The following is a 132129-nucleotide window of genomic DNA, read 5'->3' as shown; positions in this document are numbered from 1 at the left end:
ATACGGGCACACATGACCATGTGCCCACCCCCCCCCACACACACACACATGCCTTTTCCTTACTGAGTTCCCCTGGGTCATGAATGGATTCTGGGCCCTGTTCCCAGTTGTAGAGGGCAGTCACCCCTCTGTGAACAGTCAAGACATTTCAACATGTTCTCCACAGAGATTGCGCAGCAAGTTCTTCTGTCTTGGTGTTTAAAGCTATCCTCGTGTTATATCGTTAACCTCCAAAGATGGGAGGCTCACAGCATTCCTTTGGCAGACTCTTGTTTTCTTCAGGAAATGCCTTTAGCTATGCACTGTCCACCAGGAGAAGATGTCACTGGCTTCATTCGTTCACCGTGTGCCTGGGTGAGGAGCAGTGTTTGGTGGAGGTGCTCAGGGAACACTTGTGAGTGTATTTGCCTTCCTGCGGAAGTCTTCTGACGTCTGGGCCACTTCTGTGCATCCTGAGGCTACTTCTGCCGCATGTTACGCAATGTGAGAGGCTCACCTTCCCAACCAGACAAGCTGGGTGAGAAGGAACTCAGTCACCCATGTTTCTGCCTCTGAGGTCAAGAGCCAGCACAAAACCAGTGGTTAATGTTTAAGGGAGTGTGTGTGTGTGTGTGTGTGTGTGTGTGTGTGTGTGAATGCTTGCTACTGTTTAATCCAATTACTAGACCATTTGATCTTACATATTTGTATGAATTAGTACGTTTGTTAGCTAGGCACTGGTGGCTCAAATCCTTAATCCTAGCTATTCAGGAAGCTGAGATGTGAGGATAGAGGTTCAAAACCAGCCTAAGCAGAAAAGATGGTGAGCCTTCTCCCATTAACCAGAAAAAAAACAACCACAAAACAGAAAGTAGAGTTGTGACTCAAGTGATAGAATACCAGCCTTGAGGGGAAAAAAAAAGAAAGAAAGAAAAAAGGCATGCAAGAACATGAGACTGGCTGGGAAGGTGGCTCAGTGGTAGAGCACTTGCCTTGCATGCATGAGGCCCTGGGTTCAATTCCTCAGCACCACATAAGCAGAAAAGGCTGGAAGTGGTGCTGTGGCTCAAGTGGTAGAGTGCTAGCCTTGAGCTGAAGAGCTGAGGGACAGTGCCCAGGCCCAGAGTTCAAGCCCCATGACCAACCAAAAAAAAAAAAGGAGGCCAAGCTCAAGTCCCAGTACACACCTCTCTCTCTCTCTCTCTCTCTCTCTCTCTCTCTCTCTCTCTCACACACACACACACACACACACACACACACACACACTATTAGCCCTGTGGCACTGTGTGCAGAAATCAGAATGCAGCAGGAAAGCTTTAGAAATTTTCCATTGCAACTGAAGAACTTGGCTCTTCCCTCTTGGCCCATTCTTTCTATTTATGAATGAATGAATGATTCCCACCCTATTGTCCCAGGCACATACAGACTCCAGGCAAAACCCCAGGTATGAGCAGACTTGCTTGACGTGCGGGCAGGACAATCCACATAAGCCCAGCTGTAAACATTCCATTGTGAGCCCAGTTAAAAAGTTCCCAACTCCCTAGACCTAATGGCTTTTTCATTTACCTCTGCTTCCTTGCGCAGTCCCTATATAAGCCTGATCCCAAATTCACCCCCTCGCATAGTCTCCAAGCCCACAGGAAGGCTGTGTCCCTTGTTTCTCTATCAATTAACAGTCCTCACCTGTGGAAGATTGAGTCCGGCCTGTTTCCTTCCTTTCTCCTCCATTTTCCTAACAGCAATGCTATCTGACTTGTTACGATAATCTGGTCTCTAGGACTTAGTCTAAATTTGGATACTGACATCTTATACTTCTTCAGTTTCATAAGTCTATTAATTGCTTTGTTGGAAGCTACCAGAGAGGGGCTGGGAGTGTGGCTTAGTGGTAGAGTGTTTGCCTAGAACGCATGAAGCCGTGGGTTCGATTCCTCAGTACCACATAAACAGAAAAAGCTAGAAGTGGTGCTCTGGCTCTAGTGGTAGAGTACTAGCCTTGAGCAAAAGAAGCTCAGGGACAGTGCCCAGGACCTGAGTTCAAGCCTCAGGACTGGCAAAAAAAAAAAAAAAAGCTACCAAAGATTCAAAAAGAAGATGTCTATGTTTGGGAGTTTCCACCATGACAACCAGTATAAGAACTTCTTTTAAGCAATCATATTCCCCTTTCCCATTAGACATAGTTTCTAAATGAACTTAACAAATACAGAAACTCATATGATCGGATGTTCTCAGTTTAGCTAACCTCAAATCCTTAGTGACTTCAACAATCCTCCAGAGCGAGGCTGGGGTGTGGCTCAAGTTAGAGCATGTGCTGGAGCAAGCATGAGGCCCTGACTTCAAATGCTAGTAATACCAAAAAGGAAAAAAAAAAAAAGGACATCCTAAGATTCTGTGCTGGGTACCAGTGGCTCATAGAACCAGTCAACACAAAACAATGAGTGAAGTGACGGTCCACACCCAACTGACGGGTGGAGGCCAGCAGACGCGGTCCCGATCCCCGGGGCCACCCAGGGCCAATACCACCCAGCTGCAGTGTCTCGGTGTGTGTTCTATTCCCACAGCCAGCTTTTCACAAGCCTAGGCACTATATTCAGGGTTTTTGTTGTTGTTGTTATTGTTTTTGTCCGTCTTGGGGCTTGTCCTGGGCATTATCCCTAAGCCTCTTTGTACTCATATCACTTGAGCTGGAGTGCTCCTTCTGGTTTTTGAATGGTTAATTGGAGATGAGAGGATCACAGGTCCTGGCTTTGATCTGTGATCCTCAGATCTCAGCCTCGCCAGGTTATTTCTTTCTGTGCCTTTTTTTTTCTAAATATGAGAGAGAAAGGGAGGGAGGGAAGATGGAAAGGATGGAGAGAAGTAGAGAAGACAAGCAACAGGAAGGAAAGAAGAAAGGAAAGAAGGAAGGAAGGAAGGAAGGAAGAAGGAAGGAAGGAAATTTTTTTACAAGTTTCTCTTCCCTAAGTCAGAGAAACCTTTAAGTTTCTAACTTAGAGTTCTTGCCCATTGCAGAAACCTGTAAACAGGAAAGTTCTGTTCAATCCCCTGGGAAGAGGATTCATTCTGGTATTTCTGGCTCAAAAACACATTGTAGCATTGTGCTTGTAATGCAGACAACTCTTTTTCCAGTACACGATTCTAAATAACAACTTGCTCCTGTTGGAAGAAGTAACAGTGCAAGTTCCTGGGATCTCTGTGAGATCAAGGAAGCAGGTTGCGTTCTCTTCTTGTGATCATAGCACATTTGTCAATTCTTGTTTTTAGCAGATCACCCTGGTACTCTGCCTTTCCTTCAGCTATTTCATTACAACAATTTGTCAAAAAATAAAAATTTTGAAACAATTTCTGTTTCTTCTATCATGGCCTCCCTGTTGTTTTTCTATACAGACACTTGTTTTGCCCTCTCTCAAGGCTAGGGTTCTACTTTTTTTTTTCTTTTTTTTTTTTTTTTTTTGCCAGTCATGGGGCTTGAACTTCAGGCCTGGGCACTGTCCCTCAGCTCTTCAGCCCAAGGTTAGTGCACTACCAATTGAGCCACTTCCAGTTTTCTGGTGGTTTATTGGAGATAAGAGTGTCATGGACTTTCCTGCCCAGGCTGGCTTTGAAACTCAATCCTCAGATCTCAGCTTCCTGAGTAGCTAGGATTACAGGCGTGAGCCACCGGCACCTGCCTTAGTGTTCTACTTCTTGAGCCACAACTCCACTTCTGGCCTTTTGATAGTTAATTGGAGATAAGAGTCTCAGGGACTTTCTTGCCTGGGCTGGCTTCAAACTGTGATCTCAGCCTCTTTACTAGATAGGATTACAGGCACCAGGCCATAGAATAACTCTTCTTCCACCTCCTTGACCTCGTCTTTGTCCTCCTTTTCCTTTTCCTCTTCCTCTTCCTCCTCTTCTTTCCTTCCTTCCTCCCTCCCTTCTTCCCTTCCTTCCTTCCTTCCCTCCCTCCCTCTCTCCCTCCTCTTTCTTTCCCTCCCTCCCTTCCTTCCTTCCTTTCTAATTTCTTTTGTTTTGCCAGTCCAGGGGCTTGAACTCAGGGCCTGGGCACTGTCTTTGAGCTTCTTTGCTTATTTTGCTCAAAGCTAGCACTCAACCACTTGAGTCACAGCTCCACTTCCAGCTTTTTCTGTTTATGTGATACTGAGGAATCAAACCCATGCATGTTAGGCAAGCACTCTACCACTAAGACACATTCCCAGGCCCATGAAACTTTTTTTTTTCTTTTTGGTCTGTCTTGGGGCCTGAACCCTGGGCCTGGACACTGTCCCTCAGCTCTTCCGCTCAAGGCAAGTGCATTACCACTTGAGCCATAGCACCACTTCCAGCTTTTTTCTTTTTGCTTATGTGGTACTGAGGAATCGAACCCAGGGCCTCAGGCATGCAAGGCAAGCGCTCTACCACTGAGCCACCTTCCCAGCCCCATGAGTACATTTCTTATCAAGCATTGTTGCTTCCTCCTTTGTTTCTCCTTACTATCCCTTCCCATCTCCCTGCCCTCCCCCCAACCCCCACATGAAACTTCTTAATAGCACCACCAGATGGGGATCAAGCTTTGAACACACGAGCCTTTTTTTTTTTTTTGTCAGTCATGGGGCTTGAACTCTGGGCCTGGGCACTGTCCAGTTTCCTGGTGGTTTATTGGAGGTAAGAGTCTCACAGACTTTCCTGCCCGGGCTGGCTTTGAACCACTATCCTCAGATCTCAGCCACCTGAGTAGTTAGGATTATAGGCCTGAGCCACTAGCACAACAGGAGCCTTTGAGGGGCATTTCATATGCAAACTTTATTAACATTTTAATTGTTTTTGGAGTTTCTTTTTTTTTCCTTTTTTTTTGGGGGGGGGGGGGTCCGGTCATGGGGCCTGAACTCTGGGTCTGGGCGCTGTCCCTCAGCTCTTCAGCTCAAGGCTAGTGCCCTACCACTTGAGCCACAGCGCCACTTCCAGCTTTTTTTTCTTTTTGCTTATGTGGTGCTGAGGAATCGAACCCAGTGCCTCGAGCATACAAGGCAAGCGCTTTACCACTGAGCCACCTTCCCAGCCCCTGTTTTTAGAGTTTCTTTGTGGCAAGTTGACCACAAGACACTTGATAAAAAGTCACCCATCATTTCATGGAATATAGGACTCCATAACAAGAAGAGCATGGTTTGTGCTATAGATTTGTATACTTTTTTTTTTCTGGTCCTGAGGCTTGAACTCAGGGCTGGGCTCTGTCCTAGCACTCTACCACTTGAGCCACAGTGCCACCTCTGGCTTTTCCTTTTTATGTGGTATGGAGGAATCAAACTCAGTGCTTCATACATGCTAGGCAAGCACTGTACCACTAGGCCACATTGCCAGCCCAGATTTGTATACATTTTTTTTTTTTTTTTTTGGTCGGTCATGGGGCTTGAACTCTGGGCCTGGGCGCTGTCCCTCAGCTCTTCAGCTCAAGGCGAGCGCTCTACCACTTGAGCTACAGCGCCACTTCCGGTTTTCTGGTGGTTTATTGGAGATAGGAGTCTCACGGTCTCTCCTGCCCGGGCTGGCTTTGAACCGCGATCCTCAGCTCTCAGCCTCCTGAGTAGCTAAGATTACAGGCGTGAGCCACCAGCGCCCAGCCCAGATTTGTATACATTTTTAAGATACTTCTCAAAAAGAAGAAAAATCAGCCAGGCATCAGTGGCACATACCTTTAATCTTAACTACTTAGGAGGCTGAGATCAGAGGATCATGGTTCAAAACCAGCTTGGGTAAAGAAAGTCTATGAGACTCTTATTGCTACTAAACTACCAAGAAAGCTAAAGTAGAGCTGTGGCACAAGTGGTAGAGCACTAGCCTTGAGCAAAAAGCAGCTCAGGGACAGCGCGGAAGCCCTGAGTTCAAGCCCCTGGACTGGCAAAATAATAAAATAAAATAAATTCATGCTGTCCTTCTCAATTGGGACAAAACTATTTCATTGTTCATCCCGAGGAATGAACACACTGGAATAACTTCAAAAGTGCATTAAGTGAAGAGCAATGAAGAACTAATTTCAATGAATATGCAGCCACAACTATAGTAACCTGCCAGTTACAAAAATTAACAAGAGAACAGAACAGATAACTTGGACACATGTTCCTTGTCTTAGCAGATTTTTGGTATTATATTTAAAATACATTGAGCAGTGCCAGGAATTTGGTAGGCACACAATTAGCTAACAATGTTAGCATTGGTTATAATAGTGACAGTTATGGCTTGTTGTTATTGTTTTCATCATTACTACCATAAGCCCAGGTGTTGGCACCATATGTTAGAAAATAGACTCTGGCACCGTCAGAGAAACCAAGTCATAAAGATATTAGAATGAATAAAGAGCAGGAAACACCCTCAACAGACCCCATCAACTTCAATGGAAAATTGAATGGAAGAGGGACCTCAGGCATGGCATAATGGCCGGAGAGGTAGAGGGAGTTAAGTAGGGTCATGGTTAGGAGGCAAGGTCACAGGAAGCTAGCTGGAGGGTTCAAAGGGGTTCTGGAGCTCATGGTACAAGTCAGGTCCAGGAATCTATTGTTTAAGTCCACTGCCCCATCAGCTCTGAGCAATTCAGACACCTATCACCTGACGGGAGAAGTGGAATTTCACATTTAGATTAAGGTTCTGGGGTGGAGAATTTCAAGAAAGTCTTCTGGGGGAAGGGTAATTAGTGATCCAGGCCATGGAAACAATACTGAGTTATGAGAACAGATTCCCATCATTAGTTCCGTTAGAAGCATGTGGTAGGGGCTGGGAATGTGGCTTAGTGGTAGAGTGCTTGCCTAGCATGCATGAAGCCTTGGGTTCAATTCCTTAGTATCACATAAACAGAAAAAGCCAGAAGTGGCACTGTGACTAGTGACACTGTGTTAGAATGCTAGCCTTGAGCAAAAGAGGCTCATGTACAGTGCCCAGGACCTGAGTTCAAGCCCCAGGATCGGAAGAAGAAGGAGGAGGAGGAGGGGGGGAGGGAGAGAAAGAGGGAGAGGGAGAGGAGGAAGAGGAAGAAGAAGAAGGAGGAGGAGGAGGAGGAAGAGGAGGAGGAGGAGGAGGAAGAGAAGGAGAAGCAGCAGCAGCAGCAGCAGCATGTGGTAAACTGGGTTCTAGTGGCTCATGTCTGTAATCCTAGGTACTTAGGAAGCTGAGATCTGAGGATCACAGTTCAAAATCAGCCTGGGCAGAAGGTCCCTGAGAACTCTTATCTCCAATTAACTACCAAAAACCCAAAAGTTGAGCCATGGATAAAGTGACAGAGCACTAGCCTTGATCAAAGATGATCAAGAGCCAGGTGCTGGTGGCTCATGCCTGTAATCCTGGCTACTCAGGAGGCTGAGATCTGAGGATCGCAGTTTAGAGCCAAGTCTGTGAGACTCTTATCTCCAATTGACCACCAGAAAACTGGATGTGGTGCTGTGGCTCAAGTGGTAGAGTGTGCTCCTTGAGCTGAAGAGCTGAGGGACAGTGCCCAGGCCGAGTTCAAGCCTCATGACTAACCCTCCCCACTCAAAAAAAAGCCCAAGAATAATGCCCAGGCTCTGAATTTAAGATCCAGGACCGGCACACACATACACACACACACACACACCTAAGTGTATGGTGGTACATGCCTATAATCTCAGCACTGTTCAGACACAGCTGGGCTGCATACCTAGGATATTGCATACACTAAAGACCTGGGGTGTTGTTCAGTGGTAGAGCACTTAACCTAACATGCCCAAGGCCCTGAATATGTTCTTACCACACTGTTGTCACTATTGAAGTCTCAGTGCTGTACTTGCTGGTGCGTGCTGGGTCATGTTTTGAAGTCAATCATCATGGATGCTGCCACCTAATGGTGACATGTGTTGATTATGTGTTTTCAATTTTTTGTAATTTGGAAGAGGGATTCAGGCAAGGTTTATGTCCATGTTACCATGACAGAACATTCACTGCTTCTTCTACAAGTGTCTTCTAAGTTCCTAAGCTAATAGAACACTGATAGGCACAATAAGGATTTTGAGACATGTGAAGTCTAGTCCTGGCCCTGAAAATGCTTGTTCTAGTACACATCTACAAATCTGTGTATGTGCATACCTGTCAGCCCTAGAGCTGGAACTCAGAGCACTGTCCCTGAGCATTTATTTTCAGAGCTAACACTCTACCACTTGAGCCACAGGTTCACTTCTGGCTGGCTTTGAACGTTGATCCTTGGATCTTAGCATCCTGAGTAATTTGGGATTAAAATGTGAGCCACAGGCACTAGGCTTGTAACAACTTTTTAAAGTAGATGAAGGATTCATGTACATTTTTCATTAAAGAAGATCCTCATAGTGATTTTTAAAACTAAGCCTCCAGTCATAAAATGCAAATTAAAACCGTATTGAGCCGGGTACTGGTGGCTCATACCTGTAATACTAGCTACTCAGGAGGCTGAGATCTGAAGATCACGGTTCAAAGCCAGTCCAGGCAGGAAAGTCTGTGAGACTCTCATCTCCAGTAAATCATTCAGAAAACCGAAAGTGGCACTGTGGCTCAAGTGGTAGAGCGCTACTCTTGAGCTAAAGAGCTGAAGAGCTCAGAAATAACACCCAGGTCTAGAGTTCAAGCTCCACCAACAGAAAAACAAAACAGAAAAAAAAAAAAAAACATATTGAGGGGCTGGGAATGTGGCTTAGTGGTAGAGTGCTTGCCTAGCATGCATGAAGCCTTGGGTTTGATTCTTCAGTACCACGTACACAGAAAAATCTGAATGTACTCTGAGGCTCAAGTGATAGAGTGCTAGCCTTGAACAAAAGAAGCTCAGGTCCTGAGTTCAAGCCCCAGGACTGGCAAAAAAACCCAAAAAACAAAAAACAACAAAAAACCCATATTGAGTGGCTGAGATATTCACAGTGAAAAAAACCCCACAAATGATAGCGACAGGTGTTGGCAAGGATAAGGAGAACCTGGAACTCTCTCATTCATGAGAGTGTTGGAATGATATGCCCACTTTTTATCATAGTTGTTCATTCTTCTAGTCATTCACTGTGACATTTCCAGTTTAGACAAACTAACTCTGGAATTAACCACTCTAACTATATTAGTTAGATGTTTATTAGCTGGGGTGAAGTCATTCTGTGAGGGCCAACATTCCAGCAACCAAGGTTCTGCCTGGCTGTCTGTGTCTCAAGGTTGCTTTGGCCTGGCCTAGCCAGTAACATTAACCTCACCTCCCATTCATAACACAGTACCCATCTTCTTGCAGCCTCCTTCTCTATAAATATCCCTCCCTTAACTGGGTGCTGGTGGCTCACGCCTGTAATCCTAGCCACTCAGGAGTCTGAGATCTGAGGATCACTGTTCAAAGCCAGCCTGGGCAGGAAAGTCCATGAGACTCTTATCTCCAATGAACCACCAGAAATAGTGCTATGGCTCAAGTGGTAGAGCACTAGCCTTGAGCTGAAGAGCTGAGGGACAGCACCCAGGCCCAGAGTTCAAGCCCCACGACTGACAAAACAAAACAAAACACCTTCCTGGCTTAATGGCGGCCTGCCATTCTTTGCAGCATTAAACTTTTCCTCCCCTCTTGGAGGTGTGTGGAATGCTTTATCCTGTTGAGACATCTGACAACATTCGTGGGGTTTTATACTGTTTTCTTTTTTTTTGTCGGTCGTGGGCCTTGAACTCTGGGCCTGGGCCCTGTCCCTCAGCTCTTCAGCTCAAGGCGAGCGCTCTACCACTTGAGCTACAGCGCCACTTCCGGTTTTCTGGTGGTTTATTGGAGATAGGAGTCTCACGGTCTCTCCTGCCCGGGTTGGCTTTGAACCACGATCCTCAGATCTCAGCCTCCTGAGTAGCTAGGATTACAGGCGTGAGCCACCAGCGCCCAGCTTATACTGTTTTCTTGGGATTGCTGACCGGGATCCATCCTGGGAGGACTGGTGTGGATCTTGAGGAAATATTTTAGAACCTGTTGTCAAATGGAGGGCTTGAGAGAACTTAAACAAGGAAGTTAAATAGAGGCAAAATCATACATTCTCTTACTGTAGTTGGCTCAGTGTAATGACTTACAGGTTAAATCATCTACCTGTTGCTTTAAGCAGAGAGGAAATAGGCTGGTTTACCCATGAACCATTAGGGAGATTTATGAATAAAGGGACTTCTGGTTGAATTGGTAGGATAAGCTCCTAAAACTTCAGGGGACTTAAGCTTCAGATGAAGGAGCTGCATAGTGATCAGCAGCAACCAGGGGTCCTCCTATAGATGCTGCAAAGGCTGTAGAACCAGACATCACTGGCAAACACAGGTGCCCTTCGACCGACCTCTCTCTCCCTCTCTTTCTCTCTCCTTCCCCTTCTCTCCCCCTCCTCCATTCAGTTTACTTCCAGATTCAAATGTGTGAATTTATCTGGCTAGAAATATCCAAATCAAGCTGGTGCTTGAAAGGAGTGGCGTGGGCTCACGAGGAAAAGTATAGACGAATAAAGAGGAGATTTAGGGGAGATGCAGTCAAGAATTCAATGCAAAATTAAGAAGAGTGAGGAGAAGGGTCGGAGGGGAGGGGAGGGTAAGAACGTTGAAAGGGGGGGACATCGATCAAGATGCCTGGTATTCATCAACTGCTTCGTTAAATGGCAACTCCTTTGTACAGCTACGGAAAGATAATGCGCCAAATAAAATTAAATTTTAAAAAGAGAAACATCCAAATCACACCTAGCATCAGGGTTGTGCCTGTAACCTGTTGTTATCTCTCATTTCCCTGAAAATCCGTCTCTAGGTTGGATGGACCCAATTCAAAGCGGGTGGGCTTTGCAGTGAGTGTGGTGTTAAGTATTGCCAGTAGAGGGCGATAAAGGGCTATTGCAGCAGGACCTGTCTTCTCTCCCTCATTTTGTGGTTCTGGCTTTTTCCTCTGTCCTGCTGGGTGGTGAGTTAGAAGCTGAGAATGTGAGCATAGAGAGGTGCTCTGCCTCAGCCTGGCACGCCCAGGGGCACAGCCTTCCGGCGACCTTGCCGCCCTGGTGTGGTGTGCCCACCACCTGCCAGGGATCATGGACAGGACACTGTGTGTGTATCCAGGCTCAACAACCAGGGCAGCGCCCCAGTGCCCACTGTGCACTGCTTCATGCCAGACAATGCTTAGCGGGAAACACGACAGGTTTTTAAAATAAGATTTATATATTTTTTTAATGTGGCCAGGCGTTGGTGGCACAAGCCTGTAATCCTAGCTACTCAAGAGGGTGAGATCCTCATGAGGATCACAGTTCACAGCCAGCCCGGGCAGGAAAGCCCGTGAGACTCTTATCTCCAATTAACCACCAGAAAACTGGAAGTGGCGCTGTGGTGGTAGAACACTTGCCTTGAGCTGAAGAGCTGAGGAACAGGGCCCAAGCCCAGAGTTCAAGCCCATGACCTACAAAACAACAACAACAAATGTGTAAAGCCATGGGTTCAAGTGCTAGCCATGCCCAAAACAAAATGAATGGAAAGGGGGAGGGAGGGGGAGATGAGGAAAGTACATGGTGAAAGTGAATTATATATAATGCACATATACATAATAGTGTGTAATGTCATCATATCAGAATACATTATATGTATATGGCTATATAATGTATATTATATTTTATGTGAAAGCAATTGTGTGTATGTATGCATGCATACTCACACACATCTACCTGCACACACAGAGCTAGACAGTATAATGAGCCCCCCTAAATACTGCTGTAAAAAAGGGGTAGGGAAGCTGGGCATTGGTGGCTCACGCCTGTAATCCTAGCTACTTAGGAGGATGAGATCTGAGGATTGCGGTTCAAAGCCAGCCTGGACAGGAAAGTCTGTGAGACTCTTATCTCCAATAAACCACCAGAAAACCAAAAGTAGTGCTGTGGCTCAAGTGGTAGAATGCTAGCCTTGAGCTGAAGAGTTGAGGGACAGCGCCCAGGCCCAGAGATCAAGCCCTACCACCAACAAAAAAAAAAAAAAAAAAAGGAGGGATGAAAGAGAGAGATAAGCATATAATGGGGTGAATTTGATATAAAAAATATATCACAGCAAAACCCGTTGCATAATTAATTTACACTAATAAAATGTCACATGCCATAAAAAATAAAAACAAAAGCCAACAAAAACTGGGAGAGAAAAAAAACACTTAGCCAAGTCCTATATTTGAGAAACTAGTTCAAGACCAGCAGGACAGGCTAAAAATAAGAGGAGTGGAAATTACAATAATAAAGAAGCAACAAAAATAGAAAACCACAGGATAATAGGATGAGCCAAAAAGGAATCCAGTTCTTTGAAAAGATTGTGTAGGAAAAAAAAAAACCAGAGATGACAGCTGGATGTCTGTGGCTCATCCCTGTAACACTAGTTATTTAGGAGGCTGAAATCTGAGGATCAGGGTTCAAAGCCAGCGTGGACAGGGAAGTCCATGAGCCTCTTATCTCCAATTAACCACCAAAAAGCTGGAGTTGGAGTTGTGGCTCAAGTGATAGAACACTAGCCATGAGCTAAAAGCTCAGGGACAGCACCCAATGCCTGAGGTAAAGCCCCAGAATCAGCACCAACACAACAAAACAACAAAAGTCCAGAAAGGATGCACTGAAGTAATGCTAACATAAAACAAAGGTTAAGTAATACAGATGGTAAATGCTTTTGTTGTTGTGACCATTGTTATTTGTGTGAACTAGGATCTTTGTAGCCCATGTTGTTTTTAAATTTGCTATCCTTCTCCTTCCCATCTCCCGAGTGTTGGGATTACAGGCATGCACCACCACACCTGCTACAACAGACAAAACTTTGCATGAGTACAATTTCCCATACAAAAGTGATGTATCCTTGGGCTGGGAATATGGTTTAGTGGTAGAATGCCTGCCTAGCATGCATGAAGGAAGGTCTCTGTCCGATTCCTCAGTATCACATAAACAGAAAAAGCCAGAAATGGCACTGTGGCTCAAGTGGTAGAATGCTGGCCTTGAGCAAAAAGAAGCTCAGAACAATGCCCTGGAAGTTCAAGCCCTAGGACTTGCAAAAACAAAAACAAAAAGTGATTTATCCCAGCCCAATTTTCCAAGTGAGTACTACCTCAAAACTTAATTTTTTATTCTTCATAACATCTTAGTTTCTCTGAAGAATGTTGCAATTCAATTTATGAAAACCATAAGATTGGGCTGGGAAGGTGGCTCAGTGGTAGAGCGCTTGCCTTGCATGCATGAGGCCCTGGGTTTGATTCCTCAGCACCACATAAGCAGAAAAAATAAAAAAGCTGGAAGTGGCACTGTGGCTCAAGTGGTAGAGCGCTAGCCTTGAGCTGAAGAGCTGAGGGACAGTGCCCAGGCCCAGAGTTCAGGCCCCACGACTGGACCCCCCCCCCCAAAAAAAAAGAAAAAAGAAAACCATAAGATAGGCCAGCCCTATCAATTTCCTTTCCCTTTCTTTTTCTTCCCTTTGGTTGGCCGTGGGGCTTGAACTCTGGGCCTGGGCGCTGAACCCTGAGCTCTTCAGTTCAATGAGAGTGCTTGACCACTTGAGCCACAGCACCACTTCTGGTTTTCTGGTGGTTTATTGGAGATAATAGTCTCACAGACTTTCCTGCCTGGGCTGGCTGCGAACTGTGATCCTCAGATCTCAGCCTCCTGCGTAGCTAGGTGGCATGAGCCACCAGGGTCCAGTCCTATCACTTTTCTTATTAGCTCAAGGTAAGGAAGGCTTCCTGACTTCTGCACACAAAATATGTTCAGGTCAAAGGCAGAAGGTTCCATTTTTAGGGCAGGATTATTTTCTTTGGTTGTTCTCTCTCTGTGTGTGTCTCTGTGTCCTTGTGTCTGTCTCCATACCTGTCTCTCTGTCTCTCTCCGTACTGTTCCTAAAAAAAAAATGTACTCACTGCTTCCTGATTTTTGAGTGAATTGAGAAAGCTGCCACAGGTTGCAGAAAGATGCCAATCAGCTTCATTTCTGGGAACTGGCTCACACCTTTGGATAGGTTGAAAGCCAGTTTTTCATCCCTGAGTCAGACAATTTCTTTCTAGGTGTGCCCATGGGTAGAGACTCTCATGGCTTGGCCAAATGGCTCAGATATCTGCTGCAAATAAAACTACTAAGGCATCCTGTGATTGTGGATTTCAGGTAAATTACAACTACTTTCTTAGCATAAGTGTGTTCCTAATATTGCATGGGAAATACTTATGCTCAAAGTGTACACTATTTTTCTGAAATTCAAATTGAACTGGTTATTCTGACTTTCCTGCCTGGGCTGGCTTCAAATCGTGATCCTCATGTCTCAGCTCCTGAGTAGCTAGAATTCTAGAGCCCCTGGCACTTGGTAATTAGTTAATTTCTCAGTACTCTACACCAAGCACCCTACCAGATACCAGACACTGAGTCAGTCAGACCTTTGGAAAGAAAGGTGGGGTGGGAAGGTGGCTCAGTGGTAGAGCGCTTGCCTTGCATGCATGAGGCCCTGGGTTCGATTCCTCAGCACCACATATGCAAAAAGAGAAAAGCCGGAAGTGGCGCTGTGGCTCAAGTGGTAGAGCGCTAGCCTTGAGCTGAAGAGCTGAGGGACAGCGCCCAGGCCCAGAGTTCAGACCCCACGGCTGGACCCCCCGCCCCCCCAAAAAAAGAAAGAAATGAAGCTTGGTTGTGTCATATGAGGCAAATACGATTGAGAGGGTCTAGGAGAAAGGGAAGTTCTACAGAGCTTAGTGCAAAACACGATTTCTCAGTTAGTGAAAGAAAAAGGGTTGTTTTTTTTTTGTTGTTTGGGTTTTTTTTAACTGTATTTTTTTGTCTTTTCTTTTTTGGTACTGGGGATCGAACCCAGGACGTCGCACTTGCTAGGCAAGCGCTTTGCCACTGAGCTACATCCCAGCCCGTGTGCCATCCTATGCACAGAAATATTGAGGGTATCACAGTGGGACTGCCTAGCTACAGGGGCGGGTCCTCTCTGGGTATTCTGTCCAATCCGGTGCCTGGGTCCTAGCCCGGTCTTTCTACAACTCTTCCCCCCGCCCTCCCCTCCCCGCCAGCCTACTACGCATGCGTATACGCTAAGGTCCGCGCCCGTCCTTGCCCCGCCGCCCTGCAGGTGGCGCTGGCGACCACGCCGCCGCCGCCGCCGCCGCCGCCTCTCCCGGGCCAAGCCAGGCGGTGCCGGCCGCCTTGCGGTCCCAGGTCCGCCTCCGCCGCGCCGAGGGCGTGGGCTGCCGCCGGCTCCCGGAAGCGGCGGCCGCGGCGCGGAGCCGAGCGGGCGGCGGCCCCCCGGGAGCGGCAATGCGCGGCCGCGGGAGGCTGTGAGCGCAGCGCGGCGGGCCGGCCGGGCCCCCCCAGCCGGCGAATGGCGGCTCGTTGAGGCGGCGGCGGCGGGCGCGGCGGGCGCGGCGCGGCGGCTCCGGGGTGATGCTGCTGAAGCTGCTGCAGAGACAGACCTACACCTGCCTGTCCCACAGGTATGGGCTCTACGTCTGCTTCGTGGGCGTCGTGGTCACCATCGTGTCCGCCTTCCAGTTCGGAGAGGTGAGTGGCGGGAGCCCGAGCCCCGCCGGCGACGCCGCGCCCCGGGCCCCGGCCCCCGGCCCGGCCCGCGTCCCCGCCGCGCCCCGGGGCCCCCGCGCCGCGTCCCCGCCGCGCCCCGCCGCGCCCCGGGGGCCCCCGCGCCGCGTCCCCGCCGCGCCCCGGGGGCCCCCGCGCCGCGTCCCCGCCGCGCCCCCCCCCCCGCGTCCACCTCCCCTCCCCCCCGATTCATGGCGGAGGGGTGCTGGCTTGTCATTTCGGGGATCCGATGCCACCCTGGCGCCCCCCATCCCGGCCCTGGATCTAGACTGTGGTTTTCTCCTCTCTCGGCGGCTGCTTGTCCCCCGGCGGCGGCGCGCTCCTGCTGTCTGTCCAGGCGTTTCTCTCCTCCGGGGCCACCCTGCTAATCTCGTCACCACCTTGCAAGCACCTGATCTTAATCTCTTCTCCTAGCTTCAAACTTCTGTGCCGCAGCTATCCGGATGCGTTTCTTTTTGGGGGGGGGTGTCCTGTGAATTTGAATGGGGAAAGTGAGCTGCCCCCCCCCCCCTTCAAAGGATTTAATGTTGAAAGGTTCCTTGCGCAGTTTTGGACTGCCCGGGGTTGGTCGGTTAGCACGTGGAGGCCCTGTGCAGGTGTGCGCACTCCGGCGGGAAAGGTCGCCCCGCCGGCCCCAAGGCGTTTCTTCCTGCCTGGAAATCCAGGAGGGCCCCTGGTCAGGTGACCAGGACTGGGTAAAACTTATCTTGGACTCCAGCCCCAGACCTCCTTGGGTCATGGGATTTGCTAATAATTTAGATCACCCAAGCTAGGCCTTTCTTGATCTGTCTTTTAGTTAATGTGCCCATAATGCAGCTCAGGTAATACGTTTGGGAACAGCCGGGAGAAATGGATTTTGTGCTCCTTGGAATAAACTTCAACACTGATATTATTGGAAGCCTAATACAGTAGTCAATCCCCCCCCTCCCCCATCCTAGAGCTTTAACTCAGGGCCTGGGCACTGTCCTTGAGCCTTTTCACTCAAGGCTGGTGCTTTACCAGTTGAGCCACAGCTTCACTTCTGGCTTCTAGGTGGTTCCCTGGAAAGGACTCTCATGGACTTGGCCTGCGTGAGCTGGCATCGAACTGCCATCCTCAGATCTTGCCCTCTAGAATAGCTAGGATTACAGGTGTGGAAACCACCAAAGCCCTGTTTAGTAATACTCATCTTCAAGGGCACACAGACTTTCAGCAGATGAGAACTGGAAGAGTCTGTGTGTGATTTTAGCCAGAGGGAGAAATGCTGTACTTGCAAGTGATTTGAAATCTGCCTTCTCATTTTTTTTTTTTTTTGTCGGTCATGGGCTGAACTCTGGGCCTGGGCGCTGTCCCTCAGCTCTTCAGCTCAAGGCTAGCGCTCTACCACTTGAGCCACAGCGCCACTTCTGGCTTTTTTCTTTTTGCTTATGTGGTGCTGAGGAATCGAACCCAGGGCCTCATGCATCAGAGGCAAGCGCTCTACCACTGAGCCAACTTCCCAGCCCCTACCTTCTCGTTTTTTATAATTTTCTACCAATACATTGTGCAACGAACAGAATAATTTTTAGAAAGGCTGTACACAGTCCACATGTTTATGAAGTCTCTACCTACTTTGTACTTGTGGATGATAAGCTCAATAGGAGGAGTTAGCTGATAAATCACCCACACCGTGGCCCAAGCACAGTGCCAGGTACTGCCAGAGTGTGCACTCTAGGTGTTGAATGATGGCTGAATCGTCTGGCATGTTCCCAAGGGGGCACTTTTAGTAGTTCTAAGGACTGAAAAAAATAAGTCGCATAGGTCACGGTGAGAAAGATCCAGATTTAGAAGTGTGCAATCTGTGTAAACATCACAACCCCCTGCAACCTGGGACCAGGCAGTAAGGGACATGTATGGTGGAATAGAGGTTTGGGGCACCAGGGCAACCTGTAGCCCTCTCCAGCTTCCACCAGTGCCCAAGGGCCTTTTTACCAGGTATTTATGGAGTAGGGTAGAGTGGCTTAGTGCAGGAAGTCTGGTATCAATATTCTTGAAGTCACCACCACCCATCTTGTGATACAAGCTTATTCAAGAGATAAATGAGTTCCTTATCTTAGGAATTAGAGTTTAGAGGTGGAAGGACTTACTATTTGCATAGGCTTTTATCCATCTCCACTCCTCCCCCCCCCCCAAGCTTCCAGAAAATTTGGAGTGGAATTAGCCTACACCCAGGATAGAAATCTGAAATCCTGTCAAGCCTGGACTGATTGATATTTTTCAGGAAACTCTCTGTGTTCTGAGAGTTCATGTTGAAAGAAGGCCTTCCGGATTTTTTTTTTTTTTTTCTTTTTTGCTTATGTGGTGCTGAGGAATTGAACCCAGGGCCTCAGGCATGCAAGGCAAGCGCTCTACCACTGAGCCAACTTCCCAGCTCTTTTTTTAATTTTTTGGGTCTGGTTGTGGGGCCTGAACTCTGGGCCTGGGCACTGTCCCTCAGCTTTTCAGCTCCAGGCTAGTACTCTACCACTTGAGCCACAGCGCCACTTCCAGCTTTTTTCTTTTTGCTTATGTGGTGCTGAGGAATCGAACCCAGGGCCTCAGGCATGCAAGGCAAGCGCTCTACCACTGAGCCACCCAATCTTCCAATCTCTGCTGGCGATTCAACAGCTAATACTCTACTTATTACTTTACTCTCTGCAGTTCTCTTTTCCCCCCTCCCTCTTGTTACAACTTAATGTATCTATACACAGTTAAGTGCCCAGTTGCTATTGAATTACTTGTTTTTTGTGAGATGGTCATGAGGCAGACAGTCTTGAACCCTACATTCTTCTGTAGTACCCCTCGAAGTGCTGGAACTCACCACACCACCACACCAGGCTGTGTGGTGTCCTGGTGTCTTAATCATCCCAGGCTGCCCTCTGTCTGATCTTAGAAAGGATACTTAATCTCTCTAAGCTTCCTCATCTCTAAAGTAAATGCAGAAATACTTTCCCTGTAGGATTGGTGGGATTAAGATCGGTGAGAAAAGTATCTCTTATCTCCACACAATTTGTGACAATAATGGACTCTCATTAAACAGTAATTGCTGCTGCTGGAATTCATTAGTATCTTACATCCTTAATTTGGGAGGCACGGCTCCCTCACGCCTGTAATCCTAGCTATACTAGAGGCTGACACGTGAGGATCATGGTTCCAGTCAGCCCAGGATATAGAAGAGGTATTGATTCCTATATTCCTTTTGTTTTGTTCTTGAACTTAGATTCTGGGCACTATCCCTGAACTTTTTTTTTTTTTTTTGCCACACTTCTACTTTGTTAGTTATTAGAGATAGGAATCTCACAGACTTTCTTGCTGGGGCTGACTTTGAACTGCGCTTCTCAACGCTCAGCTTCCAGAGTAGCAAGGATTACAGGTGTGAGCCACCACTTCCTGACTGGTTGCTGTTTTAAGAATATACTCATCCAGTGCTGGGAATGTGGCTTAGTGGGTAGAGTGTTTGCCTAGCATGCATGAAGCCCTGCGTTTGATTTCTTAATATTATATAAAGGGAAAAAGCTGGAAGTAGCACTGTGGCTTAAGAGGTAGAGCACTAACCTTGAGCAAAAGAAGCTCAGGGACAGTGCCCAGTCCTGAGTTCAAGCCCCAGGACTGGCAAAAAGAAAAAAACTAAAAAATAGAATGTACTCATTCAGGCTAGCAATATGGCTTAGTGGTAGAGTGCTTGTCTAACTTACATGAAGCCCTGGGTTCGATTCCTCAGTACCACATAAATAGAAAAAGTTGGAAGTGGCACTGTGGCTGAAGTGCTAGAGTGCTAGCCTTGAGCTCAAGGACAGTGCCCAGGCCCTGAGTTCAAGTCCCAAGACTGGCAAAAAGAAAAAGAAAAAATATATATATATCCAAATTTTGGGAAAGTAATTGTAATTGAAGGAAGGAAATACAAAGGCAATGAGTCTCCCCCCTTCAGCTGAATCAGGTACTTTCTAGGAGAGCCTGGGGAGCTCTTATCAGCCAGCTCTAGCGCTGGATGCAGAAGTGACTTTTCTCAGAAAGGGGTGTAATGGTCGGTAGGAGAGGGTGACGGGAGGAGCTTGTGGGTGGTAAGCTAACTGACCTGGGTGAGTCAGAGGGCCCTGAGAGTCTCAGTTTCCTCACATGGAAAGGAAGGTGTCAGATTCGCTATGCCCTTAAGATTATTTTTAGCTTACCCTCTATTTAATTAGTATTGTATGTATCAGGGCTGGCCTAATTCGGTTGAACTATAACTAAAACTATAACTAATAACTGAAACTTCTGGAACTACCACAGTATATACATCAGTATTTTTTTCCCACAGTGAAATACATAAATATTTCCCTGTGAAGGAAATGTAAACTATCTATAACGTTATGCCTGTTGAGGTCAATGAGTTCAAATCAGATCAAGCTTTGCTGCCAAATAAGATACATAACTGTCTTTGATGTTTGGAGCTTCCCCTCCCCCCCCCCAGTATTGTGAATACAGGATTGTAGATGTGTGTGTGAACTCTATAGCCCTGCCTTATGAGACCTAAGCTGTAAACAAATACCTCCAAAATAACTTACATAAGAAGCTGGATAGGAAGGAGTAGATGGGATCTATTCCTAGCAGATGGTAGTTTTTCCCTGGCTTCTCGCCTTGCTTGCCTATTTTCTCTTGCTATATTTAAAATTTTTCATTTTTAAAATATTATTAAAGTGAAATATGCAGAGGATTACAGTTATATAAGCCAGGTGATGAGTGCATTTCTTTTTGGACAGTATTATTCCTTCTCTTGCTTCCTTTCATTTTTCTCCCTCCCATCCCTACCCACAAGTTGTGTAGTTCATTTTCCACATAGTATCTAGTGAGTACCATTGTTACACTTGTCTCTTGCTATTTTACTTTTTTTGTTGTTGTTGTTGTTGGTTGCGGGGCCTGAACTCTGGGCCTGGGCGCTGCCCCTGAACTCTTCAGCTCAAGGCTAGCGCTCTATCACTTGAGCCACAGCGCCACTTCCGGCTTTTTCTCCTTATGTGGTGCTGAGGAATCGAACCAGGGCCTCATGCATGTGAGGCAAGCACTCTACCACTGAGCCACCTTCCCAGCCCGACTTGCTATTTTATATTATGGGATACTAGTCAGTGAAAAAGAGAGCTGAAAACTGTGTCTAGCTCAAGTCACCTTCCATCTTTGTGACTACTTTCTGTTATTGGCTCAAGTGAAGAAGTTTATGTTTGATTACTTTATTCATTAAACAGGCCTATTTTGAGTTTGTTCTTGGTCAGAGGCAATAAATGGGTGAAATAGAGAGACCTGGTGTGAGAGGGCACAGCTTCTGAGCTGAGCCTGGATCCAGCACACCTGTGATTTTCAGTGGATCCCAAATTGAGTTCCTTCCAGCTGCTTTGTGGGTTGAAGGATATTTCTCGTCTGTTTGCTTTTTTTTTTTTCCATTGGTTGTGGGGCTTGAACTCTGGGCGCTGTCCCTCAGCTCTACAGCTCAAGGCAAGCACTCTACCACTTGAGCCACAGCACCACTTCTGGTTTTCTGGTGGTTCATTGGAGATAAGCATCTCACAGACTTTCCTGCCTGGGCTGGCTTTGAACAGTGATCTCAGCCTCTTGAGTAAGTACGATTACAGGTGTAAGCCACTGGCGCCGGGCCAGTGGAAAATTTTTGATAATAATATTTTAGCCTAATATGGTGATTTGCACCTGTAATCCAGCAATTGGGACACCGAGGCAGGAAGATTTAGAATTTGAGGTCAGCCTGAGCTAGTAAGACTCTTTCTCAAAAAAAAAAAAAAATAGGCTAACCAGGCTCCAGTGGCTCATATCTATAATCCTAGCTACTCAGCCAGCCAGGAGACTCTTAGCTCCTTAACTGCAGAAAAGCTTAAAGTGAAGGTGTGGCTCCTGTGGTAGAGCTCCAGCCTTGAATGAAAAGGCTAAGGGAGGGAGGGTGCCCTGATCCTGAATTCAAGCTCTTAGTACCAGCGTGCATGCATGCACACCCACACACTGTGCTACAGGCATGATTGGCTGAAGTGGTTGTTCATACTGTGTTAGCTTTCTCTAACAGCCTAGGCCTGCTCTTACTTAGAATGTACATTGGATGGTGGGAGTTGCTATTAGAGATAACAAAGAATTTTAGCCCAGGTCTTTGGCTATTCTTGTCTTGGTGAGATAAGGCTGCAGCATGCATGAGACTTTGTAATAATACAGGAGAGTAAGTAGTTGAATTCCTGAGCAGGTATATAGTAACTGCTTAGAACATCAGCAGAGGGAAAAATAATTGTGGGTCGGAACATTTCACAGGAGGTTCAGAGACTTTTAGTGGAAGCATGCGGTTTAGGGAAACTTCTTCAAGGAAGAAGAGCAGTCAAAGCAGGAGAGAAAGAATATGTTAAGCAATAAGAATTTATTAGGAATCATTTGCTTCTAAGCTTGGTAATTTCTGAAAAGTTTCAGCCCCTTTTCATTTTCAATCACTGGTTATTTAAAATCTCTGCTGGTACGAATTAACAGCATAAAGTTTTGCCAGAATCTCAGTTCAGACCTAATTTAAGCACAAAGGTAACTTACAGGGTATGTTGGTAGACAGTTGTAATCCCAGCTACTCTGGAAGAGGCCGAGACAGGAGGATCAAGGGTTTGAGGCAGCCTGGGCAAAAGTAGCAAAAAATACTATCTCCAACAATATCCAATTTATCAATAAACTAAAAAAGCTTGCGATCCTCCTGCCTCGGTTTCCCGGGATTACAGATGTGTACTGTCATACCTCACTTAAAAAGTGGCTTGTTTGGCAGCCTTGGAGCAAGGTGCTTGAATGACATTGTCTGGAGACTTTGTTTTGCTTTGTCTTGTTCTCCAGCTCTGCTTTGGTTTACATCTTCAGCAAGTTCTCCCCTTACAGGAGCAAAGCTGGCAGCTTGCGACTCCTGATCCATTCTCCTCTGCTCTATTCTAACTCAGTAACTGCAGCCACAACACAGTTCTCTTCCTCATTCGTGCCAGCTAGACCCAGCGCTGCCTGCCTGGCTTGGAGAGTGAACGCCCTTGTGATGTCCTTGTTTACCCCCTGGATCCTCTCCAGAGCCAGGGCACGGGAGAGGCTGGCAGTCACACCTGGAGCACATGAGCTGGGGCAGTTTCTCCCAAAGGGTGATCAGGAGCCAGAGCAACAGGTGTCTGACACCAGTTTTCTTTCCTTGGCCTTTATGTTAGGTCGTCCACAGCTATTTGCCCTGTGCCTTGTTGTAGAAGATATAATCATGGGTTCTTTCCAACTTTAATGTGTTGTAAATGAATTGATCTGTGAATTTACATTCTTTATGGGCATATTAATGTGGGGTTTTGTTAAACACAGCTCACATGGGCCCTGATAAACCTGACGGTCTGTGGTTATCCTGAGTAGAATTAGGGTACTGCGGAAGGTTAGTTTGTATTGACATCCAGTAGGTGGAGGTTGGCAACACTGCTGAGCTTTCTACAGTGTGTAGGACACCCTGCAATGAAGAACCCCCAGGCCCAGTGCAGAAGTTGGGGGTCTGAATTGAAAGACAGCGAATGTGGTTGTAGAAGTGGCCTGCCAGAGCCCTGAACTAGGGGGAGGGACATAGAAAGAGAAGTAGAGAGGTTCGCGAGGGCTAAGCCCTGTTCCTCTGGTCTTTGTGTTTGCAGAAGCTCCACTGACATTCAGAGGAACAAAAGTTAGCAATATAAGGAAGTTGATTTGCTTTCCCAGACTGTAACTATAGGCGCTCTGTGAAGATTTGCTGAGCAAAGTTTAGGCATAACAATTTATGTGTGTTCAGGGATTATGATTGGAGCTAGTGAGGTTAGGTGGGTTACATGAGACATTGTCCTGGTAGAAGGTATTCGCCTAAAGACTCATTAGGCGCCATGGCCCCTTCTTGGGGCTATTCTTGTTGGCCTTGGTACTTACGAGGATAGAAGCAGGGAAGCCCAGAGATAAAGCAGGAAAACTCACATTTACCACTGCAATGGCTTTGTTATGTTTGGTTTGACAGCAGGGAGAGCAGGGGCTTTATTAATTCAGTGTAGTTTGTAGTTTATAATTACTGTGTGGAACTGGGGGCTGGTGGCTCACCCCTGTAATTCTAGCTACTCAGGAGGCTGAGAAATGAGGATCATGGTTCAGACCAGCCCAGGCAGGAAAGTCTGTGAGACTCATCTCCAGTTAACTACCAGAAAGCCAGAAGTGGAGCTGTGGCTCAAAGTGGTAGAGCACTAGCCTTGAGCAGAACACTCAGGGACAGTGCCCTGAGTTGAAGCCCCATGACCGACCCCCACCCCCCCAAAAAAAATATTAGCCTCCATCTAGAATGCAATAAAATCATTGTAACGAATAGGTTATGTATACATGTTCTGAAATATCTTCAATCTTGAAATAATTTGTTTCCATCTTGTGACCCAGATGCAGTGTCTTTGGCAAATGACTAGTCACGCTGTGGCTGATTCACACACATACTGAATTAAGCAGGAAAAACTGATCTTTCACTGATCCCATTGGTGCAGGGGAAAAGGTGATCAGGCCGAGTCCACAGTGCCTACTGAAAAGTACTTCAGAAAAATGCTTCTTCTAGGATTCGTTTTATCATTTCTTCCCCATGTACTTGTTTTTATTTATTATCTCACTTCCTTAATTTCCTTTTTAATATAATTTTATTATTAAAGTGTTACACAGAGGGGTTACAGAAAGGGGTTGTCATTTTATATTATTATTATTGTCAGCCATGGGGCTTGAACTCTGGGCCTGTCCCTCAGCTCTTCAGCTCAAGGCAAGCCCTCTACCAGTTGAGCCACAGCGCCATTTCTGGTTTTCTGGTGGTTAATTGGAGATAAGAGTCTCAAGGACTTTTCTACCCGGGCTGGCTTTGAACCACAATCCTCAGACCTCAGCCTTCTGAGTAGCTAGGATAACTGGCATGAGCCACCAGTGTCCAGCATGGGGTTATCATTTTGTAAGTCAGGTGATAAGTACATTAGTTTTTGTGGACAAAGTCACACCTTTCCTCACTTTCCCCCCAGCTGCCCCTTCCCATCCCTACCACAGATTACATAGTTCACCTTCCACCTGGGGACACAGCCTTAGTTTCATTTCTGCCTCATGATTTCTGCACTGACAAATCGTCTTCACCAAGTGCCTGGGAGTTTGTTACAGATTTAGGAATGTGTTTTCTCTACCTAGGCCAGGCTCCTGTTTACTAGAGACTCAAGATAATATTAAGTTTTTATTTTTTTCTACTTTTGAACAACTCACAATCTAGACAGAGGCCATAGCCCCTGAAGGGAATTGGAACGTGAAAGGATTTTAAGAAAAGTAGGGATGAAGAATGGAGGTGGAATGAATGTGAACAGCAGCTGTATCATATAACTGCCATGTATTATATGTTTGTGTGTGTGTGTGTGTGTGTGTGTGTGTGTGTGTGTGTGTGTGTGTGTGTGTGCGCCTGTCCTTGGGCTTGTTGAACCACTTGAGCCACAGTTCCACTTCTGGATTTTTTTTTTTGTAGTTAATTGCAGATAAGAGTTGTACAGACTTTCTTGCCTGGGCTGACTTTGAGTCTCATATTTCAGCTTCTTAGATGCTAGGATTCTAGGCATGAACCACCAGCACCTTTAATTTGGTAGCAGATTAAAACTTGCTTGACTTAAAGTGGAAGTGGTAAATTATACATGATTTTGATCAATTTCAATGTAAGAATTGATTCCTAGGAAATTTGCTTATCAGTGTCCATCTACTGAATTTTGCTGGAACACAGCATTTCCATTCATTTATATGTTATCTGTAGCTGCTTTTATGTTTTGCACAGGGGTAGAATTGAAGAATGGGACAGAAACCTTAACAGTGTGTTAAGTCTTAAGATCTTTACTGTTTCAGCCTTTTCTGGGAGATGTTTACCAGTTCCTGGCTTAAAATGGCCAGTACTGGTTTGTTCTTTGGGGTACGGTAAGTCAGGTAGGAGTTGATCCACAGGATTGGACTTGGTTAGCTCTGCTCCACCCCCTCATCATCCGGACCAGTCTAGACCTGTTTTCCTCTCCCAGCAGAGGTAGAAGCTGGAAAGATCAGCAGATACCTACCTGCCAGACCTTCTGTGGTATAGACTGGGGCTGGGATGCAGCCAATATTCTTTACATTAAGTCCATTCTCACCTGGGCAGTTGTTGGCTATGCACTGCCCTGGGCTGTGTTGGGGTGCATTTCCATGCCATGTAGGACTGTGCTAAGTAACACCCTCTTTTTCACCTGTGGCTTTCCCTGTCTGGGAGCAGCCCTTCCCCTAGATCATTCCTCCTTGGGGTTCTCTGATTTTTTTTGTCAGTTGAGTCAGTGTTAAATTGTCATGGATACCTACACATTCTTGTCTTAAGTAAGCTCTGTGGGAGCAGGGCCTTTTCTGGTGTCTTTATTCACACCATTTTCAGCTCCTAGAAGTCTGCCAGTGAAGTAAGTAGAGCACTAAAGGATTGTTTTTCCTGCTATATAAATATGGGGGTTGTTTACCACAGTGAACTTGAAAAAAGTGTGTGAATTTAGTTTATGCATGTGTATGCAATTTTAGCAGATTTAGTATCTTGGAGCAGTTTGAAAGTACAGAGAATTTTCTTTTACCTTCTCTCCCCCAGCATAGTTTCCCTTATTATAAACATTTTACATTAGTGTGGCACATTTGTTATACTTGATGAACTAATATTGATACGTGTTAATTAAGTAATATTAGCATTCATTCACTTGGATTTTTTTTTGGTGTATGTGTGCTGGTCCTGGGATTTGAACTCAGAGCCTGGTCCTGAATGGTTTTACTCAAGGCTAGTGCTCTGCCATTTGAGCCACATCTCCACTTCTGACTTTTGGCTGATTAATTGAAGATAAGAGTCTCTCATTGGAAATTCTATCATTTTTTTGCCTTGTCATCTTGTCAAAAATGAGATTGTATTGTGTGGATTCTTTCTAGGTCTGATACTATATTCAGTTGATATATGTATCTCTTTTTTTACTACTTCTGTGTTACTTTGGTCATTGTGGTGGTATTGTGTTATAGTTTTGTGTTTTCATTTGAGACAAGGTCTCCCTGGTACTAGATAAGTGTCCCAGACTGATCTTTCTGTCTGAGCTACCAGGTGTTGGGGTTACAGCCATGAATCACCACATCCTCCTCCACTGAGTTTTCAGTAAATGGTGAAGCTGAGTAGTGTCAGTCTCCTGACCTTGCTTTGCAGCATATTATTGGCTATTCATATGTCTTCAGCATTTCCGCCTTCCATCAGAGTCACCTTATGTATATTTACAAAATGACTTGCTGGAGTTGTAGTTGGGCGTGTGCTGTCTTTTGTCTATTGTAATTTCATTTAGGGCTTTGCTTGTTATTCTCAGCGTTCTGTAGATTTCTTTTTTTCTTTCTTTTTTTTTTTTTTTTTGCTTGGTTGGAGCCTGAACTCTGGGCTTGGGCACTGTCCCTCAGCTCTTCAGCTCAAGGCTAGCGCTCTACCACTTGAGCCACAGCGCCACTTCCAGCTTTTTCTGTTTATGTGGTGCTGAGGAATTGAACCCAGGGCCTCAAGCATGCAAGGCAAGCACTCTACCACGGAGCCGTGGGGCTTGAATTCTGGGCCTGGGCGCTGTTCCTGTGCTCTTCAGCTCAAGGCTAGCGCTCTATGGCTTAAGCCACAGTGCCACTTCCGGTTTTCTAGTGGTTTATTAGAGATAAGAGTCTCTTGGACTTTCCTGCCCAGGCTGGCTTTGAACCGAGATCCTTAGATCTCAGCCTCCTGAGTAGCTAGGATTACAGGCGTGAGCCACCAGCGCCTGGCTTATTTGGATTTTTGTACATGTTTTGTTAGGGTTATATCTGTAACATTTTTGGGGGGAATGTCAGTGGATAGACATGCTAACCTAATTGTTTTTATTATTTTTTATTTTTTAGCTCTATTAGGATGTGAATTCAAGGTCTCACACTTGCTATGTAGGCACTCAAACCACTGAGCCATCATCCCTCTAGCCCTTCCAATTTTAATTGTTCCTTGCTTACATGTTAAAAATTAACTTCTGTATGCTTTAATATCTAACAATCTTATTACAATTGTTTCTTAGTTGTAGATTTTTTTCCCCCTTTTGGAATTTTCTAGATAGGTTTATTCTGCTTATTATTTATTCCCTTTTGCTAATGTATTGGTTAGGAGGTTGAATAGGAGAAATTAAGTGGAAGATTTCTTTCTTTTTTTCTTTTTTTTGGGGGGAGGGGGAGGTCCGGTCGTGGGTCCTGAACTCTGGTTCTGGGCACTGTCCCTCAGCTCTTCAGCTCAAGGCTAGCGCTCTACCACTTGAGCCACTGTGCCACTTCCAGCTTTTTTCTTTTTGCTTATGTGGTGCTGAGGAATCGAACCCAGGGCCTCCCAGCCCTAAGTGGAAGATTTCTTGCAGGTAATGATTGCAGTCTTAGGGAAAAGCATGTATTTTTTTTTTATAATTTAGTATGATAATAGCATTTTTATAGATATATCTTTTTCTTTTCTTATTTGATTAATTAATTTGTTTTTTTTTGCCAGTACTGGGCTTGCTTGAATTCAGGACCTTATACTCTTTTCTGTACAAGGCTGGTACACTACCTGTCTACCACTAGTGACACTTCTAGCTTTTTGATGGTTAATTGGAGATAAGAGTCTTTTGGGTTTATCTTCCCGGGCTGGCTTCAGACTACAATTCTTGGATCTCAGGCTCCTGATTAGCTAATGAGTCATCAGCAGCTGACTATTTCCCTTGCTCCCTCCCTCCTTCCCTCCTTCCCTTCCTTCCTTCCTTCTTTCCTTCCTTCCTTTTTCCTTCTCTCCCTCCCTTCCTTCTTTCTAGTCTTGCTATATCGCCTAATCTGGCCTAGAACTCTTGTAAGCCTGACTAACCTTGAATTCAGATCCTCATGCCTCAGCCTCCTGAGAGCTGAGATTGTAGATGATGTACCATCACATCTCCTCCTTAACTCTTTTGAGATGGGAATGTTTAATGATTTACTTTGCTTTTAACTGGTAAGAGATACATACACAAAGCTTTTAATTTTAGCCTGATATTATTTTTTTGTTGCTGGTCCTGGGGCTTGAACTCGGGGCCTGGTCTTTGTCCCTGAGCCTCTCTGTGCTCAAGGCTAGTGTTCTACCACTTGAGTCAGAGCACCACTTCTGGCTTTTTTGTGTAGTTTTTTGAAGATAGGAGTCTCACAAGTTTCTTTCCCCTTGCTAGCTTTGAACCACAATCCTCAGATGTCAGCCTCCTGAGTATTACAGGTGTGAGCCACTTGGCATTTTTTAGGCATTTTTTAAAATGTATAACTCAATAGTACTAGTTATATTACAGTGTTACACAAAAATTACCACTAGTATTCCAAAAATGTTTCATCACCCTTAACAAACTGTAACAACTAAGAAATAATCCTACTTTATCCCTCCCACAGCTGCTTTCTCTCCGTGGATTGGCCTGCCGTGTATATTTCATATATTCTATAGTATTTGTCTTCATTGTCTGTGTGGCAGTTTCTCTTTGCTCATGTTGTACCTCTATTTTCTTTCACATGACACTGTAATAATTTGTCTTCCATTATGTTATTTCATAATTTTAATACCTTTTACCTTCTTACAGTACTTTGTAATCATCAGAAAAACTGGGTATCAGCCTGGCTACCTTATAGAATTAGGTAGGATAGTCTTACTTAAGTGTTTCAGTTGAAACTTAAAGGATTTCATGACTTTAAGGACTATAGAACTGGGCCTTGCGTCCAGTGCATTTGATTTGTCACCCAGTGACAGTTGTGTCATTTGATAATTAGGGTTCACCAGCTGTAGCACTGTCCCATAGAACTTTGTACACTAGTGAGGATTTTTCTTTAACTCTTCAATGTCCTGTGTGGTAGCTAGCTACTCTACATGGAAATTGAGAACTTGAAGCATGACTAGTGTGACTAACGGGCATTAGTTCCTGTTTGATATGCTTTCATTTAAATAACCACAAGTAGCTAGTGGTTGCCATAGAGACAGTACGATGTTATACTTATCACCATTTCCAGGATGTTATATATTTCTCCTATAGAAGCCTGTGATGTCAAAGACAGCAGCAGGACAGGCAAGCCTATATAAACCATATGTCTGAAAGTAGGTTGAAATATTTATATATTTCTTTTATTTTTTTGTCAGTTGTGGGGCTTGAACTCTGGGCCTGGGCTCTTTCCCTGAGCTCTTCAGCCCAAGGCTCTACCACTTGAGCCACAGCACCACTTCCGGTTTTCTGGTGGTTTATTGGAGATGAGAGTCTCACAGACATTCCTGCCTGGGCTGGCTTTGAACTGCAATCCTGAGATCTCAGCCTGAGTAGCTAGGATTACAGGCATGAGCCACTGGCTCCAGGCTGAAATATAATTTTGAAAGTGTCTTTGTTAGTTCTGTATTCTTTCCCCTCCCTCCCCCCTTCCTCCCCCCCCCCCCCCCCCCAGTTAGGTATGATTGCAGGGAATTATTTTCCTTACTTTGTGTGTTTTCTTTTTATTACATGTATAAAGGTATTGTAAAAGGTTTCATACTTTTCATCTGCCTGTTTGTGTGTGTGTGTGTGTGTGTGTGTGTGTGTGTGTGTGTGTGTGTGTGTGTGTGTATCTGTCTGTCTATCTGTCCGTGCTGGGATTTGAACTCAAAGCCTGGGTACTGAGCTTTAGTGCTCAAAGCTAGCTAGCACTCTACTACTTTGAGACACAGCTGCACTTCTGGCTTTCTGCTGGATAATTGAAGATAAGAGTCTTGTGGACTTTCCTTCCTGGGCTGGCTTTGAACATCATCTCACATCACATCTCAGCCTCCTGGGTAGCTAGAACTATAAGCATTAGACACCAGTACCTGGTCAGAACATGATTTTTTTTTGTGTCTGTCATGTGACTTGAACTCTGGGCCTGGGCGCTGTCCCTCAGTTCTTCAGCTCAAGGCAAGTATTCTACCACTTGAGCCACACAGCACCATTCCGGTTTTCTGGTGGTTTATTGGAGATAAGAGTTTCACAGACTTTCCTGCCTGGGCTAGCTTTGAACCGTGATCCTCACATCTTAGCCTCTGAGTAGCTAGGATTACAGGTGTGAACCACCGGTGCCCGGTTTTGTTTTTTGTTTTTGTTTTTGCCAGTCCTGGGGCTTGAACTTAGGACCTGGACACTGTCCCTGAGCCTCTCTGTGCTCAAGGTTAGCACTCTACCACTTGAGCCACAGTACCACTTCCTACCTTTTCTGTGTATGTGGTACTGAGGAATTGAACCCAGGGCTTCATGCATGCTAGGCAAGCACTCTACCACTGAGTCACCTTCCCAGCCCCTGTTTTTTTTTTTTTTTTGGGTGGGGGGTCTGGTCGTGGGGCCTGAACTCTGGGCCTGGACGCTGTCCCTCAGCTCTTCAGCTCAAGGATAGCGCTACCACTTGAGCCACAGCGCCACTTCTGGCTTTTTTTCTTTTTGCTTATGTGGTGCTGAGGAATTGAACCCAGGGCCTCATGCATGCAAAGCAAGCACTCTACCACTGAGCCACCTCCCCAGCCCAAGGGAGAAGATTAAGTTGTGAGCTGTATGAAGATGTTTGCCTTCTCAAACGGATAAGTCTTGCTATCACTGGAGCCACCCTGAGAATATTTATTGATTTTAGGGTACCGTACAAGATTCTGGAAACACAAAGAAGAAAGGGACCTGCAAGTCCCCAGCTTTGAGGTGCTCATGGGGACATACACAGATAATTTGTTTTTAGTTGATGCCTAAAATTTGTATGCTCTTACAGGGTACCATGTGATGTTTTGGTAAAGGTATACATTGTATAAAAGGTTAGGTAAATATTTGAACAGATATACTGTAGCATGTTAAATGCCTTTTTTTTTTGTGCCTGGTTTTCGGGCTTGAATTCTGGGCCTGGATGCTCAAGGCTAGTGCTCTACTACTTTGAGCTATAGCACCACTTCTGGTTTTCTGGTTGTTAATTGGAGTTGAGAGTCTCACGCTTTGAACCGCGATCCTCAGATCTCAGCCTCCTGAGTAACTAGGATTACAGACGTGAGTCCCTCAGTACCTGCCTCACCACTGAAACCTTGCTGCTGGAGTTCAGTGGGCCAGGAGGCTGATTATGTCCACCATTTTATAAAGACTGACCAACAATTGACCTTGGATGCCCAGATTATTACTGTGAGGAACATGTTTAGCTAGTAGAACAAAGTGCCTTCAGAGGATAGTTACAGTTCTTTATTAATAATGCTTTGTTGTGGGCTGTGAAGGTGGTTCAATGGTAGAGTGCTTGCCTTGCATACATGAAGCCCTGGGTTCGATTCCTCAGTATATACACAGAAAAAGCTGGAAGTGGTGCTGTGGCTCAAGTGGTAGAGCACTAGCCTTGAGCTGAAGAGCTCAGGGACAGTGCCCAGGTCCAGAGTTCAAGCCCCAGGACTGGCAAAAAAATAAAAAAATAAAAAAAAATAAATGCTCCAAGGAAAGTGGTCTAATGGTCATTGTGTGGAGGAAGATGTCTCAGTGGTAGGTAGGGGACCTGGGGGGTCATATCTATTTTCCATTTTTTCCTTAGAAACCTTTCATGGACATTGTTTTGATGTTTTATATGTCTTGCCATTATAATAAAGAGGGCTCTGGAAGATATACTGTAAGTACAAGACTTCTAATATGTCTAGCACATACATATGCACCCATTTATTTTCCTGGTATTACTGGGGATTGAACTCAGGGTTTTTCATACATGTGAGCAAAGAGCTGGTTTTTTTTTTTTTTTGGTCGGTCATAGGGCCTGAACTCTAGGCTTAGGTGCTGTCCCTCAGCTCGTCAGCTCAAGGTTAGCACTCTACCACTTGAGCCACAGTGCTATTCCAGGTTTTTCTGCTTATGTGGTGCTAAGGAATCGAACCCAGGGCCTCATGCATGCAAGGCAAGCACTCTACCACTGAGCCACCTTCCCAGTCTGAGAAGAGCTTTTGAGACATACCCTAATTAATATTTTGAAACATAATCTTAGCAACTTTGCCTAAGAGGGCTTCCAATTTACCCCTGTCTCCTGAGTAGCTAGGATTACAGTGGTCAGCTTCCTTTCTTCTATTCCATGTGAGAATTACTGCCCTCTACAAGAACACAGTAATCTAATGAACTAGATCTTAACCCCACTTTGTAGTACTGAGAAAACTAAAACCTGAAGTTTTGTGCCTACACAAACATGGGTACACAGCACTTCAGCAGGAGAACTGGAGCTATTTCAAGTTCCAAATCCAGTATAAATGAACTGCCCTGGATGATAAATAGAATTATATGCCAGTTGGCCAGCCTAAGAAAATGCTAGCCTAGGAGAGAGGTACAGCGCAACAAAACGGAACAGTAAAGGCACGCAGAGGTACCCTGCTGTGGGTGGCTGAATTCCACGTGAGCAATGGAGATAAAGGTCCTCAGAAGGGAGCATTTGGATTGAGCTGAAGAACGTGGATTGTTTTTCTTTCTAATACATCAAAGCACGTCAGAGATGGTGAGATCCTTTATCTGATGAGGGAAGGCACATTGAGAGAACATAAAGCATACGAGCATATCTTGGCCATTTGGGAAGTGTTTCTTCTCAGGTGCCTTCTTCTGGGCCACCCACTAGCCAAGAGTAATTTTCTCTACCAAGGTGATTGTCTTTTTTTGAAACAAAGATAATGGACATACTGGATTTCCTTTTGCACGCTGCACAGCTATCAGTGGAGAATTACCTCTTTTGCTATGCAGTATATTGATGCAATTGTTCTTTGGAAAGTACACAGACAAGCCAGGCATCAGTGGCTCTACTGCCCTCTACATTACAGTGGCTTGTAATCCTGGCTACTCAGGAGGCTGAGATCTGAGGATCATGGTTCAAAGCCAGCCCGGGCAGGAATGTCCCATGAGATTTTTATCTCCAGTTAACCAGAAAACGGGAAGTGGTGCTGTGGCTCTAGCCGTTAAGTACTAGCCTTAAGCTGAAGAGCTGAGGGACAGCGGTCAGGCTCAGAGTCAAGCCCGTGACTGTCAAAAAATAAAAGTACACAGAAATTTAGCAAAGCATCTGGCATTTTGTAGATGTGAGTTTTGTGCTATATATGATTCCATTCAGGCATTAGCCATCCTGTTAGAGCAGCCAGTGGTATGCATTTACAATCTCAATTTTCCCATGACAAAAATGAGATCCTAGGATCCTGCAGGCTCATTCCTGTGCATCTGATCCCTCCATGCCAGTAAATGGCCATCCTGTCTTTTCCTTTACTAGTACTAGAAGTATGGGAAGTCTGGCAGACACTATTTGTTCTCTTCCTGCCCTTCCTCCTCAACCCAGTCTGTCAACACATCCCTCCAGCATATCCTCTGCTCACCGACTGCCAGCTGCTTGCCAGCTGTCTGCTGGCAGGCTCCTGTTTATCCTGTAAAACTCTACAAGTGTTGCTTATTCCAGGAAGTCCCTCCTGGTATCTCCTCGAAGAGGGGTATGCTTTCTTAGTGTCTGTAGCTTCAAGGTGTAGGTTTTCAGTTAGGATGACTGAATTCTGAAGATCAATTGTGACAAGCTAATAGATATTTGTCCTATATTTGAAAACTGATGAAAGTAGATACTCAGTATTCTTCCCACTTATTCTGTGTGAGTCATTAATTAGATTGAATCATTTCACAGCATTTACATAAGTCAAAGCATCATGTTATGCATCATAAATAACTATTTTTTGTTTGTTAATTATATATTAATGATGCTGGGGAATAAAGTGGAATGTAGTTCTGTAAGACAGGGAACTTAGCTTATTCCTCTTTGCAAACCCTACAAGAAGCACATTTAGTATTTAGACCTCCAATACATTTTTTTGGTTGTCTTTTTTCCTTTCTGTTTTAGAGACAAGGTCTTATTCTATATATAATTTTTTTTTTTTTTTTTTGTCGGTCGCGGGGCTTGAACTCTGGGCTTGGGTGCTGTCCCTGGGCACTTCAGCTCAAGGTGAGTGCTTTACCGCTTGAGCCACAGTGCCACTTCCAAAGGTCTTATTCTATAGCCTAGGCTGCTCTCAAATTTTCCATCCTCCTGCTATAGCCTCCCAAGGATAAATTTTTTTACTATTATTATCTTTAAGTAGTTGTACAAAGAACTTCCCATTCTACAAAACAGTACATGAGTACAAAGTGTCCTACAACATTGTCACCCATCTCTCCTAACCCATCCCTTCTCTCACTTTTTTCTTTAATTGAGATTAGGTGATTACATAAATTTCACATATTTCATAGTATTGTGGAACAGTGATACTTAGTTAAAGTCACAAACACATTGTAACCTTCATAAGGCAAATTGTCATTATCATGGTCTATACAGAGTGTGAATTCTATGAGCTTTGACAATACAAGTTATTGTTTCCACATCAGGTGATGTTTACATTTCTTTCCTTTTGCTAAGTGTAGGCTGTTCCCACTTACTCTGTTCCTCCTTCTGGTTTCCCTCAGTTGTGTGCATGTATCTACCATACATATGGTTAAGAACAAAGAGTCATTTAGCAATGCTATGACAAAATGGGTGGCTGTCCTTTGTTTCTTGAGTCCTGTTACTTTGTCATGCCAAGGATAAAAAATTTTTTGTCGGTTGTGAGGCCTGAACCCTGGGCCTGGGCACTGTCCCTCAGCTCTTCAGCTCAAGGCTAGCGCTCTACCACTTGAGCCACAGCACCACTTCCAGCCTTTTCTGTTTATGTGGTGCTGAGGAATCGAACCCAGGGCCTCATGCATGCGAGGCAGGCAGTCTACCACTGAGCCACCTTCCCAGTCCCCAAGCATAAAGATTAAAAAGAAAACGTCAGGATCTCACTATATAGTCCAGTCTGGCCTCAAATTCGCAATCCTACTTCCCCAGCTTTCTAAGTGCTGAGATTACCAGCATGTGCCATTATGCCCCAGTAATAAGTGTTTTAAAGTAATGACATGGAAAGAGAGAACCCTTAATTGGTGCTTGTGAAACACCTCAGTGAAGAAGACCAACGGTAGACAGAGGGCTGGTCTTAAAGGCAGACGGTGAAAAGTGAGCAAGGGCACACAACCCTTGGTGGCCAGCTGTGGTCATGAAAGCAGAAGTAGAAAAGTATAGTTGTATAGTCTCTGCAAAGGAGAGCATGTCTTCCCTTTCTTTCCTTTTGTGGAACGCTGTCCAAAGACTGAAGCTTGCATGGTTCCAGGTCACACTGTAGGGCTGCATTCGAAGGGTGGAGGAACAGGAAGCTGGAAGAAGCCTTTAGCAGGACGCAGGGCATTCTGGGAGAAGAAACAGAATGAAAGAGTATTCTGAACAATCAAGAAGATCACCTGCAAAGGAGATGGAAAGGAGCTACAGACAGATGAGAAAGCCAAGGACTTGCTTCCAGCAAAAAGGAACTGTGCAGCCGCCAAGAGCTGAGTGTAGTTTAGATCCCGTGTGTCACAAGGCCAAGCAAGGACACAGGAGCACTAAGTTCAGAAGTGGTGCCAGAATGGGTTGAAGGGTGGTAGAGTCAGGAGGTGACCTAGAAAGGAACAAAGAATTTGGGGGTAGTTAGACCAATCGGAAGGGTTGTTGAGTGAAGGAGAGGTTTTCTAGAAGTCTCCAAATGTAGGACTGTGCCTGTGGACTGCTAGGTTTTAAAAAAGAAGTAGCCAAGTAAGAACTGCACCAGCACGCACGTGGTATTCAGGTAAGGGGTAGGTTTATTCAGTAGACCTGCTAGGACCAGGCAAGGTTGGCACTCCACGTGGCTGGGAAAGAGAGAGGAAAGAGCTAGAGCAGAGAGAGAGCAGAGAGAGCTAGAAAAGAAGAGCAAGAGAGCTAGAAAAGAAGAGCAAGAGCAAGAGAGCTAGAAAAGAAGAGCCAGAGCAAGAGAGCTAGAAAAGAAGAGCAAGAGCTAGAGAGCTAGAAAAGAAGAGCAAGAGCTAGAAACGAACAGAGAGAGAAAAAGAGAGAGTCTGGGCCTGGGCTAGGCCTTATCTAGGGTATGGGCGGGGAAAGGTGTGGCCACATCAAATTCAGATGTGACCTCAGCGGATGCAGATGTGACCTCTTCCAGGTGTCTCAGTTGCCTAGGTAACGCAGGTACTGGGTGGAGACTTTGCTGCGAGGAGGGTGGAGTCTGCTTCCCATCCAGGGGCAGACCTTACATGGACAAAATCCTTTAGCTAGGAAAGCAGGAGCATGGTCTTGTGAACGTGACCAAGACTAGACATTTGCAGTCCGTTGTGGTAAGGGGAGCGAAGTAGATGGGTGGCCTTGTGTGGGAAGGCTTATGGATGAGGGATGCAAACAGCTTGGTGCCTCCATTTAAAGCTTTCCATCTTCTGAAACAGTTAACAAGGTCATCAGATGGAACCTCATGCTAATGAGGGCATTGTCCCCACGTCCTGCCCATTCCTGCCCATCCCTTCTGACTCAGCTTGCGTCTGATCTGCTGTGAAAGTCTCTCCCCAACTTTAGATGGGTCATGTGGCAGCCGCAGTGTCCCCCGGTGCCTCTGCCTCTCCAGCCTCTCGGTTGTCCTCAGACACTCTGCCCTTGCTGCTTCTCAGCTTCTCAGCCCCAAACATGTCCTTCCGTCTGGCTGCCACTGTCTCTTTTCACCCCCTGTGAGTTCACTTGTTAAAACCCCATTCACATATCTGTTTCTGTAGTGATTATTAAGGAAACTGGGAGGGAAGGAAAGATCATTCAACTCTTAGTTTTTGATGCAAAGAAAGTATTGTTTCTTTTTCTTTTTTATTCTAGGTGGTTCTGGAATGGAGCCGGGATCAGTACCATGTTTTGTTTGATTCCTATAGAGACAATATTGCTGGAAAGTCCTTTCAGAATCGGTGAGAAGAAAGCTATTTTGGAGAATATCTGTTCTGTAGACTTATATGATGAGTCATGAAAGCGCTCATGTTTTGCATATGTGTATTACCATCAAAGTTTTAGATGGTGAAGAATACAGTATACCCACCTGAAGAGACCTTGCAGTTCAACACATTTTGGGGATAAAAATCCTGATTCCCAAGGCATCTTCTTCCCTGAGGTTTGAGTACACTGAGTGGCAGGATCTCATTCAACCTTGCACCAGTTCTGTGACGCAAAGGATATCTCCTTTCTCCCATGGAACCAGGTTGCTATGACACAGCCAATTGGAGATAACCACAGAGAAGAGAGTGCACATGTGCACTCATTCACATTGCCTTTAACCTTTCTTTTTCTTCTTCTTTCTTTTTTTTTTTTTTTGCCAGTCCTGGGACTTGAAATCAGGATCTGGGTACTGTCCCTGAACTTCTTTTGCTCAAGGCTAGGACTCTACCACTTGAGCCACAGTGCCGCTTTTGGCTTTTTCTGTGTATGTGGTACTGGGGGATTGAACCCAGGGCTTCATGCATGCTAGGCAAGCACTCTACCGCTAAGCCACATTCCCAGCCAACCTTTCCTGTTTGTATATGTCATTCCTGGGAGACTGGGAGTAAAAAGATCATCAGTTATTTCCTTCTGAGCATGATGCATCAGATTTTATTTTAGGGCAACATTGTTGTATGTGCTGAAGGAATTGATGGTTTATCTAACCTTTAGGTTTTAAACCCCACTTAAATACTAGACACACTATTCTATGCCTTAGGCACCTAATGGTGAGGAGGAAGAATTCATTGATCCTATATAGAACTCACTGACATTATAGTTGGGGGTGGAGGGAGAACAGTGGGGAGTTGGGAGTGAAGTGTAGTTCACATAGAAACCAAGTAAGTGTAACTTGTCTATTTTAAAACTAGTGATCTTACTAATGGAGTTTCCAGGAACTGCTTATAAAAGAGAATTGCAAGGTCCCACCCCAGGCCCATTCAATTAGAAACTCTGGTCATGGAGACCAGCACTAAGTTTTAGGAGGCCTGAAGGTAATTTTTGATACTTGCTAATGTTTGAGAACTATTGATATAAATAGAAACAGAAAGCGCCTAGGTAAAGAGCCTCTGTGTGTGTGTGTGTGTGTGTGTGTGTGTGTGTGTCTGTCTGTCTGTCTGTCTGTCTGTCTGTCTTAGTTTAGTTCAGGGGTGGGGGGATTCTGCCTTTGAAGACTGTTGCAGTAGCCGGGCGCTGGTGGCTCACGCCTGTAATCTTAGCTACTCAGGAGGCTGAGATCTGAGGATCGAGGTTCAAAGCCAGCCCAGGCAGGACAGACCGTGAGACTCCTATCTCCAATAAACCACCAGAAAACTGGAAGTGGCACTGTAGCTCAAGTGGTAGAGCGCTTGCCTTGAGCTGAAGAGCTGAGGGACAGCGCTCAGGCCCAGAGTTCAAGCCCCACGACCGACCAAAAAAAAAAAAAAGACTGTTGCAGTAGAAAGAGCCTGAAGCTGGAGGGAAGCAAATAATGAAGCAGGGCACAGTGCATAATACCTTTTCTACCTGAGACTTAGATACAGGTGCACTGAATTAGTCTGTCATGGTATGGAAGCTGTATATTAAGCAATAAATTCTGGACTGGGAAGGTGGCTCAGTGGTAGAGGGCTTGCCTTGCATGCATGAGGCCTTGGGTTCGATTCCTCAGCACCACATAAGCAAAAAGAAAAAAGCGGAAAGTGGCGCCGTGGCTCAAGTGGTAGAGTGCTAGTCTTGAGCTGAGGGATAGCGTCCAGGCCCAGAGTTTAGGCCCCACAACCGGACCCCCCAAAAAAATAAAATAAATCCTCCCCGGGGCAGGTGAGAAATGAGGTAGAACTGAAAGAAAGGACAATCCAGACAGGAGTAAAAGTATGTTCAAAGACACAAGATCCTGCAAGTTCTTAAGGATTGTGTATTGAGTAAACTGCTTAAGTATCCAGAGTACAAGAGACAGGCTCTGAAGAGCTCTGACTGTTCTGCTGGCCCTACTCCTCATTTTCCTGAGGAATCCTGGGTCCTCTGTTACTCTTTGGCCTTCATCTCCAATTGGCTCTTTCATTTGTTCACTTAGACCACTGATCTGTAGCCTCTAGGGGAGCCAGGTATCCACAAGCCTCAGGGTGTTTGCATGTGATACTATCTTTCTCTAATCCTTTCTCCTCCACTACCCAACTGGCTTACTTCCAGGCTTTATTCACAACCTTGCTCTACAGGCCTGGGGCCTTCTACAATCAGGAAAAGCACTCCATACCTCTAAGCTACAGGCCAGCCCACAATACTGCTTTCTCTGTAAGGTCATCTCTGGTTTGTCTATTTTAAAATGACCGTCCCCACATAGATACCCTCTCAACTGTCCCCATTTTGTACATAATGTCTAACCTCACATTCTGATTTTTTTCTTTTTTGGTTTATTTCATCTCTTCACTCTACTAAAATGTAAGTTCCACATCAAACTTGCTTTTGAAGTATCCTGACTTCCCAGGGGCAGTGGGACTTGAACCCAGGATCGGTGAAAGGAGTCACCAACACTCAGTCAGGCTAAGAATCTTTATTAGCCACGGTGACTGCCCTTCACTATACCAAGTCAGTGAAGCACAGCAACCAAGTTCAAAACGGGTTGGGCTTCTAGAGGGAAAAAAAAACAAGCAAGGGGACCACCCACAGCTAGCTGGCCAGTGGTAGTTTCACCTTTGGCAAGGAAGCAATTTACAGAAGCAGAGCTAGCAGTTAGTGATTACAGAATGGTGAATTCCAGTTATTCCAATAACCAAGGCAATAAGTCACAAGGCAAAGTTCTTACCCAACTTCCCTTTTCTCAGTTCCCAATTTAATTGACATTGACTAGAACATTCCAAACTTCTTATCACACCCAAACTCAGACCACCTTCCAGGTTTTCTGGCTCTTTCTGAGTTTCACTGTTATTTACCAAATTCCAATAACCCAGTGTTTAATGCATCAATTTACTTCAAGCCTTTATCTTTGGAATTTCTCCTTTTTTTGACTAGCCTGGAGTTTTTTTGTACAGGGTGATCCTGCCTTTCAAGTTTGGCTCTATTTTTTTTTTTTTTTTGGTGGTCGTGGGGCCTGAACTCTGGGCCTGGCGCTGTCCCTCAGCTCTTCAGCTCAAGGCTAGCGCTCTACCATTTGAGCCACAGCGCCACTTGTGGCTTTTTTCTTCTGTGGTGCTAAGGAATCGAACCCAGGGCCTCATGCATGCAAGGCAAGCACTCTACCACTGAGCCACCTTCCCAGCCCCCCCCCACCCCCAGGCCCTGTTCTTAATAATAATTTTTTTTTCTGTTTCTAATTTCACATTTTGTATTCTCTTTGGGGAGGAAATCATCATACTTCTTTTTTTTTTTTTTGTCGGTCATGGCCCTTGAACTCTGGGCCTGAGCGCTATCCCTGAGCTCTTTAGCTCAAGACTAGCACTCTATGACTTGAGCCACAGTACCACTTCGGTTTTCTGGTAGCTTATTAGAGATAAGAATTTCCATGGACTTTCCTGCCCGGGCTGGCTTTGAACCGAGATCCTCAGATCTCAGCCTCCTGGGTAGCTAGGATTACAGGCGTGAGTCACCGGTGCCCGGCCTCATCATACTTTCTAATTTTTTTTTTTTTTGTGAAAATACTGTACAGAGGGGTTACAATTACATGGGCAAGGTAATGAGTACATTCCTTATCAAGCATTGTAGCCTCCTCCTTTGTTTCCCCTTCCCATCCCTTCCCATCCTCCACCCCCCCCAATCCTCCTCACGGCCCCCCCCCCATCACCCTCCCACCCCCCCCCCCCCCCCCCCCGCACCAAAGTTGTAAAGTTCATTTTCAACATAACAACTTGTACATCTCATTGTTGCAATGGGTCCACCTGTATCCCTATTTAAACGATTTGTTTTTCCCCTTCCCCTCCACAAATTATACTGACATCAAATACAGTGAAAGCAGGGGTTATACCGTGGGGGAGGTACATACAAAGCAACAAAGAAATAATCCTATAAATGTGTTAGAAACAATTGCATGAAAGAAAAAAAAACATTTGAATACATATCTTAGGGTTCATTTCCCTAACATCAACTTATCTGACCTTTTCTGCTTGACTCAGACATATACTAGATATTGCAAATAAGGGAAACCATGGGACCTATGTTTCTTTGGGCCTGGCTTACTTGACTTAATATAATTTTTTCTAAGCCTTTCCATTTTCTAATTTTTTTTGAGACAATCTCTCCATCTATAGTTCAGGCAGACCATGAACTCAAAACTTCCCTTCTTTAACTTGGCTTACTTCTTTTAAGTAAAACATGGTGGACATTTTACCAATTTTTTTTTCCTTTTGTAACTTGAAAGATTTATCCACCAAGCTGTATTCATTTTCCTATGAAATACCCCTTCAGGGAGTAATATGGTTGGGCCTAATCCTATGCCTGAGCTGTGAGGATAATAGGAGGCCAAGCTTTAGTGCTTGACTAGAAAACAAAACCAAGCTGTACAGTTGCTTGGGAAATGCCAAACTTGGGAAGACCCTTCTAAAGAATTGTCAACACCCAACTCTATCTATAAAGTTCAGTGAATAGGCCCGGAAAGATAAAAGATTGGTGGAGGTTTTGATAAATCTGGGGGTAAGACCTGAACCAAAACAGTAGGCTCAGGAATTAAAGGCTTCCTCTACTTCCTTATTTTCTGGATAAGATCATTAGGCGTAAATAGAGAGGGTTCCAGAGTGGGTCTGTACTTATATCTTAGCTATGTCACCAGAAGCTCATTCACAAATACAAACTGGGCACCTCTGAGCTAGGTGCTCTGTCATGTGCTTGGATGTTTTAGGAAACAAAGCCTTCTGGGAACTTACATCCACGAGAGGAACTAGCGTAGTTATCAGTATAGGCAACCAGATTGTTAATGTGTTAGGGAAAGTGACTAGGGCTGTGCAATGAAGTAAAAGCAGAGCCGGATGAGGCAGCTGAGGAGGAGCTGGTTTGGGCGGTTGGGGGCTTTGAGGGCAGGTTTTCACCAGTGCTGTTTAGGAACATTTGTATTTGTTCTTTCACCTGTAATCTCTGTGTTTGGCTAAACTTGAATGCCAGCTGTAGCCATTTATCCAGTCTGAGGTTCCAAAACCAACTCTCTTCCCCAGTAGCTTACCTTTTTGAAGTAATGGGGATTGGATGCAGGACCTTCCATATACTGGACATGTACCACACTGAGCCACATCCTTAACCCCCAAATAATCCTTAGAACAAACCGACATCAACCTCCTTTAGCATTGTTTTTGGAAGATCAAATGATGAAAAGTTAATGAAATTTGAAGCATGATGCCACTGAAGGAGAATATAGTGAATACTGGTGTGCCCCTCCCCCCAATACAATTCTGTGAAATATGCCCTATTAGGATGACCTTTTTATTGGTTATTGTTTGTAATGTGTAAGTTTAAGCTCTACTGTAATCTAATATACTGGAAAATAAAATATTTAAGCTGGAGGACTTGTGGGTCTGCCCTAGGCTCTGTCTGCCCATGCCGATTGATGTGGTCTACACTTGGGTGAATGGCACGGATATGGAACTCCTGAAGGAGCTGCAACAGGTCAGAGAGCAGATGGAGGAGGAGCAGAAAGCAATGAGGTAAAACTAGTTCTCAGAAGAAACAAACGCATGTATGTTGCCCCTTATTCAAGAAGGTAAGGGTATTTGCGCAGTGCTGTCCAGAGATCTTCCCTTCACATTCACAGAGTTAGATTCAGGCAGTCATCCACCTGACCTCTGGTGACTAAGGAGGCCCAGTCTCTTCTGCCACATGCTGGCCTCACTTTGTTTAGTGACTGGTTCCTAAGGGGTCTAAAGTGGCGACTGTGGGCGTCCTGGGCTAACTGCTTTCTCATCTGAGTCTCAGATTTTGTATCTTCATGAAATAAATATTTACACAAAATAGCTAAGAGGTTCTATTGAAAAATAAAATAGGTCCTAGCATTGTTTACATTTAATAGATACACTTGAGGCTGGGTACTGATAGCTCGTGCCTGTAATCCTAGCTACTCAGGAGGCTGAGATCTGAGCATCATAGTTCGAAGCCATCTTGGGCAGAAAAATCTGTGAGACTCTTATCTCTAAAAAACTACTCAGAAAAAGTGAAAAATTGCACTGACGCTCAAGTGGTAGAGCTCTAACCTTGAGCAAATAAGCACAGTGATAGTACCCAGGTTCTGAGTTCAAGCCTCAGGATTGGTGTGTGTATGTATGCGTGCGCGTGTGCGTGTGAGTGAGCGGTGCACATGATATACTTGAAAGAATGTTTCCTCTTAACTTTTTTCTTCAAATCATGGAGTATGGAATGAGAAGCTTTGACACTTAGTTGAAGATGTGACTTAGTTGTTGAACTTGTTTAGGAAAGCAACAGCAGCTTCTGGAGAAACGTCAAAGCTGGGTTACTGGCTGGCTCTCCTCTCCTCAAGAGTATTTACTGGGAACATACTCATTCACTTCTTTTTTTAAAGCACATTAATTGTACAAAGGAAAGTTACTGTGATTTTCCATTTACACATATAATGTACTTTGATCTCATTCACACCCCCTCCCCCCCCCCGCCCCCCCCCCCCCCCCCCCCCCCCCCGCCCCACTAATGCTCTTTCTCCATTCAATTTATAAATGCCACAGATGCACCCCAGTGGCAGGTCCAGATCGTTGACTCAGGCTGTGGCAGATTTTCTCTGTTAGGGAATTAAAGACCTTCCCTATGCTTGAAAATGTTCTGTGTTTAGTAGTTGATATTTTAAGAGAACTGTCTTGGTTCCAGTGGGAGGTACAGTTTTGTTTATAATATTTCATTGGAGCATAATTTATTTGCACTTAAAACATGTAGGCACATAATGCTTCCAACATGTTCCAGTGGAATAAGCAGGACATTTAACTTCATAAATTCCCTCTTCAACAAACTGTATTTCCTTTTCATTAGAGAAATCCTTGGGAAGAATGTAACAGAGCCAACGAAGAAGAGGTAAGCCTTTCAATTCCTTCTCAACGAGAAACATTCAAGTACAAAGTGAAATTTAAAGAATATCATTTGTTTTTGCTGAATACATATATTTCATACTTTTTTTGTTTGTTTTTTTTGTGATCCTGGGGCTTGAACTTGGGGCCTGTGCACTGTCCTTGAGCTTTTTTTGCTCAAGGCTAGCACTCTTGTCACTGAACCACAGCTCCACTTCTGGCAATTTTTGGTGGTTAATTGGAGATAAGAGTCTCACAGATTTCCTGCTTGGGCTGGCTTTGAACCTTAATCCTTAGATCTCAGCCTCCTGAGTAGCTAGGATTATAGGTATGAGCCACTGGCACCTGACTTGTGCTTTTATTTATTTATTTTTATTTTTTTTTATAGTGACAGTGTCTTGCCATGTAACCTACACTGTCCTGGAGTTAGTAATCCTCCTGCCTCAGCCTTCTGTATTACAGGCCTGCACCCTTATACCCAGCTTAATACTGTTAAAAAAAATCACTTTTTAATTATTTAAATAAAATTGTGCAACATTGCAGGAAGGTTGGGGATAAACATATATCTTTCTATGACCTCCATTCCACAATTAACATTTTTGTATTCTTTTCATGCATATTTTAATAGTTATAGTTTATAATCTGTACAATTTGTATCTTTTACTTTTACTTTTTTTTTTGGTCCATCATGGGGCTTGAACTCTGGGCCTGGGCACTGTCCCTCAGCTCTTCAGCTCAAGCTCTCTACTACTTGAGCCACAGTGCCACTTTTGGTTTTCTAGTGATTTATTGGAGATAAGAGTCTCACGGACTTTCCTCCCCGGGCTGGCTTTGAACCGCGATCCTTAGATCTCAGCCTCCTGAGTAGCTAGGATTACAGACGTGAGCCACCAGCCCCCTGCTTGTATCTTTTATTTTTATGTTAATATCTTCCTGCTTCATACTTTTCAATATATATGGACACATGAGTGTTACATATGACATGCCTATATATTTCCAAATTGCTTTTCCCAAGAGTTCTTTCTTACTAAAGGTAGCGAGGCCAGCCATGGTTCAGGTACAGCAGATTTCCTGTAATTTCAGTACTTACAGCTTGAAAATTCTATAGAATTTGATGTTTGTTAATATTATACTTTGCTAACTAATACTATACTTTGCTAACTGGCTACATTTTTTTTTTAATTGTGAAAATACTGTACAGAGGGGTTACAATTACATGGGCAAGATAATGAGTACATTTCTTACCAAGCATTGTAGCCTCCTCCTTGGTTTCCCCTTCCCATCCCTTCCCTCCCTCCCCCCCTGCCCGCCCCGCCCCCCCATCCTTCCCACTCCCCCCACCCCCCCCCACCAAAGTTAACTGGCTACATTTTTATATCTTTATAATTTTTATATCTTTATAATATTATACTTTGCTAACTAATACTTGGCTAACTGGCTACATTTTATATCTTTGAGCTAAAACTTCATACTTTATTAAATTATCTTTTTTTCTTTTTTTAACATAGACTAAAGAAAAAAATTCTGCAAAACATCTGATGTGTTTTTGTTGTAGTGGCGACAGGGTTGTCACTGTTGATTAGGTCTCAGGGATGAACTTGTGGGCCTGTTGGTTTTGTTTTACAGCGAGAAGCCGTTGGAATGTCTGCTGACGCACTGCGTTAAGGTGCCGATGCTTGTCCTCGACCCACCCCTGCCACCCAACTGCACCCTCAAGGACCTGCCATCTCTTTATCCTTCTTTTCACTCTGCCAGTGATATATTCAATGTTGCAAAACCAAAAAACCCTTCCACTAACCTTTCGGTGGTTGTCTTCGACAGTACCAAGGAGGGTAAGATGGTTTTGTGGATATTCTTAAGTCATGTTATCACTGACACGTGGGTAACAAAATTCTCCATGGAGTGGAAGTTAGTCATTGTTACAGAAATGTCTGAGAAACTGAAAATGCACAAAGAGAAACCTAGAGTGTCATTGTACTGTCCTTGTATGTCGTGCCTAACTTCAGGAAAAGATATGTATCTTTCACTTTATACCCGTTTGTTGTGCTGAGTATGGGGTGAGGACCATCAGTGCAGAACTCACAGTTACATCATTGACTTGGCTGTCAGTTACTCTCCAGGCTATTTTTCTACTGTGGGACTCTTCAACCAGGTTGTTTTCTGAAGTTGTGGTGGACACCCAAAACACTGAAACTTCCCCTTCTGAAACATCTGGTTAAACAGGTGTTCTGGTCTGAATGTTTGTCTTGCCCTAAGGACTTGAGTGTGGAAATCCTAACCCTCACTGTAATGGCTTTGGGTGGTGATTAGGACTTGAAGGGTGAGCTCTCGTGGAAGGGCTTAGGGCCCTTATGAAAGAGACCCAGAGACTCCCTCTGCCTCTGTCCTAGGAGGGAGCTGTGAGGTCACCATCTGTAATGTGTAAGAGACAGGGCTTACTATCTACTCTGAGGTAGCCTCGTTAGTTCTCCTTAGCTACCTGAGTATGGGATTTTAGGTGTGCACTACTATGCTTGGCTTCATATAGCTTTCTTACACAGATCATAGAGAAATGGTCATAGAGAAATGATGTAATCCTTCTTGCACGTTATTTCTTTTCATTCTAGGTCTCTTCCTTCTTTTATCTCTTGATCTTAGATTGCTCTTCTCAGACTACTTTTAAAATGGGTCTCCTAGGCTGCAGCTGTGGCTCAGTGTTAGACTGCTTGCCTGGCTGAACAAGTCATGGGGCCTGAACTCTGGGCCTGGGCGCTGTCCCTCAGCTCTTCAGCTCAAGGCGAGCGCTCTACCACTTGAGCCACAGCGCCACTTCCAGCTTTTTTCTTTTTGCTTATGTGGTGCTGAGGAATCGAACCCAGGGCCTCAAGCATGCAAGGCAAGCGCTCTACCACTGAGCCACCTTCCCAGCCCCTCAATTCAGTTTTTTGCACTGCAAAAATACAAAATGTGTGAACTAGAAGTGAGCATTCTATTCCATGTGGTTGAATATGCGCCAGGAAAGCAGACCTGCCTCAGCCTGTTCATCCAACAGTAGTTCGTTCAGTGCCTACCATCCACACAAGACTTTCCCCAGTGAGCACATGGATGAGAGGCTTCCCCTCCCCCACCCATGGAGTTTACAAAGGAAAAATAGGTAAATGAACACAGATAAGTCAGATAAACAATCTACAAAAGATAACTCGTGTAGTGAGCACTGAGCTGGGGAAGCAGGAGAAGAATGGCTGTCAGGGAGAGCAGGTGGAAACTCCAAATTGAGTCATAGGAGCAGGCCTCCCCAAGGTGAATTTTGAGTTGAAAATGTGGACCAAGTGAGGGGTCCAGCTGCACAAATATCTGCAGCGTGATCTGGAGAAGTAGAATGGCTGGTATAAAGGCCCTGAGGCAGGAATGTGTCTGGCAGGTTTGATGAAGATGAGGAGATGAGCTTAGAGAAGTAACAGGAGATGGGGATGGGACAACTGTGTAAGCCCTAGTAGCCCCTTGATTCATGCCTTTGAAGTGAACACATATTCCTAATACCCAGTGCCTCTTTTAAAGGCAAATGGCATATTTCAGAGCCTGCCTTTCTTTAGCTCACTCACATTCTGTGTGCTGGTGTTCCACCTCAGAGCTTCCCCGGTAAGCTGTACACACAGCCCCCAGTGTATACGTATGTATATCTAAGTAGGTGTGGAAAGCAGTTACCACTCCATATGACAGTTTGTAAATGCACTGCATCTCGATCAGTGTCACCTGTTTCGTCATTCACCACCATTCCTCTCATTCCGGTTTTCCTCTCAGTTTTCCTAGTTTCATTGGACATGCATTGACTATTTTTGTTTTGCTTTTGTCAGTCATGGGGATTGAACTCTGGGTCTGGGCACTGTCCCTCAGCTCTTCAGCTCAAAGTGAGTGCTCTTACTGCTTGAGCCACAGCTCTATTTCCAGTTTTCTGGAGGTTTATTGGAGATAAGAGTCTCATGGATGCTCCTGCCCAGCTGGCTTTGAACTGCAATCCTCAGATCTCAGCCTTCAGCCTTCTGAGTAGCTAGGATTACAGCTGTGAGCCACCGGCGCCCAGCTGCATTGACTATTACAACTGCATTCTTCCACCTTTATTTCTTGATAGTACACTTGAGACTTGTCCATCGTGGCCATATACTTACCCAGGCTACAGTTTGCAGAATCTGCCTTCTTTGCTTGTCTTGGAAATCAGAATCAGAGCCTCCCTCACCTCTCTCTCCTGTTTTCCTCCATCCTAGGTGTCAGCAGCCATTTACCCAATCACTGTCCTCTTCAGACTTCTCTATGCTCCTCTCCTCATACTTCTCTCCAAGTTGGGCTGAGTCCTCCCCACCTGGCCAGCCTGCTGTCTTCACCACCAGATGAATTTGCTTGCTCGCTCTCTCTCGCTCTCTCTCGCTCTCTTTCTCTCCTCCCTCTCTCTCTCCCTCTCTCTCATCCTCTCCCTCTCCCTCTCCCTCTCTCTCCCTCTCTCTCTCTCTCTCTCTCTCTCTCTCTCTCTCTTTCTTGTCAGTCCTGGGACTTGAACTCAGGGCCTGGGCACTATCACTGAGCTTCTTTTGTGCAAGACTAGCACTCTACCACTTAAGCCACAGCGCCACTTCAAGCTTTTTCTGTGTATGTGGTACTGAGGAATTGAACCCAGAGCTTCATGCCTGCCCAGGCAAGCACTTGACCACTAAGCCACATTCCCAGCCCCAGATGAATTTTAAACATGAGAAAATTGCTATTTATGGGGACACAGCTCTATAGACTCCCAGCCAGTTACATAATGCTGCTCCCCGGTGTTCAGGAGCTCCCTTGATCTGCTTTCCCAAAGGTTTTGCTCTAGTCACTTTTCCTTCTCAACTTGATCCATTTTTGCCCTGGCATCTGGGATTTCTGTCATCCTGCCATTTCTTTGAGATTGAGGCAGAATTTGATTCTTCCTATAAACCATTCCACATTCTGCTCCTTGGTAAAGCAGCTATTAAGGCTTAACTCTATGCTGATTTGCATTGTTCCTCCTTTGCTGGATGTGCTAAGTCCCCTCCTTGAACTACGTGTGTGTGTGTGTGTGTGTGTGTGTGAGTGTGTGTGTGTGTGTGTGTGTGTGTGTGTGTGTGTTGTGGGGCTTGAACTCTGTGTGTGTGTGTGTGTTGTGGGGCTTGAACTCTGAGCCTGGGTGCTGTCCCTGAGCTTTTCACTCAAGGCGAGCACTCTTACCACAGCTCTACTTTCAGTTTTCTGGCGGTTATTGAAGATAAGAGTCTTATGGACTTTCTTGCTGGGGCTGGCTTTGAACCGTGATTCCCTAGATCTCAGCCTCCTGAGCAGCTAGGATTATAGGCGTGAGCCATGAGGGCTTGGCCAACTACCATTTTATGAAACTGTGTATTATTGGTTTGCACAGTGTTCTGTGGGATAGCGTAGTTAAGTATTAAAATATGATTGTTTCCTGACATGAGTGGATCAGCTTACATGCAATATTTAGTGCTTTGATGCTTCTTTTTTTTTTTTTGATGATGTTGTTGTGGGTTTTTTCCCCTTTGGAAAGATGGGCAATATTTTATTTGAACAGATACAGAAAGAACTCCCAAGAAATTAATTTTGAAATAAAAGAACTATGTACTAATATATAAATGGGCAATTCATAACTGTACCTTTTAGGACATTTTGAAAATCTGTTTATAGGTACAGAGCAATGAGTTTTGTTGAACCAAACCACACTTATACTGGCAGATAATTTTTTTTGTAATTAGTAGGAATTTTATTGGTTCGTTAAAATTGACAAACTCAGCTGGGCACCAGTGGCTCCCGCCTGTAATCCTAGCTGCTCAGGAAACTGAGATCTGAGGATCACGGTTCAAAGCCAGCTTGGGGGGACTGGGAAGGTAGCTCAGTGGTAGAGTGCTTGCCTTGCATGCATGAGGCTTTGGGTCGATTTCCTCAGCACCACATAAGCAGAAAAAGCCGGAAGTGGCTCTATGGCTCAAGTGGTAGAGTGCTAGCCTTAAGCTGAAGAGCTGAGGGGCATTGCCCAGGCCCAGAGTTCAGGCCCCATGACCAACAAAAAAAAAAAAAACAACCAAAAACCCCACAAAAAACAGCCGAGGCAGGAAAGCCTGTGAGACTCTTAGTCTCTAATAAACTACTCAGAAAACCCGAAGTGGCGCTGTGCCTCAAGAGATAAAGGGCTAGCCTTGAGCTGAAGAGCTGAGGGACAGTGCCCAGGCCCAGAGTTCAAGACCCACGACCGACAAAAAATTTTTTGAAAATTGACAAACTCAGCCTCCCTCAAATGTAAATAAAATGTTTATTATATTCTTTATTGTAGTTGAAGATGCCCATGCTGAACTGTTTAAAGGAAACAGCAGACAGACAGTTTGGAGGGGTTACTTGGTATGTCATCATTTTGAATTCTAATTGTAGTTTGTATTAGGCTAGTATGAATATACAAAATGAGAAAGTCATTTTTCTGTGAGAATTATTGTTTTTGAGACAGCCTTGTGTAGCTGGGGCTGATCTTCCTGCTTCCGCCTCCAGAGTGCTGTGTGCCACCATATTTGGCTCTTTGAGTACATTTTTCTCTGAGTTGACTTAAGTAATGGTACTCTTCTGACTTTGAAGTTTGTGTGATGCCATAGATCTTTTATCATTTCTAGGCTCTAAGTTTTCACCAGCCTAAGTTTTCACCAGTAAGTTTGTCAGCTGTAAGTTTTCACTGGTTTTATAGTGTGGAAATAAGTTGATGTGTTCCTCCCTTTAGACAACAGATAAAGAAGTCCCTGGGTTAGTGCTGATGCAAGACTTGGCCTTTCTGAGTGGATTTCCTCCAACATTCAAGGAGACAAGTCAGCTGAAGACAAAATTGCCAGAAAACCTTTCTTCTAAAATAAAGCTGGTAAGATCTTGATAAAAGAGCTGCTAGTACGGCACATCTCCTTACTGCCCAACCCTTCCCTCATGGCGCATTTTGTTCCAAGTATAACCAGTAGTTAAAAGGCAAAGAGCCATTTTAGTTTTCACCCGTCGTTATAAGGCTCTGGATGCTAGATTCTCACTGGTTCCTTTTTTTTTTTTTTAGCCATGGGGCTTGAACTCTGGGACTGGGCACTGTCCCTCAGCTCTATAGCTGAAAGCTAGTGCTCTACCATTTGAGCCACAGAACCACGTCTGGTTTTCTGGTGGTTAATTGAGATAAGAGTCTCACAGACTTTCCTGCCCGGGCTGGCTTGGAATCGTGATCTTCAGATCTTAGTAGCTAGGATTACAGGCGTGAGATACCAGCGCCCGGCTATATTTAGAATTTTTGTTTAGGCCTTCAAGTGTGCCATTTGTTTGGGTTGGCTTTGGCCACTGGCCTGTGACACACCTTTTTTCCTTTATTGTTGTCACAGCCACACAGTCCACATGGGTGTGCTTTCCAGTTGACCTACGTCAATCTGCCCAGTCTTCTATCAGAAATATTCCAGGCTGTAAAACATGAATATCTTTTTCTCTTGGAGTAGAAAGTAAAGTCCTTGCCTTAGAAGTTGTTAAGTACTGGGGCTGGGAAGGTGGCTCAGTGGTAGAGCGCTTGCCTTGCATGCCTGAGGCCCTGGGTTCTATTCCTCAGCACCACATAAGCCAAAAGAAAAAAACAGTGGCGCTGTGGCTCAAGTGGTAGAGTGCTAGCCTTGAGCTGAAGAGCTGAGGGACAGCGCCCAGGCCCAGAGTTCAGGCCCCACGACCGGACCCCAAAAAAAAAAAAGTTGTTAAGCACTGGTTTTCCTGAACTGCTCTTGGAGTTCTGCCACTAGGTGTGGTGTGCCTTGTATCCACTTCCTCCTGGCCATGTGGCATCTCAGTATTTGGGCTGGGAAGATGAAGGCTGAGGTACTGGTGTAGGAACTGCAATTAAGGTTAATCAAGGTGCATTCTGTTACCCCTCCCCCTTGCCCATAGTTCTCTTTATCATGTTTCTTCTTTTACATATGTGTTTCATTGTTTAAGGTGCATTGTTTTATATTTATCATACAAGAATAATGACACTGGCATCTATACATTTTTTCCTTCAAAGCTTTCTTTGTTTACTTTGAAATATGATAGTACTCCACTATACTAAGCTTGAACTTGCCATTAATCTGAGTTTTTGATCTATTCAAAAATAGATATCTTTCCTTTCTGAGTTATTTTTAGCACTGATTTTAGGCAAATAAAGTGATAGACTAGCTTTCAGCCAAGGTTTACTTGCTTAATGATTTCGTAGCTGTTCATCCTAGAATTGTAGACGCATGTACATCTATATTGTGTATAGCTATATTTTTATCTGTCAACTCCTTTATGCAGAAAGAATGACATTTTTGGCTCTATATTTCCAATGGCAATACCTTTGTAAGAGAGAGCAGGGGTTCCTTCTAGTCTCCATCCCCTGCCGTGGTGTGAACCTCCATTGGTTCAGCTGCTCCCAGGGCTGACTCCTTCTGTTGTGTTGGCTGGTGAGTGGACTGTGCTGCCAAAAGATGCCAGTCCCACATGGTCATAGACCCCCTGCAAACCACACTTTGGTGGTGTGCTCCAAGATAAGAACCCCTCTCCAGCCGGGCATCAGTGACTCACGCCTGAAATCCTAGCTACTCAGGAGGCTAAGATCTGAGGATCGCAGTTCAAAGCCAGCCTGCAGGAACTTCCATGACACTTATCTCCAGTAAACCACTCAGAAAACCGGAAGTGGCGCTGTGGTTCAAGTGGTAGAGCATTCACCTTGAGCTGAAGAGCTCAGGGACAGCGCCCAGGCCCAGAGTTCAAAAACCCTCTCCACCATGTATTCACTCACTGTTCACCTCGTTGGGGAGTTACTTAGTGGCCAGCTTGTCTTTGTGGAGGCCAGCACCTTCGGAACGTCCGCTGTACTGTACGTGACATTCAATGCAGGTTGTGTTCCAGTTCCAGCATCTGCAGTCACCTTCAGGGACAAAGCTTTGGGATACAGGAGGTTAGAGAAAGAAAACAATAATATGTCAGGCCGTACTTTCAGGTTTTATTATGGATCCTCTGAGGTTGAAGTGTCCTATCATGGGCTTCTAATCTATTTAGATGCTGAGCATTTACTAAATTTCTCCTGTGCTACAGATAATTGAGTGGTAAAGGCACTTATGTTATTTTGAAGGCATGATCAGTTCCTAAGAGGGGATTATATAATGTGCTTAGAAAACGCCTAGCTTTAGGGCTGGGAAGGTGGCTCAGTGGTAGAGTGCTTTCCTCGCATGCATGAGGCCCTGGGTTCGATTCCTCAGCACCACATAAACAGAAAAAGCTAGAGGTGCTGCTGTGGCTCAAGTGGTAGAGTGCTAGCCTTGAGCTGAAGAGCTGAGGGACAGCGCCCAGGCCCAGAGATCAAGCCCCACGACCAACAAAAAAAAGAAAGAAAAAGAAAACACTTAGCTTTAAGCACACCAGGGGCCAAAAAGGTTTCACAGAATAGGAAAGAACCTCGCCTGGTCTTGACAGGGCTGCCATTTCCTAGGCAGAGAAGGGAGTGGGCCATTCCTTCCAATCACTGCAAGCATCCTGAGCAGAGGGGAAGTAAGTTTTTTCAGGGAGTCCAAAGGCAGCTCCTAGAGGCTAGAGCACAGGCCTGGGTTTTGCTGGGAATGGTGCTGAGCGATAAGTGAGGCCAGATTGAGAAAGGTGGAGCTACACTAAGGAGCCTGGACTCTGTCCCAGAGGCAGAGGAGCGTTTATAGCAGAAGCAGCATGCATGTGGTCTGTTAGACAGGAAGTGACTAGAGATGGGACAATCTGTTCAGCATTGTTGTCACAGCCTGAAAGTCATTCCTCTTCAGATACATTGGCAGTGGGGTGCCAGTGATGGAAATGGTTCCAGAAATATCTGCAAGATAGTCAGCATCACATGGCGACAGAAGCTGCAGGGGAGGAAGAAGAATAAAAGGGAAGAGGGTATTTTTAGTGAAGGTGGAAGTGATGGAATAATCACACTCTGAGCTGGAGGAGGTAAAGCAAGATCTGGGGTGGAAACCCAGAGCTCAGCTTGGCGTGTGTTGCATTACCAGGACATGTGGTGTGTGGGGTGGGGAGAGGCTGCTAGGCTTGGACCTCAGCACCTGAACAGCTGGGGCACTTAGCCCTTCCTGGCTTCTGCCTAGGCCTTGGCTAAGGCCTATGGCCTGGAACCTTCCAGATCTCAGTTCTGTCCCACAGAACCTTGCCAGGCTGTGAGCACCTAAGGATAAACACCTCCTCGCTCACCTTTGCAGGGAGGAGTACCTGGCACTTAAGGGGCCCCTCAAGAGATGCTCGTTGAAGGAATGAGCAAGAAGAAAGCCGTGGCTGTAAACACACCCACCATGTACAGCACCTGGGCTTGCAGAGGGGACCCTTTCAAGGACTCTGCTTATTCACAGGCACCGTGCCAGGGTTTCGGTACTAGAAATGTACCTTTAGATTAAGCTATTGTGGACATACAACTTGACTTTTATATGTCTTAGAGGAAAACTATGTTTTTCTTTTCTCCTGAGGAAAGGATATGACCCTTGAAAATGCTTTCATTTGCAACATAAGGAGTTTGAATTCATAAACACTTTTGTGTCTATCTTGTACATCTTTTTCTCTCAAAAGCTTTTCAGTTAAGAGACGCCTTGAGGCAATTCCTTTTATGATCCAATCAGTTACCTACTTAATTTCTTTAAAGAATTTTTTATGTGATAGGCACGGAAATTGCCTTAAAATTGGTGATATTATAATATATATATATATTTTTTTTTTTTTTTTAATTTATTTTTTTTTTTTTGGGTCCAGTTGCAGAGCCTGAACTCTGGGCTTGGGCGCTGTCCCTCAGCTCTTCAGCTCAAGGCTAGCACTCTACCACTTGAGCCACAGTGCCACTTTTGGCTTTTTCTGCTTACGTGGTGCTGAGGAATCTAACCCAGGGCCTCATGCATGCAAGGCAAGTGCTCTACCACTGAGCCACCTTCCCAGCCCCTCTAAGTCATTTTTTATTCATAGTAGACTTTTGTTTTTATCTTTCTTTCGGTTATCTTCTTTAACATATGCAAGATATGAGAATAGGTGGGAAGTCTTTCTCTGGCTTCAGTTAAAGTCTTGCATTCGATACAAAATAGTGTTCATGGTTGCTGAGTGGTTGTCTAAAAGAAAGCTGGGCTGGAGACTGGTATTGAAAATGCTCAGGTATTTACAATCATGAGGAGATGACTACAGATTTAGAGTTGGCCATTGATCCTTAGAGATGAAGATCTGGGTGGATCAGAGACCTGGAAGAGATGAGAGGACGGGCTGGGCCTGGAAGGCTCCATGCATCATTTATTCAGGCAGAAAGGATGAGCAATCAGAGTGGGAACTGCACGGTGTCCCGCCGGAGAGTCTCCTCACTTCAGCTTTCTGATGAAAGTCACCAGGGATGATACTACAAGTTGAATGTCCCAAGCAAAAAATCCAGAATGCTCCAAAAGCTAAAACTTTTTTTTTTTTTTTGGTCTGCCATGGGGCTTGAACTCTGGGCCTGGGCGCTCTTCAGTTCAAGGCGAGAGCTCTTCCACTTGAGCCACAGCTCCACATCTGATTTTCTGGTGGTTAATTGGAGATAAGAGTCTCATGAGCTTTCCTGCCCAGGCTGGCTCTGAACCACAATCCTCAGTCTCCTGATCTCAGTCTCCTGAGTAACTAGGATTATAAGCATGAGCTCCCAGCTCCCAGCAAGCCAAAGCTTTTGAGCATGATTATACCATAAGTGGGAAATTCCATACCTGACTTCATATGAAACTGTTTCCTTTGCAAAATTATTTTTTAAAATACTATACTATAAAATAACCTCCAGATTATGTTTATTAAGTTATATAGACCATAAATGAGATAGACTCAGTGATGGTCAAGGGTAGGACTTAGGTCAGCTCTAGCAATGGAGCAGCTTCAGGCAAAACACCAGGAAAAAAATCAGCACCAACAAGAAATGTTAAATTTTGGCCTATTTCTCTCTCTCTCTCTGTCTTTTTGTCAGTTGTGGGGCTTGAACTCAGGGCCTGGGCGCTGTCCCTGAGTCTCTTTGTGCTCAAGGCTAGTAAGTACTCTTACCACTTGAGTCACAGCACCACTTCTGGTTTTTGAGTGGTTAATTGGAGATAAGTCTCACGGGGACTGGCTGGCTCAGATCTCTGCCTCCTGAGAAACTAGGATTACAGGTATGAGCCACTGGTGCTTGGCTTAAATTTTGACCTATTTCTAACGGTAAATAACAGGCCTATCTCTCAAATATCCTCTTTCTTCTCTTGCTGCTATGCATAGGGGCTTCCTTCCTGTTGATACAGACGAGTAAAATTTACATCCCCAAATCTCATACTGAAAATAACAGCTGCGTGTCCATTGTGGGTGGGCGTGGAGGTTTTCCTTTTGAGGACACTTATCATTTAAATATTTCAGTAAGCTTATAATTTAGATGGAGGCATAATTACAGAAACTACAACCAACTCACCCTTAGCTTAGTGTCTCCTGTACATGTTCCAGTAAAAGCAATGAAGACATGCAGGATTGGGCTGCCACCTAGTGCCTAGCAGAGGCTCATTTCTGCTTTTTTGTGATAATCTTGTATTCTTCAGTGCCTTACTTCTGACAACTTCTCTTCTGCTGCTTTCTTACTTTCTCCTCATTCTCCTTCTCCTTCACCTTTTATTGATCGTGGAACTTGAACTCTGGGCCTGAGCTCTGTCCCTCAGCTCTTCAGCTCAAGGCTAGTGTTCTATCACTTTGAGCCACAGCACCACTTTCAGTTTTCTGGTTGTTAATTGGAGATAAGTCTCACAGACTTTCCTAACCAGGCTGACTTTGAACTGAACTTCTGACTATTCTTTTCCATTGATTTTATAGTTGCCAAGAGAAACTTCTTCCTGATTTTTGATGTATGTGTGTAAAGAAACCAGCCCAAGTGCAGTTGCTAATCTAGGAGTCATTTCAGTGCTGCACATTTTCAGTGAAGAAAAGGCCAACACAAGTGATGAAATAAAACTAGGTATTTGTTAGTTGCTGGTGGCTCACGCCTGTAATCCCAGCTACTAAAGAGGCTGAGATCTTAGGATCTTGGTTCAAAGCCAGCCCAGGTAGGAAAGGCCATGAAACACTTACTTCCAATAAACCACCAGAAAACTGGAAGTGGTGCTGTGGCTCAAGGGGTAGAGCGCTTGCCTTGAGCTGAAGAGTTGAGGGACAGCTCTCAGGCCCAGAGTTCAAGCCCCACGACTGACCAAAAAAAAAAACCAACTAGGTAAGTTTTTGTTGTTGTTGTTTTTTGTTTGTCAGTTGTGGGGCTTGAACTCTGGGCTTGGGCACTGTCCCTGCTCTCTTCAGCTCAAGGTGAGCACTCTACCCCTTGAGCCACAGCACCACTTTTGGTTTTCTAGTGGTTTATTGGAAATAAGAGTCTCACGGGGCTTTCCTGCCCAGGCTTGCTTTGAATCGTGATCCTCAGAGCTCAGCCTCCTGAGTAGCTAGGATTACAGGCATGAGCCACCGATGCCCAGCTTAGATATGTTTTTTTTTTTAAATTTAAAATCATGTTATAAGTAATTTTTTCCCCTCTCAGTGCTAAGGGGGACCTAGGGCTTCATACCTTAGGGAAGTGATACTCTACCTTCCATTCTCTTTTATCAGAAATTGAAAAGCTATTTTTAAAAAATCTTTTCTTTTAAAATGGTTTTTCCACATTTGATTAAAATTGAAACAAGATTGTGTTTCTCTCTGTCTTGTTTTAAAATGGAGGCCCTGGGCTTTCGTGTCCTCACAGGCCTCTGTCTACTACAGGACAGCATAAAGGCCCCACGACCAGCGAGAGCGAGAGCCTGGCTCCTGCTTGCTCTCCAGCCAGCTCCTTCCTGTGCCTTCCTTACCCAGACCCTGGCGGGAGACACCCTAAGCTAAACTACTTCCTCTCATGGAACAAGCCAAGCAGGCCACTTCTCTTGGCATCAGAAGGAGATCTCATAGAAGAATGGGTGATTCTGGCCTTTCAGGGCTTCTAGCAGCCCTGTGAGCACTGAGTAGTCACCGGGTCTGTTGCCTAAGGTGTTCCATTCACACCTTCCCCTCCTCTAAACAGCTGGTCTGTTGCATTCATCTGGGAATTGCATCTGGCCTGCTTTGCAGGCGGTTTTCTTTTGGGGAGACTGATTTCCATTTCTAGATTAAAGGTAAAGCTTTGCATTAAGATGTGTTTTCCATCTGAGGTTCGGTCTTTCCATGTATAACTCTTTGTATTATTTGCTAGTTGCAGTTGTATTCAGAGGCCAGTGTAGCCCTTCTAAAATTGAATAACCCTAAAGGTTTCCAAGAACTGAATAAACAAACTAAGAAGAATATGACCATCGATGGGAAAGAGCTGACCATAAGTCCTGCATATTTGTTATGGGATCTGAGTGCCATCAGTCAGGTAAGGGAAGAAAGAGATTCTTCTACAACTCAAGGGCATAGAGTTTACATGTCACTGTTTCAGAATACTTGCAGAGACCCGAGTTAACTGGACCTTTCCTAAATTTTCGGTCACTACCAATGGTTTAATGTTAATTGAAGTGATCCAGAATTGGATCTGAACCTTTTTGTGAAGAATGATAGTGAAGTGCTGCATGTTTGAAGGGTCTTTTTGGGTTGGTTTTTGTTTTTTTCTGTTGGTCATGGGGCTTAACAGGCCTGGGTGCTGTCCCAGAGCTTTGCAGCTCAAGGTGAGCACTCTTCCACTTGAGCCACAGTGACACTTCCGGTTTTCTGGTGGTTCGTTGGAGATGAGTCTCACAGACTTTACTGCCCAGGGTGGCTTTGAGCTGTGATCCTCAGATTTCAGCCTCCTGAGAGTAGCTAGGATTACAGGTGCCCGGTGAAGTTGTTTTTTTTTTTTTAATACCAAGTCTGACACTGTATAAACATCTGAGAACAGTATCTGTTAACCTCCATGCCAGTTGACCTACAGATAAAAGGGAGATTACAACAAGACATCATCAGTGGAAAACTTTGTAGTTCACTTATGTTTTGTTTGAATATGGACAACTAGTTTCCAATGCAATGAGTTACAAGAAATACTCTGAAAATATTTCCCTTTAGATTCATGTTCTTAGTTCATTTTATCTATAATTAAAATTAGAATGTTCTTTTTAAGTCATGATGACATTTGAAAAATAAACAAAACCATAGAAATCCCTAAAATCAACCACGCATCCCACATTTTTTTGCATTTTCCTTTTTTTCTTTTTTTTCTTTTGTCAGTCATGGAGTTTGAACTCTGGGCCTGAGCACTGCACCCTGAGCTTTTCAGCTCAAGGGAAGCTCTCTACCCCTTGAGCCACAGCAGCACTTCCAATTTTCTGGTGGTTTATCGGAGATAAGAATCTCACTGACTTTGCTGGCCTGGCTGGCTTTGAACCACGATCCTCAGATCTCAGCCTCCTGAGTAGCTAGGATTACAGGTGTGAACCACCAGCACCCAGCTGTATTTTCTTATGATGTTAACTATTAGGACCTCTTTGAAATTGATCAGAGCACCTTGAGAGCAGAGGGGGTTAATTAGTGGGAAGATGAGAAGGAGGGGGGGGTTGGGAAGAGGAGGATATGTGATGTCAAGGTATTTTGCATGCTTATGTGCTGAATGTTTCTCCCAGTCCAAGCAGGATGAAGACGTTTCTGCCAGTCGTTTTGAAGATAATGAAGAGCTGAGATACTCATTGCGATCTATTGAGAAACATGCACCATGGGTTCGGAATATTTTTATTGTCACCAATGGGCAGATTCCTTCCTGGCTGAACCTTGACAATCCTCGAGTGACAATAGTAACACACCAGGTAAATGCCTTTTCACATGTGGTGAGTATGTGGCTTCCTAGCTTTTGTTGCTCCTTGGTTTTGCAATACTGGAGTTTGAACTCAGTGCCTCAGTCAGGCATGCAAGGCAGGCACTCTGCCATGAGACCTACAACTCCAGCCCATATTCTGTTCTTTAATGTGGTACAAAGATCATATACTTTAATTTCCCTCACCCTTCCTACCTGCTGTCTTGAATTCACGGCGACGCACCCTAGCTTGACTTTTTTGCTCAAGGCCAGTGCTGTACCACTTGATCCACACTACCATTTCCATGTTGCTGATTAATTGGAAATAAGAATCTCACAAGCTTGTCCACTGGAGCTGGCTTTGAACTTCAGTCCTCAAACCCTGGTCTCCTGAGTAGTTAGGAATACAGACATGAACCATTGGCACTTGTCTTCCATCTTTCCTCTTTCATTGTTTTCCTTCCTTTGCTTCTAAAAACCAAATCAGCTCTCGCTCATCCTTTCTCTCTCTTACACTTGTGTATTCCTTTTTTTCTGCTAAAAGGATGTTTTTCGGAATTTGAGCCACTTGCCTACTTTTAGTTCACCTGCTATTGAAAGTCACATTCATCGCATTGAAGGGCTGTCACAGAAGTTTATTTACCTAAATGATGATGTCATGTTTGGGAAAGATGTCTGGCCAGATGATTTTTACAGCCACTCCAAAGGTCAGAAGGTGAGTGCCTACAGGAGGGAATGCCTAGCTTGATTTATATTAGCTATCTATAGTTTATTGGAGATAAGAATCTCATAGACTTTCCTGCCCAGGCTGGCTTTAAACTGTGATCCTCAGATCTCAATATCCTGAGTAGCATGAGCCACTGGTGCCTGGCTTTCTATTTATTTTTTAGATAGTTATAGGGCTTTCCCTGAGCTCTTTTGCTCAAGGTTAGTGCTCTACCACTTGAGCTACAGTGTCACTTCTGGCTTTTTTGGAGTAGTGTATTAGAGATAAGAGTCATGGACTTTCCTGCCAGACTGGCTTCAAACCATGATCCTCAGATCTCACCCTTCTGAGTCACTAGGATTACAGGCATGAGCCACCAGCACCTGTCTTTGTGATATATATGCATATATATTTTTTTCTTTTACATTTTATCATATAACAAAATTACTTTGCACATTGTAGTTAGGGTGGCAACAAAATGACCGACATGGAAAGGTATGGGTGAAGTGTCATGTGAGGTAAGGTGGCCTCTCTACTCAGGCTTTGCTAAGAGGCAGGTAGAAAGGTGTCAAGAGCACAAGGGCCAGAACAGCTGTTTAGGGTCATTTGGGGCAATGATTTGACCCTGTGTTTTCCATCCACCTGGTGGTAAGAAAACCACAATGGCTCAATAGCATTTTGTTTTTTTTTTTAAAGCGAAACCTAGTGATCAGTTAGAAGCTTATTGCCATGACCCGTGGCTTACCAGTCTCTGTGGTTGAGTGTCAGTGCTGATAGAACACCACAACTTTGTTGGTTTGTGCCACCCACTGGCTCAGTCTTACTCTGTTCACTTGTCTCCTCCACGTTGGATTGTTGGGTGGCTGGGAAGTTGACTTCGTGGCATAGCAGAGGACAGAGAACAATAATCAGCGAGTATGCTGTGCTGTGCTTTCTGTGCCGAAGGTGAGGGTTCAGTGTGAGGTAGGGAGACCCCCTTCTGAATTGACAGTTATTCAGAAGAACAAATAAACTTCCTTTTAGGTAAGGAAAAATAATCAAAAGTGGTGGCATGTATAGCAGCACAGAGACTTCAAAGGGGGAGACCTCCCATCTTTATTTTCATGATTTTAGCATTAAAAGTAACCAGGCATCCCTCACTCATCTGAAGAGCTCAACATGTGCAGGGCCTGATGCGTGGAGATAAAAGCTCTCTTCCAGCTTTTCGACTACACAGGGCATAAGTATACTTAGGGTTACTTGAGAGTTGTCACGGTGACTTACCAAGGGTACTCCCCATGCTTGGTGGCTGCTTTATTTCAGAGGAAGTTGTGAGAGCATGTTGTGAGAACCAAATGTGTGAGCTGAGTCCCCGTCTGCTGTTCTTGAGTCATAGGAGACAGGAATGTGCTGTGCTGAGCTCAGGCAATACCTTGGGGATCAGAGTGCTGTGGCGGGCACCGCCAGCTGAAAGCAAGCATGAGTGCAGACCCTCAGCGCTTAGAAAACAGCATTTGAAAACATTATGCAATTTTTTTAAGAAGGAATTCTAGCTTGAGACTAGAAGTACCAAAGCTCACTCTCTCTTACAGGTTTACTTGACGTGGCCCGTGCCGAACTGTGCCGAGGGCTGCCCAGGCTCCTGGATTAAAGATGGCTACTGTGATAAGGCTTGTAATAATTCAGCCTGTGATTGGGATGGTGGTGATTGCTCTGGTAAGGTTTGCTTCAAGTTTACTTTCACAGAGCTGTTCTCAGTCTAACTTTGAATCATGACTGAACATGTATATACCGACTGTTGCCTTATCTAAGCCATGCATGGAAGTACATCAGGAAGCATAGAATCATGGGAGGTGGTAGTCAGTTTCTATGTGGTTCAGGTTTTGTTTTTTTTTTTTTTTATATATATATATTCCTGTCAAGGGCATTTTCTCATGTTGGTTTTGCACTTGAAAAATCTTTATGTGTATGTTTGTTTTTGGGACTGGGGCTTTAATTCAGGGCCTGGTGCTCTCTGAGATTTTTGTTGTTGTTGTTCATGGCTGGTACTCTACCACTTGAGCTATAGCTCTGCTTCCAGCATTTTGCCGTGTAATTAGAGATAAGCATGTCATGGACTTTCCTGCCAAGGAAGCTTCAAACCAGGATCTTCAGATCTCAATTTCCTGAGTGGCTAGGATTATAGGCATGAGCCACCAGTGCCCAGTGAAAAATCCTTTTCATATTGTGAGGATTCTCTTAATTATTCAAACCCAAGTGCGAATCACTGTACCTGGCTGCGTTCAGCAGCAGGTTGCAGTAGTAGGTTGTGGAACGCAATGCGGAAGAGTACCTATCTTACCTCCTGCAAGCTCTTCTCCCTTCTCACACATTTATACTCAGACTTGTTGATAATAACGTCTACATTTACTCACTGCCATTCAGTATATAAAGCACTAAAGTATAGAGCTTCATTCATTACCTGTGTGAGCTTTTTGGTCACCTGAGAAATAGACCATGTGTGCACCAGTATTAACTGTCTTCATGTGCCTGTGAGAAAACAGGTTGGGAAATGTGTTGACTATTAGAAGAAAAACAGGGCTTCAAGCTGGATTTCAGTCAGTTTTGTCTGACTTTTATGAAGCACAAGCAGCTGTAGGGAGAGAACACAGATGTGCTAAATAGGTGTGTGTGGGGGTCACAAAACCACCCCTAGTGGAACGTTAAAATCTAATTCAGACTTGGTTTTGGCAGTTCCGATAGTCGCAGTCCTTGACACAGACACCCTTCCACTTGATCTCTGCCCCAGTCCAGTCCTTAAAATAATCTCTTCTTGCTCCCCACTTCCCCTTGCCTATCTTTCCCCATTACCATCACCACACAAATCTGAGTCCTGGTCTCTTTTCAGTTTGTTCATTTATCAGAAAGTTTGTCTCTAGCCTGACCTTGAACCATGATCCTCCTGATCTCTGCTGCTCCTGTACCTAGAATTATAGGCACGAACCACCGGTACCCAGCTGAGACGAACCTTTTCTGCCTGTAGTTCATATATCAATCCCGCAGACGTTAGTAAGAAAGGAAAAATTGTTTTTTGTTGTTGTTGTTGTTTGTTTGTTTCCAAAATTGTAAGCCCAGGAAACATTCTGTCTTCCCCTCTTCCCCTGCAGGTAACAATGGAGGCAGTCGCTATGTTGCAGGAGGTGGGGGTACCGGAAGTATTGGGATTGGACAGCCCTGGCAGTTTGGAGGAGGAATAACCAGCGTCTCTTACTGTAACCAAGGCTGTGCAAATTCCTGGCTTGCTGACAAATTCTGTGACCAAGCCTGCAATGTCTTGCCCTGTGGGTTTGATGCTGGTGACTGTGGACAAGGTATGTTTATGGTCATGAAACATATTATTAAAAAAAAGGGGGGGGGAATCTTTGACAAATATAGGAGCAAAACTGATTATTCTCTATGTATTTTTTTTTCTTGGCCTTGCATCCAAACTAGTAGTGACTTCTTATTTCTCTCCTTTCCCTTTTATTAGTATACATTAAACGTTCAGAGGTTTCATTGTGGTATTTCCATAATATATGCATATACTGTTCTCTGTTACCTGTTTCTGTTGCCCTTTGTTAACCTCTTCCTCCTACTCCCCTCCCTTTTTTTTTTTTGCTCATTATAGGCCTTGAACTTAAGGTCTGGGCACTGTTCCTGAGCTCTTTTAGTAGTAGGCTAGTACTCTACCACTTGGAGGCACTTCCAGTTTTCTGGTGGTTCATTGGAGATAAGAGTCTTGTGGACTTTCCTGCCTGGGCTGGCTTTAAACTACGATCCTTTGATGGCAGCCTCCTGAGTAGCTAGGATTACAGGCATAAGCTACCAGTGCCTGGCTCCTCACCCCCTTTTATTTAATAATAAATAAATAAATTTATTTTATTTTATTTTTTTTAAGGTGATGTACAGAGGGATTACAGTTACATAAGTAAAGTAGTGATTGCGTTTCTTGTCCTCACCCCTTTTTAAAAGCAATTTTATTGAGTTTGAGTTCTGTTTTCATACATGCTTATAAAATACTTTGATCATATTTATATGCCCTTCACTCTCTCATTTAGTTCCCATGCCCAGACAGTCCCCATTTTTCTTCTGTATTTGAGAGGGAACATGTGGTATTTGTCTTTGTTGGGCTCATTTCACTTAACATGATGATTTCTGGTTTAATTATTTTCCTGCAAACTATATAATTTCATTCTTCTTTATGATTGAATAACACTCTATGTATGTTTATCAACATGCAGATATCTTTTTTTTTTTGGTTGGTCATGGGGCCTGAACTCTGGGCCTAGGTGCTGTCCCTCAACTCTTCAGCTCAAGGCTAGTGCTCTACCGCTTGAGCCACAGCACCATTTCTGCTTTTTCTGGTTATATGGTGCCGAGGAATCGAATCCAGGGCCTCATGCATGCAAGGCAAGTACTCTACCACTGAGACAACTTCCCAGCCTGCAGATGTCTTTTTTATGCTCCCTCTCATCTATTTATGTATGCCAGTACTGGAACTTGAATCCAGAGCTGGTTTTTTCACTCAGATCTGGCACTCTGCCACTTGAACCACACCTCCAGTTCTAGATGCTTTCTGTCTAATAGGAGATAAAGAATGTCATGATCTGCACGTGCTGGGTTTGAACCACGATCCTTAGATGGCATATTCCTGGCTAGCTATGAGCCATTCACTAGACATGAGCCACTCACACCTGGCTATTTTTTTTTTTTTTGAGGAGCCTTCATACCGATTTTTATAGTAGTTGCATTAATTCACACTAACCACCACTCTTTCTCACCACACTCCCTGCATCCAAACCAGCATTTAAACCAGCATTTATACTTGTTTTATTGATGATTGCCATACTGGAATGACAGAATCTCAATGATTTCCCCCCTCCCCCCCAGTGTATTTTTGGTCTGTATTTCCTTTATGGCTAATGGTGTATAATTTTTATGTGTTTATTAGCCACCTGTACTTTCATTTTCTATTTATTTTATTTCATTTCATTTGTTTCTTTTCTATTTTTTTGGCAGTACTGGGGTTTGGCCACAGGACTCCCCATTTTCTAGGCAAGCTTTCTACCACTTGAGCCATGTCCCCAACCAAGCCCTGTTACTTCCTCTTTGAAAGCTTTCCATTCAATTAGTAAGTTCATTTGTCAGTTGGATTATTTGTTCTCTCCATATTTAATGTTTGGAGTTCTTTTTATTTTTGGATATTGTTTATTCAATGAATAGCTAGTAAAAATTTTTTCCCAGATTTTCTGTCACTGTCATATTTCTTGAGTATAGTAATTATTTTCTTTGTTATATAAAATTTTTTTAATTCGATTCAATCCCATTTATTTTTACTGTTAATATCTTAAGCAATTGGAATCTTATTTAGAAAGGTATTATCTATGCATCTATTTTCAAGACTCTTCCCTATATCTATTTCCTCTATTAGTTTTAAAGATTCAGATGTTAAATTTAGATTTTTTTTCCCTATTTATATATTTTTGTTTGTTTTTTTCTTTTGCTTTATGTTGCTTTGGCAAGAATTCAAGAACTGCATTGAATACAAGTGGAGAGGTGGACACCCTTGTCTCCTTTTCTATTTCTTTCTTAGTATTATTTGGCATACACACCCAAAATAAAATTATTTTATTAAATTCTATTTTTATGGCCTATTAATTTGTAAAATAAAATCAAAGAAGTGGCATTACATCCAGTTGCATTACTCCATGGTAAAAATATTCATGTGATTATCTGTCCTTTTTTTTTTTTTTTTTTGGTCAGTCATGAGGCTTGAACTCTGGGCCTAGGTACCATCCCTGAGCTCTTCAGCTCAAGGCAAGCAAGCACTCTACCACTTGAGCACAGCACCACTTCCGTTTTTCTGGTGGTTAATTAGAGATAAGAGCCTCATGGACTTTGCTGCCCAAGGCTGGCTTTGAACTATGATCCTCAGATCTCAGTCTCTTGAGTAGCTAGGATTACAGTCATGATCCACCAGCACCCGACTCTGTCCATTTCTTTATTTCATTCTTGACAAAAATGGTTTCGTTTTTCTCCTCATTTAGTATGCTGTTGGATATAGATTTATCATATAAAGCCCATAGTACGTTGAGGCCCATTCTATTCCTCAAGCTAGTTGTAACCTAACAGATGATACAGCTCTTGAGGAAATAGATATTACTTCTAAGTAATACCTTTTTTAAGAAAAAAAAAAAATGAATTTAAGCCGGATGCCAGTAGCTCACGCCTGTAATCCTAGCTACTCAGGAGGCTGAGATCTGAGGATCCCGGTTCAAAGCCAGCCCAGGCAAGAAAGTCCGTGAGACTCTTATCTCCAATAAACCACTAGGAAACTGGAAGTGGCGCTGTGGCTCAAGCGGTAGAGCGCTTGCCTTGAGCTGAAGAGCGCAGGAACAACGCCCAAGCCCAGAGTTCAAGCCCCACGACCAAAAAAAAAAAAATTTTAATTAAGAGGCTGGGAAGGTGGCTCAGTGGTAGAGTGCTTGCCTCATATGCATGAGGCCCTTGGTTTGATTCATCAGCACCACATAAACAGAAAAAGCTGGAAGTGACGCTGTGGCTAAAGTGATAGAGCACTAGCCTTGAGCTGAAGAGCTCAGGGACAGCGCCCAGGCCCAGAGTTCAAGCCCCACAACTGACCAAAAAAAAAAAAGAATTTAAGTGAGGTTTTAATTTGCAAAAAGGAGAGCTATTATTCTTTAAATAAGGATGCTTTGAATACTGGATCTTGTTACTAGTAGCGTTCATTTTGACTGAAAGATTTTGTTTTGCTTTTAACATGGACAAAAAAAGCCATGGAAATTGTTAATGGGAATTTATTGTTACAAATCATGCCATGAATCAGGGTTAGCATCCCTGTAGATGACTTCCTCAGAGTGTGTGCAAATCCTCAAAGCTTTGTATTACTATTTCTGATCATTTTAAAGTCACCCTTAAACCTCTAATCCAAAGAATTAAGGAAAGGGGAGTAAAATTGCCTAATTAAAAAAAACCAAAAACCTGTGTTTTTTTTACCCTAGATCATTTTCATGAGATGTATAAAGTAACTCTTCACCCAAACCAGACTCACTATGTTGTCCCAAAAGGTGAATACCTGCCTTACTTCAGCTTTGCAGAAATGGCAAAAAGAGCTGTGGAAGGTGCCTATGGGGATAATCCAATAATTCGACATGCTTCTATTGCCAATAAGTGGAAAACTATTCACCTCATAATGCACCGTGGAATGAACGCCACCACGATACACTTTAATATCACATTTCAAAATACAAATGATGAAGAGTTCAAAGTCCAGATCGTAGTAGACGTGGACACAAGAGAAGGACCAAAACTGAACGCTACAACTCTGAAGTCTTATGAAACCTTAGCTAGCACTGTGACACTTCTTCCAGAGGCAGAGATCCCTTTTGAGGATGTTCCAGAAGAAAAACGTTTTCCGAAGGTTAAAAGACATAATATCACGAGATTCCAAGAGGAGATGAAAATCCCTGTGGTAAATATTTCACTCCTTCCAGAAGAAACCCAGTTGAGTCTCAGCAACTTGGATTTACAACTGGAAAATGGAGACATTACTTTGAAAGGATACAACTTTTCCAAGTCAGCCTTGCTGAGGTCATTCCTGATGAACATAAAGGATTCTAATGTTAAAAATCAAGTTCTGATAACAGATGAAATAAGTGACCATGTAAAGGGTCCACCAGAAAAACTGGTTTCCAAAAGCAGAGACAGTTTGGGAGCTTCTCAAAGATTACAGAGGTCAACTTCCACAACAAGGACAGCAAAAACGAGCAGTCAGCACCAGGATCAAAGTCCCCCCCTAGTCTTGGAAACTAAAGCGGAATTTAAATTGGAAACTCAGAGGCAAAGTATAATAGGTGGGAATGCATCCAGAGAAAAACTATCATCTCTGATTATCCCACCTGACGCCCGTGTGACAAAACAAGAGCTCCCAGGGAAAGACAAGAACAACAGAGCAGAAGAGAATGCTGACAATCACCTAGGTAGTGAAGAAGTATTGCCTGGAAGAAAGTTACAGCAGTATACTGGGAGTTACCCAGGCTTTTTGCCATGGGAGAAAAGAAAGTATTTCCAAGATCTTCTTGATGTAAGTTAGACCCAACCTTGTTTTTTAGCTACCTTCCTAAGTGATGATATAATAGAATTTATTCAACACTCACTGAACTAGGTAATTCCCTTACATGATTTCATTTAACTGTTCCAGCAATCCTGATAAAAGTGCCCTATATAAGGGTATTTACTACTGTTGTTCCATTTTATAGTTTAGAAAACAGACCTTATATGTATAATGGAAATAACATGGCATACTCCAAGAAAGCTGGAAAAGGGCCTTGGCATCCTGTCTGCCTAGCATGTAAGATCTGATGATTTTCCAGCTTGCCTGATGAAAGCAACCTGAGCTTCAGATAAGTTTCCTTATCTGAAATTTGGAGCCCACTTGATCTGTGCTCTGTGTGGTCTGCTGAGCCATGGTGTCATTTGTGCCTTTTCTCAAGTGTTGAATGCTGGGGCATGTGAGACATTAGAGCACAATGACTGCACATAGAAACTCGGAGACCACTAGAGATGACAGAGATGAGGTCTCCCTTGAGGAATGGAAACTAAAAGAGAATCCAAAGAGAATGCTCCTCCGTGCTGCCTTGGGCACTGGGCCACTGGGCCTGGGCTGATAGCGAAGAAGCACAGCTCAGGTGCATGTTGAGCTGGGAATAAGAGGGTGAAGGGGAACTGTCTTGTTCCTCTCACCACTTTCAGGAAGCGTCTTGTGCCTCCCATGTTGGAAGTTACTAATGACTGAATGAAGAACTGCAGAGTTCTTGCCTATGTTTCTGCACTTTTTCCACCTTTTATTTTTCTCTAAAAAAGTCCCTGAGACTCCCTCTCCAAAATAACTATCAAATAGCAGGGCTAGAAGTATGTTTCAGCTGCTAGAGCACCACCCAAACAAGCCAAAGGAACGCCAAGGCCCCAGTACTGAATGCATGTCCTACAAAATTAAGAAAATAGAGGGAAGGGATGGACTTAGGAGGGTGGGAGAGAATGATAAAAGGAGTGACACTGATCAAGATTCCTTGTGTTGCCAGGCGCCGGTGGCTCACGCCTGAAATCGTAGCTACTCAGTACGCTGAGATCTGAGGATTGAGGTTCAAAGCCAGCTCAGGCAGAAAAGTCCAGAGACTCTTTATCTCCAATTAATCACCAGAAAACCAGAAGTGGTGCTGTGGCTCAAGTGGTAGAGCATGAGCCTTGAGCTGAAGAGCTCAAGGACAACACTCAGGCTCAGAGTTCAAGCCCCATGACCAAACCAAAAAAAAAAAAAGATTCACTGTGTTTATGGACTTCTTTGTTGAGTGGCAACTCATTTGTACAACTACATACAGATTTTAAAAAACAATACTTCCCCTGCTCTTATAAAAGCATTATTTGTTATGAACTGCAAAAATGTACCATAAAAAGGGGAAGGCACATCTTCCCATTTTCCCTTTTGAGATAGCCACTTTTCATAGCTTGGTGAATATCCTAGTACTTTCCTATAGATACACAAACATATAATAAGTTATATAGTTTCCATTCTTTTCTGCAGCAGTGAAATAATAGGTGTATTTTCCTGTTTGCCTTTAGATTCAATAACTAACCCTTGTCAGTGCCATTGTTTTTCTAGCAACTGCAAGGTGCTTCCAACATTCTGCAAATACAGATAGTATTGCAATAAATAGTGTGTGTGTGTGTGTGTGTGTGTATACATATATACATACACACACACACATATATATATATATATATGTATGTATATATATATCAAACATGTTTTTGTTGCTTTAGGTAGAATAACTAGGTTAATGTGTCTGTTTCAAGCTTATAAATTTTAAACCTGTCCTTCTAATGTGTGGGACTACTTCATTTCCACAAGTAGTGTATGGGAGCATTTCCTGTTCCCCACCCAGGCTGACTAGCAAGGGTTACCAAACTAGTAGCAATTTCTTTGCCTTTTTTTTTTTTAAAATCAATCTGGGAAGCACAAATATTCTTTCTTAACCATGTTCAACTTGTTTTCTAGTATTTTTTTGTCCACATAGTTATGCCTTTTACAGGTTTTGACTCCGTAACAATACCCACAGGTTTTGACTCCGTAACAATACCCCTTGGTGTATGGTGAAACCAACTTTGTTTCTAGCCTGTGCTGCTTTGATGTTGCCAGCAGAACTGCCTTGATCCTGAGATTACCATCAAATTTAATGCATGGATACATTTTGTAAATGTTGCATTGACTTGGCTTTGAAATACCACAGGCAGTGACTAGATCTTGATGACTTCGATATAAATAGACCATCATACAACCTGCTGTTCTCAGTTTCAGTGCACTGAAATGCACGTTAGTCTTCGTCTTGGGATCCTTAAAATGACCCGAGAGCATGCCTCTCCTCCTCCCCTCTAGACAGTTATGGAGTTGTTACGACCATGTCACGTAATGTGATGTCTTTCTCTCTTGTTAGGGCAGTAAGCTTTACATGAGACATAATGCTGAACTCCCCTTGCAGGAAGAAGAATCGCTGAAGACTCAGTTGGCGTACTTCACTGATAGCAAACAGACCGGGAGACAACTAAAAGATACGTTCGCAGATTCACTCCGATATGTCAATAAAATTCTAAACCGCAAGTTTGGGTTCACATCCCGGAAAGTCCCTGCACACATGCCTCACATGATTGACCGGATGGTCATGCAAGAGCTGCAGGATATGTAAGTCTTGCTTGCGTCTCGCGTTACCTGCTTGAACTCACAGCTGAGGCACGTTGAAATTGGTATTATTTGCTCCGCTAACTTTTTGGCTGTAGTATTAGATGAATAATATTGTTAAAGAGACCATCTGAAGTGGGGAGGAAAATGCTGTCCTCTCCAGTATTTAGTGCCATGGATACTGTCAGGATCAGAGCTCATCAGCAGTTACTTTTGGACAGGTTCCCTGAAGAATTCGACAAGACCTCGTTCCACAAAGTGCGCCATTCTGAGGACATGCAGTTTGCCTTCTCTTATTTTTATTATCTCATGAGTGCAGTTCAGCAACTGAATATATCTCAAGTCTTTGATGAAGTTGATACCGACCAATCTGGTGTCTTGTCAGACAGGGAAATTCGAACACTGGCTACCAGAATTCATGACCTGCCTTTAAGTTTACAGGTATTGTATTAGTGTTACATCGTATCATATTTGTATTATATTGGTGTTGCATTAGTATTGTGTTGTATTGTTTCAGTCTTTGTGGCACTTGAAGTGAAAATTGTTATTCTGACATCACCTTTTTGGCTACACATTTCAATTTATGCAGGTCAAAATATTCTTAACATTTAATGTGGATAGCCAGTCATAACTAGTCTTTTTTTATGTCAAAAATAAAACCAAATTTATGTTTGTTTTTTATAGATTACTTTTTATAGACTTTCATTTAGAGATTAATCTGCTATCTGGGAATAAAACAGTAGGCACCTGAATGTAAGATTTCTGTGGCAAGTTTATACAGGGCCGATGGCTATTGGTGAAGACAGGTCTCAGCATGGTGTCTCTTACCAGGGCATCCCTCAGCCCCAGGAGTAGGAAACTCACTAATTAAGATGCCAAATGAATCTGGCTGCAGCGTTCCTTTCTTGAGGTTCTTGGACCAACTTGTGCAAATGGGGATCTCACATCCACTGTGTTGTACCTTAGATAATCCTGCTCTGTTTAATTTCTTTATAGTTAAGAGTCATAATATAGTCAAACTCCCTTTGAAAATAGCCTGAAAAGCATTTGGGAGATTTCTACATAGTTTTTTTTTTTTTAATTTTTATTTTTGTATTGTTATTGTAAAGGTAATGTACACAGGGGTTATAGTTTGATAAGTCAGTAATAAGTACATTTCTTTTGGGAGAATGTCACCCCTTACTTTGCTTTTAAATCATTGGGGTTTTTGTTGTTGTTGTTTTTAAAAAAACACACAATCATTACCTAAAATGTACATAACAGGTTTATGTTTTTATTTTTCTTTGTTAGGATCTGACAGGTCTGGAGCACATGTTAATAAATTGCTCAAAAATGCTTCCTGCTAATGTTACCCAGCTAAACAATATTCCTCCAACTCAGGAAGCATACTATGATCCCAATCTGGTAAGTGGTCTGACTTCCTTTTATACAGCAGGAAGTTATCCTTCTTCTTTTTCTTTTTTTTGGGGGATCTGGTTGTGGGGCCTGAACTCTGGGTCTGGGCGTTGTCCCTCAGCTCAGCTCTTCAGCTCAAGGCTAGCGCTCTACCACTTGAGCCACAGCACCTCTTCCGGCTTTTTTCTTTTTGCTTATGTGGTGCTGAGGAATTGAACCCAGGGCCTCAGGCATGCAAGGCAAGCGCTCTACCACTGAGCCACCTTCCCAGCCCAGCAGGAAATTATTCTTATCAGGTGCTATATGTACCCTTTCTGTGCAGCACATTTAAACACTAGAGGCAGCTGGGAAGGTGGCTCAGTGGTAGAGTGCTTTGCCTTGCATGCATGAGGCCCTGGGTTCGATTCCTCAGCACCACAGAAGCAGAAAAAGCCGGAAATGGTGCTGTGGCTCAAGTGGTAGAGCGCTAGCCTTGAGCTGAAGAGCTGAGGGCCAGCGCCCAGGCCCAGAGTTCAGGAACCACGACCAGCAAAAAATAAATAAATAAACACTAGAGGCAGGTTCAACATTTACATGTCTTTGGTGCAAAGTAGCAGCATAGATAATCCAAATCATTTTACTTTGATTTTACTTTGGAATCCCTCTTCCTAATGAATATGTAAGCTAATATTCAGATTAGCTGCTTAGATCCTGTAAGCATTAATCCTAGTCACCAAGGATAGCAGAAAGTAGCTCCAAACCCCAGAGCTTTTTGTTGTTTTTTTGTTTTGTTTTTTGGTCAGTTGTTTGGGCTTGAACTCTGAGCCTGGGCACTGTCTGTCAGCTCAAGGCTCGTGCTCTACCACTTGAACCACAGTACCACTTCCGATTTTCTGGTGGTCTCACAAATTTTCCTTCCCTGGCTGGCTTTGAACTGCGATCCTCAGATCTCAGCCTCTTGAGTAGCTAGGATTACAGGTATAAGCCACTGGCGCCTGGCCCCAGAGCTTTCTTTTGGACAGGAAGAGAAATACCAAGGTTAGACACCAACCATCATTGAGAACGTTCTCAAGCTTACCAATAGGGTAAGCTTGGCTGAAGATACAACTATAAGAAGAAGAGACGTATATTGGGGACAATGGTTCGTCCCTATAATATTGGCACTCCAGAGTCAGAGGCAGGAAGATTAGGAGTTCAGGGCCATCCTGGACTATACAATGAGGAACCTGTCTCAGAAAAAAAAGAAAAGGGCCAGGCACTAGTAGCTCAGGCCTGAAATCTTAGCTACTCAGGAGGCTGACATCAAAGGATCACAAGTTGAAGCCAGCCTAAACAGGCAAGTCTGTGAGACTCTTATCTCCAATTAAATCATCCAAAAGCCAGAATTGGAGCTATGATTTAAGTGGTCGAGCACTAGCCTTGAACAAAGAAGCTTAGGGGCAGTGCCTAGGCCCTGAATTCAAGTGCCAGGACCTGCATGAAAAAAAAGACAAGAATGAAGGTAAAATATGAAAAAAAAGTGCATCTTAGAATTGAAGAAAGGGTGTAGTGCAGACTTTACATTGTTGTTTACAGCTTTTACTGACATGAAAAAATGTAAAAATATGTAATAGTACTGTGCGCCAGTGGCTCACACCTGTAACACCTGTAATCCTAGTTTTACTCAGGGACAGTGCCTAGGTCCTGAGTCCCAGCCCCAGGATTGGTGCATGCGAGCGCGCATGTGTGCACACACACACAGACACAAATACACACATAGTACCATGTACATAATGTGATTTGAACTATGGGAAACTCTCAAATACTCCTTTCTCCAGGAAAGGGTGTTGGGCTCTTCAACTGCTGTCTCCTCAGCCTCTCTACTTTCTTGAGTCTCCTAAGTTGTGTATTTTGGGGCCAGTGCACTGGTGTGTTGGAAGGTCAGTGCCCCCTCCCACCTTCCCCAGCCCGAGGAACCTCTGCCTGAGCCCCTGGGAACCCAGCTCCTCCCACTGTGCACGCAGGCTGCTCTCCTGCCCGCCTGTTCCCGCAGCTGCCCTTCTCCCTTGCCTTTCTCTCCCCCTTTGCTGCTCTTTTTTTTCTTTCTCTTGCATGTTTTGAATTCCTAGTAAGATTCTTGTTCTTACTATGCCATGAACTCTATAGAACATGTATAGAAATGGAGAGCTTTTCGTTTTCTTTTGAAGTCTGTACATCTTCATTTACTTCAGGAGTATTTGAATGTTTACCAAGTTTGGGGCATGATATTTAGAATTATCAGCTTTCCTTTGTGAGCTAAGAAGTAAGAATTAAGTTGCTAGTGATGAAAATTGAGTCTTAAAGCCTTATACAGATGAATTGCTGAGTCTCTAAATACTAGTTTTTTTTTTTATCTGGTCATGGGGCCTGAACTCTGGGCCTGGGCATTGTCCCTCGGCTCTTCAGCTCAAGGCTAGCACTCTACCAATTGAGCCACAGCGCCACTTCTAGCTTTTTTTTTTTTTTTTTTTTTTTTAATTTTTTCTGCTTATGTGGTGCTGAGGAATCGAACCCAGGGTCTCATGCATGCAAGGCAAGCGCTCTACCACTCAGCTACCTTCCCAGCCCTCTAAATACTAGTTTTACAGGCAGTACTAGTCACCATTACTCAAGCAAATTCATCCGAGGTATACTGTAGACTGTATTACTGCAGTTAGTGAATTATACAGAGGATAAAGAAAATAAAGTATTTTTTAATGAGACTACAATCTACTAAGTATCATATAAAGCAGCCTGTATTTCATGCTAGAAATTAATCTTCATTCTGAAAAAATAACATTAAGGAAGCGTTGACATTATATAGAGCAATAGGTAATTAAAATAAAACTTTATATATAAAAATGGGTGATTAAACCAGGCATTGGTGGCTCACATTTGTAATCCTATTTACTTAGGAGGCTGAGATCTGAGGATCGTGGTTCAAAGTTAGCCTGGGCAGGAACAACCATGAGACTCTTATCTCCAGTTAACCACCAGAAAACTGGAAATGGCGCTTTGGCTCAAGTGGTAGAGTACTCTCCTTGAGCTGAAGTGCTCAGAGACAGTGCCCAGGCACAGAGTTCAAACCTCACAATAGTGGGGGAGAGAGGGAGGAATGGGATGGGGAATGGCTATCATATGCCAGTTTGGGTTTTTAAAAAAATAATGAAATATTCTTCCAGGGCTGGGAAGGTGGCTCAGTGGTAGAGTGTTTGCCTTGCATGCATGAGGCCCTATGTTTGATTCCTCATCACCACATAAGCAGAAAACTGAAAGCGGTGCTATGGTAGAGCGCTAGCCTTGAGCTAAAGAGCTGAGGGACAACGCCCAGGCCCAGAGTTCAGCCCCCTCAACTGACCAAAAAATATTCTCCCAACTTAGTGAGTGTATCTTGCCTTGCTGCTGTCTTGGTCTTGACAGAATGTCTAATCCCCTTGTATTTTCTTGCAGCCACCAGTCACTAAAAGTCTAGTTACCAACTGCAAACCAGTAACTGACAAAATCCACAAAGCTTACAAGGACAAGAACAAATATAGGTAAGCAACAAATACATTTCTGTTTCCAGAATGGTGACAGAGGCCTGGCATTTCCATAATTTACAACAGTTAAAGGTGATGGCTGGGTGCCATTGGCTCTCGCCTGTAATCCTATCTACTCAGCAGATTAAGAGCTGAGAGTCTCAGTTCAAAGCCAGCCCCAGCAGGAAAATCCATGAAACTCTTATCTCCAGTTAACTATCAAAAAGCCAGAAGTGGAACTGTGACTCAAGTGGTAGAGCACTAGCCTTGAGCAAAAACCCTCAGCCACAGTGACCAGGGTCTGAGTTCACCAGAACAAAAAATAAATAAAATTGATGAATGAATGAATGAATGAAAGGTGATTGTTGTCTTTAATAATATTGAAAATTTTGAGCTGGTGGTCACGCCTGTAATCTTAGCTACTCAGGATGCTGAGATCTGAGGTTCAAAGCCAGCCCAGGCAGGAAAGTCCGTGAGAGTCTTCTCTCTAAGAGACCACCAGAAAACCCAAAGAGGCACTGTGGCTCAAGTAGTAGAGTGCTAGCTAGCCTTGAGCTGAAGAGCTCAGGGACAGTGCCCAGAGCAAGTTCAAGCCCCATAATTGAGCCCTCCCCCCCAAAAATAATAATATTGAAAATTTTAATAATCTGTGCTTTGGTTGACTCAACTAAACTTTTAAAAAATGCTTTTCCTAGTGTAATTCATACCTACATAAATATTTAAGGTCTCTATGTATTGACAATTAGGTTTGAAATAATGGGAGAAGAAGAAATTGCTTTCAAAATGATCCGCACCAATGTCTCTCATGTGGTTGGCCAGCTGGATGACATACGGAAAAACCCCAAGTATGATTGACTTGTTTGCTTGTTTAACTTACCTATTTGTTTTAGCATGCATTAGTTGTATGGGGGAGGGTGATTCATTGTGACATTTCAGTCTATACAAATATATTCTAATCAATCTCACCTCATCCTTCTCTCTTATAATCCTTTCCTCTTCTTAAAACAATTTTAATACATTTTGTTTTGTTTTATATTTTGTACATTTTTATTGTAAAAATACTGTAGAGGAGTTTCAGTTATATGAGCAAGGTAATGATTTTTATTAGTATAATTTTTGTTGTAAAGATACTATACAGAGTTATATGAATAAAGTAGGAGTACATTTCCTATCGAGCACTCTTACCCCTCCTTTGTTTTCCCTTTTGCTTTATTTTCATGCATGCAAACAAACTACCTCAACTGTATTTGTCCTCATTCATCCCATTGTTAACCCCACCTCCTCCCATGTGTACCTCCTTCCCATTTATTTTTAACGTGATTTATTTTTAATGTGTGTTGAAATTGCGCTAAGGGGTTTCACTATGGTATTTCAGACATGAATATAGTGTGTTTTGCTCCCTGTTGCCTTTTCTTTCCCTACTAGATATGAATTTATAAAGAAATATGTTAAATTTTGGAAATAAACTTGACTAAATGACATGGGGGTAGGGAGATGGGAGTAGCTAACTTTGGGCTGACAGACAGGATGGCTAATGGTAGAGGTAGTGCCGGGGTTGACCTAGGGTTAAGGCAGGCTTCTCTCGCAGGGGCACTGACTCACCTGGACTCCTAAGATTGGGTGACAGGAGTAATTCAGTGAAGCTGCGGCAGACTGCATGGTGGAGTGATGGCAAGGGACCCAGGTAGCAGGCAATCTCAGTATTTCTGAAAGGATGCACCCACAGGAGTTGTTTGGGAATTAGATCTAGCTTCACAATTCAAACTCAAGTGTAGATGAATGTCTAAGAAAAAAGAAGTGTGTCTACAAATGTGAACATTATCTAGTAAACTCCAGCCATTATTTGGTATGAATAAATTTTCACATTTACATAAACTTTGAAAATTTCTAGCTCTGCCCATTATCTTAACTGGTTTGATAAAAAGTATTTAAATTGTATATATATGTGTATGTATATGTATATATATATATATATATATACACATATATATGTATGTTTTTGTCAGTGGTGGGGCTTGAACTCTGGGCTTGGGTGCTATCCCTCAACTCTTCAGCTCAAGGTGAGTGCTCTACCACTTGAGCCACAGCACCACTTCCAGTTTTTAGTGGTTTCTTGGAGATAAGAGTCTCAGGGACTTCCTGCCTGGGCTGGATCCTTGAGATCTCAGCCTCCAGAGTAGCTAGGATTACAGGCGTGATCCACCAACACCCGGCTTCCTTTTTCTTTTAGTTACTGAGGCTTGATTTTTTTTTTTTTTTGGGTCCGGTTGTGGGGCCAACTCTGGGCCTGGGTGCTGTCACTCAGCTCAAGGCTAGTGCTCTACCACTTGAGCCACAACGCCACTTCCAGCTTCTTTCTTTTTGCTTATGTGGTGCTGAGGAATCGAACCCAGGGCCTCATGCATGCAAGGCAAGCGCTCTACCACTGAGCCACCTTCCCAGCCCTGAGGCTTGAATTTTTAAGTTGGCTGTGAAAATTGAACTCAGGACTTTGGTGCTATTCCTGAGTTTTTTCTCTCAAGGCCAACAGCATTCTACCACTCTGAGCCACAGTGCCACTCTGGTTTTCTGGTGGTTAATTGGAGCTAAGAGTCTCACAGACTTTCCTACCCCAGCTGGCAGTCCTTGGATCTCAGCCTCCTGAGTAGCTAGGATTACAGGAGTGAGCCACTGGCACCTGGATTTTTTTTTTTTTTCCTAACATAGGCTCCATCAATTTTGTGGAGGATGGCTTAGCATATGGAATTAATGCATTTCATTTGAGCATTTTTATTTTGACAAGACTGGAACTTGAACTCAAGGCCTTGTGCTAGCTAGGCAGACACTTGAGCCATGCCTTCACCTTCTCTTCCATTTCTGAGCCTTAAAATATTTTTGAAAGTCGGGCTGGGAAGGTGGCTCAGTGGTAGAGCGCTTGCCTTGCATGCATGAGGCCCTGGGTTCAATTCCTCAGTACCACATAAGCAAAAAGAAAAAAGCCGGAAGTGGCACTGTGGCTCAAGTGGTAGAAGGCTAGCCTTGAGCTGAAGAACTGAGGGACAGCGTCCAGGCCCAGAGTTCGGGCCCCACGACTGGACCCAAAAAAACAAAAACAAAATATTTTTGAAAGTCTTTAGTTACTTCAGTTCAATTAAGACTTTAATTATAAATGACCAGAGAACACTTTAGACTCCTAGGTATTTTTAATTAAATTTTTGTTATTATTAAGGCGTTGTTGACTTCCAGCCTTTTTTTTTTTTTTTGTCGGCCGTGGGGCTTGACTCTGGGCCTGGGTGCTGTCCCTCAGCTGTTCAGCTCAAGGCTAGCGCTCTACCACTTGAGCTACAGCGCCACTACTTCCAGCCATTTTTAAATCACTATATTTTTTTTAAATGACAACTATATTTTATCTACAAATTCTATTCATCTTTTCAAGGGAAAGAGGAAAGAAACTGAGAAAAAGAAGTTTCTTTTTCTTTTTTTCCACTCAAGACGAACTAGTATCAGAAGCTCATGCCTATAATCCTAGCTTCTCAGGAGGCCAAGAGCTGGAGGATGTGATTCAAAGCCAGCCTGAGCCCTACCTCTTGAGACACACTTCCAGCCATGCTTTATAATGGTATTTTAGAGAGAAAGTTTCACAGACGTTTCTACCTATGCTAGCTTTGATCCTCCTGACTGGTTGTTTTGTGTTTGTTTTTAAATCTAGATTTGATCTAATTTGGTGAATATAGTTCTGGAATATTCTTGTATTCAAAGCAGTCTTATGAATTTACAGAATGAATGTACGATGATGTATTTCATATACATATCATTCCTTCAACAATAGCCAATTATGTTTGATCTTGTTTCTTCTAAATACATCTACTCCTTTGTTACCATTTCCTGGTTAATTCATATATTTTTGTTTATTGAAATTGTATCAGAAAACTTCATTGCAACCATACCTGTACTTTCCCCTGCATCTCTTTAAATACTGTATAAATCCTGCCGGTGTCTGAGGAAATTTGATTCTGTATGCTATAGATTTCCTACACTTAGTGCTCATTTGCCAGTTGGTTTACATGTTCCTAAACCCCTTGAATTAAGTTCCTATGAGTTGATAGTTGGCTCCGAAGGGATGTCAGTTTGTGTGATATGGTTTTAAATTGTTTGTCAATGGTTTAGTAACTTTGGCCTCAAAGCAAACTTGAAATAAAAGAGGAAGTATCACTGTAATCTGATCTCAGAACTTGTATAGATATTTAATCATTTTTCTTCTAGCTGCTAACAAAATATTCTAGTCAGTTTACTAAATTTATTGAATCCTAGATTCAGGTTACACTAAATGGAATCAACCCTAGTTTGGAGAAGTAGGTGCGGTGGTTTACACTTGTAATCCCAGACCTCAGGAGGCTGAGGCAGGGGAATAACTAGTTCAAAGCCAGTCCGCACTACCTAGTGAGGCTTTGTCTCTGCAAAAGTATGTGTATATTGATAGCTATATATGCAGGAGTTCACATTCCTTATTTGTATTAGGTCAGAATCATGCTTGTGATGACCAGTTTCCCTGGCTCTTTATTATTTCAGGAAGTTTGTTTGCCTGAATGACAACATCGACCATAATCATAAGGATGCCCAGACCGTGAAGGCTGTTCTCAGGGACTTCTATGAATCCATGTTCCCCATCCCCTCCCAGTTTGAGCTGCCGAGAGAGTACCGGAACCGTTTCCTTCACATGCATGAGCTGCAGGAATGGTAACTTGTGTGTGTTTGTACACGCGTCTACCAATGCCTATGTTTTAGAGTGAGATTTCTTCAATACCCTGATGGCTGACACCTATAATCCTAGCTGTTCAGTAGGCTGAGATCTGGTCTCTGCCTGCCTGGGCAGAAAGACAGATCTAAGACACTCATGTCTTCAGTTAACCAGCAAAAAGCTGGCAGTGGAGATAGATGGGAAACAAAGTAGGATTGTAGCCCCACTTCAGACTGGGGAAAATGTGTGCGATCTTATCTAGAGTGAAAAATGGATGGGGCATGGCTCAGGCGGCAGAGTGCCTGCCTAGTGAGTGGGAGTCTCTTGAGTTCAAACCTTGGTCTGAAAAAAGTAGTTTGAGGAGACATCGACTTCTCCGTTAGGTGTAGCATTTTTTTTTTCTTTCAGTTTTCTGATCTGGGGCTTCCAATTCTTCCCATGCTCAGCGTCAGTGAGTCCCTCCCTGCTGACCCTAGCCCAGTCCTGCTTTCTGGAAACTTTTTCCCTCTTACCCTGAACCAGTCCCCTGTGCTCTTTCTTCTCATCCCCACAGAATATTCCAGTTCTCACTTGGGTCCAGCACCTGCGGCACTGTACAGCATTCTCTCAGTTACTGTTTGTCTCTCTTAGTGGACAAGAAGCTGGCGCTCTACCACTTGATCCACCACTTGATCCACAGCGTTACTTCTGGTTTTCCAGTTTTCTGAGAGTTCATTGGCGATAAGAGTCTCATGGGCTATTCCTGCTTGGGCTGGCTTTGAACTGTGATCCTCAGATCTCAGCCTCCTGAGTAGCTAGGATTACAGGCGTGATCCTGGCTGGTTTCTCAGTTTTCCCAGCAGGCTTTCTTTCCTGGGGATTGATAGCACGACAGTGACTCCAAGTTTCTCAACACTTCCATCTTTACCCACAGGAACCGTTTACCCAATGACTGAGGGAGTAATAACATGAACTAATATACATTGAGCTTCATGACAGTGAAGCCACAAACATAAATGTGTGTTTTTTTCTGTCTCTGAACAGGAGGGCATATCGGGACAAACTGAAGTTTTGGACCCACTGTGTACTAGCGACATTGATTATATTTACTATATTCTCATTCTTTGCTGAACAGGTAAGTATTTTAAATACTTCACGCGGATATTACTAGCGTCTGAATCCTTTAGCCAATAATACCAATTCACAACCAAAGTCAAGTCTGGTGTGATATGCCTGAATCCCAGAGCTCAGGAAGCAGAAGGGTAGGAAATTCAGACCCAGCCAGGAGTGGGAACTAAATTCTATTTTTTCATTTTCTATCTTGTAGCTGATTGCTCTTAAGCGAAAGCTATTTCCCAGGAGGAGGATACACAAGGAAGCTAGTCCCAATCGGATCAGGGTATAGACCATCTTCGTTTGAAAGTCATCTACCTCAGCATTTACTGAGTAACCTAGCATCCTGAAACTCAGCACCACAGGGACACCTTCATGCTGTGACACTTGGTCGGAGGAAGGAAAACATCTAGAACCGTGCCGTTCTGTGGCACAGACAAGCCCATTGCCCCCAAATTACTGAATTAACACACTGAAATGATGTTACTTTTAAGACATTTGCCCATGGACCTGTCACTCTCTTTCTAAAAAGCCTCACTGCCTAGCTGCTACTTTCCTACCACCGCCATTGTATACTAATAGAATCCCAGGCCAGTTTGGGAGCAATTGCTGAGAGACGCCAGTCTTTGCATTCCAAAGCCTTTTGCTATAGCTTTTCACTTTGGTTTTCTTTTTTCCATGTCTCATTTTGAAAATAAGTAGCTACTAAGTTAGCTTGTTTTCTTGCTTCTGAAAATAATGAATTAGATGTCTAAACATGTTTTTATAGATGTTATCTAAATAATGCTGTAACATTACCTCCTAGTGGCAATATCTGAATTGGTTTATTATTAACTGTTGAGTGGTCTTGAACCATGAATAATTACTAAAGAGCTCAGTGACTGACATTGGAAATACTTTGTTGTATTTGCTTATGTTAGTCCCTAAGAATACTGTGATTTTGTGTGCAGGCCTAATTACAAAGGGCTAGAGTTAAGTAGCCGTGCTACTTACCAGATGTAATTATGTTTGTTAGATGTATATATTCAAACAGAAGTGCCTCATTTTAGAAATGAGTAGTGCTGATGGCACTGGCACAAAACTGTGTGTCTACTTTAACATCCATCCACATGCTCTAGTGTGTACACACCCTTGCAAGCCACCGCCTACCCCGATTGGCTTTGTATAGACCAAAAGTCAGCCAACTGTAAAAGGCCAAAATACTTGCAGAACACATGTGCCTCTGTCACATTTTCTTCGGTGTTGTTTGGTTAGTGTTTTAATTTTCTTTTAACAACACTATACAAATGTAAACCCTATGTTTCCCTTGCCTCTACCAAAATGGGTCATCATCTGGATTTGATTCACAGGCCATCATTGGCAGAGCACAGAAAATTAGCATTGTTTTCATGTATGAGTAAATCCTCTGTTCAGCCATGGTTTGTTATGACATTATATAGTGGATTCCATGAGTCCCTTTTGAATTCTGACAGTTATTTTAGATCATGATCTCAACAGTATTCTCCCAAATGGCACACATATTTTGTAAAAAGAACTTGAAATGTAAATACTGTGTTTGTGCTGTAAAAGTTACATATTTCAAAAATGAAAGTCTCACAGAAAGTTAACATTTGTCTGGTGCATTGATTTAACTCTTTCTTTGAGAATTGGATTTACTTTTCATCCAGATTCAACATCACTTGCTTGCCAATATATTTCAGACTCTATTAAAACTAGTAAAGTTAAGCAAAAAGTAGTATAAGGAGAATTTGGTGTTACAATATACGGGTCAGTGTTTATATATCTTCAGAACACAGGGGAAAACTAAGCTAGTCACCAGAGGTGCCTGTAATCCTAGCTACTCAGGAGGCTGAGATCTGAGGATTGTGGTTCAAAGCCAGCCCAGAGAGGAAAGTCCATGAGACTCTTATCTTCAATTAACCACCAGAAAACTGGAAGTGGCACTGGCTCAGGTGGTAGAGCACTCGCCGTGAGCTGAAGAGCTCTCAGGGACAATGGCCAGGCCCAGAGTTCAAGCTTCACAACTGGAAAAAAAAAGAAAAAGAGAAAAAAGAATATAGGGGGAAAATAGGTTCTAAATGGCATTTATCAATGATAAAAATTTAAGAAGTTATCTGAGTATCATTGTAAAAGCAAAGACTATTCTATAGAAAGGTTATAGAGAATAAACTTTTATGTGTAATGGAGATTTCAGCTGTTAGATGAATATAGTCTGCATATTAATAGTAGTTGGATAATAGAATGTTTATAGAGCCATTCATTTAATAGTATGAATTTAAATTTGTTGAAGGCCAGTACATGTCTTAACTTGTAACAGAATATGTAACCCTGAGTAATTGATGAACAACAGAAATTTGTTTCTACATAGTTTGGAGAATTCCCAGCAGGTTCAGTAGGCTAGTGAGGATCTCTGTGTTTCAAAATGGAAAATGGCACCCTGAGAATGCTGTGTCCTCCAATAGAAGGGAACTCTGTTCTCACATGACAGGAGGCAGAAGAGCAAGGGGGGCAATTAACCTCATGAGTTGTAATCACTCCCTGAAGGCTCTACCTCCTAGGTCCCTTAGATCATTGATTAAATTTCAACATGAATTTCAGAGGGGACAAAAATCATAGCATTCAGTGATTCAGAAGCTCATGTTACCTGGCCCCCAGCATAGCACCTCTAATCCCCCACACTAAGTTTCATAGTGGCTTGTTATGCAAGATACCAAGGCCCCAAGATGACATGAATTCATCAGGTTCTCTTTTTCCTACAAGGGTGTGCAGGACTCACTCACAGGCAATAGAATGTGTGGGTTGTCACTCTGCAGTCAGACTGATGTTCAAGTTTTATCCCTGGATGTAAACTGCTAGGATTCAGCTTTCTCTTCTGAAATGTGGAAGCTACCTCTAGGCTTAAGACAATGATCAAAGGGAATGACAGGCAGCACAGCCAATCTGACAACTGTCACTAATTGTCACTGCCTGACAGTGCTGCATGGTGAATGAGGTAATGGTAGTGTAAACTTTTTTGTTGTTGGTGGTGGTGATGGTCATGGGTCTTGAACTGGGGCTTGGGTGCTGTTCTCAAGGCAAGTGCTCTACTACTTGAGCCACAGTGCCACTTCTAGTTTTCTGGTGGTTAACTGGAGATAAAGAGTCTCAAGGACAGTCCTGCCTGAGCTGGCTTGCCTGGGCTGACTCTGAATAACGCTCAGCCTCCTGAGTAGTTAGGATTACAGGTGTGAGTCACTGACATCCAGCTTATTGTGGCCCAGCTTAGTGTGAATGTTTATGTTGAGGGATAGTTATATTTAGGCTACTGGTGAGGCTGTTAGTACATTCATAACTTGAACAGATGACTTTTGGCTTTCTCTACGCAACACAGTCTATCAAGAAGATCCCCCTAGCTTTTTTCAAAAATATTTAAATTTTAAATATACCTGAGCTACAGGTGTATAGTTCACTGGTAGAGCACTTGAGCACAAAAATAACCAACAGTAAGGTAGAATCATGACAAATCAAAACATTTAAGGAAGAAACAGCACCTATTTTATAAATGTATTCAGAGTTAAAAAAAAAATAAACTCATCCCCAAGGTCACCACAACACAAACCCAGTTTCAAAGCCAGTGTCAGACACCACAAGAAGGAATGTCACACACCTCACAAGAAACAAAACATTAGCAAGCTTAATTCAGTTATTTCCCAGAGTACAACTTGTATGACCAAGCTGAGTCCACTTTAGGAATGCAAGGTTGGCTCAACCTTTGGAATTCAGTGTACTTCAACAGGCATGTAAAGAGAATGTAATTTCTCTTGAACTTTCTTTGAAAAAGAAAATTATGAAAAATTTTAAAATAAAGAGACTAGCACAAGTGTCTATCCATCTAATGGTTATCAAAATTAATTTTTCTTCATTTTCATAACCTTAGCATTTGGGAGGCTGAGGCAGAAGGGTTGGAATTTGGAGGACAGCTTGAGCTATAGAGCAGGAGTCTGCCACAGAATTAATATATAAATAAAAATAAATGATTAAAAATAAATCCAGATTCAGAAGATCAGAGCCTTGGTGGTTAAGATAAGGAAGACTTCTTGTAATCTAACTGTTCTTCATTCCCACTTGTCCTAATTACAGCTTCCACCTTACTGAGCACATTCTCTATGTTCACCCACATCATACTGGCATTTTATCGGTGAGGGAACTGGGATTTGACTAGGTTCCATGTCTCACCTGAGGACTCACTGTTAAATCAGGTTTTTGTTTTTTGTGTTTGTTTTTTGTTGGTCGTGGGGCCTAGGCGCTGTCTCTCAGCTCTTCAGCTCAAGGCTAGCACTCTACCACTTTGAGCCATAGTGCTACTCCTAAATCAGGTTCTTTACCCAAGACTACAAAGTTCTTTCTTGGCCACTGAGATATGCTTGGATTTTAAGGAACAACTACAACTCAAAACTTTCTTTTTTTTGCTGCTCATAGGTCTTGAACTCAGGATCTGAGCACTGTTCCTGAGTTCTTTTACTCAAGGTTAGCCTTCTACTACTTTGAATCATAGCTCCACTTCAAGTTTTCTGGTGGTTAATTGGAGATAAGAATCTCACAGACTTTCCCACCTAGGCTGGCTTTGAACCAGGATCCTCAAACCTCAGCCTCCTGAGTAGCTAGGATTACAGGCATGAGTTACTAACACTTGGGTCAAAACTTCTTAAGAAAACAGAATGTCTAGACACATACCCTTCTAGGGCTGTTGCTTCACTCTTCCCATCCTGCCTCACTCTGCATATCAGCTTTTCTCTTTATGAGCATATAGCAGCTCCATTGTTCCATCATTGGAACTCCATTGCTCCAATAGCAGATGAATATAGTGATTGCCTCAGCCTGGGCTCTGTGTCCTCCATTAGTTACAGAGATGGAAACTTCACCCAGAGAAGAAGGAAGGGGTGCTGAACTGACAATGATGTACTCCAAACGTTGTAAAAATTTTATTAGTCAAAGAACAAGCATTTGTAAATTACTAAGTACTCCATAATTGTGGCTGTCATGAGTCATAGTTTGTCCTTCCCCCTGCTTTTCCTCTGATGCCTGCGCATGAAAAGATCCTGCAGAAAGAAAAGTGAAACAACAAGCTGGGCGCTGGTGGCTCACGCCTGTAATCTGAGCTACTCAGGAGGCTGAGATCTGAGGATCGTGGTTCAAAGCCAGCCCAGGCAAGAACATCCATGAGACTCCTTATCTCCAAGATTTAAACCACCTGAAAACCAGAAGTGGTGCTGTGGCTCAAGTGGTAGAGTGCTAGCCTTGAGCTGAAGAACTGAGGGACAGCACCTGGGCCCAGAGTTCAAGCCCCAAGACCAACAAAAGAAAAGAAAAGTGAAACAATACAAATTGTAGACTATGTTTCATTTGTACTGGGAGAGGGAGGGGCTCTTTAGCTCTACATCCTGTCCACAAAATGCTTAGGAAGAGCAGAAAGAGTCCAGTAGGGACACATACACAAACACACAGAGAACACACAGTAACGACAAGCAAAGAGAGTAGACCTATTGATGCAAAAGAAATGTAAAAGTGACTTGATTTGCATCAAAATTTAATACTTTACTTATCTGGGAATACTAGGAAATGGACTGAACTCAACTCTTTTTGCTTTAGTTATTTTTTACATAGTGTCTTTAAGTTTTTGCCAAGCCAACATCCAATCAAGTTTCTCTTACCTGTGACTACTGTGTAGTATTACGTATCACCTAGTCAGCAAACAACCTACTATCCCATTGTAGCTATTTGTGAAGATGTTAGCACAGTGGAACCTTCCACAGCTCATACATGGAGGGTATGCATAGCCCCTCTCAAGGATGATACACAAATTCACAATGCAGTCTATCTTTTTAAAGTCATATTCATTCTCCAATAGTTATTCTTGTGTTAAGATATTAAGAAATTACAATATTTAAGAAATTACAATATGCAGAACAGCATTTTTTATATAGGACCTAATCTGGAAACAACCCAATTATAAGCAATTAAAAAAACATATCAACTGTGCAATATTGCCACAATAGCACATCATACCACAATGAAAATATAAGAATTATGGCTATACATAATACTGTCTTTGAAAATAGGATCTATTCTGGAAACAACTCTTGCATATATTGACAAAAATAGCAAATGAAAAACACTAATATACAGATTGTAGAGTTGTGCCACAATAGAATATCATACAAGGACAATGCAAGAATTATGGCTACAGATAATATTCTCTTAGAAAACTATGGTGAGGGCTGGAAAGGTGGCTCAGTGGTAGAGTACTTGCCTTGCATGCCTGAGGCCCTGGGTTCGATTCCTCAGCACCACATAAGCAAAAAAGAAAAAAAAGCCAGAAGTGGCGCTGTGGCTCAAGTAGTAGAGCGCTAGCCTTGAGCTGCAGAGCTGAGGGACAGTGCCCAGGCCCAGAGTTCAGGCCCTACGACTGGACCAAAAAAAAAAAAAGAAAACTATGGTGATCGCCTTCTTAGACTATGGCACCATTTTCTGCAGTACAAAAACTAAACCCCATTGTTTAAGCACCATTTATTTATAAGTGGCCACAACATTCAGAAAAATGGAAGAGGTGAGTGAAGGACACACATTCGAGTCATTTCCTTGTCTTCTCTGGCCTGGGCACTGTCCCTGCGCTCTTCAGCCCAAGGCGAGCGCTCTACCACTTGATCCACAGCGCCGCTTCAGGTTTTCTGGTAGCTTACTGGAGAGAAGAGTCTCGCGGACTTTCCTGCCCGGGCTGGCTTTGAACCGCGATCCTCAGATCTCAGCCGCCTGAGTAGCTAGGATGACAGGCATGAGCCACTGGGGCCGGCTGGAGTAACTGTCTTCTGTTTGGGACAAAGGCGGTAGAAGGGCTAGTGTTCGGGAGATGGGGCTAGGCTTCCGAGGAAACTGTTGACTATTGACTGTTGACTATTGGTCTCTTCCACACTAGATGGTGTGCTTTTGTGACTTTCAAAATTACACACACAAAAATCTTGTATGTGCGCATGCGCGATTGCCCTCGCGCGCATGCCCGTGCCCATGCCGCGCGCATGCCCATGTCCGTGCCCTTGCGGGCCTGCGAGCACTGGCACTTGAGCTGAGGACCCGGGCGCTGTCTATGAGCTTGTTTTGTGCCCCACCCCTGGAGCCACAGCTCCTCTTCTATTCGGGGGGTCAGTTGGAGACAAGAGTCTCACAGATGTTCCTACCCAGGCTGGCGTTGAACCGTGATCCTCAGATCTCAGGCTACGGAAACTGTTTAGAAACTGGAAAGTGCTAGGCCTCAAATCTACCCCCACAAGTAACGGCTGCCAGAGTGAAGCTTCTGGAAAGGGATTACCTCCCCCCCCTTCCTCCTCCCCTCCCTTCCCCAAGAGCGTGGGCCAAAGGCTGCAGGCACCTAGCGGCCTTGTGCGCATGTGCACCGGTTTTCAGCCAATCAGCGAGGCGCCTGGCAGGAGGCAGGCAGGGCTTTACTGCCTCCAAATTCGTGCTTCGTCAGAAGCCAGGAGGCAGCGGCGAAGCCGGGTCCCACGGTCCGCTGCGGAGCTGCGGAGCTCCGGCAAAGCCGGTGGGGACAGGGCCACCTGTGAGGGGAACGCTGTGGTTGGCCACTGGGTCTTTTTTATCCAGATAGGAGGAGGAGTTCGTTCAGCAGTTGCTGCTGCTTGTCTGGTTGTCCAGTCAGTCGGTCCGGTTGCCCTGCGGCTGACTTCCCGCAGCCACCCAGGCCTCTGGCGGGAAAATGGAGGCCAGGGCCTGGGCCGGGCCAGGGGGCGCCCCAGGGGGTGTGGGAAAGGGGATGGGAGCAGCAGGTCAGGCCTGGCATGCCCCAGAGGGTTTTACAGAGTTGGGGGCACACCGGGTGTTGTTTATATGTTTATAGTCTTTATGATTTATGTTTTAAACATTGATATATTTATAGAAGTAAAAATAAATTTGTTACATAAGTTTTCTATGTCAGTTAATATGTTATCTAATTATAACTTTGTAATGAATGCCTTAGGTAATGTATTATTTGTATGTAACTACGTAAAATTTATTATATAAATGCATGTATAGCATCTGAAGATTCTAATGTTTTATTTATTTATAGTGTGTTTATACATTTATTTTATGATTATATGAGTATATAAGCATACACATGCACACACACCTGTGCTAAGGATGGAATCCAGGGCTTCCTGTATGCTAGGCACATCCCCAGCCCTGTAGAACTTTCTAGATTTATGTTGCCATGCGTGTATTTGTAGCATGCTTATAATCCTGCTAGCCACCGCGATTTTCCTCTGAAATTGAGATACAGACTAGATTGCTACAGATTCTTCATAAATTTGAAGGTGGGACTAAAATTCGCATCTTCTGGTCCTTCTGTAAACACTGAGTCAGAGTTGATGTAGTTTATTATATTCTTCCTTCTTTTTCTTAATGAGTTTTAATTTGTTTACTTTTGGTTTGGTAACATAAATGAGGAAATATGCAAATAAGATCATCCATATTTGATACTTTGTTTTATTAGATTATAAATTGGTAAGTTTGGATTCAGTTGAGTTTATTTGCTTTTGTTCTTAAGTCAGAAAATACCGAAGGATGGCACCCTCTGGGAGGAAAAAGCATTTTGAGAAATCTGGGAAACTACCAAAGGAGAATCAGCTTATAAAAGCCTATAACTTTGAGAAAGAAGCTAAAAATGCCAGTAGTTCAGAAGAGGATTTTCCCCAAGGTACAATGTATCTGATGCTGGGCATTGGTGGTAGTCTTACTAATTCACTTATCTGGAACCTGTTTTAGTTTAAGCTAAAAAACTTTTAGGCATGTACTATCTCATTTGATCTTCTATCAGTATCTTCTATCAGCATGTTAGAAATTTTTATCACATCTCTAGCCTTTGCAGTCATTATTCCCAACATGTTGCAGAAGAGTTTGTGATTTATTGTGATCTTACCCCAGAGAACTTGTTCCTTATAAAATGGTCATATAGCTAGGTGCTGGAGGCTCATGCCTATAATCCTAACTACAAAGGAGGCTGAGATCTGAGGATCAAAGTTCAAAGCCAGCTTGAGCAGGAAAGTCTATGAGACTCTTATTTCCAATAAACTATTCAGAAAAAGCCAGAAGTGGTGCTGTGGTTCAGTGGTAGGGGAAGCTCAAGAGACAGAGCCCAGGCCCAGAGTTCAAGCCCTAAGACTGGCAAAAAAAAAAAAAAGTCTTGTATCTGGATTGAAGTTCATTGAATATGTGCTTTAAATGCACACTGGCAAAATTCTTGAAAGACTCCTTATCAAAATAAAATATTTTCAAAAATATTTTCATTTGTTGTCAATACAGAAAGGCTTCCAGTAATTGATAAACGTGGAAAGAAAAGGCTTTCTGAAGGAATTGCTGAAGATGTGGGGTAACATATTCAAAATAATTTATGTGTTTAGTTAAAGTACTTCAAGAAAAACTTAGTTTTTTTCAAATACTATTGGATGAAAAAATGTTTGGCCTGTGATATTTCTTCCAAAATAAGAATATTTTAAGAACCCTTAAGTTTGTTTTTGTTTTTGTTTTTTTGGTGTGTGTGGCAGGGAGGAGGGCTGCTAGGAATCAAACCTAGGGCCTGGTGTATGATGGTGAAATGCACCCAGTCTTAATTATTTTTAATTATTTTTTTCACAGGGGTGAAGTGCAGACTATGCTGGAAAAATTTGGAAGTATGTTTGTTTAGATATTTGTGTTTAAAATGTTTGACACCATAAAGTAATTTATATAATAAGCTAATGTTAATCATTATTTAATGACTTGTTTTGTTTCCCAAATGGAATTATAAAAGAAAAATAGTTGGGAAAAAACCCTTACATTTCCTTGTGCTCATAAACTAAGTGATATACACAGTAGCTTTCTGTGCATCAGTTTTTCATTTACTCAATTTATTTTCTAGGACTCTTCCTGTATTCCCTTTTTTAGGGAAGACAGTGTAAATTCAACCTTCCAAAATAACTATTGTTTTTACATTAATAAACTGTAGTTGAAAAGTAAAGACACTTACAACCAAGAGGAGGTTTACAATTAAGTTTTACATAAGATTCTGGGTTTTTTTTGCTTAAGCATAAGTAACAATACAAGTTATCTTAAATGTCTTTCTGATTGTTGAATGAATTTTACCCATTTATGTTTACTTGAACATGTGGGAATAAAATAATTTTAACATTAAATTTTAATGAATATTTCCAATATAGTTGACATTAACAGAGCTCTTCTTGCCAAGAGAAAAAAGCTAGAAATGTATACCCAGGCTTCTTTCAGAAACAGTACCCAGAGGATTGAACAAGTTTGGAGAACACAACAAGAACAAAGGTAAGGCAATTCTTTTTAACAGCTGTGTTTCTATCATTTCTTAGTCTAGATTAGTGTGTGGTACTTTTGAAAAATATCACCTTCTATTTATTGGCATCTTTGATAAAAATAGTTGGCTTGATTTATATCTAAGCAGGTAGTTCTTACCTTACGCCTTACCTTATAGAATGGAGGTATTTCTTAGAATTCAGGAAAGATAGCTTTTTTTTTCTTCTAAATAACAGTTAAAAATTTTTTGTTATTAAAATGTATATTCATTCCAGAAATATACAACTTAAGTAAAAACTAAGTGTCATAGAAACTATTGTTTTATAGTTAAATGTTTGACATTGTAGGGTAGAAAAAGGCCAATTTTATATTGTAATTTGTATATTTTAACTCATCATTTATGCTAAACTTTGCTATGCCTACATGTGAAAAATTAGGTGAAATATTTCTCCTGGGAAATCAGTTAGCACATCAGAACTGGTATTCAGTAGAAGAATTAAAAACTGAAGATAAAATTACCTTTTCTGGAATATATATGGAATATTATATATATGGAAAATGATAAAAACTCAGTTTTCAAGAGCTAAAATATATGAGAGAACTTTTGTGTTAGCTTGTAAGAAAAAATACTTTTGAAATCTATGCATGTCTACTTTTACTTCTTGGTTTTCTATCAGAATTTTTAAACTGTTTTTGTTATGTTGTTCCTTTTGATAGTATAAAATACATCACTGCACTTTGTTTTGGGAGTTTTTTCATATTGGTTTGACAGTCACAGTATACTTTATGTTTTACAGGCAGAAGATTAGCAAAGAATATTCTCAGCACTTTCAAACTTTGTTTCAGCAGTGGGATACAGATGTGAAGAAATCTGGGGAACAAGAAGAAAAGCTAACTGTTAGTGTCACAATTAACACTGCAATTCATCCATTACTATAACTAAAGTCTTAAGCAGGAAAGGAGAACCTAGCTTTGTTTGTACTGGGCTCATGGAATTGAGCCAGGTTCCACTACACATTGCTTATTATGCATTTTAGTCTTGCTCATAAAAGCCACTGGTCTCTGTTGCTTATATTGGTTGGGATTCTTAGGTTCAGGAGGATTTCCAGTTTGTCTAAAAGAACTCAAAAGTAGTTTAGCTTTGGACACAGATGAATAGGAATAGAGAATGTTGCTGGCCCAGTATCATCTGAGCTGTATTGTGATAATTCTTTGGGGGCTCTCAGTGTCATGTTGGGTATTGAAATCCTAGACTTTGGGGCTGGGAATGTGGCTTAGTGGTAGAGTGCTTGCCTAGCATGCATGAAGCCCTGGGTTGGATTCCTCAGTACCACATAAACAGAAAAAGCCAGAAGTGGCGGTGTGGCTCAAGTGGTAGAGCACTCACCTTGAGCTGAAGAACTCAGGAACAGTGCCCAGGTCCAGAGTTCAAGCCCCATGACTGACCAAAAAAAATTGTTATTAACTACATTTTTTTCTTCTATATTTGTAGAATGTACTTCGACAACAACAAAAGATTTTTCAGCAATCTAGGATTATTCAGCACCAGAGACTGAAAACACTTAAACAGTTATATGACCAGTTCATAAAGGTATGCTGTACTTGGAAATGTGACTCAGTCTTTAAAAAATGTACATAAGCTTTTTTTCAAGTTTATGGAAAAAACATATTGCTTATACATTAAAAAAACTTACATTTTAGAAATCATTGTTTCTTACTGAAATGATAAATACATCTCTAGAATGCTAATGGTTTTGTGGAAGTATTGAAGACAAGAAATGATAAACTGGGAATTTTACCTACACATGTATCATGTACCAAATCCATACTTTGGTTACAGTCTTTAACATGAAGTCTGTAAATCATTTCTGTATAGTCTTTTTTTTCTATTCTCTGTTTCTTGTTTGTTTAGAAGGTATTCAATTTAGAATTTAATAGTAAAGTCTTCAGATTCTGGGCTTTTTCTCTGGGGAAGCTTTTTTTTTCTTTCCTGTAGTGCTGGGTATGGAACTCGGCCCCATATACTAGACATGCTATCACTAGGCTACATCTTGCCCTTTCAGGAAATATTTGATTACTGATTCAATATCTCTATTGAAAACAAAAAGGAATATACCCAATTGAAATTATTGAACTTTTGGCTGGGCACTGATGGCTCACACTTGTAATTCTAGCTACTTAAGAGCTGAGATCTCATGATTGCACTTTGAAGCCAGGCCAGGCAGACAAATCTGACACATTTTTTTTTTTGCGGGGGGGGGGGGGGGGGGGGGGGAGGGGGGAGGGGGGGGGGGGACAGTCCTGGGGCTTGATCTCTGGGCCTGGGCACTGATCCTGAGCTTTTTTGCTCAAAGCTAGCCCTCTACCACTATGAGCTGTAGCTCTACTTCTGGTTTTCTGGAGATAAGTCTCACAGACTTTCCTGCCTAACTTGGCTTTGAACCTCAGATCTCAGCCTCCATAATAGCTAGGATTACAGGCTTGAGCTATCTGGCTTTGAGAGACTATTATCTCCAATTAACCAGCAAAAAGCTGGAAGTGGAGGTATGGTTGATTTGGTAAAATGGCAGCCTTGAAAGAAAAAGCCAAACAAGAGCCCCTAGTTCAAGCTCTAGTACCAACCTACATACACACACAAAGAAATGGAATATTTGTTTTCAAGTGTATTATAGTTTAATTTTTGCCAGTTCTGGGGCTTGAACTCAGGGCCTAGAGACTGTTCCTGAGCCTCTTTGTGCTCAAGGCTAGCACTCTACCACTTGAGCCACAGCACCATTTCTGGGTTTTTCTGTTTATGTGGTACTGAGGAATGGAACCCAGGGATTCATGCATGCTAGGCAAGCACTGAGCCACCTTCCCAGTCCTTACAGAAGCATTTTATGGCATATCTGATTTTACTATTGCAGGGGCCAAAAATAACTTTATACGATAATTTATAGTGGTGAGATAGCTCAGAATATAATAGACGGTCCAAGTAGAGAATTTGACAGCTCGCTGTAATGTTTCCTGCTAATATTTGTTAGTTAATATGAAGGTTTGACAAGGTATTAGAAAATATTTCTTTGATGTTATCACTGGCTCTTCCATCTCTTTTTATCTTTCATACTCAGTCATTACCAGAACCTATAGTTTTTACCTTTGCTATGTCCAATATTTCTGTAATTAATGTTCTAATTCAGGATCCCCAACATTCTTTGCTTTTATTGCTAAAATTCTTGATTTCTTTGTTCTCTAGCCCAGCCTTAATAGATCTTATCTTTCTAGAATATCTCCTTTTCCTGAAAAATGATCAGTTCTACATTTTTAGAGATCCTTGTGACTGATTTCTTTTTGAGCTTCATTACATTTTCCATTATTCCCCACCTTTATACAGTTGGTGGTTTTGTTTGTTTTTAATTGGTCATGGGGCTTGAACTCTGGGCCTGGGTGCTGTCACTCAGCTCTTCAGCTCAAGGCGCGACTGGCACCTGGCTATACAGCTCAAGGCTAGTGCTCTATGACTTGAGCCACAGCGCCACTTCTGGTTTTCTGATGGTTTATTGGAGATAAGTCTCAGGGAAAAAAAAAAGTCTCAGGGACTTTCCTGCCAGGGCTTCCTTTGAACCATGACCATCAGATCTTAGTCTCCTTAGTAGCAAGGATTACAGGCGTGAGCCACTGGTGCCTGGCTTTTACCTCCACCTTGACCTCAACAGTTCATTAACCCACTGCTTGACACCAAGTATACCATCAGTGTACTTTTTGTAACTATATTTGATTCATGTCTGATCTATTTTACTTTATAGTAGGAATTTTGGTTTTCATATTAAAATATTTTTAACTTGGAATAATGAGTATTATTTGAATATTAAAAAATTCCTTTGGAAATTTAGTAAATATAGGACCTGAGATGAAAAAGTTACAGTTTATAACTACACTTTGTGTTTTAGAGTCTGGAGGATGTTGAGAAGAATAACGATAATATGTTTACAAGCACACAAAGTGAACTTAAAAAAGAAATGGCTTTGTTGCAGAAAAAAATTATGATGGAAACTGTAAGTTATTATACCTCTTTTAGTTTTTCTGGGGGTGTTTTACTGAGGTTTTGAACTCAAGGTTTTGTACTGGCATGGCAAGTGGCTCTACCATATGAGCCTCACTACCAGCCATTTTTGCTTTTGTTATTTTTGTATAGGGTCTCACTTTTTGCCCAGGCCGGCAAAAAGTTACAAGTTTCTCATGTAGTTGAGATGAAAGGTGCAAAGCATTGTGCCAGCATTATATTGGTTGAGATGGCCCAAGTTTATTATTGGTTTATTGGCCTGGGCTGACCTTGAACTGAGATTCTCCCAATCTCAGCTTCCTGAGTAACTAGGATTACAGGCATTGAGCCATTGTGCCCAACTAAGTTACTATATTTCAAATTAAAAAAAAACCGTAATTATTACTGTAAGCGTTGAAATATTTTATTTGCTGAAATATGTATAACAACTAAAAATTAAACAAATGTTTCATATCTCCTTTCATGAAACAGCAGCAGCAAGAGATGGCAAGTGTTCGCAAGTCTCTTCAGTCCATGATATTCTGATGACTCTTTGAAGAAAGAACTTGAACCTGAGTAATATAATTATAAAGTTAGCTGAGAGGCATGACTTTCAAGTAGTTTAGACATTCTAGTTGAAATTAGTATACTTTAATCAATAGCTTAAGTACAGAACATCTCTGTTAACTTCCACATAAAATCCAAATATGTGTCAGCCAGTCCTAAATTAAATGTATCACGCTTTTAAGTAGATCTAGTTGTAATTGTGACTTTTTCTAAAACTGTTAATTAGCTTTTATCAATAAAGATTATTTAAATTTAAGTTTTGGCCTCATATATCTTTATCAGTCCCAAAAGATACAAAGCACAGGAACAGAAGGCTACTTTTGTTTTTTTGAGACAGAGTCTCCTATGTTGCTGAGACTGTTCGCAAATGCTTGGGCTCAAGTGATCCTCTCCTTCAGTTTCCCAAGTAGCTTGGACTATAAGTATGGGCCACTATACGTGGTTTACATTGTTGTTCTTTAAGGAAAAATTACCAAGTATTACATGTGTAGCCTTTTCTATGTATTTTCTAAAAGTATTGAATACTGTGTCACTTTCACAAAGATCAGTATGTCATTTAATTGGGCTTCGTCTGTAAGTTTTGTTGAGCATACCATGACCATAGCTAATTAATTATGGGTTAAGTACTTCACATCTGTCTTCAAAGATAATTTACAGTTTACCTTGAATGTCTTTTCAGTCACTTAAACTCTGGGCCTGGGCACTGTCCCTCAGCTCTTCAACTCAGAGCTAGCGCTCTACCTCTTGAGCCATAGCACCATTCCTGGTTTTCTGGTGGTTAATTGGAGATAAAAGTCTCACGGACTTTCCTGGCTGGGCTGGCTTTGAACCATGACCATCAGATCTTAGACTTCTGAGTAGTTAGGATTACAGGAGTGAGCCACTGACGCCTGCCATCTTTTCAGTATTAATGTTTAATAAACATATTCACTTCCAGACTTGAACAATTAATTTTTGATGCTTTGTCTTTTAAAATGTGTATTTGCATACAGAATAATTTTAAGAAATTGTTTAATAAATTTTAAATTGTTCTAACATTTCTTTGAAATATATCAGTTAAACTGATTATGTTTTGGCGAAATTACTTTCAATTTTAGCAAAATCATTCAGAACAACATTTCCCTGCTTTTCCATGCCTTAAATTCTAAGTTTTGCCTCTATAACCTTTACCTTAGTCTTCATGCTTTCCAAATTTTAATAAAAAGTCCACACACATTCTATTTTTCTGTGATAATTTATACAGGAAGGAATTAGTCCTCTACTATTAGCATATATTTAACATTAAGAGGACATGACTTCTATTTTATTTTTATTTTTTGTCTTTTTTGAGTATTTATTATGCCAGGGATCAGACACAAGTATGTACTCTTGCACTGAGCTGCTTCTCTGGCCTGGAGTATAAATCTTCTAAGTACTAGTTAAGTTCATATAAGAAGGTCCAATTATTTGAGAAGTTTTGCCAGTAGTTAGAGAGGCAAAAATAAATATTTGAATATTTCTGTGTACGTAAATCACATAAGTATATTTTTCCTTACTTCACATAAATATTTTTCCAATGTCCACTGTTTTTTCAATATGCCTTTTTCTTATGAATAAAGTACATGTTCATTATGCCTCTATTTTTCTGTTTTATCATATCAATTACATATGGAATGGTTATATATATATAAAATTAGAAATAAGGTCAGATGGGAGTCTGAAGATTTGGATCAACAAAGACCTTTGTGATAGGTATAAAGGATATTTATAAGATAGTATAATATATATTATAAAATAATACTATAAGAGTATTTTATAAAAATACAAAGAACTGGGCTGGGAAAGTGGCTCAGTGGCAGAGTGCTTGCCTTGCAATGCATGAGGCCCTGGGTTCGATTCCCCAGCACCACATAAGCAAAAAGAAAAAAGCCGGAAGTGGCACTGTGGCTCAAGTGGTAGAGTGCTAGCCTTGAGCTGAAGAGCTGAGGGACAGTGCCCAGGCCCAGAGTTCAGGCCCCACAACTGGACCAAAAAAAAAAAAAAAAAAAATACAAAGAACAATCTAAATATTTTTAGCTGAGAAGAGAAAGATAAGAATCAGTACCTAATGTACTTAGTGATGAATAATTTATACTTATTGTATTCTCTGTTACCATCTGGAATGAGTCAATGAGCAATCCAAGTAACTGGGTGATATTTAAAAGGATGATATTTCTGCCATGTTTTCATTGGTGAGTATTTACATGTCAACTGGTTTAGCTCCTGATTTGATCTTCATAAAAAAGACCATTCAAGACTATCAAGGAACTAGTTAGTTACCCTTAATTTATAGAAATATATGTTTTTCTGAATAGTTATAACTCATTTCACTAAAGACACATTACAAAATCCCCACAGCCCTGTTAAATTCTAGGTCGTATTTTAAAGCAAGTATCGTATTATTATGCCTTTTTGAAAAAAAGGTTCGTATGAAAAAAACACTTCTAAGACCATCACTTGATTCAATCACAATATCATAAGTCAAGCACTTTTTTATGCAGTGCTTATAATCTTGCATTTTAACTTTTTTGCAGTGTGTGTCACTGCCAAGCTATCTTGTCACTGTCAGGACAGCTAAAGTTCTTTAAGTTCTGTATTTTTATGCTTTCGCAATGAAACCCTCAAGTGTCTGATCGATATTCTGTAGAAACAAGGATTGCTATTTAGAACTGTAGGAATTCACTTCTTATCCTCAAGATTGAATTTGGTTTTTGGTCTTGCTTCTTGTTAATTTATAGACTATCTTACTGATAAAATCTATGATCAAAACTGAAGGTTCATGACACATAACGAGGGCTTCATTGCTGAAATAGACATAATGGAACCTACAGAATTTATATTTTAAATAACCTTATTCGATAGTATACTAGCCTCCTGCATAGGGGGATTTCCTTCACTCCTAGGTTCCCCTAACTGCTTCTCCTCTTTTCCTTGGCTTATTAGTCAGTCAATATGCTTGTGAACCTGTTCAGGTGCTTGATGATATGAAGTCTTGAAGATACTTAGATGAAGGTGTCTTGAAATTTGCAGGCATAAAGAACTAAAGTATATCATCATATCAAATGAAGAAAGGACCTTAAAAACAAAAAAATACAGAATAGATTATAGTCTATCTTTTCTAAACTTGCAGCTGTTACTGTCCCCCCTTTCCCCCAGTCTCAAACATTTGCCACCTAAAATTCTTCACTAAAAATATTCGATTTTAAAGTATATATTTATATTGAATATTTAGACCTCATTGTAGTTTTCAGTAACACACAGAACAGAAACAAGCTCGACAATAAAAGGACTTGAATACAAAAGTTAAGAAGTAACAAAACCCAAATATTTGGAGTCATGCTCTCAACGTCTGCTGTGAAAAGATTACACAAATTCCCTACTATAAGTCATTATAATTAATACAGTTTTGGTTCCTCTGAGGTTAGTCATAAGAAAATAAAGGTCAGGAAAAGACACCATGGTTGCAGGAGGCATGTACAAAATTGATGGTGCTCAAAATTAAGGTCTCAGAAGACTACCCACAGATGAGAGTCAAATGTTTTCCTTTGGAAAATGAAGGCCAGGAGGAAAAAGTAGCCTGTGCCCCTGGAGAAAGAATTTGTACTCATGGAAAAAAAATTAACTAGCCTTTAAAAGCTTTGTTAGTTTTTTTTGGGAGGTGGGGGGGGGGGGGGAGGAGGGTGTTGGTCCTGGGGCTTGAACTCAGGGCTTAGATGCTATTCCAGAGTTTTTGATCAAGGCTAGAGCTCTACCACTTGAGCCACCTCTGGATTTTGAGTGGTTAAATGGAGACTAATTGGCTTTGAACTGTGATACTCTGATCTCATAGCTCCCAAGTAGAAGGATTACAGACATGAGCCGCCAGAACCTGGCTTTTCAGATTTTTTTTTCATGTTTGAAATACGAAGCACTTTCCCAAGGGATACCAGGGAGCACAGATGTTTTGTTGGACGTGTGTGTGTGTGTGTGTGTGTGTGTGTGTGTGTGTGTGTGTGTGTGTGTGTGTGTGTGTGTGTGTGTGTGGTCTTCTACATAGTTGTTTTTTTTTGGTCGGTTGTGCAGCTTTGAACTCTGGGCCTGGGTGCTGTCTCTGAGCTCTTCAGCTCAAGGCAAGCGCTCTACCACTTGAGCCATAGTGCAACTTCCGTTTTTCCAGTGGTTAATTGGAGATGAGTCTTACAGACTTTCCTACCCAGGCTGGCTTTGAACCGTGATCCTTAGATCTCAGCCTCCTGAGCAGCTAGGATTATAGGCAGGAGCCACTGGCGTCTAGCTTTCTACATAGTTTTAAAGAAAAATTGCATTTGAGTGTTTCACTTCTCTATCACTGGCGCAAATAAATCAGGCCAACAACTTACTACAAAATAGGTGCTTGTATTTTTTTTTGGGGGGGGGGGAGTTTGAACTCAGGTCCTTATAGGTGTTAAGTAGGTGATTTACTGCTTAGCCATGCCTCCAGCCCTGTTTTGCACTGTTGACTATGTATTCTGAGCTGGAGGGCGGGGAGGGGGAATGACTCACTTCCTGCCTGGGCTTGTTCCTGAACTTTAATCTGCCTATTTTAGGTTTCTCATTGTTGCTGGGATGACAGATGCATGCTACAGTCCAGCTTCCCCAAGTTGAAATGAGGTCTTATGAACTTTTCCTCCTTGGCTGACTGGAAATGATTCTCCAGATCTCAGCCTCAAGTATAGCTTAGGATAAGTATGTGCCGTTTTCCCCGCTATGGGTTGAGAAGGGCTTCCTGAACTTTTCTGCCCAGTCTGGCCTCAAGCCAGCCTATTCTCAGCTGCCTGGACAGCTAGAATTACATGTGCAAATAATCATGTCCAAGCTTTAAGCTTAAAATTTTAACACCTGACAGTTAATATTATTCATTTGATAATACATACCAAATTCACTAAGATAAACCATTTATAGGATTTTCAGATACATTTTTTTTTTGAGTACTGGGGTTTGAACTCAAGAGTCTCATACCTTCCACGTAAACCATGTTCCCAGACCCATTTTCAGAAATTTTGAATAATACCCTATTTATTAATTTGGATTGCTTGGATCCATAAATATTTACAGTAGATATTAAAATGACTCTAGTTTTCAAACACTCTTTGTGTGTGTGTGTGTGTGTGTGTGTGTGTGTGTGTGTGTGTGTGTGTATGCATGCATGCTGGTAACTTAGGCTTAAACCAGGCTTGCAGTCTAGCGTGGCTTTTTCTAAACTATTTCCTGAAAACTTTAATTGTTCACTTGAAAGGAGCAAGAATTATATCTCATACCAGCTTGGTAAGTATGTGATCATAGGAAATATAGATGACATTTGAGTATATCACCATAGGAAGTACAGATGACCTTTGAATGGCTATGGATGAAGATTACTCACTCTAGAAGTTTATTGTAGGGGCAGGGAAGGTGGCTCAGTTTGCCTTGCATGCATGAGGCCCTGGGTTCGATTCCTCAGCACCACATAAGCAGAAAAAGCCGGAAGTGGGTTATGGCTCAAGTGGTAGAGTGCTAGCCTTGAGCTGAATTGCTGAGGGACAGCGCCCAGGCCCAGAGTTCAGGCTCCATGACTGGAGTGCCAGTGGCTCACGCCTGTAATCCTAGCTACTCAGGAGGCTGAGATCTGAGGATCGCAGTTCAAAGCCAGCCTGGACAGGAAAGTCTGTGAGACTCTTATCTCCAATAAACCACTAGAAAACCAGAAGTGGCGCTGTGGTGCAAGTGGTAGAGCGCTCGCCTTGAGCTGAAGAGCTGAGGGACAGCGCCCAGGCCCAGAGTTCAAGCCCCACAACCAACAAAAAAAAAACCCATATTCTCTATTGCATAATCATTTTGAGTAGAAATAAATCCTTTCTTAGCAGAATACAATCAAAGTGAGCATACATCCATTGCTTGAGTGATCATTATTACAAATCTACACCCATCAAAGGCCACACAGACGCATACGGCTGCTTACTCCTGGCACACAATGGTCTCAGGGTCTTTTCTCAATGTTAGCTAAAGGTTCTCATGCGGAAGCAAGTGTCCACCTTTGCTATTACCTTCTGTAGCGTAATTAAGTCAGAGAGTCATTTGGGCAAAGTGTTTTTGACATCTTTTTTCTGATTTGGAGGAAGAAAAACAGTGATTTTGGAGGGACTAGATATGCAACAACTAGGAACCTGACCCCCAGATATGCATGCCATTTCTACACCCCTCATACCTTTAGAAAAACCATTTTAAATATCCAGAAGTATTTACTGTATGAAGGCAATGGATAATCTCACTGAAATGCTTCTTAAAAGACATAATGTGGGAAGTGGTGGTGTGGCTCCAGTTGTAGACTGCTAGCCTTGAGCTGAAGAGCTCAGGGACAGTGCCCAGGCCCAGAGTTCAAGCCCCACAACTACCACCAACAACAAAAAAAACCCAAAAAACAAAAAACAAAACCCCACATAATGTGATCTAATAGCAGTTAAAAATAAATGAATAAAAATCAAAAAAGTACTTACCATTGCTATCCATAGAACAATATATTCATCTATAAAATTATTAAAGTACTGGTCTAAAAACAAAAGACCTGGCCCAACAAAGACAGTGTCTTGAAGATACAGTTCACTTTTGGTCATGTGAGCTATCTATAAAAAAATAAAAACAATTTCACAATTAAGTATTTAGATATTTTGGTTCTAATTTTCAGGACACGATTATTAGTTTGCTGTTGAGACATAGAGACCTTATCATTTCACACCTGATAAATATACTTATTTACATATCTATGATTAGATAACTTATTTAAAATTTCTAGTATTTAAGTTCTTTGATACTTTTAGAAAGTTGCGATTGATCATTATGGTAAACCAATAACAATATAACACTTAGCTCAGCTTTACTCAGAGCATAAAAATCTGTTTTTTTGTGGTACTGTTACCACAAAGGAAAACTGATGTATGGTATACTTTCCAGCTTTGTGTGTGAGGCCTAAATATAATATATATATATATATCTTTATATTTTTTAATTTTTAATTTCATTTTGGTCAGTCATAGGGCTTGAACTCAGAGCCTGGGCACCATCCCTGAGCCTCTCAAGGCTAGTACTCTACCACTTGAGCCACAGCACCACTTCTGGTTTTCTGGTGGTTTATTAGAGTCTCATGGACTTTCCTGCTCCGGGTGGCTTTCAACTGTGATTCTCAGATCTCAGCCTCCTGAGTAGCTAGGATTACAGGAGTGAGCCACAGGTGCCAAGCCCATAATACTTAGGTCTCAGCCTCCTGAGTTCTAGTACTATAGGCATGAGTCACTAGTGCCCAGCCTAAGGACAATACATGAAGAATCATAAAAGATGTCTTACCACTAATTTTTGTGCAATTTTAGCAAAGACACACCCAAACATTAGGGTATAAAGACAAGGATGCTTTTCAAACACATTAGTTGCTGATTTTTTATAGATCATTATTGCCAGTATAATGATGAGTCCTATGTGGAGTCCGGGTGACAAGACACTGGTACCCTAAGGAATAAGCAGAATATTTGTGTCAGCATCACATTTTAACACTGCATTTATGAAACAACGCAAATAGTCTGGAGAGGGGGATGTTGTTATTAAAGGAATTTAATAACTTTAATTAAAAATTCATAACTGAGTTCTGCTACAGGTCTTGGCAGTGGGAAGCAACTCCCAGGCTGACTGCCCTTTGGAAGGTGGCCAAACCCCACCTCGGATACAAAGTCTGTCACTGCCCCTTGGCAAGGAGTTACCTAGAAGTCAACATCAATGCACATCGAAGATCCATGGGGATTTTTATCCACAATTTTTTTTTTTGGGTCCGGTTGTGAGGCCTGAACTCTGGGCCTGGGCGCTGTCCCTCAGCTCTCCAGCTCAAGGCTAGCGCTCTACCACTTGAGCCACAGCACCACTTCCGGCTTTTTTCTTTTTGCTTATGTGGTGCTGAGGAATCGAACCCAGGGCCTCAGGCATGCAAGGCAAGCGCTCTTCCACTGAGCCACCTTCCCAGCTCTCCATGGAGATTTTTTAAAGTTTTAAATATATTAGACATTTTTTGGGGGGGTTGGTCACAGGGCTTGAAATCTGGGACTGAGTGCTGTCTCTCAGCTCTTCAGCTCAAGACCAGTGCTCTACCACTTGAGCTACAGCATCACCTCCAGTTTTCTAAGTGGTTTATTGGAGATAAGAGTCTCACAGACTTTCCTGCCCAGGCTGGCTTTGAACCTCGATCCTCAGATCTCAGCCTCCTGAGTAGCTAGGATTACAGGCATGAGCTACTGGTCCATGGCGTATGAGACACTTTTGACTGCCATTTTTACAGAACTGTTGATATGGTATACAAGAGTTCTAACTCTTTCACGGAAAATACATTTTTCATAAGCGCTCTCTATACACCAATGGCTTCTGATCTGGAGAATTACTGTGGAGGACTGGGGATATGCAGGCTCTTCCTAGGTATGCAGAGTCACCCCTGGAACATGGTGGCACTCCAGCCATGCAGACTCCTATGGAGGAGGAGAGGTTGGGGCTCCAGGCAAGGATCACTTTTGTGGGACAATCCACTGACCACATGGCTCTTTGATTTTCTGCATCCTGAAGGAGCAGAGATTTTGAAAGGATACAAATGGCAAGAGCATCTTGTGAGGAGCGCCCTTCAGAAAAGTGCTCCATTAACTTGGAAGGACAAATGGGAGATAGAATAAAGAAAACATTTTCTGAACATTTCATTTTGTGTAAAATACTAAGAATCTAAAGAAGAATATGATGTGGTGCATTGATGAAAGAAGTCTGCAAACCTTAGGCGTGCTTTTCAAACTCCTACTAGACCCTGAGAGTATACAGATATTTAATAACCACACATGTCTCATTTCAGTTTCATATGTGCATGCTTTACATCAATGAACTAAAGATTAACAGACTCATCCTACATCAACTTTACTATATCAAAGGACAGTCAAAATAACATTTTTTGCAAGTGTGCATATACACATGTGAAGATGTTGAAATAAAGCGTATCTTACCAATTCTATGAAATATCACTGATTTTAAAGAGTTCAAGTCTACCTTGGTTCCTTTCTACATCAGTACTTTCCTCACTCCCTTTTGTTTTGCTTTCAGACTACAAATAATAAAACTTTTTTTTTGTGAATCAGGATTTTCTCACTGTTTACCCTAAAAAACAAACTGAAATATCACTCTGATGAACATAGATGCAAAATTTCTCAATACAATTCTGGCCAACTGAATTTAAAAAATTCATACATTATGATGAGATGTGACTCATCCCAAGGATGCAAAGCTGGCTCAACATATATAAATCAATAAATGTAATAAAACACATCAACCGAAGTAAGGCCAAGAACCACACAATCATCTCAAAAAAGTTTTTGACATGATCTAACATCTTTTTTATGATAAAAGCTCTGGAGAAGCTGGAAATACAAGGAACATTCCTCAATATAATAAAGGCTATGTATGATAAACCTATAGCCAACATCACACTTAATGATGAAAAATTAAAACCATTTTTTCTAAAATCAGGAACAAGATAAGGATATCCACTTTCTCCAGTCCTCTTCAATATACTGAAATTCCTAGCAAGAACAAATAAGGCAAGAGAAAGATATAAAGGGGATTCAAATAGAGAAGGAAAAAGTAAAACTACCCTTATTTTTAGATGACATAATCCTTTCTTTCTCTATTTATTTATTATTTCTCTTTTGTCCAGTTGTGGGCTGGAACTCAGGGCCTGGGTGATGTTCCTGAACTCTTTTTGCTCAAGGCTAGTGCTCTACCACTTTGAGCACCCCTTCCATTTTTTTTTTTTTTTTTTTTTTTGAGCAGTTAACTGAAGAGTCTCATGGGGACTTTCCTGCCTGGCTTTGAAGCGTGATCCTCAGATCTCAGCCTCCTGAGTAGCTAGGATTTACAGGTGGGAGCCATTAGCACCCCTCTATAATCCTATATTTAAAGGACCCTACAGACTCCTCCATCAAGCTACTAGAGATGGGGAAGGACTGGCAGGGTATAAAGTCAGTAGCTTTCCTGTATGACAACAATGAGAAGATCGAGACTGAAATTAGGAAAGCAATAGTCTCCAAAAAAAAAAAAAAAAATTAGGAATTAAACGAAGATGTGATGGACCTCCATAGTGAAACTTAAAGATTTCAAGAAGGAAATCAAGAAGGATTGGCAGAAGATCGTGAAAACAGCAATACTTCCCAAAACAATCTCCAAATTCAATGCAATACTCATTAAAACCCCAAAATCATTTTCAATAAGAAAGAGAAAACAATCCAGAAATTCATATGGAACCATAAAAGGCCCCAATGTGCAAAAGCATTCCTTAGCAGAAAAAGTAAACTTCAATCTTTGCTAAAGAGCTATAGTAATGAAAACAGCTTCGTACTGAGGCCTGAGGACCAAGAGAACAGAACAGAAGTCCCAGAATAAACCCAAAACCTACAGCCATCTAATATTCTATAAGGGAACCAAAAACATAAGCTAGAAGAAAGAGCAGTCTCTTCAACAAATGGTGCTGGGAAAGCTGGATTTCCACATGCAGAAAACTGAAACTGAACCCTTACCTATCACCTTGTACCAGCATCAATTCAGAACAGATCAAAGACTTTAATGTACGACCTGAAAGTATTACAGGAAGGAGCAGGAGAAACATTAGGACTCCATGGCACAGGAAAGAACTTCCTGAGTAAAGATCCAGAAGCACAACAACAACAAAAAAAAGACTTGATAAATGGGACTGCATCAAACTAAAAAGTTTCTGCATGGGGAAGGACACAGACAACAAGCTAAAAAGACAGTCTACAGAATGGGAGAAAATGTTTGCCTTCTACACATTAGATAATGGCCTTATATCAGAATATGTTAAAAAATTAAAACCTCAAAAATCAAACAACCCAATTAATAAATAGGCTAATGAGCTAAAGAGAAGCAAACACGGCCAGTAGACACATGAAGAAATGCCCAACATCTCTGTCCATAAAGAAAATGCAAATCAATATAACACTGAGGTTCTACTTCAGGCCAGTTACAATTTATGAATTATAGAGACTCCTTTGAAGTTTTCTTGAGAGCCAATTTGTAAGTCATTTAAAGAGTATGAAAACTTCTTTGAAACTAAAAATAATCAATTTCAGCCAGGCACTGGTGGTTCACGCCTAGCTACCCAGAAGGCTGAGATTTCAGTTCAAAGTGGCTTGAGCAGGAAAGTCCATGAGATTCATTTCTTGAACCACAAAAAGCCAGAAGTGGAGTGGTAGCTCAAGTAGTAGAGCACTAGCCTTGAGCATAAAAGCTCAGGGACAGTGCCCAGGCCCTGAGTTCAAGCCTCAGGCCCAGAAAAAAAAAAGATACCTCTCATGTTTATTACTTATTAATTAAACCTGGCTCCAAGTAACTGTTTTGCAAAAATCAAATCCACTCTGAAAGTATATAAATTTTTAGTTACAGAACTAAAGGAATGAAGACAATATGCCACGGCTTAAAGAAAAATAATTGTTATGAGATGATATAACTGTAGTAAGTACTTATCTGCCTATGTTGGATACATTGTAGGCAATGACAGGCTTTTAAAAAAATGTAGGTATTGGGGCTGGGAAGGTGGCTCAATGGTAGAGCGCTAGCCTTGAGCTGAAGAGCTGAAGGACAGCACCCAGGCCCAGAGTTCAGGCCCCATGACCGGACCCCCCCCCCAAAAAAAAATGTAGGTATTGCCAGGTGTCACTGGCTCACGCCTATAATCCTAGCTACTTAAGAGGCTGAGATCTGAGGATCCTAATTCAAAGCCAGCCTGGGCAAGAAAGTCCCTGAGACTCTTATCTCCAATTTACCACCAGAAAAGCAGAAGTGGTGCTATGGCTCAACTGGTAGAGATCTTACCTTGAGCTGAAGAGCTCAGGGACAGTGCCCAGGCTCATAGCTCAAGCCCCATGACTGTTATAGGTGGGAAGTCTGACTCCACCTAGAAGCATCCAAAAAGTTTACAAAACCAAATAATATGAAACTAGTATGGGTAAGGTAGAAAGAACACAAACACAAAGTATAATTCAACACTAATTAAGATTAAAATGTTTCTTTAGGATGATTAGAATAGTATCTTTAATTATACTTCAGCAAACTTCCAATAAACTTTACTTTATAAATAACAGATTGTCCCATGTGTGAAACTTGATCACCTTGCCTGTCATCCACTCGCGAACTCCCTAGTCTCTTTGCTCTTCATAGTTCAAGGCACAAAATGCAAGAAAACAAATGGAAACTGTTCCATGAGTAGTTAAATCGGATATCAGAAAAGTCTACCTAGAGCAAGGCTGTGGGTATAAGAGAACTACTTTATAGGAAGTACACATTGCTTTCAAATGCTCCCGTGCTATGTGTACAAAAATAAATGCGTTAAGATATTTAGTTTTCTTTCTCATTATTGCGTTTTGACCTATATGCTCACATCTCTTTGTAACTGATCATAAATTAACACTGGACAATGATGAAATCAACGCCTTACTGCTATAGTAGATCCATTCTTGCCAACGCCCCCGTGGAGGATAACATGGAAATAATTTGAACAGGAAAATATCGCTCCACCGACTACTCCAAGAACTGGAAAGATCTTCAGTTTGATTTCTAGAATGGGAATCTTCACAGGGTAGGGGAAAGAAAGAAACAAATAATTATGGAAATAGAAGTGTTATAATGTGGCCCTGTATAGCATATTACCATCTTCTTGTATTTAACCCTTACCTCCTGGACTAGAAGTGGTAACTGGGTTTTTTCTTGTTGTTGTTGGTTTATTAAGTAAAAATCAGATTATTCATTTACAAAATTATGATCAACATTTAATCACATAAGCCTTCATCTGACTTAACTAACTCACTGGAATTTTGTAGTCTTGAAAGGACTGCTTCTAAAGGGAAGGCAGACTTCGTGGTTTCCCTCATAAAGGTGACAACTACCATGTGTGTGCATGCAGGAAAATGCGTGTACTCCACATTCAAGATTAAACCTCTAGCAATATATTTACCTGTTGGTCAACTGCTGTTCAAGACAAGTTCCAAAGGCAGCAAAGGATTTAAGAAAAGAACAGGAACAATGAATTGCCAGAAGCTACAGGCTATCCTATTTTGAAAAAAGACTTTTTGAGGAATTGTACCAGAATCTGTGGAAGCTACAGGCTGACAACTAAATGTAGAAGACCTACATCAAAAATAAGCACCCTTATTTGTGAGAATAAGCAAGTGTGTTCTCTTCCTAGTACATTACACACACACACACACACACACACAAAGTGAAACAATTTTAAGACTCAATTCCAAATTCAAGTCAACCATACTTGACTTAATGACCAGAACTGTCTAACTGCTTATGGGTATCGGCTGCACAGCTACCGCAACACCTCTCCAGTCTGCCATACAGACCACACATCTACACAGCAAGGTGTGTGAATGTCCTAGGGTCCGCCCCTGTACTTTAAAGTATGCTGCAAGTCTACTTCTGAGCCTAGTCATACAAACAGCGCTCGGCAATTCAAATACTTAAGGGCCAGAGAGAAATCTTTCACTATCTTTTAAAATAGAATTTGTTTCTCCAGCACAGTTTTAGATTCATGGTAAAACTGACTAGATATTAAAGAGAGTTCCCACACACCTCCTGTCCCCATCCCTCTCAAAACAGGCCCCAAAGAAGCATCTGGGAATAGTGGATCCCCACTGGCATGTCATCACCACCTGCAGTTCATACGTTACCTTTCGGTTCAGTGTAAGTGTCATGCAGTCTACGTACCATGAGAAATATATAATATAAATATATCTAGTGCTATATTAGTTTCCAGAATCATTTCATAGTCCTCCAGTCTCCCTCCTTCCCCTCACCTCTATCCAACTCCTGGCTATCGCCAGCCCTTCTACTGGCTTCATGGTTTTATCTTTTCCAGAATTCCATATGGATGGAATAATAGTGTAGGTAGCCAGTTCAAATTGCCTTGGCGCTCGAAGCCTTTAAGTCTCTTCCACATCTTGATAGCTCATTTTTCTTTAAGATTTTTTTATTAGTATACATCAGTTGTACAAGGGGGAGGTTACTGTGACATTTTCATTCATGCTTACAATGACCTCCATCCATATCATCCCTGCTATATAAATTTTAATATATTTTAGACAGAAGGGCAAATAGTCGCACTTACCGTATAGTCCCATATTGTTGCTCCTCCAAATGTAGACAACACGAAGACGATCACTAAAGCTACCTGAATCTCAGTTACATCCACTCTAAGAGGAAGGACAAAAAGCAGGTCAGCTGTTTGGAAACAAAATTCCTAAATGCAGAAGCCTCTATTTTCTACTTTATAGAGTTCTGCAAAGTTTGAATTTTTTTTACTAGCATATAAGAAGGGGTTTTTCATTGTGATCATTCCACACATGCATATACTATGCCCTGAACACTTCACCCCCTCTGCTCTCTCCCTTATACAACTCCTCCTTCTTATGACGTTCCAACAGCTCTCACCACTCCATTTTTATACATGCACATAAATGACTTCAACCATATTCATCCTCATTCACCCTCTTATTAGCTTTCTCCTACTAGCACTCTCTCTTGCCTCTTGGAAATAAGAAAAATTTTCAATAATACATAATCAGATTAGGGAAAATTCTTAAAAACTCCTAAATCAATTTCTTTCATAACACTGGGGAGTTTTAATGGCTTTCCTTATGAAGGTACTAAGTTACTATAACCTTAAATAGTCACATAAACATTAAATCACTACATTCCACACACACATTAAATGTTTCTCCACATTTACACATTTTTAAATCTCTCAAAAAAAAAAAAAAAACAACCCCATTTGGCAGATAACACCAATCCCTCTATCTACACTGCTCAGCAGCTGCCCTAACTTTTCTTATTAATCCATAACCTGGCTGATTACAAATTAATGTGTATTTCTAATTTCCTCCTTCCTTTGTATTTGCTGTTTAACTTGCTGTTGTATGGACTTCGGCCCCATTATTCTACTGACATTGTTTAAACAAGTGACTTCTAATTTTTCAGATCTAAGGGGTACACTTTAGTAATTATCTTATACAACTCCTTTATAGTATCTTAAATCTAGATCATTCCCTCTTTGAAATGCTTTGCCACACTTTTATTTATTCCATGTTTTCTCCTGACTTTCTTACCTTACTAGAACTCCTTCCTAGCTTGCTTCTCCTTCCATATCCAGAATTCCCTCTACAACTTTTTATCTACATATTTTTATCTTCTTTTAAGACTATTATCCACAGGCCAATGACCTCTAAATCCTATCTCTAATTTACATCATTTTTTCTTGAGCTCCAATTTTTTTTTTTTTTTTGGTTGGTTGTGGGGTTTGAACTCTGGGCCTGGGCCCACTATCCCTGAGCTCTTCAGCTCAAAGCGAGCGCTCTACGGCTTGAGCCACAGGAGATAAGAGTCTCACGGACTTTTATGCCCAGGATGGTTTTGAACAGTGATCCTCAGATCTCAGCCTCTTCAGTAGCTAGGATTACAGGCGTGAGCCACTGGCACGTGGCTATCCAATTTTTTTTTTTTTAATTTTAATTTTTGCTGATCCTGGGGCTTGAACTCAAGGCCTAGACACTCACTGTCCCTGAACTTTTTCATTGTTGTTTTGCTCAAGACTATTGCTCTACCACTTGAGCTACAGCTCCACTTTTGGCTTTTTTGGTGTTTAATTGGAGATAAGAGTTTATACTTTTCTGCTAGGCCTGGCTTTGAACCGTGATCCTCAGCTCTCAGCCACCTGAGTAGCTAGGTGCCCAGCTGAGCTCTAAATTTTTCTCTGGGTACCTACTTCACATGTCTGCCTGTATGGTCCAGACTTTAGATGCTAGAGTAGTTAACACTCTGCGAATATACTAAGTGTAGGGATTAGATTAAAAAAGAAAAACATGGAAGAAAACATTTCTCTACTGGGTTCTTTTGGGGGCAGTTAAAAGGAAAATCATAACATAACTAAAAGGAAAATATAAATAATGAGAATATTTGTAATATCATCAGCACGCGAACTAAGTAAGGTTCCAGGCTGCTGGGAAAAGTAGTGAAGTTAGTGCCTTGGTCAACTTTATATTACCCGGGGTGCTTTGTGGAGGAAAAGGGGAAAAGTACATTTATCTGTAATCTGTTGTCTATCATATGAGACTTTAAAATGCTTTTTCAATGCCTGCATTTGGAATGGCTGAATACTCGCAAAGGAAAAGAACTCCAGAATCAACACTTGCTTATTATCAAGGCTGTACTCACGTCAGTAAACCAGAATTATGCCATTAGGTTTCCAGGGCTGGGATAAGTGGCTGGAAACCACCAGGACAGCAGATGGGACTGCGAAGCAAGCTCTCTAGAGGACCTCAAGTGAGGTCCTCGTGAAGATGAAGCTGGAGCCTGGCTGCGCACAGCAGCACGCAGGCCATAGATTCTAAACTCAGCTTTCATCCAAACTAAGGGACAAACTAAGTACATTTCAACTTCCTGCATCTAGGGGGGAAAAAAGAAGCTGAAAGGATATTATTATATTAAACTTGGTTAAATGAACAAGTTCAGTTCAATCCTCAGTTCCAAAAACATAAAATGATGATGTTCTTGGGAAGAGGATGGGTGGAATTATTCACCAAATCTTCAAACTCTGAGCTGCATAGAGAATTCTGGAGCATGAAGGATGCCAAACAAATACAATTCTATTCGGTGTGATAATTCATAAGCTTAGAGAACTCTTTCATGGCTCCAAGTTTTAAAAAGTTGAATGAAAAAGTCTTAAAAATGCAAGAAAAGCAGCGTGGTGGGACATTATCAGGGTATGGCCTTAGTCCCCAGGCTGTTACCAGGGAGGATGATTGAAAGGAGTACAGTTTATTACCAGTACATAATAAGAAAGGTTTACAAGCAATGGAGAATGTTGTGACAATTTGAGTAATATTTTATCTGCTGAATCAAAGCAACATCGGGGACTGTATTTTAATAAGTCAAAATTTTGCTTTTATTTATGTTTGTGCCTGTGCGGGGTCCCCAGGGCCTCATGGTCCAGCTTTTTGCTCAAGGCTGGGACTCTAACACTTTAGTCATGCCTCCACTTCTTCTTTTTTTTTTTTTTTTTTAGCAAAGTGGAAAAGCATATTTAGCAGCTTAAATGTACCCACGAAACAACATTTCCAAAGTATATTATGAGATTGTTCAGCCTGGTCTCTCATGCCTATTTTCAGACACTATAAAAATTAAACCCCCAAATTGACAGATTTTTCAGGAAATTCATCCTGGCTCCATTTGGAGCATTTCCAGAGGGCTGGTGCTTGGCCTTCACAAAGGTCCTTCTTGTAGCAGGACCATCAAACTGTCCTCTTCAGTCCCCCCTGGCACTTTTATTTGGGCAAAGTTAAAAAAAATAAACCAATATACCACTTAGGAGAAATGGTTAGACTCCATATTTAAATGGCTGAGCCCCTGGGACACCTTCTTTGCCACTTCAGCTTGGAGCTTATCCATTCAGCCATTTCCCTATGGCTCTAGTACTTTCCTCACTCTTCTGACTGGAATACTCTTCCCTAGCTGTGTGGCAGTGACTCCTTTTTGCGCCTCCAGTTCAAGGCTCTGAGCTGGAAGTAACTAAATGCAGACGTTACAGTAAGGCCAGAAATACAAACTAATTCATTTCAGAAAGGTTATTTATTTATTTTGCTGTCCTGGGGCTTGAACTCAGGGCCTGGGCACTGTCCCTGAGCTTCTTTTACTTAAGGCTAGCACTCTACCACTTGAGCCACAGCACCACTTCTGGGTTTTTCTGTTTATGTGGTACTGAGGAATTGAACCCAGGGCTTTATGCATGCTAGGCAAGCATTCTACCACTAAGCCACCTTCCCAGGCCCCAGAAAGATTTTTTAATGATGTTAAGGAATCAAAAAAAGTATGTGAATAATCACTAAATAATGACAATTAGCCATTATTTTATTACTCCACTTTCTCATAGCAAGTTTAACAAATAAAATGCAGTAGGCCATGCAAGGCTGCTTTTCTATTTTGTCCTATCTTAATCTACAAGGAGTGTGGTTTGTGAGTTTACATAATGACCTTGAATTTTACCTGGAAGTGGGGGGGGAGGGGCGGGCGGGGAAAGGGGAGTGATCCTTAGGCACTTGACAGGTATTTAAGAAATCAGCTTAAAGCTCTCTTACACTAAAGCTCTCTTTGGTGTTCCTGAAAACCTAAAGCAAGCCATGAAGAGTGGAGGATCTACAAGCCCAAGGCCTGAGTTTTAATCCTGGTCCACCACTACTACGGGCAGCACATTTGTACAGTGGAGGCAGTACCCTCCTCCTCGGTTAACGTCTTACACACAGGTAAGGCACTTGGTGCCCAAAGCCTGCAAGGAAATGCTTAGCAGGCAGTAGCTCCAATGATTCCACCATTGAGAGGTTTCCCTCTGCTAGATGGTCCATGGCTTCCAGTTTCCCTTGTTGATCAGTAACAAAGAGTTTTCTCAGAGCTTGTTTCTCCTGTGCAATAGTAAAACAGAACCAGCGGCGGTGGGAGACCAAAGCTGAGGATGCACGGAGGAGAGCCGGGGAGCTAGGGGGGAAGAGGGGACAGTATTCCTGGGCCCGGAGCACGAGGCCAAGCAGCACCCACAGCGTAATGTGCAGCTCGGGCATGTGCAGGAGCTCCACCTCACCCTGCCAGAGGCCACCACTGCCCCTTCTTGGTGACTGTGGTTCGTGGGGTCCCCCCCTTTTTGGACAGTTGATGATTTGACCAAAAAAAAAAAAAAAAAAAAGGCTTTGGACTCCATATCACATTATTTATTATATGAATCAAACACTGCTTATTTAAATATCTCATATCCTTTTTTTTTCTATAAGATTCACATCTTTCATGTTTCCCTTTTCTGTCATTTTTTGGTTAAGTCTGGGCTAGTAAGCTGGAGAAGAAAAATAGTGATTGTCAAATAATGTAGCTATCACATGTGGAACACCTAAAAGACTTCAGTAAAAGGTGCAGCCTTTATAGACAGTCCAATAAATTAGAACTTCCCCCTTTCATATAGACAAGTGCCAAACAGATTGTGAAACTGAATAAATGTACAAACTTATAAAAACATACTTACTTTCCAAACCTCAACACTCCTGAAACGTAAGTCTGCCAATGAGCACAATAAAACATAAACATCCCAATAAAAGAGCAAAAAAACAACCAGTCAGGATGAGTTCCTAAGCGAACAGCAATTGAAGCTCCAACGGCCATAAATACTGAAAGAAACAAAATTTAAGAACCATTGAGATATAAAAATAATCAATGACATAACTGTCCAGGGAATTTTAGGGGGCATGGTCCTGGCATTAAAACAAGGAATGCTTAACAAATTAATTTTTTTTTTTGGGTCTGGTCGTGGGGCCTGAACTCTGGGCCTGAGCGCTGTCCCTCAACTTTTCAGCTCAAGGTTAGCGCTCTACCACTTGAGCCACAGCACCACTTCTGGCTTTTTTCTTTTTGCTGAGGAATGGAACCCAGGGCCTCATGCATGCAAGGCAAGCGCTCTACCACTGAGCCACCTTCCCAGCCCCAACAAAATAATTTTTTGAACATACATTATGAAAAATTGTTCCCAAATTTCTATGTCAACAAAAAATTGACCAAACAAGCAGCTCCCTTCATTTCAGTTTATAAGCTATCAGTGCAGAAAACAAACAAACAAAAAACAAAAAAAAAACACTACAGGAAGAATAATTTTAAAAAACAACAACAATGTAAGTTACCTGTGGAGAGAGAGTCACAACCATGGTCAAAAAGTTCTCCTAAGGGAGAACAAGAGTTTGTTCTTCTGGCTTGCTTGCCATCAATAGCATCCAGTGACTGGTAGATAAAGAGTCCCAGGGCACATAAAAGGTACGTCCAGTATGGCGCCTAAGAAGAGAGGGAAACAACAATGATGGGTAAGTGCCAGTAGGCTAGCTGGTCCCTGAAAATCGCCCCACCTAAGCCAATCAACACACTTTGTGTTTACATTTTATATCACAACAGTATGCTCCAACGAACATGCATAATCCTCCTCCTTTCAGAGAAGCAATGAGACAGAGGAACTGCTCTAAGTCACAGACTAGAGGGCCACAGAGTCTCGAGTTGTGAGAAGCAGAGTCAAACAGCTGAGCCAGGCTCAGGACTCTCATTTTCATTCCTAGTTCATGGCTCATTAGCTTTTTCACTCTAGGCTGGCTCTCTGTCTACCATTGGAGCCTGACTTCCAGTTCTGTCTTTTTGCTGGTAATTGGAGTCTCACATGGCCGGGCGCTGGCATCTCACATCTATAATCCTAGCTACCCAGGAGGCTGAGATCTGAGGAGCAAGGCTCAAAGCCACCCCGGCCAGGAAGTCCATGAGACTCTTATCTCCATTAAACACCAGAAAACTGAAAGTGGCGCTGTGGCTTGAAAGTCGTAGAGCACTCACCTGAGCTGAAGAGCTGAGGGACAGCGCTCCCAGGCCCAGAGTTCAAGCCCCACAACTGACAAAAACAAAAAAGATCTCATGGTCTTTCCTGCTTGGGCTGGCTTTGAACCATGATCCTCAGATCTCAGCCTCTTGAATAGCTAGGATGACAGGCATGAGCCACCACGAAATATGGCTACTTTTAAAGGCAATCTTCAGACCTTCACATCCACTCATGACATACGACCAGAGTTTGAAATTACTCTCCCACCTTATATAACCAGAAGAGTATTAGCAACCACAGTTCTATGACTTGGCCGGCAGCCTGTGATCTCGAGAGAAGAGGATCAGCTCCGGGAGCCCGTGACGGCTCCAGCTTACTGCCGCTTCCGGGTCATGGTGTGGGAAGGGACTCACTCAGCTGGGTAAGCAGGCTGCGTTGAGGGGGTATCAGAGTTAAGGAAGGTCGAGGGAGGTAGGACTTGTGAACTCTTCAAACCCACAGGGTTTGTGGAGGGCTGCAGAAGGTGTCCTCTGAAGCGTTGGCTGTGAACTGACCTATGTCTGAATGAGACAGACATGCTAGCAGCAAGGCCAGGAAAAGGAGCACTGAGAAGCAGAAGGTCAAATTGTTTTGCCCACACGTGGGAGGAGTTCATGTTCCCATTAGGCAGAGAAGAAAGACTTTGTAATATCCAGGGCATTAGGCAGAGATCTCAGATGTACACTGCTTTAGCAGTGGTCAAAACTTAGCTCTAAAGGCTTTTACAAGACAGCCCGAACAAAAGCTAGTCTTAAAAAAGATCCAAAAAATTCCCTATAGGTTAACCAGAGCCAGCATAAAGTATATGTTAGATAAAAACCTAGCACGCCCAGTCAAAAATGACCAGTGTTATGGACAAGCAGGAGACTATAACTTACAAGGACAAAATTAACCAAAACAATCAGATCCAGGAATGTGAGAAATAACAGATATAGCAGACAAGGCCAGTAAGTTATTACAAATGTGCTCCTCATGCTCAAGAAGGTAAAGGAAAACATGACAATTACAGAGAAATAGAAGTATCAATGGAAATCTCTACAAAGGAGCTCACTCATGGGTGGTCAGGGGGCAGCATGTGGAGAAGAGTCCAGGGACAAGGTATACCCTTCCAAGGCTACGCCCCCAGAGACCTACTTCTTCCAGGAGGACCTCCTCATCCTCCATCTAGCTAGGAATTCATCAGTGGACTAACCCATTGAAATTAGATCCCTCAGGTCCTAATCAACTCTCAAAAGCCCTTTAGATCACAATAAACCAAGCCCTTATCACACAAACATACGGGGATCTTTTTGTATTCAAAGCATAGTATCTGATCAGCCCAGAATGGTACATCTTGGAGAGAAGGACAGCATAACTGTTAAAGAATTAGGGTTTTAACATTAGAGCTATGTTTGAGTCTCTGGCTCTCTTTTCCAGTAACTGTGGGGCCTTGAGCTAGGCATTGAACCTCTTGAAGCCTTACGTGCTTGAACTATAAGTTGCCTTGTCTGTACCTCCAGCTGTATCTAATGAAAAACGTAGAATTTTTAAAATACAAAGCAAGCATATAGTGCATGCTCATTGTTATGTTGGAAACTATTAATAGCAAAATACTGTTTTTCTTATTTTGTTTTTCTGAAATAGGGTCTCACTGTGTAGCCCAAGTGATCTCCAACTTGTGGTCCTCGTGCTAAGATTGTAGGTGTGCAACTAGTATGCTTATCAAATATCAACTTCTATATGGTTTGTGTAAAAATTCTACAAGTACTCAACCAACTTGATCACCCCATTCTTCAATCTTCCTAAGTAAATAGAACTTTGCTTTAAATAAAAAACATAAAATTTTCAACAATTTTTAATATGAGAGGCTCAGTATTAATGCAAGCACTACTAATTGCATAAAAGGATACAAAAGTCTTTTATTTAAAAGGAAGGTAATATAAATTAGGAATAACGTAAGAACAGAAGGAACTTGAGTTATGAACATAAGTAGTAAAATATCGCATTTTACTACTTCAACATATTTTCAAACTGGACACTATGAAAGGCAGGTGAAAAGCAGAGCCAAGAGTACAAAAACAAAAAGCGAACCAAAACTAACTCATCTGGAATTTTTTCAAAGAATGCTAAAATGTTGTGCAGGGAACAATTCTGTTAACTAGCAAGTTTTTAACCTTTTTCTTACTATGAAAAAAATACATTTCTTTAATGAGAAAAGCAAAGTTTAATTCAAATGTTTCTAAATTGCAAGTTGTGATTCTTAAAATTTCTGATTGCAAGAATATTGTAGGGGCTGGGAATGTGGCTAAGTGGTAGAGTGCTTGCCAAGCATGCATGAAGCTCTGGGTTTGATTCCTCAGTACCACATACACAGAAAAAGCGGAAGAGGTGTTGTGGTTCAAGTGGTAGAATGCTAGAATCTTGTGCAAAAGACGCTCAAGGACAGTGCTCAGCCCTGAGTTCAAGTCCCAGGACTGGCAGAATTAAAAAAAAAAGAAAAAGAATCATTGTATATTCAAGACCAAGGGACACTGCTAAAGGAGGGCTTTGTACCTAGTCAGGTGACATTTTATTTTTAAGAGAACTCATGGTATTTCTAGAAGTTCTAGAAAGTATATCAATGGTCCGGTTGCTGTTGACCCTCTGACTCACCTAGTGCCCGAGATATGCTGATTTTTTCCCCTGGGAGTCTGTGAGAGGCAGGGCACTTCCTTGTTTGCAGAGGTGGATTCCCGCCCAGCCATGGCTTGGCCTGGCTCCAGAGCAGGTTAGGGAAAAGATAGGAGCAGGAAAGGGAAGATCATTCTGTCAAGCCCAACAGAATGGCCTCAAGGCTTACTAGTTACATTCGGGATCTTGGGCCTCAGCTCAGTTTAGGGCTAGCACAGAGATGACCTCACTCATTTTCTAGGAGAGAGAGCAGGTTGTGATTGGGACAAAGGAAATCAGATGTCACTCCAGATGGCACCAGCATTTCAGAACCAGAGGGCTGCCTTGTGATCTCAGAAGCCCGATTTTAAAGGGTGGCTTCCTTCCTATTTTTTTCTGTGAATAGTTCTGGGTTTTCTTCCTCCTTCAGTACTTTCTAGAAGAGTTCTTGCTGGAACTGGGCTAAAGGGAACAGGAGAGTGAGGGTGGTGGCCCAAATCTGCCATCAACAGGGATTGCATTAGGTGCTCTTACCATCCATTCTGTCCTTCAACTTCATAAAACCCCAGTGTCTGGATCCTTATGTCCCAGAGATCAGGGTTTCAGGAATACAATTACTCATTCTTCCTATGAATCAGAATGCTATGTTTCATCAACACTTGAGCCAGGATATTAAAGGAGAAACAGCTTATGCCTTATCAAAGCCTTCTCCCACATTATCTGAAGGGTTTCTCCACAGGTGGGTGGAGGCCAGAAGGCACGGCAGCTTCAGAATTTCCGGAGCATTTGCTTGTGGGGTCCTGCAAGGGTCTCCTTTAAATGTGGATGCCTGAGTTTACACCCATCCTGAATCTCTGTGCTACTTCTAGAAATTCCATCTTCTGCAAGCCAGCAGGTTACATTTTATTTTTAAATGTGATTTTGTTATTATTAAAGTGTTATAAAGAAGCGTAAATAAGTCAGGTACTCTGTACAGGTTTGGTTTGGTTTTGTTTGGACAATATTACCCTGCCCAAAATGTTATCCCCTGCCCCAAAGTCACACAATTCATTTTCCACATAGTATATACTGAAGACCATGCTTGCATTTGTTCACTCTTCTTCTCTCCCTTTCTATGCCCCCCATTTATCCTCTTAAAAAAAAAATCCCAATAGCAAAAACAAATACCACCATTACCACCACCACCACCACCAAAAAATCCGTGTTTCCATTTCTTCAAATTCGTTTTGATAAACAGTATTTTAAATGTTCGGAAAAGTTACACTTTTGGGTTCCTCCTTCAGTCTGTACATGAATGCCTGGAGTCCTGTATAGCTTATCATGTCCAGAGAAAACATATGCCGTTTGTCTCTGTGAGCTTAGACCTCACTTAACATGATTTGTCCCAGATCCATCTATTTCCCTGCAAATGACATCATCTTACTCTTTCTAATGGATGAGTAAAATTTCATTGTGTATATATATGACAATTTGATGATCCACTCATCTGTTGTAGGCCATCTGGGCTGTTTCCATAATTCAGTTATTATGATGAGTGCAGAAATGAATACAAGTGTTTTTACTATATTCAGACTTGGTAGATGCCCAAGGAATGGTATGGCTGGGTCATAGGGAAGCTTGATGTTTCATTTTTTTGAGGACCCTCCAAACCTCCATCTAGAGTGGTTGTTCTAGTTTACATTCCAACCAACAGTACATTAGGGCTCCCTTCCCCACCCCCCATCCTTGCCAGCCATACTTGTTTGAATTCTTGATGTTGGCCAACCTAACTTGTATTTTATTTTAATAAGAAAGAACACTCCCTTTTAAGACTTATTAATAAAGGAGAGGAGAAAATTTGCCTCCTGTTTATTTGCCCAATACTTGCTTATGTGCCTTAAATTTAGCCAGGCCAAACAACTAGTAAGTATTTAATCTAAGAATAGTAAAAGCTAGTAAGAATTGAAATAACATCTCTCAACATTACACTGCAACATCATTCATTCACACAATCAATAACAAACACCAAGAATTCAAGAACCTGCTAGCACTTGCTTGATGCAAGGCATTGCATTAAGTATGAGAATTATTCAAATGGACAATCACTGTCTGAACTTGAAATCTAGTAGGCTGTCCTGCCCAGAAAGAATACATATAAAAAGGAGAAGTTATACTGGGTGCATGTCGCTCAAGCCTGTAATCCTAACTACTCAGGAGGCTGAGATCTGAGGATCATAAGTATCCAATAAATGTTAGTTGTTATTATAACAATCAACAAGTGGCTGATTTAATTTGGGAGAAAGAAAACACATTAGAAAAGGTGGTGAATTGGTAGTTAGAATTGGGCACTGAACAATAAGCTTGGAGCAGTAGCTCACCTAGCTACTCAAGAGACTGAGATCTGAGGCTTGTGGTTTGAAGCCAGTTGGGAGACACAAAGCCAAGAGACTCATCCCCAAGAAAGCAACAAAAAGCCAGAAGTGGAGGCATGGCTCAAGTGGTAGAGTGTTCATCTTGAATAAAAACGTCCTCAACAAGGCAAGGCCTGAGTTCAAGGCCCATTGCCAGAACTAAAAGAAAAAAAGAAAAGAAAGATAGGAAGGTAGGTAACTAAATAAGTAAAGCAGGAGAAAAGAGAAAGGAAAAAAGAAGAGGGAGAAGCAGGGAAATCCTTGTCATAGCCAAGTATTTCAATCTGGCTGGAGTGACAGCTTTAAAAGTATTTCAAACATAATGGAAACCACTTTCATTAGTCTCCCTTTATACTCAGTTATGTCCTAGAAATAACACTGTCAAGTCTGAAAAGGTACTATGAATTCTTAAGTTTCAGGCCAGGTTAAAGTCATTTAATCTCTCTGGGCCTCAATTTTCTCTTACGAGAAAGTAAACTGCTGCTAGCCTGGGCACAGTGACTCTTACCTGTAATCCCAGCTGCTTGGGAAGTGGCGATTAGGAGGAATGCATTCTAGGCTAGCCAAGGCAAAGAGTGAATGAAACCCCCATCTCACCCAATAAGCCTGCCATGGTGCCTGTGATCCCAGCTAGGCAAGAGACATAGGTAGAAGGATTGTGGTCTGAGGCCAGCCCTAGGAAAAATGCAAGACCTGCTCTGAAAAACAATTATAGCAAACAAAAAGAAAGGGGGGTTGGCTGGGGTATAGCTCAAGTAGGAGAGTCTACTATGATCAGGTCTTGAGTTCAAACTGTAGTACCACCAAAAACTATAGTAATACCAAAAAAAAAAAAAAAAAGAAAGAAAAGAAGGGAGAGAAGGTAAGAAGGAGAGGAGGAAAGGAGAGAGAACGAGAAGGGGGAAGGGGGAAAAGAAGAGAGGGAGTGGGGTAATAGAGGACTGGAGAAAGGAAAGAGGGATAAAGTGGGGAGGTAGAAGGGGAAGGAGGACAGAGAGAAGAAGAAAGGGAGGGAAAGAGGAGGGGGAGGAGGAGGGAGGGAAGAAAGGAGGATGGGAAATATGACTGTTTCTTCAGGGTGGATGGAGACTCAGGAATACATCAAGGGTGGGAAGGTCATTCTGGGAAGGGGAACTTGCCAGTTTCGCTGGGTTGCTATGGGACATACAGACAGATACAAGAGTGGAGGTGCAACTCCTTTATACCACTGCATTATATAAAAACTCAAGTGTTCCTCCTGCACACTGCAAAGAGAGAAGAGCAACTGCAAATGAGAAGATAGCAACAAATAACAAAAGGAATATGAGCTTTGAATTTGGAGCAACTTAGATGGGCATATCTACTTGTTTTGTTACCTTAAGGCAAGAGCCAGACGTGGCTATGGTCTTTATGTTATTGCTGTCCTTTTATAAAGCAAGCATTATACTTTAATATGTGGATGAGGAATTTTAATTCACTAAGCAAATTCCACATTTATCTGCATTTGTCATTTGGTCTTCACAGACTCCTTGTAAAATTGCCTGGCAGGCATTATATTCTATTTTCGACACGAGAAAACAGATCCAGTAGGTGTGCTGTGACAGAGAGAGAGGGGAAACCAAGTCCCCACTTCCAAGTCAGCCACCTTCTCATTCTGGTGCCCCCTGCCTCTGGGAATTCTGGAAACAGGCAGCAGAATCCCCCAAACTACAACAGCATACTTTTTACAAACAATATGGAAATACTGATGCAAAATCTGCTAAGAAAGGTATAATAAATATATGTCACCCATTTGACCAAGAAGCATAACCTGACTTACAGAATTGTAACCCACCTTTGTATTAATAATAATGATAATGAGGATGAGGATGAGGATGATGGTGAACATGTCATCGATGAGCAAGATTTTTAAAAATTGCTAAGCCAGGTGCCAGTAGCTCACATCTGTAATCCTAGCTACTCAAGAACCTGAGATCTGAGGATAGTGTTTCAAAGCCAGCCAGGGCAGGAAAGGCGGTGAAACTCTTATCTCCAATTAACCACCAGAAAACCGGAAGTAGTATTGTGGCTCAAAGTGGTAGAGCTCAAACCTTGAGCTCAAAAGCTCAGGGACAGTGCCTGGGACCTGAGTTCAAGCCCCACGACTGACCCCCCTCCCAAAAAAACCCCCACAAAACACAAAAATTGTTAAAAGGCCATTGTATGAATGTAGAGCATGAAGTACTCTCACTGTATTCCTGGAATCCAACCGTAATCTCTTTTAGCCTTCTGCAAGACCTGTACTCTAATGTGATGATAGAGATACTTCACGAGGAAGTGGCGCCGTGGCTGAAGCGGTAGAGCGCTCACCTTGAGCTGAAGAGCTGAGGGACAGCGCCCAGGCCCAGAGTTTAAGCCCCACAACCGACCAAAAAAAAAAAAAAAAAAAAGAAAAGAGAGACACTTCACGACTTGGGCACAGAAAAGAAAGCAATGTATGGGATATGCTATGTAGTATGTATCTCACCTCCTTTCACTCTACAGGGCATCTCCTCTTACACTCAGTATCCATGGATGCTTCTGATGAAAAACTGTCCAAAGTCCATATTTCTTACTTTGAACATAGGTCAAATACAATTAATACTAAAAAATCGGTTAGCTTTTATGATCCTTGGGTGTCAATAAGGATTATTGATTTAGTGGAGCTTGAACTCAGGGCTGGGTGGCTAGCCTTTAGCGGTTTGCTTAAGGCTGGCACTGTACCACATGAAGCACAGCTCCACTTCTGACTTTTTGATGGTGAACTGGAGATAAGAATCTCATGGGCCTGGTGCTAGTGGCTCACACCAGTCATTCTAGCTACTTAGGAGGCTGAGATCTGAGGAACATGGTTCAAAAGCCAGCCTAGGCAGATAAGTCTGTGAGCCTCCCATTCTTATCTCCTACTAACTACCAGAAAACCCGAAGTGGCCCTGCAGTTCAAAGTGACACAGCACTAGCCTTGGGCAAAAGAGCTCGGGGACTGCACCCATGGCCACCTCCCATACCCCCTGTCCCCCCAAAAAAAGAATCTCCTGGCTTTTCCTGGCTAGTTTGAACTGCAATCCTCAGATCTCAGCCTTTTCAGTACCTAGGGTTACAGGCATCAGCTATGGAGGCTTGTTTTCTGAGGTTTTGTGTGTGTGTGTGTGTGTGTGTGTGTGTGTGTGTGTGTGTGTGAAAGAGAAAAAGTTATGAAGGGAAGTGACTTCCTCTTAACAGTAACTTATCTTCGATCAGTGCTACCAGTAATTTCAAAATCACTAGCAGAACCTTTGAGAAACAGATGATTATCAAAGTATCCAAAGTGCATCTTGGGTTTGGCCAACCCAGCCAAAGTGAGCCAGGCAGGGTGGAGATGTGGGTATGTGTGTGTGTGTGTGTGTGTGTGTGAGAGAGAGAGAGAGAGAAAGAGAGAGAGATCTGTGTGTGTGTGAGATCTGTGTCTGTGTGTGTGTGTGTGATCTGTGTGGATCTGTGTGTGTGAGAGATCTGTGTGTGTGTGTGAGATCTGTGTGTGTCTGTGTGTGAGATCTGTATGTGTGTGTGTGAGATCTGTGTGTGTGTGTATTCAGTCTCCAGTGTGCATAATACACAAGGCCACTCCACGGGGGGGGGGGGGGCGAACAGACGCGCCTCCTGTGTCCCCCAGGATGCTGTGGGCGGACAGGGGCAAGGACAGTGACCTTGACAGCCCCTCCACGGCCTGGGGGAGGCTAGGGGGCGGTCAAAGGCCTGAAGTAGAGGCCGGGACGGCCTCCGGGCAGCCTGGGGGGGGGGGGGGGAGAGGCTCGGGGTGCACCCCCCCACCCCGAGGGTCTCCCGTCACGCCCCTCCCCTTCCCAGCGCCCCTAGCGACCCGGTGTGCCGGGCCGGGAGCCGGGGGCGGCCGGGGCGGGCCGTACCTCCTCGGTGACGGTGGGGCAGTAGGAGACGAGCAGCAGCGTGGTGACCATGTTGACGGCGAGGCCGATCAGGGTGATGGTGTTGGGCGCCATCCAGAGCGGGATCCACTGGAGCAGCCAGGTCCAGTAGAGCTGCAGCGGCGGCTCCAGCAGCGAGGCGCCCGCCGCGCAGTAGCGGTGCTCCTCCAGCCGCCGCAGCTGCGCGGCGCCCAGCGGCTCGCCCAGCGCCCTCAGCCAGCGCGGCTCCCGCCGGCCCGAGGCCCCCGCGCCCGCCGCCATGGCCGCCTGCGGGCCGGCCCGCGCCGCGGGGGGGGCGGGGGGCGGGGAGAGCTGGAAGGAGGCGCGCGCGCCGCGGGCCTGCGCCGGCCGGCCGGTGACACCCGCCGGTCCGGGGGGGCCCCTAGCTCCGCCGAGGTCGAACTCCCGCCGGGCCCACCCCCGGGTCCCCGCCCCGCCCCGCCCCGCCCCCTGGCTCCGCCCTGCCCCTCGTCCCCGCCCCCAAAGCGGTGGGGCAGCGGGCGCGGCCGCCTGGGGGCGGGGCTTTGGAGATAAGGGGTGGAGCTGTGAAACCTGACCACGCCCCCAAATGTCGCTGATTGGACAGATCGGACCTGTGGGCGTGTCTGCCTGCTGCCAGAGGCGTCCCGCATCTGCCCCCGAGGTCCGGTTTCTTAGCCTCATTAATGGCCCTCGAAAAGTCTCTGTGGCTGGATGGTTCCTCCGCCTCGCGTTGTGCCCACGCACCCCTGCAGGACCACGCTGCTGCAGAGCCTGGCGTGTAGAGAGTGAGGAGAAGATTCCGCGGATCTTTGGACACCAGCTTGATGACCCCAATCTGCCTGGTAAAAACACATGAACATGTTTTAGCGAAAGAGGAAAGCGATCCCTCCATTATCCGGCTCAGGCTAAGCCTCTTTGAGAATCAGAGTGACGTTTCCGCAACTAGACTTAAAAAGAAAAAAAAAAAAAATCTGGGCTTGGGAACATTTATCTAACCCGGGAACTGAATATTTGAAGCCCACATGTCTATTTTTCAGAGCATTCGACACCAACAAGGATGGGTATTTTTAGACCAGCCTTTCCTTGGAATTAAGGGCCGTAATCCAATCATGTCCTTTCCCCTGGGCCAAGGAACAGTGCCCCGGCCCCTTACCTCACAATGCACGACTTGGACAGTGGACGTCCTGTCATAAACATGTTCTGTTGCACAATCAGAGATAAGCTTGTGTGTCTCTTCACTTCGTGGTTCCATGCTTCAGTGCATCAGGAAAGCTAGAAACTCACTTCCTGGATCCTCCTTTGGTTCAGTATCAGTCTGCAGAGATGTTCATCCAACAATTTGGAACAAGGAGACAGCCAGTTGCAGCCCGCCTGCCTTTCCTACAGTCCATAGCTAAGTATGTTTTTATATTTTTAAGTGCTTGGCAAAAATCAAAAGAACAATAGCTCATGGTGTAGAATTTATGAAATTCAAATCTCAGGTCCATGAATAAAGCCATGTAGTTTTTTTTCCCCCCCTCAGCAGAGTTTAGCAATTAGGGCAGACTGGATGGCTTGCGAAGCCTAGAATATTACCTGATTTTTTTTTCTTCAGTACTGGGGTTGAAATTCAGGGCTTTGAGCTTACTTAGACTGGTTGGTGCTTGACCATTTGAGCCACGGCTCCAGCCCTGCTTATTGCTACCTATTTTGGTGATGGAATCTAAGGAACTTTTTTGCCTGCTGACCTCAAACTGTGGTCCTCCCGATCTCAGCCTCCTCAGTAGCTAGGATTACAGGCTTGAGCCACTCTGACCCAGCAACTACTTGAGTCTCTTTACAGAAGAAAATTTGACAGCTTTGAGTTTGAGGTTACCGACAGACCAGACCATTCATTGGATATACTTTTCTTTTTCTCTCTGTTCTTCTTTCTCTCTTTCCTTCTCTCTCTCTTTCTTTCCTTTCCTTTCTCTCTCCCTCTCTCCCTCTCTCTTTCTCTTTTTCTCTTTCTTCCTGTCTTTCTTTCTTTTTCTTTTCTGTCTGTCTGTCATACTGGAGCTTGAACTAAATCTGTTTATAAAGTCCTCTTTTAGAAACATTTGCTAACAATCCTATCTCCCTAGGTACTGGAGCTTGAGGTTAAGGCCTAGGCACTATACCTACCTTAGTTTATTTGCTCAAGGCTGAAGCTCTACACTTGAACCATAGATCAACCTTCTCCTTTTTGGTAGTTTATTGGAGAGAAGAGTCTATAAACTTTTCTGCCTGGGCTGGTTTTGAATCTTGGATCCTCAGGTTTTGGCCTCCTGAGTATCTAGGATTACAGGTAGGAGCTACCAGCAATCAGTTTTCAATCTATCTTGTTTTGCTTTTTGTTTTGTCTTACAACCCAAACATCTCTTTCCTGCTATTGTCTCTAATCCTATGCTCCAGCTGCCTAGGTCTATTAGTTGTACTTTGGTTCATTTGTTCTCTACTGGATCTTTTCTTCCATCCTCACCAAACTACACATTAGTCAAGGCTCAGCTTCAGCTCCAACTTCTCTAAGATGACTTTTCAGATTCTTCCAGCAGGAGAGGGTTCTGCTCCCAGAAAACAAGAGTACCTGGTAATCCAGACCTTGGATATATTTGTGTTCATCTGTTTCTCTGCCCAGTTCAGAGAGTACAGGCACCAATCTAAAACCAATTTCTTTAACTATTTTTTCTTTGTTTAATGCCAATCCTGGGGCTTGAATTTAGGGCCTGGGTGGTGTCCCTGAGCTTTTGTGTTTAAGGCTAATGCTCTCACTTGAGCCACAGCACCGTCTATGGCTTTTTAGACTTTCATTGGAGATAAGAGAGATCCCTTCAGATTGCAGCCTCCAGAGTATCTAGGATTATGGGTGTGAACCTCTGGCGCTTGGCTAACCTTTTATTTTTAAATAATTGCAGACTCATAGAAGATGTGAAATTAGCACAAAGGTATCTCTCCTGCTCACTGTCGAGCCTTCTTCAGTGGCCACACCTTACATCACTACAGCATCTTAGGCTTCCAACAGTTTTTCTTTTTTCTTTTTGGGGTCCGGTCGTGGGGCCTGAACTCTGGGCCTGGGTGCTGTCCCTCAGCTCTTCAGTTCAAGGCTAGCGCTCTACACTTGAGCCAAAGCGCCACTTCTGGCTTTTTTCTTTTTGCTTATGTGGTGCTTAGGAATCGAACCCAGGGCCTCAGGCATGCAAGGCAAGCGCTCTACCACTGAGCCACCTTCCCAGCCCACTTCCAGCAGTTTTCATTTCCTTGTTGAATGAATTGGGTTGTCTTCCCAAGGGAGAAAGAACATTTTTTTTTTTTTTTTTTGCGCTAGGCTCTTGGTCTCACTTACTGATTCCTCTGTATAACTTTCACTTCCTTTTCAAATCTTCTCCAACATCCCCTACATTTACTTTCAGGCAAAAAAAATATTCCACAGTTTCAGTGAAGCCAGATTAGGCATGTCAGTCTATGACTTCAAAATCCACTGACTTTCATTATTTTAGAAAATGGTATGATTATAATCAACATATCACCTGGACCCCCAATAACTTGATCATTATATGTTGTATGTTCATACCAAATAAACACACCATATCCCAGAAATGTGTAGAATTAAAGTAATAATGGTTATTTTGGGGGGAAAAAAGAAAAAGAATCAGCCAGCAAGATTTTCAGTGTAGCAGAGTTCAGAGATCTAGCCATCAATGGCTTAGCCTTAGAACTACATGGAGGAGTATTTGTGGATGTTAGGGTTCACTGGTGTAAATAATTTCATTTCATTTACTGTGATTTATGTCTTTAGAATTTTGTACTTTGAAATTATAAAGTTTGAATTTTATGAATTGATGGCACTTTACAAAATATACGAATAGCTAGATATGCAGTGTGGCATAATGAATTTGGTTAAAACCTTTGCTCTCCTCTCTAGAAATGCTTTATTTCCTATTCAAGATCAGAAAGTTAAATTTCACAATAAAATCCCTAAGATGTGGTAACTGTGCTTTTCACCTAAAATTGCAAAAGCAATGAAAGTTAAGGAAGTTCATTTCCTTTGGAGACACAGTTCTTAACACTCGGGTTGTGTGTGTGTGTGTGTGTGTTTGTGTGTGTTTGTGTGTGTGTGTGTGTGTGTGTGTGTGTGTGTGTGTGCTCAACAGTACTGAAACTTTAATTCGGGGTTGAGCATTATCCTTTAGCTTTTTCTCGCAAGGCTGATATTCTGATGCCTAAGCCACAACTTCACTTGTGGCTTTTAGGTAGTTTATTGGAGATAAGAGTCTTATGGACTTTCCTACTCAAGCTAGATTTGAACCACAATATTAAAATATCAACCCCTCCCAAGTGTTCAATCTTTTCATATCCTTTAAACCATTTTTATATATTGAATTGACATTTTGCTGCTTTAAAATGTTTTCCACGGGGCTGGGAAGGTGGCTCAGTGGTAGAGTGCTTGCCTTGCATGCCTGAGGCCCTGGGTTCGATTCCTCAGCACCACATAAGCAAAAAGAAAAAAGCCAGAAGTGGCGCTGTGGCTCAAGTGGTAGAGAGCTAGCCTTGAACTGAAGAGCTGAGGGACAGTGCCCAGGCCCAGAGTTCAGGCTCCACAACTGGACCCCCCCCAAAAAAAAAAAAAACTGTTTTCCATGGCACTGAGGAACACTAGAGGAAACTGCTTTCCTCCAGATTTTCTCTTGGCAGTCCTGGGATTTGAACTCAAAACTCAGACTCTCCACATGAGCCATGCCTCTAACCCTTCCAAATTCACAATAACCCCCAGTAGACATGAGCCCTCTGCCACTTCATCTCTTAGTCTGAAGAGGGACAGGCATTTCCTTGGCTCTCTAGTGCCTGGAAGTTTCCAGATGACCACATGATTCCCAAACAGCTTTGGTTTATTTTGAAACAAGGCTCCCTTCCAATGACCTTTTGTCATAATACTCCATGAAGGATGGCTTACAAAGTCTAGAGAGTGGTTTTTTTCCTTTGCCATAGTGTTATTGGTAATTCTCTCTCTCTCTCTCCTTTCTTTTTTTTTCCTGTCTTCCTTTCTTTTTTCTTCCTCCCTCCTTTTCTTTCTTTTTTCTTTCTTCCATTATTTCCTTCTTTCTTTCCTTCCTTTTTTCCTTCCTTCCTTCCTTCTTTCATAAAAGAGCTTAAACCAGTGTGTTTAAATTGGTATATAATGTCTTTTTAAAGATGTTTTCCTAGGCTTCATGATTGGAATGAAGCTAAGGTTCAAATAAAAGCAGGTGAGAATCAGTTGCCTATGAGTAGTTGCGTAAGTGCTTATCTATAAAGAACAGAGCATCTCTTTCGGAACCTATTTCTTGGGAGAAAAAGCAGGTATGGCCAATGATGCGTTTGAGTACAATGTTTTGTCTTTAAGGACCTATTTGAATCAGCCAGTGCCCCAAGTCACAATTAAGTCCCCCATCTGGGAGTGTTTAATTGCCTTTGTCGCTTCCTGGTATTTTGTCCCTAGAAACTTACTTCAG

The 132129-nt window shown here is 42.8% G+C and overlaps 3 protein-coding genes across 6 annotated transcripts; 2 read left to right on the top strand and 1 right to left on the bottom strand.

The window, feature by feature from the left end:
- Positions 1-15235: 15235 nt before the first annotated feature.
- Positions 15236-83898, top strand: Gnptab (N-acetylglucosamine-1-phosphate transferase subunits alpha and beta). 2 transcript variants are annotated; one of them, XM_042693062.1, is made up of 21 exons: positions 15236-15440; positions 37224-37309; positions 42854-42973; positions 44301-44342; positions 45962-46167; positions 50655-50719; positions 51087-51221; positions 58590-58751; positions 59971-60150; positions 60682-60852; positions 62415-62538; positions 63969-64172; positions 67863-68944; positions 71397-71596; positions 71815-72034; positions 72884-72997; positions 76415-76500; positions 77229-77327; positions 81031-81198; positions 82223-82313; positions 82506-83898. In XM_042693062.1, the coding sequence occupies exons 1-21, from the start codon at positions 15324-15326 to the stop codon at positions 82581-82583; spliced, it is 3750 nt and encodes a 1249-aa protein (XP_042548996.1). In that variant the 5' UTR covers positions 15236-15323; the 3' UTR covers positions 82584-83898. The 2 variants fall into 2 exon arrangements, with proteins under 2 accessions (XP_042548996.1, XP_042548997.1); XM_042693063.1 differs by having other exon boundaries at positions 15299-15373.
- A 5890-nt stretch (positions 83899-89788) lies between these two features.
- Sycp3 (synaptonemal complex protein 3) lies at positions 89789-97187 on the top strand. 2 transcript variants are annotated; one of them, XM_042693281.1, is made up of 9 exons: positions 89789-89864; positions 90867-91016; positions 91622-91688; positions 91955-91989; positions 92515-92632; positions 93418-93517; positions 94113-94211; positions 96550-96654; positions 97134-97187. In XM_042693281.1, exons 2-9 carry the CDS (start codon positions 90884-90886, stop codon positions 97185-97187), a joined length of 711 nt encoding a protein of 236 aa, XP_042549215.1. In that variant the 5' UTR covers positions 89789-89864; positions 90867-90883. The 2 variants fall into 2 exon arrangements, with proteins under 2 accessions (XP_042549215.1, XP_042549214.1); XM_042693280.1 differs by lacking the exon at positions 97134-97187 and having other exon boundaries at positions 89805-89864; positions 90871-91016; positions 96550-96729.
- On the bottom strand, positions 97050-127019 carry Chpt1 (choline phosphotransferase 1). 2 transcript variants are annotated; one of them, XR_006149522.1, is made up of 9 exons: positions 126644-126922; positions 117011-117158; positions 116362-116503; positions 111412-111496; positions 109738-109869; positions 104562-104720; positions 103718-103843; positions 100098-100301; positions 97050-97213 (listed from the first exon to the last, which is right to left on the bottom strand). XR_006149522.1 is itself a non-coding variant. In XM_042693278.1 (9 exons), the coding sequence occupies exons 1-9, from the start codon at positions 126920-126922 to the stop codon at positions 97169-97171; spliced, it is 1227 nt and encodes a 408-aa protein (XP_042549212.1). In that variant the 5' UTR covers positions 126923-127019; the 3' UTR covers positions 97050-97168. The 2 variants fall into 2 exon arrangements, 1 of the variants encoding a protein (XP_042549212.1); XM_042693278.1 differs by having other exon boundaries at positions 100191-100301; positions 126644-127019.
- Positions 127020-132129: the final 5110 nt, after the last annotated feature.

The sequence above is a fragment of the Dipodomys spectabilis genome, unplaced genomic scaffold, assembly GCF_019054845.1.
Source record: "Dipodomys spectabilis isolate Male_0828 unplaced genomic scaffold, ASM1905484v1 ptg000163l, whole genome shotgun sequence".
NCBI classification, from domain to species: Eukaryota; Metazoa; Chordata; class Mammalia; order Rodentia; family Heteromyidae; genus Dipodomys; species Dipodomys spectabilis.
This window is presented reverse-complemented; position numbering and strand designations above follow the sequence as displayed.

What these genes read in the sequence shown, in the direction of transcription:
- Gnptab (XM_042693062.1), top strand. Translation starts at nt 15,324, where the DNA reads ATGCTGCTGAAGCTGCTGCAGAGACAGACCTACACCTGCCTGTCCCAC. An exon ending in TTTCTTCTAAAATAAAGCTG is followed by an intron (nt 51,222 to 58,589) that starts GTAAGATCTTGA and finishes ATTATTTGCTAG; the next exon opens with TTGCAGTTGTATTCAGAGGC. An exon ending in ATGCAAGAGCTGCAGGATAT is followed by an intron (nt 71,597 to 71,814) that starts GTAAGTCTTGCT and finishes ACTTTTGGACAG; the next exon opens with GTTCCCTGAAGAATTCGACA.
- Sycp3 (XM_042693281.1), top strand. Translation starts at nt 90,884, where the DNA reads ATGGCACCCTCTGGGAGGAAAAAGCATTTTGAGAAATCTGGGAAACTA. An exon ending in AGAAGAGGATTTTCCCCAAG is followed by an intron (nt 91,017 to 91,621) that starts GTACAATGTATC and finishes TTGTCAATACAG; the next exon opens with AAAGGCTTCCAGTAATTGAT. An exon ending in TATATGACCAGTTCATAAAG is followed by an intron (nt 94,212 to 96,549) that starts GTATGCTGTACT and finishes TTTGTGTTTTAG; the next exon opens with AGTCTGGAGGATGTTGAGAA.
- Chpt1 (XM_042693278.1), bottom strand. Translation starts at nt 126,922, where the DNA reads ATGGCGGCGGGCGCGGGGGCCTCGGGCCGGCGGGAGCCGCGCTGGCTG. An exon ending in GGAGTGTTGAGGTTTGGAAA is followed by an intron (nt 111,497 to 116,361) that starts GTAAGTATGTTT and finishes CCTTCCTCTTAG; the next exon opens with AGTGGATGTAACTGAGATTC. An exon ending in AGAATGGATCTACTATAGCA is followed by an intron (nt 104,721 to 109,737) that starts GTAAGGCGTTGA and finishes CTTATTCCTTAG; the next exon opens with GGTACCAGTGTCTTGTCACC.